This window comes from Stigmatopora argus, chromosome 15, assembly GCF_051989625.1.
Source record: "Stigmatopora argus isolate UIUO_Sarg chromosome 15, RoL_Sarg_1.0, whole genome shotgun sequence".
Classification (NCBI taxonomy): domain Eukaryota; kingdom Metazoa; phylum Chordata; class Actinopteri; order Syngnathiformes; family Syngnathidae; genus Stigmatopora; species Stigmatopora argus.
Genome location: NC_135401.1, coordinates 10,621,882 through 10,745,703, shown reverse-complemented (window position 1 = coordinate 10,745,703; position 123,822 = coordinate 10,621,882). Strand labels below are relative to the sequence as shown.

The 123,822-nt window shown below is 39.7% G+C and overlaps 5 protein-coding genes across 10 annotated transcripts; 3 read left to right on the top strand and 2 right to left on the bottom strand.

Annotated features, from left to right (window-relative positions):
- Positions 1-10,305: 10,305 nt before the first annotated feature.
- On the bottom strand, positions 10,306-22,627 carry msh4 (mutS homolog 4). Of its 2 annotated transcripts, none has more exons than XM_077620797.1 (20): positions 22,510-22,627; positions 16,177-16,329; positions 15,937-16,103; positions 15,742-15,852; positions 15,537-15,652; positions 15,279-15,452; positions 15,022-15,194; positions 14,870-14,937; positions 14,634-14,708; positions 14,487-14,551; positions 14,247-14,416; positions 13,742-13,878; positions 13,390-13,493; positions 12,351-12,475; positions 11,795-11,995; positions 11,590-11,708; positions 11,392-11,520; positions 11,098-11,272; positions 10,931-11,019; positions 10,306-10,786 (listed from the first exon to the last, which is right to left on the bottom strand). In XM_077620797.1, the coding sequence occupies exons 1-20, from the start codon at positions 22,613-22,615 to the stop codon at positions 10,598-10,600; spliced, it is 2,646 nt and encodes an 881-aa protein (XP_077476923.1). In that variant the 5' UTR covers positions 22,616-22,627; the 3' UTR covers positions 10,306-10,597. The 2 variants fall into 2 exon arrangements, with proteins under 2 accessions (XP_077476923.1, XP_077476922.1); XM_077620796.1 differs by lacking the exon at positions 22,510-22,627 and adding an exon at positions 17,126-17,519.
- vcpkmt (valosin containing protein lysine (K) methyltransferase) lies at positions 17,694-19,681 on the top strand. Its single transcript, XM_077621067.1, has 5 exons — positions 17,694-17,987; positions 18,645-18,755; positions 18,960-19,032; positions 19,105-19,224; positions 19,317-19,681. The coding sequence occupies exons 1-5, from the start codon at positions 17,731-17,733 to the stop codon at positions 19,419-19,421; spliced, it is 666 nt and encodes a 221-aa protein (XP_077477193.1). The 5' UTR covers positions 17,694-17,730; the 3' UTR covers positions 19,422-19,681.
- A 6,148-nt stretch (positions 22,628-28,775) lies between the features above and the next one.
- Positions 28,776-31,231, bottom strand: arf6b (ADP-ribosylation factor 6b). Of its 2 annotated transcripts, XM_077620701.1 has the most exons (3): positions 31,047-31,231; positions 30,750-30,838; positions 28,776-30,673 (listed from the first exon to the last, which is right to left on the bottom strand). In XM_077620701.1, the coding sequence occupies exon 3, from the start codon at positions 30,233-30,235 to the stop codon at positions 29,708-29,710; it is 528 nt and encodes a 175-aa protein (XP_077476827.1). In that variant the 5' UTR covers positions 30,236-30,673; positions 30,750-30,838; positions 31,047-31,231; the 3' UTR covers positions 28,776-29,707. The 2 variants fall into 2 exon arrangements, with proteins under 2 accessions (XP_077476827.1, XP_077476826.1); XM_077620700.1 differs by having other exon boundaries at positions 28,776-30,838; positions 31,047-31,230.
- Positions 31,232-33,422: 2,191 nt separating this feature from the next.
- On the top strand, positions 33,423-47,091 carry aspg (asparaginase homolog (S. cerevisiae)). Of its 2 annotated transcripts, XM_077620698.1 has the most exons (18): positions 33,423-33,584; positions 33,672-33,991; positions 35,563-35,689; positions 38,179-38,290; positions 38,597-38,722; positions 38,811-38,894; positions 39,361-39,487; positions 39,572-39,684; positions 41,182-41,367; positions 41,446-41,559; positions 41,651-41,770; positions 42,505-42,600; positions 42,745-42,908; positions 43,761-43,847; positions 44,176-44,275; positions 44,355-44,420; positions 44,507-44,551; positions 46,266-47,091. In XM_077620698.1, the coding sequence occupies exons 2-18, from the start codon at positions 33,742-33,744 to the stop codon at positions 46,308-46,310; spliced, it is 1,962 nt and encodes a 653-aa protein (XP_077476824.1). In that variant the 5' UTR covers positions 33,423-33,584; positions 33,672-33,741; the 3' UTR covers positions 46,311-47,091. The 2 variants fall into 2 exon arrangements, with proteins under 2 accessions (XP_077476824.1, XP_077476825.1); XM_077620699.1 differs by lacking the exon at positions 44,507-44,551 and having other exon boundaries at positions 33,425-33,584.
- A 5,436-nt stretch (positions 47,092-52,527) lies between these two features.
- On the top strand, positions 52,528-112,480 carry kif26ab (kinesin family member 26Ab). 3 transcript variants are annotated; one of them, XM_077621030.1, is made up of 16 exons: positions 52,528-52,860; positions 54,197-54,415; positions 77,479-77,955; positions 81,938-82,137; positions 97,689-97,872; positions 100,951-101,166; positions 102,161-102,254; positions 102,377-102,639; positions 103,353-103,536; positions 104,260-104,419; positions 104,675-104,837; positions 105,629-108,863; positions 109,392-109,576; positions 110,217-110,240; positions 110,342-110,492; positions 110,571-112,480. In XM_077621030.1, the coding sequence occupies exons 1-16, from the start codon at positions 52,726-52,728 to the stop codon at positions 110,750-110,752; spliced, it is 6,072 nt and encodes a 2,023-aa protein (XP_077477156.1). In that variant the 5' UTR covers positions 52,528-52,725; the 3' UTR covers positions 110,753-112,480. The 3 variants fall into 3 exon arrangements, with proteins under 3 accessions (XP_077477156.1, XP_077477154.1, XP_077477155.1); XM_077621028.1 differs by lacking the exons at positions 52,528-52,860; positions 54,197-54,415; positions 77,479-77,955 and having other exon boundaries at positions 81,447-82,137; positions 109,437-109,576; XM_077621029.1 differs by lacking the exons at positions 52,528-52,860; positions 54,197-54,415; positions 77,479-77,955; positions 81,938-82,137 and adding an exon at positions 94,857-95,593.
- Positions 112,481-123,822: the final 11,342 nt, after the last annotated feature.

The window sequence follows — 123,822 nt, the reverse complement described above, 5'->3', positions numbered from 1 at the left end:
TATATATATATATATATATATATATATATATATATATATATATATATATATATATATATATATATATATATATATATATATATATATATATATATAGTATTATTCCGGAATTTTGATGATGCTACCAAAGGGTACTTAGCAATTTGTCAACTAATATTGACCCATGTACCCGGATAGATTGACACTCAGTTGGAATAGCACCTTGTCTATTTATCAGGGAATGAATAGTGAATACATGTACAAAATATTCATTCCCTGATAAATACAGCAATAAGACAGTATTACAGTGTTACTCCATCTGTTACGAGCAGTGTCAATAGTGGAGAGCAATATATAATAAACACATATTTATTTGGGTACAATAATTCTTGAGGCATATTTCATGACTTTTTTTCATTAAGTGAAATTCAAACATAATGTCTAGCTTTTTTAGAGTGATTTATTTAGATGTTTGCATAAAATAATTAGTAGTGGGTTACTAACACTTTTAAACATGCAGGGCTTCAATATTTTCAGTTGTAAAAAAAAACATTCCTACAATAAATTTACATGAAGATCAAAATGAAGGAACCAAATAAATTGTATTATTCCGGAATTTTGATGATGCTACCAAAGGGTACTTAGCAATTTGTCAACTAATATTGACCCATGTACCCGGATGTATTGAATACATGTACAAAATATTCATTCCCTGATAAATAGACAAGAAAAACTAACCAGAAAATAAAAAGTGATCCAATAGAACTATATGTGATGATTGTCCTTTTTGTTGGATTTCATTGATGGACATTGTTGTTGTTTTTATATTCTACGCACCATAACATCAAGTCCACAATTAAACGTGTTGTCTTTCAATTATTGACATAGTTTTTTATGGGAAGTGCTGGAAGCAAGCTTTGGCGAAATACTGCCGTCCTGTGGCTATACAGAGTATTGACATACAACCGCGATGAGTGTCTTTGTGATTCCTTAGTACTTTCCCACCAGATTCTGCTAGCGAAGATGGATTTCTTTCTGACAGGTAATGACTGTCCATTGTTTGAGGCCAGTCCGGTTGTCCGCGTCATCTCCCGTTCCTAGCTTCTTCGTGCTCTCTGGGCTAGTCAGGAGGAGGTGGCCCCAGAGGAACGTTCTCCTCTTGTTTCTCACTCTCTAGATAACCATTCAAAGATGATTTATTTTTCAGTATCTCGCATTCGAGTCCCACTATCAACGGTTCTTTGAGAACACCCCTCACCTTGAGGTGCCCTCGGTTTATGGCGGCAGCGGCGACACCGATCCTTCTCGGCGTGATAGATGATGACCACCACAGCCACGGATACCAGCGCTCCCACCGCCCCTAAAACGATGTCCCGCTTTTTGGGAGACCCTGCAAACGAAGATAAAAAACCACAGCTCACCATTCGGAAACTGTGCCCGAGTCGTTCGGCTTCCCCACCACCTCACCGTGCTCCGTTACCCGCAAGAAAACCACATTCACGCTCATTTGCGTGGCGTTGCTCCGACTGCAAGTGTACTCTCCACTTTGGTCAGGCGTCAGGTCTCGCAGGTGGAGCCCCCTGTCCTCCGACAGGTCCTCCACGTACTTCTCCCAGGCGTCCGCCACGTATTTCTGCCCGGCGTGCCTACTGGCGATAACTTCGCTGGTGTTGAAGGTCCACGCGAGGCCGCTTTCGTTGATCACCGGCGCGCACTCGATGTCCTTGTCCGGGTGGGAGACCGTCACGACTGGAAGGAGATAACCGTTGGACTTACTATTAGATTGTTATGGCTATCTTCCAGAAACATCAACTAGCCCGCTTGAGATGGTCTGCAACCATGTGAAGGTCTCACCTGTCTTACTCCACGTGGTTCTTCGGCTGCTGTTGGAGGCGCTGACTTCGCAGATGTATTCGCCGTCGCCCACCAGGCGGAGCAAGCTTTTGACGCTGAAAAGTTTTGTCTCCGCCTGTTGGGAGACGTTGGGGGGGCTGTGCGGAGCTGGCGCCAGCGCGGGCCCGGAGAACCAGCGGATTTGGGGTCGAGGGTAGATTCCCTCCGAGCTGCAGAGCAGTTGGTTGTCTTCAACTTGTCGGATCTGGATCGCGGTGACTGGAGCTTCACGGCAAACATAATTCAAAGACAAAAACTATAGGAAAGGTCTTCCCGGGGAGGCACTCTTGACAACGATGATGCTACCCTACATGCTACTTGGGTATACACTATGTTGTAGGTTGTGTTGTTTTTGTTTTGCAGTTGCCTGGAGCTGTGGTGCCCAGGCCAACACAGCAGTGACAACTTCCCACTCATTCCTCCTCCAATCAAGGTCCACATCCTGCCCTTATTTAAACCCTCCTATTTTGCAGTTCTGGGCTCGACTGTGCTTATTTCTGTGTCTAGACCAGGGGTGTCAGACTCGGGGTTGGTTCGCGGGCCGTGTTAACGTCAACTCGATTTCATGTGGGCTGGACCATTTTAGATATATTTAGATTTTTTTATATAAATTGATTAAAAGAACCGGATTAAAAGCCCTGAATATTCAGTTTTTTAATAAACCTAAAACAATGTTTATTTTAGCTTTCTTTATATATTTTTAAGTTTTACAAAATGATTTTTGAACTAAAAACACAGAAAAAATGGATTAAAAATGACAATTGTTGATTTAAAAGGGGGGAAATCAGGAAATTTAATATACATCTATACTCTTCATTCTAATTTGATCCTAAAACAGAAAGTCGGCACTCATGATTTACTTTCCCGGGCCACACAAAATGATGCGGGGGGCCAGATTTGGCTCCCGGGCCGCCACTTTGACACATGTGGTCGAGACTTTTGTTCCATCAGTTCTGACAGAGGCACCCTGTATTTTGGGGGTGTTCATTTGAACACCTGTCTGGGAGTGAGTTTTTTTACCTTTTTCATTTAAGGGTGCCACTTTAGTATCTTTTGCTTCCCCTATGTTGTTCCGTAGTCCCGGTTTTCGTCACGGTTTTCTGTGGACTTTGTTGTTAATAAATTATCATTTAATGCTAATTGCCTTTTTGTGTCTGTCTCCTCATTGGCCAGGTTTTTCTGCTGTGGTAGTTGCCACTTCCTGGTACATCTTACCACCAAGGGGGAGTCGTAACACTACTGCTACGAGGCTCATCATAGCGAGTCATTTATAGCGCATTTTTGCATTTCATTGGAACCGAAACAACAGCTTCGCGGTACCTTTTGGTAGCTTTAAGGTAGTTTTCGTGCAAACGTGGACCGAGACCAGGCTCACCTACAACGTGGACTTCGAAGCTAGACCAGGTGGTATCGCTGAAGGTTCCCACGTAGCACTGGTACGTTCCGTTATCTCCGACGACGACGTTCCTCAGTATCAAAGACGCCTTCCCCTCTTTGAGTTTTTCCTTGAGCAGCGAGGTTCTTCCCCGGAAGCGTTGGTTCTGGTAGGCCAGTTGGTCAGCGTTTTCGTAGAACGAGTGAACGTAAACTTCGCCCGCTGACATGTGGCGCCAGTGGACCACCACGTCCTCTCCCATGGGGAAGCTTGCCTCTAAGACGCAGCTCGAGTTCCAACGGCACCAAACGGAGCCGTCTGCAAAACATGGACGTATTATTCCTTCCGAAAATTACTCGGACGTCCAATCCATTTGGAGCGGGAGGGCGGCGGCGAGGGAACGTTCATTCAAATGGACTGGGCGTGTAGCCATATCAAAGGCGGACAACGAGTTAAGTCGGGTTCGGATAGTCAATAAATGTGCTATTAATACTCCGGATAATATGGTACTTTCGTTTCGAGTATGCTGAAATTTAGTAGTGAAAAAAATCAAACGATACAAGTAGATTTTAAACCTTATTTCTAAAGTTATTGTGTTTCAAAATCATATTTTGAGTACTCAAAATATATTTGAAAAAAACTGAGTTTCAATAATGAAAACGTCTTGATGGAATTTCATCATATTTCCATAGTGACAATTAAAAACAGGTTTGTAGAATACACCCAATGAAAGAAGAGTCAAATGAAATTTATGGATTTATTTCCAAGCGATAAAAAAATGAATCCAACTTGAAATGGAATCATACAAAAATGTATTTGATTTTAGGCCCCGCTCTGTCTTTTCTCATATTGCGATACATCTCTTAATCATTGATTTGCTCCGCCTCTCACCTCAGTAAAAGTTGAAAGTCGTAAGTCATATTTTGATAATATAAAGAGTAACATTGAACAGGAAGAAATATAAATGACAAAGAATTTAATTTGGCTCAATGAAGAAGGGAAAGCCAAGTTCCTTCTTACCCGTGAAGATCGTTCGGAAGAAGACGACCAGCAGCGAAGCCACTGCAGACATCCACATGATCTTCTACACGGGTTAAATGACAACCCAAACTCGAGCGACAAACAGCTGTAGTTGTCATCAGACTTCGCCCACTTAAAAACACTCCTTAACATACTTGAGATAACATTGGTTTATGACAGCTGGGGCTTTGACAAGAACAAGTTCCAAAGTCACAAATGCATTTGACTAAGATGGAAAAATCATGCACACCTAAAAAAAAAAATTCAACTTTGTTACCACTTTCTGGTATTTAAGAGCAAGGAATGCGGACACCACTTTTTGCCTCGAATAAACGGGACGGACTGGCTTTACGTGTCAGATTGCGCTCTTTCGTTTTGTCTTTGAGCGTACGGGATGCGTTTCTGTAAAAAACATCTTTATAGTTTTTACAACAAGTCAAAATAATTTCATTTTGAAAAAGGCCCATCAGGAGGAGCAAGCTTTTGACATTATTATTCCTTCCGAAAACGACTCGGATGTCCAATCCATTTGGAGCGGGAGGGCGGCGACGGAGGAATGTTCATTCCAATGGACTGGGCGTGTATCCACATCCATGGCGGACAACGAGTTAAGTCGGGTTCAGTCGGGATAGTCAATAAATGTGCTATTTATAGTCCGGATAATACGGTACTTTCGTTTCGAGTATGCTGAAATTTAGTAGTGAAAAAAATCAAACGATACAAGTAGATTTTTAAACATTATTTCTTATGTTATTGTGTTTCAAAGTCATATTTTGAGTACTCTTATGGACTACATATGATATTTAAAAAAAACTGCATTTCAATAAGGAAAAAGTCTTGTTGCTATTTCATCATATTTCCATAGTGACAATTAAAAACAGGTTTGTAGAATACACCCAATGAAAGAAGAGTCAAATGAAATCCAAGGTTGATTCTCAAAGAAGAATTTACTCATTTCTTGTACTACTCTAGTACCATGTCTTTGTCCCACTCTGAATCCGACTTGAAAAGGAATGATACAAATAAATGTATTTGATTTTAGGCCCCGCTTTGTCTTTGCAATATATCTCTCAATCATTGATTTGTTCCGCCTCTCATCTCAGTATTAGTTTAAAATCCTAAGTGTCCTAGGTAATATAAAGAGTAAAGTTGAACAGGAAGAAATATAAATGACAAAGAATTTAATTTGGGCCAATGAAGAAAGGATAGCCAGGGTCCTTCTTAACCGCAAAGACGGTTAAGATTTTGCTGAATACATGTACAAAATATTCATTCCCTGATAAATAAACAAGAAAAACTAACCAGAAAATAAAAAGTGATCCAATAGAACTATATGTGATGATTGTCCTTCTTTTTGTTGGATTTCATTGATGGGACATCGTTGTGGTTTTTATGTGCCTGGTCATTTTATATCTTTCTTTCTTTTATATTCTACGCATCATATCATCTTCAAGTTCACAATTAAAGGTGTTGTCTTTCAATTATTGGAAAATTTAAATTTAAACTTTGTTGCTATTTTCGGGTATTTAAAAAATGCGGACGCCAATTTTTGCCTCGAATAAATGGGACGGACTAGTTTTACGTGTCAGATTTTCGTTCGTTTTCTCTTTTAAAGTCATTCGATTGACGCACCCTTGATTTGTTTTGTTCTAGGGAATTGAAAAAAAATTGAGTCGAGACCGCGTATGAGCGTTTCCATAGAAAACATTTTTATAGTTTTGACAACAAGTCAAAATAATGTCATTTTAAAAAAGCGATCCGGATCCTCGGCAGCCATTTTCAAGTGCTTTCAATTTGACAATGCTTGGACAGCTCGGCGGTTCGCATCTCACTTCGTCCTGTTAAACGTGCTGTCTCTCAATTATTGACATAGTTTTTGATGGGAAGAGTGCTGAAAGCAAGCTTTGGCGGAATACCAGCCTCTTGTGGCTAAACAGACTATTTATTTAGTTCAAGAACAAGTTTCAAAGTCACGAATGCATTTTGACTAAAATGGAAAAATCATGCCCACCTGGAAAATTTAAATTTCAACTTTGTTGCTATTTTCGGGTATTTAAGAACAAAGAATGCGGACGCCACTTTTTGCCTCGAATAAACGGGACGGACTGGTTTTACATGTCTTTTTTGCCTCGAATAAACGGGACGAAATGGTTTGACGTGTCAGATTTTCTTTTGTTTTCTCTTCTAAAGTAATTCAATTGACACAACCTTGATTTGTTTTAGGGGGAATTGAAAAAAAATTAGAGTGGAGACTGGGTATGAGCGTTTCCATAGAAAACATTTTTATAGTTTTGACAAGTCAAATTAATGTCATTTTAAATAAGCGTTCTTTGAGAATACCCCTCATCTTGATGTATCATCGGTTCACGGCGGCAGCGGCGACACCCATCCTTCCCGGTGTAATAGATGATCATTACCCCACCCATGGATACCAGTGGTCCCAGCACCCCTAAAATGATGTCCTTCCTCTCGGGAGACCCTGCAAATGAAGATCAAAAACCACAGCTAGGACTCACTATTAGATTCTTATGCTTTTCTTCCAGATACATCAACTAGCCCGCTTGAGATGGTCTGCAACCAGGTGTAGGTCTCACCTGTCTTCCTCCACGTGGTTCTTCGGCTGCTGTTGGAGGCGCTGACTTCGCAGATGTATTCGCCGTCGATGAATTCGCCGTCGCCCACCAGGCGGAGCGAGCTGTTGATGCTGAAAAGTTTGGTCTCCGTCTGCTGGAGGACGTTGGTGGTGATGTCCGGAGCTAGTGCCAACGCGGGCCCGAAGAACCAGCGGATTTGGGGTCGAGGGTAGATTCCCTCCGAGCTGCAGAGCAGTTGGTTGTCTTCAACTTGTCGGATCTGGATCGCAGTGACTGGAGCTTCACGGCAAACATAACACAAAGACAAAAACTATAGGAAAGGTCTTCCCGGTGAGGAATCTTGACAACGATGATGCTACATGCTACTGCTACGAGGCTCATCATAGCGAGTAATTTAGAGCGCATTTTGGCGTTTTGGTGGACCCGAAACAACAGCGTCGTGGTACCTTTTGGTAGTTTTAAGATAGTTTTCCTGCCAACGTAGGGTGAGACCAGGTTTACCTTCAACGTGGACTTTGAAGGTAGACGTGGTGATATCACTGACGGTTTCCACGTTGCACTGGTACGTCCCGTTATCTTCGACGACGACGTTCCTCAGTAGCAAAGACGCCTTCCCCTCTTTGAGTTTTTCCTTGCACAGCGAGGTTCTTCCCCGGAAGCGTTGGTCCTGGAGGTCCAGTCGGTCGGTGTTTTTGTAGCACGAGTGAACGTGGGCTTCCCCCGCTGACATTTGGCGCCATTGGACCTCCACGTCCTCTCCCACGGGGAAGCTTGCTTCTAAGATGCAGCTCGAGTTCCAACTGCACCAAACGTCTGCAAAACATGGACGTATTATTCCTTCTAAAAACGACTCGGCCGTCCAACCCATTTGGAGCGGGAGGGCGGCGTTCATTCCAATGGACTGGACGTGTAGCCACGTCAATGGCGGACGAGTTAAGTCGGTTTCAGCCGGGATAGTCGATAAATGTGCTATTTATAGTCCGGATAATATGGTACTTTCGTTTCGAGTATGCTGAAATTTAGTAGTGAAAAAAATCAAACGATACAAGTAGATTTTTTAAAATTGTCTAATACTATTGTGTTTCAAAGTAATAATTTCAAGTACAGTGGTACCTCGACATACGAGTGGCCCGACATACGAGAAATTTGACATATGAGTAAAATTTCGGGCAAATATATGTCTTGAGATACAAGACATTTTTTTAATTACGGGCAGACAGCGGACCCGAGAGGCTGCTCATAGAAATATCATGCCAGAACTGGGAGGAGTTCCATGAAGAGGAATGGGCGGAGCGTTGCACAAAACATTTTTTCCAATCCGATATCCGGTTTTGGGTGTTTTTTTCGTAGGGTTGGAGCGAACTAATATGTTTTTAGTTCATTTCAATGGGAAACGTTCGTTCGAGTGACGAAAATATCGACATACGAGCTCAGTCTGCCTCTCATCTCAGTAAAAGTTGAACGTCTTAAGTGTCCTAGATAATATAAAGAGTAACGTTGAACAGGAAGAATTATAAATGACAAAGAATTGAATTCGGGCCAATGAAGAAAGGAAAGCCAAGTTCCTTCTTACCCGCGACCACCGTTTGCCAGAAGAGGACCAGCAGCAAAGCCAGCGCAGACGTCCCCATGATCTTCTTTATGTGTCAAATGAGCACCCAAACTCGACAAACAGCTGTAATTCTCCTCAGACTCCGCCCACTAAAAACACTCCTTAACATCCTTGAGACAGCATTGGCTTATGACACAGTGGCGGTCCGTGCATTTTGGGGTAGCGCCTTCTGCTATCGGAATCAATCCAACCCTCAAAAACTGTTTTATGGCTGTAAAACCTCTACAGCAGCTACAGCTGCGACACATAAAAAATCATCAATAATAACCTCATACAATTGAAATATTATTTAGGAATGTAGGGAAATTTTACTCACCAAAAATCCTTTTTAACTGTACACAATATCCATCCTCCTTTCTTTCCTCCTTCTTTTTTATCGACATCGAAGCTAATGCTGAAAGTCGAGCCTGTCCTGTCGTGTTTCTGACATAGTCTGTCTTGAAAATGGCTTTAAATCAACGCACCAATATATTTGCTTGTGCAGCTTGCTCCAAATACAGTTTGGTAACTCTTTGTAGTTAGCGCACTGAAACTGACGCACACACCCTTTTCCTGGCTGTAACAGGCTTGCTAGCTTCGGAGTTGACCGCCCTTTCTTAATGATGTCCATTTTTTTCTGGAAAAGTTCATCTGGAAAATAACTTTGTGAGCAAATCTGCAACAAAATCCATTTGTCGGCCATTGTGGGTGGAGTTTGCGATCTCTGGCTGCGTCACTATGGCTTTGGCCCACCTACTCTCTATAGCAAGGGTCTCAAACCGGTCCTCAAAGGGCCGCAGTGGGTGCAGGTTTTCATTCCAACCCAACAAGCGGACACCTTTTGCAAGTGTAATCAGTTGATTGCAGCCAGGTGCTACTTATTTTAGAAGACCCTGATTGGTTAAAATGTCGACACTGGATCGGTTGAAACAAAAACCAGGACCCACTGTGGCCCTTTGTGGAATCGGTTTGAGACACCTGCTCTATAGCTAGCCAATCATAGTTGGTGAAAGCAATGACGTATCCCAGCCAGCAAAATGGCAATGCCTCTGAAAAAGCATTGTGGTGTTGCCAACTAGAAATCTGATTGGTTAAAAGCAACAGTCTTGTTTAATGCAGCAGAGCCCGCAGAACTGATTGTGAAGGTTTTGAGGCAGATTTCTGATCCTGGCAACAAATAATCTTCGAGCCAAAGAAAAGGACCATCCAAATTCCAGCTCAAAAGTTCCATAACAAACATTTGAAATGAGTTGCAGGGTCTTTATGGTGATGGCATGAGTAACTGGCACATCTGATAAGGCTCATGTAATATTGCCATATTCTGTATGTGATCCAATAGTTTGACTTCATAATTAAAGCGTGACACTGGCCTGCCAGGATTCCTCACCTGTCTCCCACTGAAATGTGCATACTGAATTGCAACATAGGACATTTCCACCTACAGTGTTATTGAAAGGAAAGGAAATGAAACAATGGAATTGGGGGTTGTATAAATGAATGCCAAATGTGAGCCTATGAGCACTAACAGTCATGACATCACCTTAAAGTACTTCTAATTGACCAATCAGATTGGTTTGATTTTGACCTTATTGAACACAGTTTTGTGCTAAGAGAGATTTGCATAGTGTCCTGGTGATGCTGTTCTCTTGTGGCTTTTGAGAAATATTTTTTGTAATACTTTTTAAGGGAATCACGGACACTGTCATAATCGAATGATGCAAAAAAATACAAGTGACGATTATTAAAACTTGGCCGGCTGACAATTCAGGATGTTCCCTACCTGGTGTCCATAGTTGGCTGGGATAGGCTACAGAATCCCCCCACTCCTTTGTGAGGATAAGTAGAAAGGAAAATGAAGGAATTAATTTATTTAAAGTCCAAGAACATACTGTATACATATAAATATATAGTATAAACAAGACAAATAATCACAAATGCAATACTTAAATACATTTGTGAAATTTCCCAAACTAGTATGTTTTTAATGTTTTGAAAGGGTAGTAACAGTAAAAATTTAACCTGGAGCAATGGATTTCACATACCTGTGGTCAACAAAAGCCAAAGAAATGGTTCCACCTCTCAAACTATAGAACCCAGCCAGTGTCATTTTAACTATAGTCATTCATCTCTAAGATTTGATCCCTCTTAGGTGTCTGTTGAAGTTGGCAGCCGAGTGGCCTCCAACTCTTCTTCATACTTATTCTTTAGTCCCCTCAGATAAATGCGTAGGCTGTCCGGGTCAAGTCTGGAGTTTCTTGCAGTTCGCAGGAGACAAGTTGCCAAGTGGCATGATGCACGCTGCCTCTCCGCTTCTGGATCACTTTTACGTTTGACCTAAAGATCAATTTTTTTAAAAATTGTATTTTGACAGCATCTAGAACAGAACATATTGCATGATTTCCTTTTTTTTTTTAAAAACATTGTTGGACATAATGGACTAAAATATTCCTCTCTAGAAGAAATTGAAATAAGACCTACCACAAGCTGCTTGCTGAGTTTGGAGGCAATTGTCTTTGCCTCTTGGAGAATGCTTGAAGGAAGTGAGGTAATTTCTGCCACTCTGAGGCCTCATAAAACAAAAGTACTATGTCTTACTAGCATTCTTCTGATCAATATATAATCAGACTCATTTGACAGACGCTTACCATAGTTTCTTTCTTCGGAAAATCCTTGACTCAGTAGGTGTGTATACACTATGCTCTCAAAGCCAGTATCACGGGTGAATGTGTGCTTAACCTGCATATGCTGGTTGTCCACATTAGGATATAAAGATTCTAGTTGGCACAGCTCTAGATAATGTGTAGCAAATAGGGTAAAGACCTAAAAACACAACAAACACCAAACAGTCTTATCTATGAAAATAAGTAAATGTATATAGTATACATCTAGGAAGCCTGACTTGGCTGCTTGTTAAACAAAAGGGGGTCAGTACGCTCTACCTTGAGGTTGAGGAGAAACTCACAAACTGAGTGACAAAGTCCAATCCCTTCCTCAGCACTGGTGCCACGTCCCAGTTCATCAATGATGATGAGAGAGCGCTCACTGGCATTCTGGATTATGTATGACACCTTAAGAAATGAAATTGACTGATCACGCAGTTGTTTCTTTTTGAGTAATGTCAATACAATCTACGCTACCTCTTTCATTTCCAACATGAATGTGGAAGAATTAGTTTCAAAATCATCGTCAATGCCAATTCTGGTGAAAATCTGATCTGCTATACGGAAAGAAGCATACTCGGCAGGAACAAAAGAACCTGTGTTTATAAAAATAGGGAAGGTTCTTAAACCTCACATCACAGCCACCTGTTGCCTGAAATATAGTTACCCAGGTTATACTGACCTATTTGAGCCATGATTTGACACAGTGCCACATGCTTCAGATATGTGGACTTCCCACTCATGTTAGGCCCTGTGATGATGACAAAGTTCCGACCCTCAGAGATGTTGCAGTTGTTGGACACGAGCTGCTGTCCAGCCATTCGGTCTAAGATGGGGTGGCGACCCTGTTTGATGACTAGTGTGTCTGAAAACTCTGGCCGTACTGGCAGAAAACACAACAACACATTACATTGAATATTAATATTATTGTTTAACAATTTTATTGGTAGGTAATATTTGGAATTCAAGTTCAATTTTGTGCCTGAAATTGCACACATTAGCAGGTCAGAAAATTGCTCTAACTTCATCTAATTTGGTTAGAATTAAATAAGTGATAAACTAATTAAAGTGTTTTGTGTGTGTCATCTTCCATGTATGATCAAATGTAATGGTGAGTTCAAAATGTAATTTTACACACAGGTGCCAGCTCATTTATATTAGGCACTAATTGCCGACTGTTATACAACTGAAAATCAAGAATCAAGTGTGACAGATTGCAAAAACAAGATCACACTCACCATAGTCCGAAAGGGTGCATGAAATTGCCAGCGACAACAGCATATCCAGCATCGATACAACATCAGACAGTTTGTAGAGGCAATGAATGTGCTCACGGAGAGTGCTGAGCAGTTGAGATACCACCCTTAAAAATAGTCAAATCCAGAGCAGTGATTTTTCATGGCGCTATCTTGGAGGCAATGAAAAACCTTCAGTTGGGCATGATTGTTTTCAGGGTCAACTACTATGGATCCACTCTAATTAAACCCAGTGTAATACTGAGCAACCTACTGAGAATAACTGACTAATGAATTCATTTTGTACAGCTTAACCTGTTTAGGGATACATTTGTTTCTCTGAAAGCACATTCGATAAGTGGTGAGAACATCTGCCTAAGTATTCTGAGAAGAATGGTTCAATCCTGAGCTCTGGCCTTCCTGTTTGGAATTTGCATGCTCTCCCCCATGCCTGTATGGGTTTTCTTTCCAAATATCAAAAGCATGCATGGTAGGCCAAACACGTCTAATTTTCTGTAGGTATGAGTGTGTAATTGGATCTATCTTTGTTTGTCCCATTGTGCCCTGCGATTGGCTCGCAACCAATTCAGGATGTGTCTCGCCTATTGCCCCTAGTTGCATGGGATAGGCACCAGCACCCCTGTGACCCTCATGAGGAAAAGTGGCATGGAAAATGAATCAATAAGTTGAAAGGACACTGGGAACTGAGCATGAATAACAATATATACATATACAGTCTTCCCTCGATTATCGCGACTTCGCTAATCGCAAATTCACTTCTTTGCGATTTTTTCTGCTATTAATTATTAAAAAAATATTTATTTTTTTAAGTTCATAAAAATGTGAAAATCCACGTTGAAACTCGTAAGCAGAAGCCACTCTTGCTACTAGGACTTAGCATTGCAAAAAAAGGTAGTTATAATAGGCGTGACCCTACTTTGCGATTATTCGATTATCGCGGCCATGTCTGGTCTACATTAACCGTGATATTAGGAAAAAAAATAACCCTGTGTTCTTAACTCAAGTGCGATGCTCTACTCACACATAAGACATGTGAACAATCTCTTTCTGGGCTTCATTACACCGGTCATTCATTCTCATCAGATCTGCAGTGGTGAACCCATAGTTGTCCTTGTATTTGGTGACCTGGGAGGACAGATGTGAAATGAAAATAATTATGCACATACAATAAATCACATAGACTTTGCCTCACAGCAATAAGATTGTTAAAGGCAACAAACCTTTGCTTTTAAACAAACAGCACAAAAAATGGGCACAGTATCGCGAGGATAAATTGGAGCTAAGCAAAGAAAATAACCATTTTGTTCCAGAAGAAAACAATTACTTATTAAAGACAAAACTTGACTTTGCATTATCAGTCCAATTTGTAATACCTTAATGAACTCTGAAGGAAGTTTCCCATCAGGCAAATATATTCCTCCAAGCTTCATTTGGATGAAGAAACCTCGAGTGGTGCTGTAGCTTGTGCGCATGGGGAAGCCATATTTCTGTGCCATCTGTTTTACTAGTGCTGAGAAACATAAATGTTAAACCACGAACTATATCGAGAATAAGGTTGATATTTGCTGCTGGTGAACTCTTTAATGTAGGATGTTGATAGTTAAAATGTATATCCAAAATTTTTTATGGGTCAATCAAATAAAACCATGTCAGATCTTACACCGCACAAAATGTAAAAACTGAAAAGATATGACAGATATGTAAATTACACCATAATAGTTTTTTCAATGATAAATTAATACTCGACAGTGATGTCGACTCAAGCTTAGCACATTTCTACACCGTAGACTGGTCGCCCGTCAGCCATATGGCACACACAGAGACAGACAACCATTTGCAGTCACAATCACACCCCCACTGAGCGGGAATCAAATCCACCTGAAATGTCATCCACTATCTCGGTATAAGCTCTTCTGGAAATATCAAGCAACTCGTTGATGTTTGGTCGTACGGCGTAGCACTTCTGCATTCGCATGTTCAGGCTCCCCTTCAGGTAGGAGGTGTTATCGTTGATCACAGTGAGGATCTGCTTCGAAATCATGTCAAATCTAAAGGTGTACAAAAACCAATTTAAAAGTAACAATACAAAAACAGATGACAGGTGGCAACATCATGTACCTGTTGTCCTCAAGTGAAGTGCAGTATGCTTTAAGAAGAGCTGTGTTGCAGTTCTTCAACACTTCCTGTTTACAAAATGTTTTTGTTTAATTTAAAAAAAAATCATACTTTGGAGCCATTAACAATTAAATATCAGCAGACACCAACCCTCAATTGTGGTACCAGATCCAGAGTGTGTTTCAGCTGAATGACATGTGTAATTTTGGATTCTGCAAACTGTATCTAAAAAAAATGCAAAGTTTTCTTTACATTGCTCCTGAAAGACTTAAAATTCTTATTGGACACATCTTAGAATTAAATTAATTAAATGAAAAGGTAAATCAAATGTATAGTATATACAGTATGAGTATACATATAAAAAATAATCAAATGTATTCACATACTGTGTCATGTTTTGGGACCTGCACAAGAACGGAGAGCAGCTGATCAATGTCAAGGAAATTACCAATAGCTGAAAAAAGACAGTGGCAAATGTTCAAATCATTTCTTCAGCGTGTACCAGAATCAAGTTTGATTTCAAAAGTTTCGTCAGTACCATTCTTCAAGTCAAAGAAGAACTCTTCGCTTTGCAACATCTCTTGAATTGTGTCCAACCGAATGTTAATGGTATCCACATCCATCAGAGGTTCCAGAATATTGGAGCGCAGTCTTCTGGCACCTCCAGGAGTTTTTGTGTGGTTAAGGACACCTAAAAGAGTATGGTCGGATCTGCGTGCATCCACAGTAAATACATAAACACATGGACCAAAAGAAGTAGAACATTTGAAATAACTTTACTTGCCCTTACTGTACCTGTGGTCTCTATTGTTGACCACAAGCTCCATGTTACGGGTAGATACCCAGTCAATTTTCGCTGTCTGTTCACTTCCTTTAAAACTGACTTTAAGCGACTTGGCAGCATACACAGAGTTTTGAATGAACTCTAAGTATTTGAGCAAAGCAGCTGCAGTCGCTAGACAATAATATCTGCACAGGTAGGGACAATGGATAATAGAATAGTTGTCACAGTTGATCGAATTTGCACATTATTTTTTTAATGCAATGTCATACTTAGCCTGTACTTCCATCAGAACAATACTAAACTCTGGAGCACAGAGCTGTTGAATGTATTCCAGTCCTTTCTTCTCATTAAAATACTTCCTTTGAATTGGAGTCAAAGTAACACCCTGCCACACAAAATAAAAACACTTACACCAAATAGTATATACAATATTGACAGTTTTAGGCTAAAAACAGTATATTTTTGCATTAGTACCTGGAAATTCTCTGTGATGAGGTTGAAGAGCTTTGTTCCTTTTCCTTTATCACAAACAGTGTCTGGCATCAGTATTTCCATTGGCAACAAGTTATGAACCTTGGTTATGACCTCAAGAAGTTTAAAGATTTGTATTTTCAGAATAGAACAACAAAACATTACATCTTTAACAGCTTTTATACACATCTCAGTCACCTTAGTATAACATCCAGTATCTGCAAACTGAGAGAGTACAAGTTCTGGAAATTTCAGGTTAAGACTGGCCATTCCAATTTCTCCCCTGGCCAACCCACGCCCTTCAACCAGGGCGACAATAACAGATGCCGCAGAAGCTGAGGTAGATGAAGGGCAACCAGTCGATGCTAAGAAAAGCAAATGAAAATGAGAAAATTTGAATAAAATTCCAACTCAAAGTACTGCTTTGGGGCACAGTACCAGCACAAACGGTCAATGGTGTCCGTGCAGGGTGCGGGGCCCTCGCAGAGGCAGGGGTCTTCCTGAAGTTTCTTCCTTGGTAGGAGGTGCTTGAGGTAGAGAGAAGTTGGGGCAAATTGTTCCTTCCTAACTGAAGGCTGTGGGGGAACTGACCTAGTTTGTGAGTAGTATATGAGTAAAAAGATAATAACAAATCTCAAACATCTGCTATAGATTATATAATACAATATAACACTCTTCAAAATATAGTGTCAATTTTTCATCAAATAAAATCCAAAGAGACAATCATTTTAATTCAAACACTTAATGTTCATTTCAAAAAGGTTGTCTGTATTTCATTTTTAATTCATTTTAAATGTAAAATATTGATTCTAATCATCACTTAGAGAAATGCACTTTTGAGCAGTTATGCTACACATAAATGCAATATTGGCAAAACCAGTACTCATTTTAATATTAAGTATAGATTTGTCTGCATCTGCTGAATGTATTAAAGTAACCTTTAATCTAATTGAGTTAGTTTTTCAATCTAGTAACTGAATTAAATGTTTCAGATTAACTATAGATACTTTGACCTTTGTGACAAAGTAAAACTGAGCTTTGGACAAAGATTATAGGAGGGTGGGACTACTAAATGCCATTAATTTAAGTAGATATTATTCTACCCATTTAATTTTGTCATAGTTTTTACTCAACACTCTTAACTCAGTTAAGGATAAGGAATTCAGTCCCTTCTTCACATCCATTTGGAGATTTGAAAGATTCTTTTATTAGCATATTTATGGCGTGATTTGGGATGAAAATAGGAGTACCTAGGAAACATGCAAAGCTCAGGTTTTGATTAAAAAACTGAACATTCATTATTGTTTTACCTTGAAATGCTCAAATGCGTGACTTTACACAGTGTCAAACATCATTAACTGGAAGGCTATTCTCACATATTAGTTACCTGTGGCTGTACGTGGAATTGAAGGGCCAGAGCTGGAGTATGTACTTTCTTCATCTGAATTTTGACAGGATAGACTATGGAAATCTAACACCGGATTATCATAAATAGATTTATTTTTAAGGCTTCTATCGGAAGAGGACACTTCAGAGGAATGTCCACTTTCTGTATTATCACAACTGGAAGTATCATCTGTACTGGTACAAAACATTGCAAAACTTCATAAAATCCTCTAAATATTAGTATTTCCCCAAATGATTGGTATAGCCTAAATATTTAATTGAATATAAAAACAAATAACCAACAATGACAATGAAAGAGCTGCTGTTAGCTAAGAAGCTAGCAGTCGCTTGTAGTAGATACCAATCTGGCCCCCTCATTGGCTCCTGCTGTACATGGTCACAAATTTGTTAGAAAATATGATAACTGACATGTTTTTACTTTTATTATTATTTTTTATTATTGTTAATATTATTATTATTAATACTAATATTATTACTCGCGCCTTCCGTAAACACACTTATAATATGATAAGCAAATAAAATATAATTTATCATGCTTGGGGCCGTCGACAACCGAATTTCCGTTTCCGATACTGCTCATCCAACATGGCGGCTCAGGGAGATTATAATACCTATTTTGTGAGAGAAATAGAGAAAAACGACGGTTCTCTCTTAAAAGTCAGCCAATGTTTCATAGGGGACGTGGGTTGTGTTGTGTGGGACGCGGCCATCGTTCTCGCAAAATATTTAGAAACAAAACAGTTTTACGATCCGTCCTCAGGAGTTAATATATGGGCTGGGCGAAGAGTGGTGGAGTTAGGAGCTGGGACAGGGGTCGTTGGTTTGATGGCAGCAACACTGGGGTAAGTTGAAATATTTACATGAGGGTCCTTGAAACTTGGTACGAATAGTCCTACGACATAACCCAGCGCGTGTGGCATTACAATAGGGTGATCACCCAGATCCCGAAGGCACATACAGTATTTTTTTACCTAATTTGGGGGTTGCATGTTCTCCCAGTGATCTCTTATTATTTTTTAATTAATAGTTTTTGCTGGTGAAGTCTGAGCTGTAGCCCTAGAACAACTAACTGTGTAGTTAAGTTAATTCAACTCCAAATTATTTGAGAATGCAAAGGGTATCATGTTGTCTTTTATTTTTAGATGGAAGATGTTAAATGGTATTTAAAACTGAGCGTCATCTTGAGCACGAGTCAAAATAAAAATAAACAATCTAACCAATAGACTATTTTCTATACACTTTCTTCAAAGACGTAACCATCATCCTACCTAAAGTCAGCTGGGTAAGGCTCCAGTAAGTACACCAATGACTTTGACAATGAAATATAATGAATGATTTTAACTTGCGACCTAGAAGTGTTTTGGGTTAATGTCTGTATAATTTGAATGCTGTCGGCCCACCCCCACTTCTATAAGATGGCACCAAGATGACAGCAAATGTTATGTTACAGTTTACCAGTTTATTTTCTTAACCTCTGTTTCACTCTCTTAATTCTCTAGTGCTCATGTTAGTGTAACAGACTTGGAGGATCTACAGAGCCTTCTGAGAGTGAACATTCATGACAATCAGATTCTCATCAGTGGATCCATTACTGCCAAGGTACTGAAATGGTTTGTACTATTTTCTATATTTAAAATGCAATATTGCGATTGTTTGATAACCAGCTTACTGCTTGTTGTTTGCCTGTATTAGTTCCAGCACTCCTCCGACACTCATGAGAATAAGCACCTTAGGAAATGAATAAATGCTGTTTTGTTGATGAGTGACGATAATTTAAAGTTATTATTTAAAGTCCATGATGCTCTTTTGCTCAGGGGTGAAGATGTATCTGGTTTCCTTCCACCTCCAAACTATATCCTGATGGCAGATTGCATTTATTATGAGCAGGTATTCTCACATTTAAGAATTGTAGCATCAAAATATATTTCTACTCAAATGCTATTATTTCTTTCTCTGTAGTCCATTACTCCATTGGTAAAGACCTTGAAGCTACTCAGTGGACCAGAGACCTGTATCATTTGTTGCTACGAGCAACGCACAGAGGGTTTTAACCCCAAAGTGGAGAAGCAGTTTTTTGAGGTAAGAGCCATGTATTCCAACTAATTATAATTTATTTTATATATGGGACATAAAATATCTTGGTACTTAATAGGTCATGTTTTGCCCTTTAGTTACTGCGGCAAAGCTTCAACTGGGAAGAAATCCCTTCCAGCAAACAAGACAGTGATTTTAGCAGTCCAGACATCCATATTCTGCATGTTAGGAAAAAAGTCTGAGTTTGTAAAATTGAATTTGTGTAAATAGTTTTTTTTAATCATTCTAACACTACTTTGCGGATTTCACTTATTGCTGGTTATATTTTTTTAGAATGTAACTTCTGCATTGAATGAGAGACTAATGTACTGTATGTAATGTTGATAAGTAATGTATGGCATTGATCATTAGACACAGATGTGTCGCTTGTTTGGAAATGTTATTTTGCCCTGTAAATGAATTGTTTCTATTGGAAAAATAAACCACAATATTTTTACTATAATGTGCAATGTAATTTATAAATCAATAAGTGACCGCCACACTTAGATTCAGTCCTTTACAGACAGTTGAACGTGGCTTCAAATAATGTAACAATCATATTTTTCGAATGGTTGAGGAAGCTGCAGTACTCCATGGATTTTTCTGTATGGAGAGAACATTTTAGGTGCACACAGGAAGGATTGGAGGAGCAAGAGCTGGAGATTCAACCCTATAACTAATATCACCATGGTGGACAAAGTAGCAAATTATTAATGCATAAAATAGTGGGGCAAAAATCAACTACTAATGTGAAAATGAATACTAAATGTGTGAATTATTTACAGTGCATTCAAAGCGTTGTACACTAGGGGGCAATAGTTGCCACAAAATATACCTAAATGTGGGATTGGATTTGATTCAAATACAACCACCCCTATTGATAATTCAAATCATTTGAATTATCAATAAAGTTGAAATTTTACTTTGAATCAGAAATGGGTTAACTTATAAATGTGTGAATTATTTACAGTACGTACATCCAAAGCGTTGTACATAGGGGGCAATAGTTGCTACGGAAACTACAAGCAACAATCACTGAATTTGCTGAAATTCTGCTAGGAATGCCAACTCTCGTGCCACTTACAAACCAGTTATTTTTTTCCCAATGCAAGGGGACTTCCAGCCCAAGTCCCAGATGAGGCAGTGATTATGGTTCTTTTACAAGCAAAAACCATGAGGCGCGGCGCACTCTCCCACATGCATGCAAGGGGCTTCTTTGAAAGCCTTTTCATTCTCATTCTTTGCTCTCATTCAATATTCAAGATGGAGTCCAATGGTCAAGCAAGGCCATTTAACTGCTACTTTTGTTTCATTTAAAAAAACAAAAACAAACATATATATATATATATATATATATATATATATATATATATATATATACATATCTGTATATATCTATCTATATATATATATATATATATATATATATATATATATATATATATACATATCTGTATATATCTATCTATCTATCTATATATATATCTATGTATATATATATATATATATATATATATATATATATATATATATATATATATATATATATATATCTTAAAAAGTCAAAATTAATAACAATACATTTTTGCCTTTCATCTATTTATGGGTTTATTATTCCTTCTTGGTTTGATTTAACAATCTTGATCATTTCATATGGCTGATGTAATAGTTTATAGTTATTGTTCTCAATGGCATTTTGCTGATGTTTATGTAATGTAAAGCTCTCTGAGCTACCTTGTGTTTAACTGTGCTATAAAAAACCAAAGCCTAACCAAAACACACATAAGCACTGACAGAGTACACAAACATTACACAGCAAAATCACGGCCAAGAATGGCATATTTAAACTCATAATGTTAACATTATGGCACTTGGTGTCATTATAAAACTCCAATAAAATTGAAATTTAATAAAGAAAGTAAATAAATACAAAGATACACATTTTTTAGTAATAGTCGATAGGACAATGTCTATTATTTTGGTCTTTGGTCTTATACAAAACAATTAAAACAAAAGACTCACTGGAAATGAGTGAGTGTTGTAAGAAAAGTCTCATTTTGGAGAGGTTAATTTAGGGACCTTCTACTCACAATCAATTACTTCAGACAGGTTGGTAGTTTAATTAATGGACATGTAGTGTAATCTACAAGACTTCGGATCATTGGATTTATGGTTTGATACCTGCAACACCCAAACTGTATGAAAAATGAAAGTCTGCTTCTTAAGCACTGTCATCGCAACAATACTGCAACGCTTCCAATACTCCAACATACAGCCCAAATATACAGTATAGCACATTTCTGGCAGTGTCAATAGAAATCAAACATTTTTTATTATCATTAAGTCAGGGTATTTTTGACACACCTATTGTGGTCAATTCAATGATCCACCCAAATAGTTTGGTAACGATTCATTTCTCCCGTGGCTGTGAGTGTGAATTGTCAAGTAATTAATCTAACTCAGATGTATAATAAGACATTCTAGAACACAAGGTGGATCCTGGGGCTTGAAAAATAGAGAGAAGTGCAGCATTCCCGTAGCATGCAAATTATTTATAATGCAGAATCTCAATGGTGTCATCTCCATAATTTTTTCTAAAATAATTCAAACTGTGTTTCAGCCAAGCACTGCTATGGAATGATGGCTCCTTACTATGAAGTTATGATAGGAGTTGTTTACTATATACTCCGTACAACTGTAAACATTGTTTTAATGTGCTGAGCGTAAAGCAGAATGGCACCAAAGTGTGTCCACAGATGGTGGCATTTGTGGACAATTTGCCAATTTAATAAAAGTGGTGCTTAACAGCGCATTGCAAATCCATTATTGATATAACTACACTAAATAAGCACAAGATGTGCACAGTCAATTATTATACAATTGAGGTTTCTTTGATGCATGATCTTTTTTTTTCATCACCGTCTGGTCTTGTTGTTAGGATTTCCATCTCCAGCCAAATGAAACAGGTTGACTTCCAAATGTAGTTTATGCAAAATACTCACACACACACCCCTTCCTCTATGCTAATTTTGCATAGAAAAAAAAGACAACATGAGTGAGGCAGTGTTCGACACAGGGTTCTCAGCAGCACTCTACCGCATCACAGTCAAGTCGCACAGAAAAGCCTTTGTGTCATAATTCCATAATCATCATCTTGCCGCTTCGAGTCACGAGATGAAGTGCCCCCCAAATGAAGATTCATTCTCTCACTATTAAGGCGTCGCTTCAAAATAGATATCTAACTGGGACGGTTAAAGATAGAAAAGGCTGTGTAAATGTGTAATACTGCACCCTCATGGATCTTCCATCTCTTTTTCACTTGCCAAAGATGACTCAACTCAAATGAATGCTCTTGTGAATGCCCCACTGATGCAGTCAGAGGTCCACTGTAACCCATTTGATTTGTTCTCTCTCGCCTTACATAAGTCATTTCTAATGGCTTGGTACTAGCATGGCTGATAGTATAAAGATAATACCCCAAACACAGAGACAAACGCACATGCTTAGTGGACACAAAGGAGGGCGGGTGTGCTGCAAAGACAGCTGTGCTGCAGTTGAAAAAGTACTCACAAACACAGCACAGTAAAACGAGCACACAGTGTGCACTCATTTTAATACATCTGCATTGTTGTTTCTCAACATAATTTGATCAACCAGAACGTGTGCTTGTTAGTTCCTCATAAAAAGAAATGTAAATGATTTTATCTCTCTTGCAAGACATTTTAGACAACTACTATATTGCACAAATATTCCCTTTTCTGTTACAAGATAAATCCAAGACAGATACTCCTTTTACATTTAAAAATGTATGGATTGGAATGCAAGTTTATTTTTTTTTATTATTATTTTGCAGCAAGCAAGTGTACTGTCACAAATAATAACATGAAATTCACATTTAATATAGTTTACCATTTTTATATCATAATCATTATTTTAAATCCAACTATATTTATCAATATAAAAATAAATTTGCATTAAAAAGTCCTATTACTATTATTACATTGAAATTGAGTGCAAAATGTAAGGGAAAAAAAAAGATTACTGGATTAATCTGGATACTACCACGTAAACCACAGGTGTCAAAGTGGCGGCCTGGGGGCCAAATCTGGCCCGCCGCATAATTTCGTGCGACCCGTGTAAGTAAATCATGAGTCCCAACTTTCTGTTTTAGGATCAAATTCAAATGAAGATTATAGATGTATATTATATTTCCTGATTTTCCCCTTTTTAAATCAATAATTGCAATTTTTATCAATTTTTTCATTTGGTGTTTTTAGGTCAAAAAGCATTTTGTAAAATCTAAAAATAAATATATAAAAATATTTGCAGTTTTCCACTTTAATATTGAATATGATTTAAAAAAAAATCTCTATTTGAAATGAAAAACAAATGATTATTAGATGTTTTCCCTTACTAAGAAAAAAAGTTCAAATAAACAATTTTATATCTATAAAAAAACTGAATATTTAGGGCTTTTGATCCAGTTCTTATAATCCAATTAAAAAAAAATATCTAAACATTATATCTAAATTGGTATGGCCCACATGAAATCGAGTTGATGTTATTGCGGCCCACGAACCAACCCGAGTTTGACACTCTTGATCTAAGCTATGTTTTAACATTAGTATTTTTCAAAATGTTGGAATGAGGCGGGACAGTGGAAAAGTAGTTAAGACGTCCACCACACCTTCCTGTGTGGACTTTGCGTGTTCTCCCCTGTGCCAGAGTAGTTTTTTCTCTGGGTACTCCCGTTTCCTTCCACATTCCAAAAAACATGCATGGGAGGCTGATTGAATGCTACAAAATTGGGCCTAGATATGGGTGTGGGTGCAAATAACTGTTTGTCTCACTGTGCCCTGTGATTGGCTGGCAACCAGTTAATGGTTAACTGGGATAGTTTCCAGAAAATTGCGACCTTCACGAAGTTGTAGAGAAAATGAATGAATGTTGGAATGATTGAATGATAGAATCTTTTCTGCAGTCTGAGATGCCAGCAATGCAAGGTGGAGTTCTTCCACTTCCAGTTTTTATGGAGGCATGATAATTCCTGGCAACAAACTCTGTAATTACAACCCAATTTGACAAACATTCAGAATGTAGTTCATGTTGGCCAACTTTGGGAAATCCTTTCTTCGTTTGACATTTCGTGTGATAGAGTGGATCCACCCAATGCTATTTTGAAATTTAAATACTTGTGATGAGATAGTTTAGGGGGGTATGTAAAACCAAAATGGGATCTTTCAACCAGACACTAGTTGTACTTTGTCCTGTGTATGTAACCTTACGTCCAAATACATTGAACAAACAAAGGTTTCATTTCGTTTTAAAGATATGCTTTTTGACCCTGCTGACTATAGTTCAGCGTATGTTTCAAAGCAAAACAGATAATGCTTGTCTGTGATGTCCTTGAGTGTGTATGTGTGTGTGTGTGTGTGTGTGTGTGTGTGTGTGTGTGTGTGTGTGTGTTCTACAGCTGCATAAACACAGTTCAGAGAGCAACCAGTTAAACCATGAGAAATATATGTCCGATTTTCACATTAATAGAACATGTGATGCCTAAGAATGGAATGTGACTGATTATGAACCATAGAAAATACTACTGTTACAACTCGGACTGCTGTCTTATATAATGTAATTAAAGTTTGTATAAAAATGTCCATATCTACATATATATCCGTTATAAGACAAATGTGTCATGTCAAATATACAAACATCAATGAACATTTTCTTCTCGGGTGAATTTGTAATACAGAATAGTAATTGACATTTACTTAGAAAAAAATAAAAGGAATGCATTGGACCCTGTTGCTCAAAGTGCACATTCTCACACTCATGTCAATGTTTTAACTCTGACATTGAATGACGAACTACGGTGATAAACCTGAAATAACTTTCAGCTGCTTTCGAAGCTTCCACATTTCATTACTTTCGGACATCCACTGGTTTGCTAGCCAAACTAAAGGTTCTGCTTTTACCGTCCTTGAGGATAAGCAATGCTTGTATAAAACCGTGGAAGGGTGGGCGTTCCCTCCAGACATTTGAGAGATAAATGGACCACTATAATAATATGCTTTGCCGCTTTGCTTGTGCATTACAAATTCTGCAGTTATACATCAAGCCAAAAATAACAGCATGCAAGCTCCAGGTTTCAAAAATAAATGTGCAGCTGGAGAAATATAGGAAGTGGCAATACTGCCTTAATCAGAGTGGGCAGTGCCTCTGTAAACCCATCAGCTTTCTTTAGTTTTAACATAATTTAAATATCCATATTTTAATACTGAGGCAAATACATGATGTGTTCTAATATATGTGTAGTTTTTTTCGATTTATTAACCAAACCCTAATACCACTTGTATTGCAATCAGAGACATTCATTCATCTTCCATACCACGTATGCTCGTAAGATTTGAGGGAGCCTATCCCAGCTGACTTTGGGCGAAAAGCAGACTACACCCTAGACTGGTCGCCAGTAAGGCGTAAGGCCCACTAAGAGACAAATGACCATTCACACTCACAATCATACCACCACCAGCAGGAACCACTACACCACCAGGCATCTTATCAGTGTATTGATTAAATGTAAAATTATGAAATGACTCACATCATTTTATTTATATATTTGATTGTTTTGCAAGGGAGAAAAAACTTCATGATGAAAATTAAAGTAGCCAAGATTAGTTTATGTCAAGGGTGTCAGACTCGGGTTGGTTCGTGGGCCGCATTAACGTCAACTCGATTTCATGTGGGCCGGACCATTTTAGATATAATATTTAGATTTTTTATATAAAAATGGATTAAAAGAACTGGATTAAAAGCAACATTAAAAACAATGTTTATTTGATTTTTTTTTCTTAGTAAGGGAACATTTCTTTTTATCATTTGTTTTTCATTTCAAAAGGAAACCAAATTTTTCTTTAATTATTATCCATATTAAAGTGGAAAACAGAAAATAATTTTTAGATACTACAAAATGATTTTTGAACTAAAAACACAGAAAAATAGATTTAAAAAATCAAATTATTGATTTAAAAGGGGGAAAATCAGGAAATATAATATACATCTATAATCTTAATTTTAATTTGATCCTAAAACAGAAAGTCGGCACTCATGATTGGCTTTCCGGGCCACACAAAATGATGCGGCGGGCCAGATTTGGCCCCCAGGCCGCCACTTTGACACCTGTGGTTTACGTGGTAGTATCCAGATTAATCCAGTAATCCTCTTTTTTCCCTTACATTTTTGCACTCAATTTCAATGTAATAATAGTAATAGGACTTTTTTTAATGCAAATTTATTCACCCCACGAGTGGAGACTTTTTCTGGAGAGCAAGGAAAAGAATAGGGTAGAACTGTCAGCAGCCATTTCTCTTTCCTTTCATCATTAATGAAGTCAATGGAAATTTGTGGTCTCCTTGCATTTTGAAAGCACCACCCGCAGATGTCCCAACAGGCCATCGCCATAGCAACTGAACCAATAAGCATGTCTTATGGTCAACCCAAAACAAAACTGGATTGGAACTTGGAAGGAAATGAAGTAAGTACGTATAGTGGATGAGTAAAGTATCAATTAGGAAAAATCTCAAGACAATTTTTGTTTTAACAACAAAAAGAACGAGACTCATTTTATGACGGTTTGAAACTCAAGCTTTTCTGTCCACAAGTGGAAGGCATTCCATGCCTCTGGGGAATTGAGAAATATACCAGCTGGACTCATCTCTATAGAGGAGGGGTTGTGGTGTTAATTAATAAAGCAGCAAGAATCATACAGTTGTAATGAAATGGTGTGAACCTAAGTGGCCATTCCAGCCCAATTAAAGTGCCATCAGCAGCTAACAGACTCACAGTGATATTCACTCTGAAGGTCAATTTGTGTTAAACAACAAACTCTTCAATCAAAAACAAGGGGGTAGAGCATGCAGAATTTGACAGTTTACAAAAATGTAACATTTCATGTTTTTGCTGTTTACATGAATGTCTGTCTGTTTTGTGGTTAGAAAGCAAACATTTATGGCCTCAAAGTGAAAATCTGCAAAAGTACGCTGTAATTCTATATCCTATATTTGTTGCTGCTATCTCTAACTCAATTTATATTGTATTCATCTTTTTTTTTATTATTTATATTTTACTACTTACTACTGTTAATGTTATTGGCACGGTAAAGAGCAACTCGATCTCGTACAATTGTGCAGAGACAATAAAGGCATTCATTCATATATGATGCATTCATGCAAGATTGTCATAATGAGAAGAAGGAACTGATTAATCAGCAACGGCTGCAACAGAATTGGGAAGAATTTAATGAGGTCAGCAGTGATGAGGGAAATGAAACCCCTAAAGAATGCTCACTTCTTTCACCTCATGTTATAGCTAGTGTTAACACAGTATGAGGCTACAGATCATTTTCAGGCCTCAATATACCATTCCTTGCTTATTCTTAAATTGTTTGACTTTTTAAAATATTATTTGTCGACTTTTTTTTTAAACAATCAAACACTATTGACTGGTATTGCCAGTTTTTCCAGTTTCAGCATTTTGAGAGTACCATCACATTAGGAGCATGTAAATCAGATTAATTTAAGAATGGATGTTAATAGGTATTTTGAAAACAATATTACAATGTTTTGACATTTAAATGAGGGGGGGCTGTGCGATTGTCACTATTGTGCCGTGTTTTTTCTCCACTTGGTGACTTTCTTTCCTTCCTGTGTGAAGTTTTCATGTTTTCTCGGGAAATCCGGTTTCCTCCCACATCCCAAAATGCATGATTCATCACAGCAACTGCAAAAATTACTATACAAATTTTTAGATGGAAAGTATCTTAAAGAGTGTTTCTGAAGTCTGTTTCATCTTGAAAAAAGCTAAATAATTCAATGTTTTTAGTCCAATTTGTACACCTTAGGACACAACAGTTATTCATGTTGATATTATTTGAACAGTCAAAAACTGTAAATATCCCACGTGAACATCAGCATCACGCCATTTTTTTTCAGCAAATGCTGCGCATGCAGCTATTGATTACGTCAACAGAAAAGGGGTCTCTAATTACTTGAAATCCCAGGTCCCTATAAATATTGATTTAAAAAAAAATCTAGGTCTTTTTTTTTAAATCACAAAAAAACCTTCCACTTTATTAGAGGTATACTTTTGTTTAAAAAGTTAACTTAATTCATTAACTGTTTTAAATCTTGTTTTGGCCCAACACACAAAACAAAACTTTACTTCATTGAACTGATTAATTCCTCAGACAACTTCCCATATACACAATACGCCATGCAGCATATACTGACGCCCACTCACACGCAAACAATTATGAAGTTATGCTCTGGCTCTATAGAGCCAAACAGTTTAACTTCCTGTAATGAACAATCTCCCATTGACAGGCAAGGGCAGGGTGGGCAGAAACTTTCAATTTCTAGTTTCTCGGAAGTCTCCCTGGCTAGGAAAGTTAGTAACTTCAGACAATTTAGACGATCCTATTTAGTTTTTCCCCAAAATAAACATTCAACAAAATAACAGGAGCAAAGCATAATTTTATAAATTAACATTACAGAAACAGATTTCAAATCACTTTTTTAATAAGACATTACAATGACAAGGTCTGTACATGGATCTCAACTCCACCCTGATCAAAACAGGAGTTGCTAGACAAGGTGTTTTCCATATTTTTGACCACATGACAGATGGACCCTGGTGAAGGTTTGCTGTACTTCATGCTACAGATACAGGCTATCATATCATGTCCCAAGACTGAGACTAATCAATATCAGATCGAGAGTACTTGGAGCAGAAAGACATTCCTTTAGAGGAATGACATGAGCCACTCTGTCTTTTTCCTCCATCAGAACTAAAAAATACATCCCAACAAGCATGTTCAGAGATATTGGAGGCCCCGTTGTTGAATCCTCCACACATTTAGGCATTAAGACATGACACATCAGTTTACTATATAGCCCCACATAGGGGTATTGAGGGAAATGGCTGATGAAATGTGAAATATTTCTTCTCTCGAGTCAAGACGGACAGCAATGGCAATACACTCTCGTTTGCAGCAATCAATACTTTTCTCAGAAGTACTATTGAGTATAGTACTGGGTCAAAGTTAAAATAGTTAAGATCCGCTTTAACAGAAAACAAGCAAAAATTTTTAAAGAACCCCAACCTAAGATGCAGAGAAATTCAGCGTCATTAGAAAAATGATATAAAACAGGAAAAACAACAGGCAAAGGTGGTGAACTGTTTGTGGCTTCCACAATAGAACTGATTAAAATATTCAAGAAGCAAGCCCTAAAATGTTGTGATACAAGTCTGCTACACATGTCGAGCATTTTTTTGAAAACCAACAATCCAATTTGCAGATAAATTAGTCATGGGGTAGATGCAAGTATTAAAAAATAAATGAGGCTAACAAATTTGTATTTAACCATACTCATTGGAGAGGTTCTTTGAAACTTTACTATAGTTTTGACCTAAAACAGTCAGCACTCAATCATTAAGATTTGTAATTGGAAGTTAGCCATGTCAGGCCCTCATAGAGTCCATCACCTGTGGTGGCACATGAGGGTTGAACGTACCAATTCCTATCTCGGATACGCGTCAATCCTAGCTTCTCTTGGATTTCGTGTGGTTTCATGGCGTCGGGAAGGTCTTGCTTATTGGCAAATATCAAGATGATGGCATCCCTCATCTCCCTGTCATTGATGATACGATGGAGTTCCTGCCGTGCCTCGTCGATACGATCTCTGTCAGCGCAATCCACCACGAAAATGAGCCCCTGGGTGCCTGTGTAGTAGTGTCGCCACAGGGGGCGAATCTTATCCTGGCCGCCGACATCCCACACGTTGAACTTGACATTTTTGTAGGTGACAGTTTCCACATTAAAGCCCACCGTGGGGATGGTGGTGACCGACTGTCCCAGTTTCAGTTTGTAGAGGATTGTTGTCTTTCCGGCGGCATCGAGTCCAAGCATTAATATTCTCATCTCCTTGTTCCCAAATATCTTGGAAAGCATCTTCCCCATTTTCAACTCTTTTGCATAAATACCTCGGTGGTAAAGAGAAAATCTGACAGCAGCACTCTGCTTATTCGAATAGGAGCTTGGGTTTAATTACAGGTCTATTGGTGCAAGCATGTCTCCTGACGATGGTAGAAACAAACTCTCATGATGAGTCGTACTGCAGGAACTTTTGATGCTGTAAGGTGCATGGACATGTACAATCAGAGTAGCGCTGTGGGTGACCGGGGCCTGTTCACACCATGCCTCGTTCCTCTACAAACTTGACAGCAGCTGTTGCGCGATGGACACTCCTAAGCGTGGATCAGTCAAAGGAAATACTTCCACAACGGGCAGGGACGGACAAAAATGGGAGATGGTATCACCGAAGCTGCGATCAAGTCCTTCAGGCAACGTGCTGCGCCGCTCCTCCTGTCCGGCGGCGACCCGGCTCTCTTGTCAGCACTACCGGGTAAGAAAAGCAGCTTTCGGCGGCTAACCTAGGCTATTCCAACCAAAGCTTTGCGCCAGTAAACTTCACCTTCCCGCTTACGGAGGTCATCGACATACACGTCCTAAGTGACTCGGCAAACACGAGCGCTCGACCGGGAAAACTCCACGTCTCACCCCCTGGAAAGAGATTAAAGAGGAGTGTCAGGCAGGCATCCCAAATTAGCCCATGTCCGCTAATGACGGCTAGAAAGCTAACTAGCCTAGCCGAGGAGTAAGCTAACGGTTAGCGGCAACAAACCAGGCGTATCCTGTTCCAAAATAAGCGCCGTAATACAACACTGCGAGCATTTCTGTTGTACTATAAACTGCAATGAATTTTTTTTACCTTTTTTCTCGCCGATACTTTAGATCAAGTGTCCCGGTAGTGGCCTTTCTCCTTTAAGCCGAACTGGTCGCGGCGCTGATACACCGGAAAGGTGTGGAACTCCCTTCGTTGCCACTTCCTGCCGTCCACTTCACTCACTCGCGTAACACTCAAAATAAGCTGACTGTCGGAGCCTCAACAACGACAAAAGAATAATACTAAAGATAGTAGGGCTTCTCCAATATATGACTTTTGCACTTAAAAGTAATGAAAGAAAAATTTCATCAAAGAAAACACTCAAAGGTTCTTAAAACGAACGGTGTTTCTAACTCTACCTACTTGAAAGAAAATAAAAGGGATATCAAAGACATCAAAGCTATTTGTCTTTGCTGGTATTGGTCATTTTCTTTTAAGTTCAGTGGTAGATATTTTGGAAAGCAAAGCGAGAGAGGAAACTTAAACGTTTATTACAATGTAATTACTCAAAATTAATTTAAAAGGAGCTTTATTACCACCTCGTGGTAAAAATATGTAACTACATCACATTGAAAATTACATTATTCCACGTTGTACTTACTATAAGTGTTTTAAAAAGAGCAATCGGCCCTATTATTCAACTCTATTCTCTTGTTTATGCCGTTTATCTTCATTTTGAAGACCACATTACGTATAAAATAACTAACATCATTGAACAATGATATTGTTTAATACACAAAATTTCATTGAAGTTGGGATGCTGTTTTGAACATTAAACAGAGCACAATGATTTGCAAATTATCTCCAACCTATATTTAGATGAATAGGCCACAAAGAACTGTATATTAACTTCTTTATTTTTATAAAATACTCACTAAGGTAGAATTTTACGGCTGACCGATGTTCCCAAAAATTGGGACCCGTGTCAAAAAAGACTGAGAGACTCACAAAGTTTAGGATTGCTCATTTAACATCTGCTTATTGTACATAAAATCATATGCCACCGTTTATGGGTAAAGAAGATACCACTTCCATTTTTTTTGTAAAATGAATTCCCTACCTGAACCACTACACAACCAGATAGCTGGGGATGACCAGTTTCTCTTAAACTGCAGAAGTGCATTGCTTAAATTCATCACTGCACAATTAATCTAATACTTCGACTATGTAAAATGAGCACCTGCTTTGCATATTGTTTTAACCTGAACTATTTTAAATACTTTTTAGGAGTTACCACTAACTCCCAAATAATAAGCTCTGACACTTTACTTTGCATGTGTTCCTGAAATTGCTTTCCACTGTCATTACGAGTTAATTGCCTCATTACGAAACTGATGAGGGAACTGATGCATCCAGCTATATGAAAGCTAGTAGTTTGGAAGAGGGATAAACAGTGATTACGTGCAGAATGATTTTTCGTAGCATATTATACTGCTAGCCACCTGTAGTGGTTTTCTCGCCTGACTTCGGTGTGGGCAAGCGTGAGATCAATTCCCGCTCGGTGGCAGTATGAGTCCGAATGGTTGTTGGTCTCTCTGTGTGCCCTATGGCTGACTGGTGACTAGTCTAGGGTGTAGTCTACCTTTTGCCCAAAGCCAGCTGGGATAGGCCCTGCAACAGGGATGATGAATGAATGATACTGCTACATGGTTTCATCAGCGATACCTGACAACATTTAAAGTGAAGGTAACGTCTGATGTGAGCATTACAGGAATTGATTATTGTGAGTATAGTTCATATGAAGCACAGTTAAGACTCAGTTGATGTACTAGGTTTGGACACAACACAATCTTTGTTTTGTAATATTATGGGTAAATCGGATGTTATCAAACTTAACATGTCCACTCTGTAATGGTAAAATATTAATTTGACTGACAAATGATTTAGTCAGCCCAGTAAATACGTTCTGTTGACAAGTGAGAACCTTAATGTGTTCATAAAATGCTAAAATCAGAAAAGCGGTTCACTTTGTTAGTATTCTCAGGTATTTTGCAGATTGCATGCACATTACCTGCTTGGAGTTTGAGAGTTTGTCCCATATCTATTTTTAGTTGATGTGAAGAAACCCATTAATACAGGGGCCTGTTCACATTTTATTATACCCACCGTTGCCTGAATGCCTAATTTATGAACAGCTTGACTTGATGAGTGTTGATAGAGGTAAAGTTTTGCAAGTGAAAAACACATTTGAGATATTTTTTTTTTACATTTTTTTCTCTTTCCACAACTAGTATTTTGGATATGTGCCACATCATTTCAGCTAGGACAAATGACGTCACGCCATGTCCATCCATTCATGTCTTTAAGGGTTGGGATTGTTATTACAGATATGTATCATTGATTTGCATATATCTGTGGATGTACACTTCGATTCTGACAAGTATATGTTAAAAATGTCTTTCATGTCCATAACTTGCCAAACATTTCCCACCGGCTACGTTCCTGTGACTCACCAAAGCCCGTAAGGAAACCACGCCCCCTAGCAGTGACGTCTTATGGGCAAATACACCACAAATTAACTCCTGCAGATAAACTAAGGCACTGGCGGAGATAAGGCAGATCTATAAACATAAACTACGAGCAGTGAGTATTCTAATCCACTTTACTGTCTGCCATAAATGAAATGCATGTTTGTTTACCTTCGCGTCCGCGACTGCGATTCTTCTTCAGGGTCCCCTTTGACGTTCGAAAAGCACCGTGGGTTTCAAATCCAGTATCAACAACATTGGTGTCATTTGTCATGGCGAATACCCCCCCGAACACTTTATCGCCCCTCGCCCGGGCTCTGTCCCACCATAAACTGGACGGGATCGAATCCAACGAGGTGGTCTCACCTCGAAATTCCCAGGTCCATCCATGCCGAAGGAGACAGCTAACGAGCTGTGGGTCACTCGATGCTGCCGAGTTGGCCACCTCACCGAGTGGGAACGAAGCGAGCGTCTTGGTCATCAACACTGGAGGCACCATTGGGATGACTCTTCTGGACAATGGTAGCTATGGGTCACAAACAACTAGATATTAACACCATGTTTGCGTGTCAAGGTCAAGCTGTTAGCACATCTAGTAGCCTTCTTTTAGCTGCCCGGTTTTGTCATGTGTCCTGTCCCACAGTCAAGTGAGTGATTCAAGGACTTTTGCTGAATACACTAAATAAATCACTTATTTCATATTTTATTCTTGGCATTTTGAAATAGAAACTAAAACTACAATCAAATATATACTAAATAAAGATAGAAATAAACATGCATAATAACAGAACACTGTCACAGTCATAATAAGACGATAATTACATAGGTCGGCCTCACAGTTCTGGGGTTCTGGGTTCAAATCCGGATCGGTCCACCTGTGTTGAGTTTGCATGTTCAACCCTGTGTGGGCTTTCTCAAGGGACTCTGGTTTCATTCAAGGTAGTCAGCTGGGATAGGCTCCGGCACCCCCGGCATCCCCAGACCCTAGTGTGGATAAAGTGGTTCAGAAAATGAATGAAGGAATGAACTTTACAGTTTCTTCTTTATTTTGTTGCTGTGTGGAAATCACAAGATACAAAGTTTTAAATAACACAAAATAGCCATTCATTATTTGGTATCACATATTTGCTGTTAAAACCGCTTAGGATTCAATTATATCACAGGTGTACTATATTCATTGACATATTCCACCCATCACTTTTTCCCTTCATTGCTCACACAGGATGTAATTAATGGTGGCTGACTATTTGTTAATTTGCATCTATTTACTTCAATGACGAACAACTTGGAGGAGTAGATGGTATAATACGAATAAATAGGAGTTGTTTATAAAGACAATAAACTATAAACTGATATAAGAGTTGACAAACACAGCCATGTTTCAATGAATAATTTAATGTTGACAATATAGATGATTAATATCTTCGCAAATATTACACTGGTCCTCTGGCAAAGAAAGTTTTATTTTTCTCAAGGGCAACTGTGTAAGACAACAGTTTACATTTGGTTGAGTCAGTTGTCAGCTTGACTAAAGTGAATTTTGTTAGGACTTTTTTGTTTGTTAGGACTTTATATTATCTCAGGAAATGTAAGAGAATTTCAGTATGAAAAATGCAATCCAATTCCAACTGAGTACTTCATATCAAACTACAAGTAAAACTGATCAAATTTGATTTATGTCTTTTAAAGTCATATGGTTTTAAGTTGAGAGAGCTATGAGACAGTGTTTCAATTATGAATGTTGTTTGTCAGTGTTTACTCTTTCACTGGAGGCTTTGTAGTTATCATTTATCTTATTTGATCCAGGTATTGTAGATTGAATGAAGATATACTATCGTCCATTGAAGTCCATATGAATTATCATGTGGTTTTGCTGTAATAGTTTTAAGCCCATGTGGTTTGTGACATCCAAAGGGCTAACTATTCTCATGTGCCTATCAGCTGTCACTCATTTCAACATCACGTTAAACGTGTTTTCAATTCACATGATCCACTAGAGTGCAGTATGACACCACCCGATGCCAGAAAATACCCAGACATCTACTCAGAAATGGCATACTGTAATTAGTTTTGTTTATATTTTTACCCCACAGTTCTTGCACCAAAAGAAAACGCTTTTGTGCAGATATTGCGCAAATTGCCCATCCTCCATGATGAAATGTATGCACAGCAGACCAACATGTATGAATACTATGGATCCGACTCCACCTTAGTCCTACCGTAAGTGTACCCACCGTCTGATCCAAGAACTGCAACTTTTATTGTAAATCAACTATGTAATGCATGATAGAAAAGTCAATAACTTCAAATTCTTACCTAAAACAAGACCACAATTTGTTTGTGTGTATTCAATGGCCTTTGCTTAATTAATTAGTACACTATGCACACATTTCATCGCAAGAAATTTAGATTTTTTTTGGGGCCAAATTTTTTACACAAACATTTCCAACATTAGAATAAAAAACATTTGCTTTAATAAAATCATATAATGTCAATAATGATCAATGTTTTGTGTTTCAATCCAAATAGATGTATTGTTACACCCCTAATAATAACCAACTTATGAAATAATGCTTTTATACTGTGGTGTTTTTATGTTCTCAGGTCTTGGGAAAAATATGTCTAAAAATAATTTTAGACATGGTCCACTCGGTGTCGCTCGCAGTGGTATTTAATTCACGAGTAACTTGAGTCACAAGCCCCACCTCTATAAAAATCAAAGCAGCACATTTGTGACAAAAATGGATACACGGTATTGAAAATAAATTCACGAACTAACCACTTCTTGTTCCTTTTACAGACGTCTACAGTAAACATCAAATGTTGTTAAATTGTAAGTGTCCATTATGATCAGTGTTTTGTAACAAGGTCTTTGCTAAAACTATTAGTATTCTCTTGACCTAGATTAAAGTTGTATTATAACAAATTATACCCTCGATATCACTTGCAGTTTGTATTGAAACAGTTTGACATTGAGGTTGTGATCATGTTTACTTTTTCGCTGATAAAATATAAGTGCCCCAGGAAGATGAGTATAGGAACTGTGTAGATTTTCATGGCCCATGAAACCACTTGCCAGCATTTTTACACAAGTTTTCTGTGTGGAGCTGCGATCAAACGTGGATATGCAATGTTTATTTTGCCTGGGCCAGATGAATATTGATTTTATGGGATTTATTCATGACTTTTGTTACTCTGACAGGATGCCCACCCCTCATTCTGACCCACAGTTCCACAGGTGCTGTATATCTTGTTGCCTTGTGTTTGCCTGCACTGCCCTTGCAAGTGGAAGGGTGGCTGCACCCTATGTAAATGTCCAAACAAAATGACATGCTTGTCTGATAGAATGTGCATGGCAAGTTGGCAACCGTCAGTTACACTACAGACTACGTTGAATCATGCTTACATGTTAAACTGTAGATTTTTAAACCTAATTTTGAATATATTTCCCTCGATTCCATGCAGTCCACTACAACCAAAGCACACACAGGTTGCTTCATGACGTCAATTTTAATCAACTGTATATTATGTACAAAAATATATTCTTTTATTCCGTTTTTGTGAAGTTGTTATTTAGTAAAATCCAGTGGGATTGCATGTTTTATTGAAGTACAGTAGAAATAAAATAAAAAAAATGTTCTGTATACATGCGCTCAGTTTTGGACTAACTAACATTATCTAATATAAAAACCATATTAACATGAATTCACAGGCACGCTTTATTTACATTTCCTGTAAATTTGCCACTAGCTGTTGAGCATGAACTTATGTGTGAATTGATAGCAGTGTTTGAACTAACCGTTTGCTCAAATGGAAATCTAATGGGAGTGTTGCTGGGAATCCTAGTGCAAGTGCCTGGAAACACCCTTGTGTTGCGACCCTTGTGAGGATAAGAAAATGAATGAATTATTATTCTACCATTAGTGGGCTGCACCTCAGGTTACACTGTAGGTAGTATAGAAGATGGATGAAGCATACCATGAGTGTAATTCTAGTCATGACAAATGGTTGTATGCATTTGAGGCTAATTAGAAGACTTCATTCGGTGGACTAAGACTTACCTCTTCGTCCACCTGGTGTTCCAGTCATCCAGTCTTCATGTAACATATAATCGGCCGGCCCATGCAGGCTGTGCTTTCCTAATAAGGGAGTCTAAGGAAAATGAGTATGCCATGTTTTTCTTGAATATGGTGTCGTAGGTAGGGACCACCCGCTGCTTGAATTTAATTCCACTTTTAAAGGTTACATTAATATGCATACTGTATATGCATTCCTCACCCCCAACACTGCAACCAAAATGACTCCCTGAATAATATAGCCAATCATCTACTTTATGCCATACTAGCCTCACAGCGTGAAGCTTTCCCTGTGGTTAAGAAAAAGGGCTAATTTCCTGATCTTCCCTCATCACAGGGTCTTACTTTTTACAACCTTTAATTCAAGTTTTGATTCCCTGCTGCGTGGTCTCCATTAAATAGTTTCTGCCGCTTCATAAAGCCACTATATTGAATACAATGTAACAAGTGCTTAATTCCTTTTGTGTGACAAAGTTCACAGTCAAAACAATCAACTTCTATACATCCCTGTGTTTTAAATGGTTGGAGTAAACTGCAACTGTTGTGACTAACATTAATATTTATCATTTGGTTCTCATTGAACAGCGGTTGATTAAAGATGAGTGTGCATTAATAAAATACTTTCTGTTTCAGGTTAAGCAAAAACAAGAAGAGGATAATCTACACTGTTATTGAGTACAGTCCTTTGCTGGACTCTGCTAATATGACCCCAAATGACTGGGGAATAATTGGAAAGGACATTGAGGTAATATCCTCTAAATTGTCCCTAGGTATGAGTGTGAGCATGACTGGTTGTTCGTCTCGTGGTGGCCTCCGATTGGCTGGCAACCAATTCAGGGTGTCCCATGGCTGCTGTGCATAGTTGGCTGGGATAGGCTCCAACGCTTCCGCGACACTTGTGCGGATAAGCGGTACGGAAATGAATAAATGAAAAAAAAAAAATCCCTATCACTTTAGTTTTTTTTTTAAACAAGACACTTGCATGTTTTACTTTTGCCTAATTATGAATTGTATTTAACTAATTTTATATATAATGTATTTTATTTTACAGAAAAACTATGAACGCTATGATGGTTTCGTGATCCTTCACGGCACAGACACAATGGCCTATACGGCCTCCGCATTGTCCTTTATGTGTGAACATTTGGGGAAGCCCATCGTCCTCACCGGGTCACAGGTAAAAGGAATTAAACCCCCACATAGAACACGTAAACATTTTAAATAAAACAAATATGGTCCCTTCCTTACCCATTTTTGCATCTCAGGTGCCAATCTATGAGATGAGGAATGATGGGAGAGACAACCTGCTGGGGGCACTGTTGATTGCTGGTCAGTTTGTCATCCCAGAGGTCAGCCTTTTGGGACAACTGACTTGTTTCTTTTTTTTGCTAATGTATAACTTTCATGATGTTCTGATATGAAACGATAAAATATACATAAGAAAATCAAATCATCCCATGAGCTCATTTGTCATGGAGGCATAAAATATTTTATTGTTATTAAGATTGTTCATTAGGTGTAGGCTGCGCTGGCATGCAGTGTACTGCTTGTCTGATGAGTATGTTTCTTAGTGACTTGTTTCGCAATACTGAAGAACAATTAACCAGACAGGATGATCGTTTACTTTGTTATCTTGAAGTGCATGGTTCAAGTGCAACAAATTCCATTCTTTATCCACCAATAATGTTGACAAAATATTATTGTTCCTTTGTTCATCGAATACTCTCTATTTTTAATATCCCATTAAGGGTATGTGCTTACATACAAATTCCAATGTAGTGTATTGAATAAAATGTATCACTTGCATCTCTTCAGGTGTGCTTGTATTTCTACAACAAGCTCTATAGAGGAAACCGTGTGACTAAAGTGGATGCTGGGAGTTTTAATGCATTTTCATCCCCTAATTTGGCTCCCCTTGCCACTGCAGAGGTTGATATTGCAAGTATGCAAGCCGCACAATGGACTCGTCTCATGTATGAAGAAAATATCAGATAACATTTATCTTTTCTGTCACTATTTCCTGCAGTTAACTGGGACACTGTGTGGAGGGCAAATACCACAGTAAAGTTTCAAGTCTCCACTGAGCTCAACAGGAATGTCGGCCTGCTGAGGCTCTTCCCAGGAATAACTGCTGCTACTGTAAGTGTACCTGTAAATCCTAAAATGGGTAACCAACTGCTACATTCATCTACAGTTTTAAAACCTGTATCTAAGATTGCTAATTTTCTCATATAAATTGGTCTGCCACCACCTGATGGTAGTGGTTCCCTTGCCTGACTTTGGTGCAGGCAGACGCTGGTGGCGTTATGATTGTAAATGTGAATAGTCATCTGTCTGTCTGTGTGCCATACGACTGACAGGCGACCTGTCTAGGGTTTATTTGAATAATTTCCACTGAAATACCATTTATTTTTCTTAATTAGTATTTTTTTCTCACAGTTACCCTTATTTAGGGACCCGCTGTGCATTATGAATTAGCTACAGAACCAGTATAAATCCAGGATATAGTCATCTGCAATTTGAATGTACTAGTGCTTATTTTTCTTCATTATTCTTATTATTCAAAACTCACACTGCAAAATCTCTAAATTCATCCATTTTTATGGGTGGACACAGAAGTACCACAAAAGTACTGTAGTCTTGCCTCTAGCCCCAAGACACAAAAGCAGATGTACTGACAGATATTGAAAAGGATACCTTGTTATGTTTTATCCTCAGGGAATAAAACTGTTGATCCTTTACTAGTTTTATCTAGAGAATATAGTTGAACAAGTCATGTGTTGAGAAGAAACTTGAACCAATGTCACATTCCACCCACCAAGGCCAAATCCCATTCTGCCTCATTGGTTCATGTATAAACTATTAATGATTCATACAGAACAAAGTTGACAAACTATCTAGACACTCTTATTTGCAATAGCTGCAATAAAATTACGTTAACTTTACTTTAATTGTGCAATTATCCCACTTGGTACTTTCCTTCCTGTTTGTGTAAACTTCTTTAGAGCTCAGCCCAGAGACATATAGGATGGCGTTATGAGCCATGACCAATCACCCAGTAAAGAGGAAGGCTTGGCATTGATAGTGAAGCGTTTAGCTGCAGCTTGCGTTTCGGAGGCCTCCAGGAGGGCGACTTTACTGTCTCAATCTGCTCCTCCAGCCCAGTGCAACCATCAAGGCTTTCACGCAGCCTTTCAGCTTTTTTTACGAGGCATCGTTTCGAGACTATTGTGTGCGTCGCCGTGTCGGCACTACTAGAGCTTCATTGCTAATCTGCGCCAAGAATTTCTTGTCAAAGTGCTTATGGCATCAAAAAGTAACCACTTTTACTGACCCCTTCATCTCATATTTTGTGCTAACCGCCTTGCACTTGGCAAGTGACTTTACGCTCGCGCTCGCCTTGAGATTAATCTCTCTCCTTGGAGACACCGCCATCATCTGCTCTTCTCATCGTATGCCATAGCCAATGATGTGGCACATGGCCTCCCACCGACTGGAATATTTGCAGGGTCTCCAGCAGATGGGCTTTTAGGGCCATGAATGTGTCTGGGCGTTAGAGATGAATAATCTGCATTCAAGAGATTTCCCTTGCATTTGTGTATGACATTTTTTTAATGCACTCATTTCTCTGTTTAGGTGAGGGCATTCCTGCAGCCACCCATGGAGGGAGTGGTTCTAGAAACGTATGGCAGTGGAAACGGCCCGGATAACCGCCCTGACCTGTTAGAGGAGTTTAAGAAAGCCACTGACTATGGTGTAATCATCATCAACTGCACGCAATGTCTTAGGGGGACAGTGTCTACATCATACGCTACTGGCAAGGTTGACCCCTAATAACCATCAAATAATTATTGATTATGTCATATTTTGGTCCTCAATTAAAACTATTTCACAATTTAGGTATTAACAGATGCTGGCTTGGTATCTGGAGGTGACATGACTCCAGAGGCAGCCCTTTCTAAGCTGTCCTATGTGTTGGCAAAGAGAGATCTAGGAATAGAAGCCAAGAAAAAGGTTGGTGGCTACATCAACAGGCAACAGCATTACTAACAGTAAAATAACAACCAAAGAGGAAATGTAAATGTGCTAATGTGCTTGCATGTAGATGATGAGCCAGAACCTGCGAGGTGAGATGACTGCTGACTTGGCCGGAGCCAAGTTTACTCTAAGTGACAGTCGATTCATCCAGGTTGTCGCCAAGTCTTTGAGCATTAGCTGCAAAGAGGTGAGAAATGCCCAAGTACAAAATCCCTACATTTCATGTTCTCTATACATTCATAATATAACTTGCTTTTACTTACTTTAATTAATTACTTTAGCACTGATACAGTAGTTTTCCAACAGCCAATCACGTCCATTGAGGAAAAAAAAGCTTTTGTATTGGCAGGACTCTGCTATAGGAAGGACTTTTTGGGGGGTTAACAATGTTTCAAAATGAAGGATTCTAAGGAAAGCAATTAACTTGTGACTGGCTGGCAAGCTGACAACAGCCTTGATTAGTTATAATTTCTTAAGAATTAACTCGAGTGACAATCAAAAATGGAGGAAAAAAACGTATTACTAACCCTCCTCGTTCTTCAGAAATGTTAAAAATGTTTAAAGTATGTTATGCTTCAACGTAAGTGCTTCTGTTAAAATACACAGAGGGATTTTTTTTTTCAGTCCAAGCAAATTGGACTGAAAACTTAAAGGGTTTGCAATACTGAATTTTAAAAAGACATAACAATATACAACATTAGAAATTTTGAAAAACACTAGGAAACCGTTAATTCAGTAACTAGAACTTGAATACTCATTTGCTTTTATTGTACTAACACAAAAATAAATTGGGGATGTCTTTTGGAATACATTGTCGTCATTTACCAACAGTCATTTTACGAAGGAAGCAGTGTTTTAAATAAATATTTAATAACAAAGCCCCATAAGGGAGTTTAATATCCAAATTTATGGTGTCCATAGGAACTGGAGGCCATACGTGATGCTCTGACACCCTCGCTGGCATGTGCAGCCACGAAGATTGGTGACATCGAGACTCTACAAACCCTAAAAGACATGGCAAGTCATAACATAATGTGCAACACACGTTCACATTGTTGAGCACCGCTGCCCGTTGTACATTCTACAGTTAATTGATTGCCGGGCAATAAACTTAAAGCACTGCGTGAACTTGCCCATGTCCTTTTTCTTGCCATGGTTCAGGGGAGTAATTTGTGTCTGAGCGACTATGATGGACGGACCCCTCTGCACATCGCTGCCTGCGAGGGAAACCTTAATATGGTGCAATACCTGCTGACGGTTGGCGCCACGGTTTATGCAAAAGATCGCTATGGAGACACACCTCTGTGCAATGCCGTGCGCTTCAGGTATCCAAAGGACATGCTTTCATCTGAATGGTTCCTATTGTTGTCAATCAAAGATTCTGAGTGGGAGCTGAGAAGCAAAGGGAGTAGCAAAGGTTAATACATGATTCAAGTAATTTAGGTTAATTGTCTTATATGGCCTGTCCAGACTGTTTATTAATATCCTTGTCATTTGCCGACATTGCCCCAAATATTTATCAAGTGTATTAGTTTTACTCCTTTTCTTTCATTTATACTGGCCTCAGGGAGAAAACCTATGTATCGGAGGTGTGTGTGCCAAATGACTGTTGTCCTATTTTAACGGTCGTCACGTCATGCAGCAACATGTTACCTCTGATTATCAAGAGAGGCTCTGCTGCATGGCTTCACTTCCTTTTCTACATTCCATGTCTTCTCTTTCTGCTACTATATCTGACAGCCCTTTTGTCTACACTCAGTCTAAATAGTATTTTACCCAAATTAAAATGTCAAGGCCATTTAAAGAGGCAGGTGTGAACTTGAAAGCACAGCCTCAGAACCAGTCCCGCAGCCTGATGTCGGTTTCAAAGTTCATTAAGAACATAATGGCTGCAGATCTGCATAGTTTGAACTGATGAACAGACAATTGGCCGGCACAGTCCAATGATGAAATCTCTTTGTAGGTGTTGTTGATTATCTGTACAGTGCAGTTGCCGTTCTGGTGATTCCTGTGTGGGCGGTTAGGGAAGATGCGGGCGACAAAGCTGTTCTTACATGTCACCATTAACCTGTTGTTCTGACTACAGTATATAGACCTTAAAAAGAACTCTTTATTAACTGCTTCACTTATTAGTGCCTTCCTGATGATAACACGGATTGTCACGTTCTTTCACATAGGCACAAAGATGTTGTCAAGCTCCTGAGGAAAACGGGAGCCCACTTCTCCCGAGATAAATTGGAGGAAGCAGGAACAGAACTGTGCAGGTTTCTGTGTAGCTTTCATACTCAAACACACACATACACACACACAACAACGCATATTACATATTTAACACAAACCCAACCTGTTTTACGGTACTGACGTAAACCTGAGGAATGCTCCCTGACAGGGTGGCATTGGGACTCTGGAGACATGTCATATTTTCTCCAACTCCTACTTTATGCTAAAATTATTGTTGATTTCTTCTATAAAATAAACCCAAAACATTGCAGAGCAAGGCAACACTCATTTAACACCTCAAATTTTTGCCACGTTTTGAAAACAATATTGGTTATGTCCGCAATGACACTTGTTCTGGTGTTGATCTTTTAGCCTGGTAGTCAGTGGTGACCTGGAAGGCCTGGAAATATGGAGCCTTGCTGGAGCTGATCTGAATAAACCAGGCTATGATGGGCAGACAGCAATTGACTTGGTGGGTGAAATGAGTATTATATATTTCGCTCAAATAAATCTCTTAAAATGTATGTTTGTTTGTTTGTTTTTTTGTACAGGCCACCACTGTCGGGAAACCAGAAGTGATGAACTTTATACTGCAGACTCTAAGCAAAAAAATGAAGGTTAGCCCTGTTTTAAAAATTGTAAAATCTCCTGGTTACTCTCCAATAATTGTCTCATCAAATTACACCTGTCTGCTTGATTTCAGACAGAATTTTCCGAATGTAGTGAATATGAGGAATGTGATGAGGAGGTAAATTAAATGTACTCTAGTGTACTTGTGTGATTAGCAGAGTGAATGTTGCTCATCCATTTGGCATGAGAACCATCAAGTATGGGTTTGGATTAGAGTTTTCCGATTTACCATCGTTACCTATTTACCTCTGGTGTTCAGAAGCACTTGATCAGAGGAGGAAAAACAGGTTAACACTTAACACAACACTTAATGTGGCATGGCACTCGCATTCAAAGCCACCATGTGAGATTTGAAAAATCAAGAATGAAAAAGATTGACTTGTTTGTTTAAAAAAATCTAGAAAGAAGATTTGTTCCATGTAAAAACTATATTCAAAATGTCTGTACAGTTGACACAAACAAATAAAATCGCATGAAAAAGCATGTATAAAAAAAGGAAAAAAAACTAATTCAATGAAAATCCCATATATGTATTGAAAATTGAAAATGACCTTGTCAAATTCTATAACCAATCCTAACTTGAATGGTTTTGGCATGGTTGTTTTATGTTTGTCACAATTCAAACTGCAGTTTATTTTTTTGGTTGTGACTCAAATTTTGTTGTCTTAGCACTTTGTACCAAATTTTAAACCAAGAGTTTGCTTTTTGTTGTGCATTCTTGGATGGCTAGATTTCTAACATTTGAAAAGGCACTACAAAAGACTGTAAACTGTAATAAATCTACTTCTATGTTTTCAAATAGGTGTATAAAAAGAAGTAAAACATATTTACTTCTTTTTGGAAAAGCTTGTTACAACAGTGAATTAAAAAAACTTAAAAACTGAAGCAGCAAATCAAGCTTGCTGTAATAAATAGACATCATTCTATCCTTTGAATGCTATCGGCCATAAAATTCCTGAGGTAGTGCAGTATAGAGGTCAGATTTATAAAGTAGATTTTTAAATCACATATCTAGTGATAATATTCATAGAAATTCCATGTTTTACATATGGCCTTGCAGCGCAGTTCAAAATGTTTTGATTTTTTATCTCAGCTGGTTGTTCAATGGTAATTCCTTGGTTTCCTGGTTCCTGGGTAATTCAGTTTTGTTTTACATTCCGAAAATATGCCAATGATAAGTTCATAGATTACTCTAAATTTGCATGAGTGTGATTGTGACATGAAAAATCCAGGTTGTAGAAAATTAATCTATGCATGCCTGAAGAACAACTTTTATGTTATGTACATGTGATGATCTTGGGTGCTTTTAAAATTTATTGGTTGAATTTTATGGTGTACTAATGTCATTTTAGTACACATTTTGACCCACATTTTGTTAATAAGCAATGGACATTTTCTACCATCATGGTCTGCTTACTGCATGGGATTTTTTAGGGTCTTCAATTCACCTGACATGGTATTGGATTGTGGGAAGAATAAGTAGTACACAGGCACAGCAAAATCATGTAAACTACATAGAGAAAAGCCGCAGTTGATGTTTGAATCATGGATTTCAAAAAGTGAGACATGTTTTCCCCAGATCCACATTTTCCACACCACCACACTCTAATTGAATGTGCAAAGTACTACTCTAGATAGTGACTTAAATTGCAGTTTCCATGTCTTGTATACCAGATCATCTGAATGTTTGCTGAGTTGTGTTTTAATGGCGTTTCCGGTATTATTTGTGTGCTTCATGTAAAGGACTCACAAATACTTCACACAGTACAAAATCTCCTTCCCATTTCCTGCTTGGTTGATTTCATCTTTATTTTTCTTTCTTCTTGCAACAGAACGGTGGCGTGATCGACTTCACTGCCGCACCTGCAGAAGCGTGAGGTCCAGCCGTCCACTAACACCTTCAACACTAAAGCACAAGCTTTTTTGAAGCCACCATTGATTACAGTGACTACCGTCCAAGTGTGTTTGATCCGTAACACAGTTTTGACTGTGCATCACAGTGGAATGTTAGCACAAATTGCATACAAATATTTGATGTTGCTTTAAATCGAAATATGAGGGTAGACACTGTACATGATAAGATTGTGGTGGATGAACCAAATGCTGTTATAGTCAAAACTGCCAGTGTGATATAGTATGATTACTGTGACTTCAGCATTGTAATCAAGTACAGGGGTTTTTATGTTTTGATACTGAATTTTATGTTTGATAAAGAACATTTTTGCGATGGGAGCATTTTCCTTAGTTGAATACTTCCAAGTGTTCTGCTTGAAGAACACGTGTTAGAAAACTGTGACTATAGACTGATCCAGCCTGTTTCTCAGCCCACCGTCGAGCTGGAAGAGCGGCATAGCTCTTTCTCGCACTCTTGCTGAAACGGAAATAACAATTTCAGTTGCATTCTGGTTTCTGTGATCTTTGCAATGTATTTTATTCTTGTTTAGCGTGTTTTTGTCTTCCTTTGTCTTGTTCACCTTACCCCTTTATTTGTTATACTTAAGCAATGAATTCATTGAACATATGCCATTCAATTAATTGTTTGAGAAAGGGAAAATGTTTTAGCCATTTTAAAATTTTCATGTTTTGCTGCTGATTTTTTTGTGATGCCGTCTGTGATCCTTGTTGAAAAAGGAAGAGAAATAAATTCAATTGTATAAAGCCAATCTTGTAATTGCTACAAACACCCTCAAATATCCCATATTAAATGATGCGAAATACATTGCTTTATGTAATGTTTTAAAGTTGTATTTAGGAATAACTCAAATACAAATGATTTACTTTTAAATTATTGTATTATTTTCAGTCGAGACAGTCAACTAAGAGAAATTCACTGTTTTGGATATAATGGTATGGTCTTTGTTCAAATAAATTTTGATTTTGACAGAGATTATATTTTAATGTATATGATTAGTTGTATGATTGTTGGTTTATTTAAAAATTAAAATCATTTAGAAAAAAAAAATGCAATTGTTTTTAATAATTAAAGTAATTAAACTACTGCATTATAATAATTCATTTGAAATTTATCAGTTACAGGTTTCATACCTTAAACATTAAATTTTGTAAATGGTGACTCCTTGATTCCTAATGGATTAATCGACCAATAAAAAAACCCTAAACATTTATTTTAAAAAAAATCTTGAAAAAATAAAAAATAGCACTACAAAATCATTGCCAGCTCTTCTTTTGCTTTAGTATTGGCATTTCTATAGAAAGTGTCCATAAACTTTGTACATATCAAAAAACAGTTTTCTTTAATTGTTTCTATCGTTTCTCTGATACCTTTAAAAAGAAATAGTGAAAAAAATCCCATGATTGTACTTTTTTGTGGGTGAGTCAGAAAGTGTCCATTTGACTAAAGGTTAAGTAACCTAATACGCTTCCTAAAAAGAAAGATTCAACTAAATAAATAGATTAAATTGTCTTATCTTGATTGTGACTTATTTTGTATGGGCGGCTGCCCGGTCGTCGTGCCTACTTCTTAAAACCCAGCTCATCCGGTCGGACCAGCATGGGCCTCATTCCTACCTGAATGAAACTTGTTTGAAACAAGCCCCAAATCATCATATATAAAGACGGTGGCACTTCAGTTGACACAGTGTAAGCTGTGGTGACAGAAAGGTAAGAAAGAGCAATGCATGGAGGCACCTCATCCTCTACAAGGTAATGCCACTTGTCATAGTCAGGGAATTGCTGCTTTTTTAAAACCTATTTTTGTAGAAAGACCTTTTTCAGGAAGAGAATCCGGGATTTTGAACATGATTGTGGTCTCCCTGATTGAGTGGTTCTCGACAGTTCAACAGTTCTTTGAAGAAATTGTGAAATGTTTAGGACCACTTGACCAGTCAGACATTTGCTGCTGAGATGCAACAATGGACTTCGCAAGGCTCATTTTTGATGATTTTTTAAACTATGTCTGTTATTTTCTGTCCTCTATTTATGCCTCTTTATGCTTTGAAAACAAATAGACATTTAATAACTACAGGAGACTCTTTAAATACAAAAGGAAAAGCCAGATTCATTCTGTTCACTCTGCTGGCACACGGCCAGCGGTTATTGGCTTTATAGCTCCGCTCGTATTTTCTGTGTTTATTGTTGCTGTGATTAAAGCTCCTGATTAAAGCAACTCATAAACACAATTTGTCTCTGTTGAGTCACTGCTGTGGAGGTGAACAGACAACTTATATGGACAGTTGCCGTCAAGGGACATTCGTTGCTGTGGAAACACATAAAACGTGACTGACGCCCAAGATGATGGTAAACCACTGTGGATGGTGGCTAGATTACAAATAGCAAGAAAAAGTTATGCTCATTCTTTTAGGTGGCATCAATCACATCAAATAGTTTCTTCTATAAGAGTGGTGAGACTAGTAAGTGTAAGTTTAAGCAAAATATTAGGTTTTTAGGATAATTCTTGCTCCAAAATGATTTAATGTGCATGATAGATCAGCAGAAAAAAACGACTTTATTTTTGTTTTTTGCAATTGGTCCTTGTGAAAAAAGATTTATTTTGTATACATTTTGATGAATGTCAAAAAGTATGTAAAATAAATTTGGTCTTTTAATGGCATCACATGAGATTCATAAATCTTTGCCGCTTATCTTTACGAGAGTCACGAAGATGCAAAAGCCTATCCCTATGGAGGATGAGGCATAAATGTTAAATGTATTCATTTTTATTATTATTAAATAATAACTTAAATTTACATTTACTCTAGAATATTTATTTGAGCTAGAGTTCACCTTGAATAACGTTGAGTTGACTTTAATTTTTACATAAAATTCTTACATGCACCTTAAAATGAGAATTTGGGAGTAGTTTTTAGTCGTAACAAAAGGAATTTCCTGGATTCCCTGGGTATTTTGTCTTCAGCTCACATTAAAAACTCATGTTTCCATATCACCTACTACGACTACTCATATAAAGAAGCTTTATATAACGTGGATTCGTGGATGTAGTTCTACAGGTGAATAAGTGCTTCTTTAAATTTGGGAAATAGCACCCTCTTTTGGGAACATCATTATCCACCAGTGCTAGTTGGCTTATCACCCCATTCTTCATGACAAAAACCTGCATGAATATTTCAGAATCCCTTTCCGAGCAATAAAAAAAATAAATTAATTTAAGTTATTGTAATGTTTTATGCCCTGATATCTTGTCATCTTGAGTAAAACTTAGTTGAATTGGTGACATATATTTTAGGGTGAAAGTTTCATTTTGTCTGAAAGCCGTATAATAGTCTCTTTATGAAAATATACTTGGAGCAGTGTTACGTTCTTTAAATTCAGATCCGTCTATTGAGGAACCTAAATCAGACAATCTTGCAACTGAATCCAAATGCCCTTTTCCCAAAGAAGACTACATGCATCATTCATGAATGCACAGAGCGCCCATAATCCTCCATGTCTGCTTTTTCTTTGATGCCCTCCATGTGGCAGAACTATCAATATTTGCTAAACGTTCTCTCAAAGCCTTGTCCGTGCACGCACCGTCGCAGGTCTCACAAGCACGCCAAAGACATAAGAGAGGCCTTAATGAGATGCCCCGAGCCATTTCCCTGTACGTGCACAAGGCAGCAGATGTAGCAGCTCAAGTCCCGAGGGATATCCTCCATGGAATTTCATCAGCGAAGACCCCACCCAGACCTCCTCATTGAGAGTGGAGTGACGGACGTGGTAAATCATCTTTACTATGGATTGCAATTATCGGCCTAGTGACATGCCTTGCCTCCACTCCCTCGCAAACAAGTGTGTACTCCTGCCTGTCACACAGAACCATGCTGGTTGTTGCGGCAATAATTGATTCCACCCCAAGACATCAATTACTCACCGCCCTTGTTGATGTTGAGTGAAAATGCAAATCGTCACATGATCATCTTTTAGCTACAGCGGCAATGGTCCAAATGTGATGACATAGTTACCTAGTAATTGCATGAGATCACGGACACCTATGATTTGATTTTGTTGGGCTACTATATACGGCACGTGTCAAAGTGGCGGCCCGGGGGCCAAATCTGGCCCACCGCATCATTTTGTGTGGCCCGGGAAAGTAAATCATGAGTGCCGATTTTCTGTTTTAGGATCAAATTAAAATGAAGAGTATATTAAATTTCCTGATTTTCCTCCTTTTAAATCAATAATTGTAATTTTTTAATCATTTTTTTCTGTATTTAGTTCAAAATCATTTTGTAAAATCTAAAAATATATTAAAAAAAGTTGAAATAAACATTGTTTTAGATCTATAAAAAATGAATATTCAGGGCTTTTAATTTTAAGCAGATGGAAAATGAATGAATAAAAGCTTTGAAGCATCCAAATGTCTGCAAATGATTAGTTGCAGGCAAATTTGATGGCTGGAAAATGGGATGTTCAATAAATACAATTGTATACTGTGGAGATACTACCTAATATTATGTATAATACAACAACTAATCCGGTGCATTATGAGAGTTTTCTGCCTGCAATTCCCAGTTGCTCTGGAAATGGAGCAGGAGGGGCTGTAGACTAAATCAAGAATCCTTCGTATTATCTCAAATTTATTTTGTTCAGACAGACGCTTATTACTAAGAATCATGCTGTGCCCAAAGCCAGACCAGAACTGGGAAGAAATGCGAATGGTTAATGGAGATATTTTGATGTGCTTTCCATTCACTGTCAGCATTGCAAACCCACAATTCCTTGGAGTGTGATTTTGTTCTTTGCACATGTTATCTAGGCTAATGGAACGTTGTAACTTGAACAAATTATGGGGGGAATTAAAATTCCCTTGAGGGAGACAATTAAAGTATCTTCTACTGTAATATATATGAACATATCATAAATACAGACACTTCGAAGTAATGAAGTGTAATCCTTTTGGTAAGCCGTTCTCTTGGAATGGTTTTATGTATCATTTCAAACATGTCAGCAATTTAATATCATCAACTCTTGTTTTTTTTACAGACAATATTTCTGTCTGAAACCACAAAATGCCTCTTATTCTTGCTTTAAAAAAAATCTGTGCTGGTATTCATGTGGGCCGGACCATTTTAGATATAATATCTAGATTTGTTTTAATAAATGGATTAAAAGAACTGGATTAAAAGCCCTGAATATTCCATTTTTTATAGATCTAAAACAATGTTTATGTTAGCTTTTTATATATATTTTTAGATTTTACAAAATGATTTTTTAACTAAAAACACAGAAAAAAATGATTAAAAAGTTACAATTATTGATTTAAAAGGGGGGAAACCAGGAAATTTAATATATATCTATACTCTTCATTTTAATTTGAACCTAAAACAGAAAGTCGGCAATCATGATTTACTTTCCCGGGCCACAAAAATGATGCAGCGGGCCAGATTTGGCCCCCGGGCCGCCACTTTGACACATGTGGTCTAATGGTTTCACTGGATGAGAGCAATTTACACCCAACAGCCTCAACCATTTAATCTGTGTGATAACAAGACACAAGCCTGAAATGTTGAAGTGAAGGATATTCATTGAATATTGATTCACAATCACGAGGTCTTATTGACTTTCAGTTGCAGTATTCAAATGAACAGAGGTCATACTAAAGTTTTATTGTTGAAAGCGAACATTCCGAGGCAGTAATGCTGATTAGGTTGATTGCAAGCTGCAGGACTGGATATTAAAATCAACATGAATCCAATCAGCTCTAGTTTATCACTGCATTTCAAACACATCATGAAGTAAAATCATTGATGCCACCTTGCAATACATCAGTATAATATATGCAGCAGGTTATACAGTGAATCCTGTAGGAGTATTAATGGAAATATAGCACCGTTTAAAAAAGTCCAGATGAGGTCATTTGTGAGCATACAGACAGACTGTGGGTCTCGCTGTGCATGTTATGAGGAATATCACAGGGACATGTCGTTAGTGATAATCGCCCAGAATGTCATGGTTATACATCTTGGCGTTGGGAGCACTCAATGTAGTGAGTAGCGAGGGAGTGAGTGGAGAGCAAGGAGGGAGAGAAAGAGAGAGACGGGTAGAGTTAAAGGGGAGGGTGATGAGAAGGCAAGGGAGCAAAGAGGAGCAGAGGGTACTCATGTCCTAGAAGTATTCCAGTGGATGGAGAGAAGCTCACAAGGATTGTATGTCTTGACTTCATGGAATTCTGAGAGAGTATTATGTGCGAGCTCTCTGGATTCCCGGATTAAAAATAGCATGTGGAGTATTTTTCTTCTTTTTGGTAGGACCCATGCACCTTTTAGTTTAGATGGCTATAGGAATACTATAAGACGAGTGGGATATAACTGTAGGTGACATTTGAAGCCCCGCATGGCTTCACCAAATTTACCGGGCTCTGCCGGAGGGGGCAAGCCCGAGCCAGGCATCATCGACCTAGGTACCATCTTCGTTGACTCCGACATTATCTTTGGATTCACCAGTCACCTACTAAAAAGGAAAAAGAAGGTAAGAAGACTTTGAGTTGGTGACTGTAATTTAGGTAATAATGTACTAAGCAAGTGGTACTTTAAGACTTTACAATCTCAAACTTATAGCATTTAAATAAATATTTTAAATAAATATCTAAATAATTTTTGAAACATTTTCTTTGCAGTGTGTGTCATTCTAGAAAAAAACCTTGATGTTAAAGTATATTAGAAAAAGAAAATAGTGTTCTGAGTAGAAACGAGTAGAAAAGACTCATTGCAATTGTATTTGCATCTTTACACCAACTTAAACACAAATGGATAAGCTAATGATAACTTTAAACTATTGAGTAAATGTACTTAAATGTGTTTTAAAAATTCCCATCATTTATTTAAAATCAATAGAGATTGAAATTTTATAAAAAATAAAGTATCACCACCTTACGAAAGCCAATTAAGAGAACTAGGGTCTTTTTCGATGTTTCATGAGGCCACCGTCAATTACGTCATTCACATTATGAAAAATTTAAAGTTTACTAATGAAATATTTAACCTCTTCCCTTCACATCACTGCTTCTGTGAGAGACATTATCACTGTTCGCCAAATGGTGGCGCCAGAGTGACGTCTAATTGGTGCGTTCAGCTGCCTGACACTTTTCAAGCATTCAAGTAGGGAAAGTTTGCTTTGGATAGCTTTAACAAACAAATATATAAAATATACATTAAAAATAACTACAAAATAATAACAGTTGAACGTACTGTACTCTAATAAACTGAAATACAAAAAATCAAAATCAACAGATGTCCTTTTCCCATGTTTTTATTGTTTTACATCCACAAGTTGTCTCAATACATGAATGAGGAGACGTCTGTGAGCACATTGGAAAAAAAAAACAATCAGCACTGCTAATTTTAATCTGTGGTTAAAACAAATGAGGCGACAACATTTTAATGTTTATTTTAGGGCCCTGTGCTTTCACGGATAGTTGTTCAACAGTAGACCTCCCATTCCAGCATGATGCTCCCTCCTCTCTCGCCCCACTAAACACGCTCGTGGCCTCCCCACGCACAAGTGCCCATCACCAGATGACAGGGCACCATCAACTCATCTCCGCATCAGATATGACTGACAGACATAAACATTAACTCTACTTATTTGAAGTCTTAAAGGTGTATTACCTTAAAAATCCTTATAATGTATGCAATCGGGGACGCGCAGCTCGCTACTGACAAAGAATGGCATGCAAGTGTAAGTGTTAAAAACGTAAAATTTGGTCGTAAATTTGCTCGAAACGTTGTCAACACGGGGTTAAATTGTTTCATTTGCTGTGACAGGTGAAAGTAATAAAAACGTATCTTTTTTTTTCGTGTTAAAGTTGGAGGGATGTCCGACCGGGGAGTCTCCGGTCACCCCCAGGAAGAGGCTCCTCTCGGCGGAGGACGAGCGGTGCAGCAGCCGGCCGGCCCCCGAGGGCGCTGGCTCTGTTTGCATGGCAGAAACGGAGGAAAAAGGCAGCTTTTGTCACTCTTGCCAGAAGAAAGTGTCTGAGTTGAGGAAGCTTGCATTGGCTCTGGCTGATCCACACTCATCAAAGGTAGGTTTTGTTACTCTTTGGTTAAATGTTTTGATTTTGGAGTGTGCTATAGTATGTTAATGTTTCATTCATTTTTTTGTACTTGCTCGTCTCTACTAAGTCATTAAATTAATTCTTAATAATTGCTTGATTGTCAGAAAGATTTCTATTCATTATGCTGGTCATATTTTGGAATTAGACCAATGCAAAGTAGAATAACTGAGGTTTCATTGTCAGCTGATTGCAGAATTGATGCAGAGTGACTAGGCATGGGCATATTGGTTGATAATCAAACCAAAGACTCATTTTTACATGTTGTTCCAAAAACAATAGTTAAAAAAAATCATCCGAAATTCAAATATGATCAACGTTTTTGTGTGTAGCATGTTACTAAAAAGTACAAAAGCCATACACTTTGCCTCATTATCCCACAGTAAAAAGCCCAAAAGTTAGGGTTCGCAACTAGAGTTGGCATAAGATACAATTTTAGAGTGTGCAAAGCTTACATATAGCAGCATATTCAAACAAAGCATTGTTGAATATGTTTGAAGAAGCGAGTGTGCTGCAGTAATACTGTTTTACAATGATGGATTTCTTGAAAACACAATAAAATGGATTTTAATGTGTAGCATCAAAAATGTGATTTATAGTTATAGTACATTGTATACATTTTGAACTCCCCCATTAAAGTAAAGTCGTATATCAATATCAGCACTGTCGAGTTGAAACCTGAGTCCAAATTTGTTCATTTCAATTTTTTTCAAATCCATTGAATGATTTTTTTAAACCATGCTTACTTAACCTCAAAAAATGAACTTGGGTGCCAAATTGGAAAGATTTGTAGACTTAAAAAATTCTGCCATTGTTCAGCCCAACAATGCATATCTCTTTATTTTGCTGTTGAGTGTAAGCAAGGGACGAAGTGGGGCTTGAACTAAACCCCAGCCACTTACTTTGTAGACTGGGGAGGAAGTTGTGTCCTAGTCGACCTCCACCGTGCATTGAAAGGGTTCCTGTATGGCACATTTCCCACCACAGTTAAATATAGGCTGTTGTTGTGACGGGCTGTTCTTGCCCCGTGGCATGGTCTGCCTTTTGTTGTCCCATTTTAGTGAAGTAGTCTCAAAAGTCAGATTGGGTTACAGCTCTTCAAGGTTCTCCCTCCAAATCCCATAGCAGCTAATGCTCATAGTGGAGCAGGTATACAAAAGGGGGCACCTGATGTCTCAGTTTCAAACATCTGCCTGTGTGGTCTGTGTCCTGTGAGTTAGAGCTATATTTGGGTATCAGGTAAGAAAACACACCGAGCCCCCCTTTGACTGCTCTTCTCCCACACCAACTGACCGCACTTTTAATGCAGGACCTTTCAACGGTCCTTTGTGGCCTTCACCGGGTGCTCATTCTGCCGTACGATCACAATTTTGCATTTGTTGATAGGTAAATTGGACCTTAACTCCAGGGTGGCAAAAATAATGGCAGGGTGATTTAAATTGAGTACGGTTAAAAGATCCCTCCTGCATAATGAAGCCATTGTCTTTGTGAGTATGGGCTGCTCACCTGTTGGCTCTCACAGGGTGGACAGAGTTCTGGATGATTGCTTCAAAATTGCTTCCTTCATGGTGGGGAATAAGGTCACCCAAGACCAAATCTTGCTGTATGTGCAATTGCGCTACCTCTTGGTATTTGGAACCGAGTTTGGCCAAGGTTTTGTCTGTGGTAGTCATGGCTAAACGAGAACTGAGACTGTTTACCCGAAGTTGTGCTCCCCCCTCCGTCTTCATCCGCTAGCTGACCTGTTATTGTGAAGAGGAAGTCTGCTTGCTCCCCAGACATCCCAATTTCCCCCACCCTAATTGTAGCTTATTGTTTGAATATAGTAGTTGTGCAGTTTACATTCGGGGAAGAATGTTTATCAAAAATTAATGTGTTGTATCAAATGAGTCATTGCAGGATTTTTACTTTTTTTTCACCATGTGGTAATTATGGATAGAATGCAACTTCTTTTAGTTTTTTTCTTCATTTTCTTTTTTCGTTTGAACACAGCTCTGTTCTGATGTGGGTTCACTAAATGCAATAACAATTCTGTTTAACCCAGAGGGAAACCCACACTATATAATGTCTTCTTTGTTGTGAGCCCGTGTCCCCAATTATTTATTTGCAAGCACTTCATGGGTACCTGCTTGGGAGTGACCCACTTAATACAAACATTGGTGCCTCGGAGTCCTGTAATATTATTTAAATTTGAAGGCTGTTGTTTTTCTTTTTCCTTTTTATTTCAATATCTTTGTTTTAAGACTCAAGCAAACAGGAATGATTGAAAACAAGTAGAAATGGTTGAGAAACCCCCCCAGACTTAATCAAACAGAAATTCATCCGCTTTTATTTACATAATTTAAACCTACAGGCTTGATTTCAAAAGAGTGGAGCCAATTCAATAATTGTGGACTAAGCTTATTGTGGCAAGACATGGTGGCCGGGAAATACGGAAAGAAAGAGGGCCGTGTACTGTAAAACCTAAACTTCAAAGTAGAAAATTTGCGCCTTGCATTAATCACAGACTTGACAGACAGGACCATGTGGTTGGCTGACTAAAACCCTCACATCCCAACGCTTGCTTTGGTACTTGTTTTTGTGTGCATGCGTCCTTAGCCAGCTCACACAATAAAGTATCAGCCATTACAGAAGGCGATTTGGTTCGTGTGCAGCTGTTGCCTGTAGCAATGGCGATCAGCATGAACTAATTCTCTACCTGTGGCCAACCTGCATTGTCACAGGGTTGATAGAGGCAGTCACTTCCTCTTTTAAAACGGAACAAAGGGTCATCATCACATTGAACAGGTACTCGGTCGTTTGGTCGCCGGTCTTTTGGTCGCCCGGAAGGTTATTGATAATTACCATTTAAATCGTTGCTCAAATTCCCTAAATACAAACTGCGAATTATTATTTAGTCATACTTAATGCCCTATTAATTATTAGGCTAAAGAAAAGCTCAAAATTTCCCGTACTTTTATTGTGTTTCATTGGAGAACTGGTTAAGACCCTGACTGACGTCCCTTCCTAAGGGGACAACTCATCTACATACAAACTCTTATACACTCACATGTCCGCTCAGTGAAACTGCTCAGGGCCATTGTTGGCTTTTATTGATGTGTAGACCGTGTTGTTTTACCTTGTTTTGTCGCTGGTCTTTTGGTCGCCCGTTGTTTGGGTCCGGGGGACCAAAAGACCGCGACCAAAAGTCCGGTGACCAAAAGACGGCGACCAAAAGACCGGCGACCAAACGACCGCACACGCATTGAACATACTTACTTCAGGTTAGAGGTACCAATACAGTAATGGCAACTGAGTGGTCGATCTTAAAATCTTACATCTTATTCTAATGGGGGTTGCTGTTGTGCTGAGTCTATTTATTATATTTAATTATGGGCAGAAGGTGAGTTTCACCCTGAACAGGGTGTTTGCTAAACACAGGGCAAATAAAGACAATGAGCCTTTTACACTCACAGCCACATTTATGGTGAATTTAGAGCAGGAGCTTCCAAACTATTAAACAAAGAGCCGCTGTGGGAGCAGGATTTCATTACAACTAAACAAGGTGACACCTTTTCAACAATCTAGTGTCTAACAGGTGTAATCAGTTGATTGCAGTCACGTTCTGTTTTAGCAGAAACCTGATTGGTTAATCTGTCTGTGCTGGATTGTTTGGAACAAAAAGCAGAGGACCCGCAGCAGCCTTTGAGGATAAGTTTCAAGACCACTGATTAAGTGTGTTCAATCATGCATGTTTTGGGGATGTGAGAGGAAGCTGGAGTGCCCAGAGAAAACCTATGCAGGCATGGGGAGAACATCCAAACTCCACACAGTAAGCCTGAAGCCCAGGATTGAACTGTGAGTTAAATCTGAGAGGGCAATTGGTAAACTATAGGTGGTGTTTGTGGCAATAAAAGCCTAACAATCTGCAAGCCATTTATTTTTGGGGGTATTGTTTGAAATGGTAATAATGTGTTTCTGGGCCAATTTTTTTTCTTTCTATGTAGTATTGATTTTTTTTCTTTTACAGTGTAATCATTGTAAATTTTTAGGCAGTTGTAAAGTTTCTTACAAGAGTTTATCAATTACCTGCGATACTTGTGATAACTTTTTATTGGCCGATTTTCTTCAATATAGCCTCAAATTTAAGAGCTTACTCTTAATTGTTTCAATCAGCGCCACAGTATTTATTTTCCAGAATGACGAGGGATTTCTTTCACGTAAAAATGTGCCAACGTAAGGGATTTAACTACAGAAGACGTTGGTTGCAGGCACTGCAGGTCAATGATGGAGTCAGCACTGTTTAACACCCTCTCATAAACTCAGCTTCATGAATATAAATGCAGTGCTGAATCTTGCTAAGTTCACCAGCATAGATTCATTAACAGGGACCAGTCTAGAAGACTCTTATTGTTCTTGGATTATTGTATTTGGATCTGACAGAGAAACCTCAATTTACCGTGAAATTTACTTGCAGAAAAGCAAAAACAATTAATAATTGGAAAGGGCAGCATTAGGTTTGCATGATGTGCCTAAAGTCGTTGTTGGCAGACCGTATGAATTGTGGATCTAGAGTGATTCAACCACAAGACTGTTTGTCTGTTTCCATGTTGAATGAATAAACTACTCAAACACAAATGAATCACATGTTTTAGCTTTTATGTTTTTGTGTTTGTTTTTTATGTCATGTGGCCTCTAAAGATGCTACTAATGATCCTGGGATAAAATGTGAGATCTTTTTTTGACCCTGAAAGTGGAGTCTAAATTGCCCCTACAATGCTCTCCATTCCAATACACATATTTCTATACCTGTCACTCAACTATGGTTTGTTGCCATGGCTGAGAATCAAGCAAGGACATCGCATTGTTGTTTTGTATTGAGTGTTTACAAAGAAGTAATGATGAAGGCAAGCACTACCTCTCAGGTGGGTGTACGGGATTAGTAAGTCTCTTTTCGCAAAATCAGGTATTTGTTTCATATTTTTCTCTCTTAGACTTTCATGGTCTGGAACAAGTGTATGGTGCCAGGTTGGCAAATAACAGGGCCAAGTCACTGGCAGTCTGAAGGAGAAAGGGGACAGGACAAAGAAAGTTCTAGAAATGCCACTAGTGGCAAAATCTGAGCAAGGTTGAAACAAATGATGAAGGCAATATCCCATTAAACTCCAGCAACTTCTGCCCTTGTGGGTCTCCATGTGTGAGGAGATGAGAGATGAATTGAGTCCGTTTGCGTCATACATGGTCGCTGTGAGAATTGTGTTTTATGGCATGCCTGTGCGTAGTAGCACAGAGTGATAATGTGGTGTCAAGTGGTACACAGACCTCACACATCAGTCATGGCTTTCCACTACTCCGTGGTGTTGTATTTGTGAACTCTCGCAGCTGCTCACCGCCAATTTACCTCTCCACTCAACTTCTTTTGTTTACTCTTTGTGCAGCTGCCCAACACATTGTAATGTGGTCCACTTTTTGTGGTGCTTCAGCGCATCATAATTATTTCTGCTTAGGCATGGCCATTCTGTGTTCGGAATATCGGTCAGTGATGATAGAATATTGTTTTGTTGTGTATGTTGCATATTTATTCAAGTCGAATTCCAATTTTTTTTTGTGTGCCATAAATGTTTTTGTTTAAAGGTTTTTCTGGTAATGAAAGCATACCTTAGGAAATGTGGCGTGAAAAATGTCAAATTGTAGGCTTCACTAACTGTGCATTACGGTGGTAAGAGTAGCATGAAATTAAAGGTTCGGTGGAGTGACCACTCTTTATTGAGAAAAGCAGTTGGTTGTGGTTCTAATGGGAAAAAAATCAAATAATAATAATTTCTCAGCATTGATTTGGATTTGCACAAAACAACTGAAATTTAAATGGCGGTACGGTGTACAGTTAATGTACATACAGTATGTCCCTCCAGGTAAATGCTACATTAATTTACTTATAGGACCAATAGATTGACCATCAAATATTTGCTCCTTTTTAATCTCTTGCTTGTGGCAAAAGGTATAAATCATGGGCTGTGGACAACCCAAATGATGACATTTTTCCTTAGTTACTGTTTACGTGTTTCTCTCCAATTTACGACTGTTTCTGTTATAAACACAAAATCACTTTGTTTAGAATAAAATGCACATACAACAATGAATCAATGGCTTCTCTTTCTTATTACTGCAATGTAGCTGTTTATTCAAGACTGAGGAAAGCAAAAAAAAAACAGACTGCAGAAACAAAGTGGGAACTAGAAAGTATAATTGTAAAGTGTCAAGTGACAAGGAAACCCACAGGGTTTTATAGTAACTTCAGCTATTTTTTTCCCCTCTAAGCGGCTTAGCAAAAATTAAGTTGACTCCTGAAAATTCTATTTCTAACTATTTTTGCAGAGTCAAAGATACGTTGCATGTGCACAAATTCAGGGGGTTGAGGGTAATATGGATTTTTTTTAGTTGCTTGAAGCTGGATGAAGGTGGCTTTTTCTTGTGTTGAGGGCACTCCTGACTGCTCACAAGCTACTGCAGAAAAAAAAATTCAACGAGGCTTCATAGCACACGCCCACTCACTAACACATACAAAATGTAACACAAAATACAGTTCACTCAAATGCATCCCTTCCCACTATCATTCCTTTAACTGATGTTGCTGTATGCCATCTTCAGAAGCTCCAGATGTTACCTCAGTGCAGGTTAGCGGAGCTATTTTATACAATGTGCTCTGCAACTGTCATCTCATTTTGAAATATGTCTCGTCTTTTATTTGTTGGGACAAACATGTCAAGCCTTAATAACAGCTATCCACTAAACCATTCAATCAACATGCATGACTTGGGAACAAGAAACTGTATCATTACCTGTATAATGAGATGGGAAGGCGCCAAGTAACCATCAGGCCATGTGACATGGGAGTATGAGATTTTAAATCACTGCCAAAGCAAAAATTGTCTTTTTAAAATGAAAAATCTTAATAAATGTGGGCACCGAACATCACCAATGTTGAAAAATCATGACATGCCAAGCAACAGTGTTGTACTTTAGTCTCTTAGCTAGTAGTAATAGTATGCATTATGAAGTACCATGCATAATGTTTTTTTGGGTGGTGCCATCTGCTGGATCAGGTGTTTTTCCCCCACTTGCCTCAATGCAACCAAACTTTAATTTAGTTTCTTTAGTAACATCATAACATTATCCCTATGAACATTCCAGTAAAGGCATTTCTTGTACATACTGAAACATTTAATAGTTTTTTAAATTCTACTGATAACATTGAAACTCGGGCCATGACATGAACTTAAATGTTAAAGTTAAAGCTTGGAGGAAGAAAGTTATATTTTCTCATTAATAGTAATAGTATATAGCAATAATAATACTTAGTTTGAAATGAAAATAAATAGACATAACGTGATGTATTTTGTTTAACCATAGTGTTTTTACATTACACAGTCTAACACGGACACTGTGACAGCACGTGTATGCTTTAACCCTTTTTCATTGCAAAGGTGCTTGAGAAAGGCCTGCCCTGCATATTAACGCATGTGTTTGCTGGTGTTAGGTGTAGGATCATGCGTAACAAAGAGCCAGACTGCCACCAAACAATGGTGCTGCGGACTGGGCTGACAAGGTGATACGTTACAGTGCCGGTGTGTGAACATAACAAAAGCTGAAATGTCAGCGAGCAAAGTACAAAAATACAACAAGAAGTCCAACAAGAAGTGAATTAATCACAGTGACTTGTTGATACGGGGCTGAACCCTGTGTGTGTTAGTGCAATGATGCGTATACGCTGATTTGTTTGCTTTTTTTTCGTCATTGAGCTCCTTGTGCTTAGCTCCATAAGTCAAGGTGAAGTGAGACGTGCACAATGAAGGAGGACAGTCTGTCATTGAGTCTGATTTGGAGAATTGAAGAAACATAGTCGATGTGATAAATTTTCTGGGGACTGCGATGGGTTCATGTACAATGTGCTGGAGGTAATCTTTTCCTGGCTCCATAAAACGCAGTACATTGACAGAAGGCCTCGTGGTAGCAAACAAATCCTCGGCTTATAGTGAAGCGTTGAAAGAGAGCACCGGTGTTCGGTATGCCTGCCAAGATGGATATGCAGTCTGTAAACTGGGCTTTCAGGGTGTGGCCCCCTTGCTCAGGGCAAACACGCCATCAGGGGGTACGATGCTGGATGTAGCCTTAAAATTGCTTTGTTTATTTTGTTTTTTGGCAGATTTATATGGCATCCTCTTCCATCACTCCAGAGAGCTGCCATGCATTGTTTGGACTCTTCTGGTATTTTCTCACACAGGACATGATGGAGACAGTTGCAGAAAATAAGCTATTTTATCTTTATTTTTTTAAATCAATACATTTAGACTAGATGGAAACGATAGGGCAGACATACTTTGTAAGAAGTTTGACACCTATGAGCCGGGAAAAATGAGTGATTACTAATTACTAATTGTATCAATTTCTTTTAAATGAGGATTTATTTTGAGTTGAAGCAATCAAGGGGAAAATTGAGTGCACGCCTCTTTACTCCTTTAGACAGAAATATTCAGGTCGATAAAAAACACAAGTCAAAGTTATGAACATACAGAAACATTGTTCTGCATAATATAAATTGAGGGCAGCCCAGTGGTATTGATCCCAGATTGGTCTTCACTGTGTGGAGTTTGCATGTTCTTCCGAGGCTTTTGTGGCTTTTCTCCTAATACTCTTGTTTCCTCACACATCCCCCAAAATATGCATGCTAGTCTGGTTGAACACTATAAATTGCCCATAGGTATGAGTGTGAGCGTGAGTGGTTGTCCGTCTACTTGTGCCCTGTGATTGGCTGGCCACCGATTCAGGGTGTCCCCAGCCTGGTGTCTAGTTAGCTGGGATAGCAGCCCCCCGCGGCCCTTATGAGGATAAGCGGTTCAGAAGATGAATCATTATATAATTGAGTACTCGTGCAATATTTAGATAATAATTGCTTGTATTTGCAATGTTAAAAATAAGTTAAAAAAAATCTGGTTCTGGTCCACACCACAATCGGCCCTTTTTGTGCCTTTTCAACAATGCTGCATAAAAGGTTTGTGGAAATTGGTTTTGAATTATCCTGCCAACAAAAAAACTGTATTGAAATAAAAAATAAGCTTTTGAGGAGAAAGAAACAGAAATATGATTCCCCGAACGACCCCCGTAACAGATAACATACATTTATTTATCAGTTCCTCACCCACGGACAGTTTAACAAAACATTTTCAATAGTAGCCTTTTCACAATATTGACAGCAGGATGTATCTGGCCACCAACACACCCCTAGGATCACTCAGTATTCTAAGGGTGCATGAGTTGGCATGTCTGCATCTGTACCAGGGGCCTCCTTCTTCTAGTTGACTGAGCTCCAAAACTCAACCTAATCTCCAACCTAATGATGTCAGTTTTTAATCATCCCCAATAGCATGTGCGGTTAATTGAGGTAAGGCTAGTCCGCCTTTGTGTGTTAGAGTCATGATGTACAGTAGGTGTTTGACTTAAGTAGGTTTATTGTATTTTCTAGCTAAATTAGTATATTCCTCATTTAGGAGTTCATTCAGCTAACTAAATAGGCCTCCGTAAATCTTGCTGCTGTGCAAAAATGCCAGTCAAAGTTCATGCCGCTCCATGTTCATTTCATGCTTGAGCGTCCATCTCCTGAGCGAAGATGAGTGTATGTATTGATGGCGTGCGAACGTGCGTGTAAATACCAGAGGAAAGGGAAAGAGACGAAGCGCCTTCTCTCATCATCTTTTGTATTCAGGTTCAAATGCCATCTATCTTTCTCAACTTAACTGCCTACCAATTTATGATTGCATTATTGCAGTCAATGTTATATCCTCATCCCACCACACAGAGCTCACGGGGGTCTACTTAATGGAGAATGTGAATCACTTGTGCTGTGATACCCTAGTGGTCTGAACTTCAAGGCGAAATTGACATTAGAAATTGTGTGCACTGTTTAAAGTGACTCATTTATATAAATATCTTCGAGAAGACTTGGCTTTCATACATGCCATAAAAACCTAATGAATTATAGAGATTTAGGTCTGGTCTGGTTCCAGGGAGGTATTTTAAATCATATAGGGAGAAGATTGTCAAAATGGTAATTCAAATTGTTTACTACCATTGATAAGACTTCTTAAGGGATATCATTTTAAATCACAACAAATTAGAGGTATCCCAAACGAAGACTATTGAACCTCTTTGGGAGAGGGAAATATATTCATAAATCCCTTGTTTGCAAGCTTGTGTGTCCTCTAGATGGAACGCAAAGAGAAAATTTGCTCCACTGTTCTTGTTTCACTACTTGAGCGATTCGATTTCAATTGCTTTGCAATTTGCATGCTGACATTTGAGAGGAAATAGCATAGCGGTACTTTCAACACAATAACAGTAAAAAAACAAAAAAACTAAAACAAAACAGAATTTCTCCAAACATACATTTCAGAAAAGGTCACCCGCATTGGTATAGATTTTCATAACCATTTTCCACCAAAGAGTTAGAAAAAATAGCTGGAACATGGGCTTTTAGCATTGTACCTTGAGACACCATTTAAGTATGGGTTTATTATTATTTTTTTGTGTGTGGGGCTGTTCTGAATCTATACAAATTCGGTGGGAGTGTCTAAAACAGAAAACTTTACACAGTTTGGCTGTTTGAGTGAATGTGGACAAACAGATGATATTTGTATTTACATTAAACGGTTGACGATTCTTGAGAATTGATACCACCTTAGGATGGGCGTCACTCCCGGCGGAAGCTCGCACAATAAACCTTCCATGAACTGACTCCCATTTATATATCTATCCTTTATGTTTCCCATCTTGTTGCTGCAGCTCTATTTTATGATGTCACTCTCCGCTACCGGAGAGCTTCGGGCCACTTTATCTCCTTCGTGTGTGTCAGGCACTTAAACTTAAACCTCTCTGTTTATGAGCCTCAATCTGCTGCTGCATCCTCGGCGTTTGTGGCACACTATTACCACAACCTTGCCTATAAAAGCATCTGTTGTGGGAACTTGTATTTTACAGCACAGACCCCAAAATGAGAGATGTCCAATGAGCGTGAGAACCAGCAAAACGTTCTGGATTTGTGCATGTGTACACCATAACTATTTAAATGATCAGAATATGGTCAAAGATCCATTGACATTGACAAATGAAGAAAATGTAGACTTCCATGAAGCCACCATGCTTGAATTTGCAATGTGGGAGAGCTGAGAAAACCCCAACAAGCGAGAGGAGAATATGCAAACTACACTTAGGAAGTCTGTAGCCCACATTTGAGTCCAACAAATCAGAACCACAAGACAGTTTGGGAAAGGCTCCAAGTCATTTTCCACATGAAAACACAAACCTTTACCTTGGTGAAGTTTGCTCTCAGATATTTGGCACTGGTTTATTACAGATGCTCAAGTGGGAAACATCAAAATAAGTGAGTTGTTTTCTGCTCCAAATCACACAATATAGTGCCTATCCATGCCTAGGATCTTGTCTTAGCAACAGGAAAATGCTCCCCTCAAGCAAAGCATACAGAAGCAGAGGAAAGTGCAAGTAAGCACCTGTGGATGTGTCCTTGGTAAATACCCAAATTTTGGTTGCACAGTGATATTGGCTCGTCTTTCTAAAAGACAAAGATTAAAAGGTCAATGTTGCAAAAGGATATTCTCACTCCAAGTTCAGACAGCAGCAGGGTGGAAAAGTATATTACGTGGACAACGTTGAATGTTCGGTTTTATTTCCACGCAGTATTTTACGAGTTGCACTTTAGTGTGACTTTGAATCCATGGGTCAGTCTCCAAGGAAAGTCCCACAACAAACCTCCAAGCTTTGGCCTGAACCTCATGAGTTTGGGGGAAAAAATGCATGATTGAACAAAGAGTCATTTTTGTCTGAAATTGTCCTTCCTTTGTGAGCATTCCACAGTGTCCACTGCTTTCACACGGTCATTGCCATATGTCTAGTGAAACCTCGCCCCCTCCTTTTGACCATCCGCTGCCCTCAGCTCATCTGCTCCCACGCTGGGCATTTATGTCTTGGTCTCTTTGTGAGTCCATTGGTGAGGTGAATGCAGGGCACACTTGAACTCCCCCAGAAATGGACACCAGAAACTGTGTTTGACCTGGATTTGACCTTCTGGACCACAGTATTTCCCCGCACACAATCAGGCTTTCAACCAGATAGAGTCAATTTGGACAGTGATTCCGTGCTAGATCTTGGTAGCCGTTAAAAGGTGCTGTAAAAGTCCTACCGTAACCATTGAAAGTCATGGTGCTACAATAGTGGATAGAGGCCTCGAGTCTCCCGCAGTCCCTACACAATGCTTAATTAGCTCATAAACAAAGGCAATTGGGGGGAGGGTAGAGGGGCCAATCAAAGTGGTTTGTTCGTTTGAGGTGCTCTGGCCATCAACAAAGCATCTCTAATAGCCCTGTTACTCCATCCTTGTTGTGTCTCACTACAGTGTGCTTCCTGCCTAGATAAAAGGGCCAAATTCCAAAAAGTGCTTCGGACAGAAGACTGTCAACATCCCCACCTCCCTTGGCCTTCAAAGGCCGGGCCCCTTCCTTTTGCTGCAGGACAGTGACATTGCTCTGCGGCTCATGTCAGCACCGCTCACTGCATGTTTGGCTTTTTGGGGCGACGCCACCAGCTTTCATGTGTCCGTTACTTTGGTGGCCTGTTTTTATTGCCATTCTTTGTGCGTCACTGTGTTTGACTGGCACAAGATTAAGCCATTAAGCTTGGCATCGTTTGACAGTCCATTTCTGGTCCCTTGTGTGTCATAGTGGCTTTGCGTCCATATTAGTTAATTACCTCTACCAAGGAGATTTTGTTTGTCTCTTGATCTGTTGGTTTTTTATTTTAACGCTACAATGAAAAAAGTATAAATGAGGTAGGTATTGTTTCAAGAGTGTTTTCATTATGGTTTAAAAATGAGGGAAAGCAATATAAGATTCTTGAATTGTAGATTTTTTTTGCTTAAACATATCTCACTGATATATACTCATTCAGTTTTAGGTTTAACCTCATTACAAAATGAGGTCTGTTTAGATATAAATTGAAACAAATAAACAAAATAAAACATTTCTTTCTCATAACAGTCCAACTATACTTTCAAAAGTTAAAATGACATGTCTATTTTAGATTAATTTAAATTTTGGGAGATTTACATCTCAGTAGGCAGCTATGCTATTCAACCTCTGTGATGTTTCAAACAGTTGTGTGTGGTTACATGAAAAAGGACGGATTTTCAGAAATGTCAGAAATGTCATTTTTGTAACTTTGTTTGTTCATTTATGTTCCGTACCGCACATTCGTACGGGTTAGGGGGGCCAATCCTGTCTGACCTCGGGCAAAAATCAGACTACACCCTAGACTGGTCATGAGTCAGCCATAGTGCACAGAGAGAGACAAACAACCATTCACACTCACAATCATACTGCCACTAGCGTGAATTGAGCCTGCGCCTGCGTGCACTGAAGTCAGGCGAGTGAACTCCTACACCATCAGGCGGCAACTTTGTTGTTGCTGATCTAAATTAAGATTGTTCGGTCATCTAAGTCATTTTCAATGTGTCTGGACGTCAGGCCTTTTAAAGAAAATACATTTCACATGCAGCAGGTTGTCGGCAATTGCTGCTTGTTTGTGTGCTGGTGTTATCATTGTCTGTTTCCTGTCAAAACAGGAAAAGTCAGGGGCAAAAATGGAGGCTAGAAAGGTGCTGCCCTTGATGAGTTGTTGGCTTGACTTTAGGTTCTGCCTGACAATGACCCTCCAGGTCAGGAAAAAATGAGCAGGTTCAGGGTGTAACCTGGAACCACTGTGTTATTTTTATCACTTTCTAAAAGCACCATGAAGGATGGTCTTTTCACAACTGTTGGAAAAGGTCTGGGTCATTTTTATCTCCCAAAACATTAAAGCAGCTGCTGGCAGCAGAATGAGGGAGATGTTCCACCTGGTCTCTGTTTATTTCGTAAAGCAAATTCTTTTAGAAATTTGATTTTCATTAAAATGAGACTTCTTTTCTCTATAAGATCTTTAGACCCCAAAACACGTATCCTCATCTTTCAGAATTATTTTTCATGTGCTTTTTATAATTATACAATTGTCTTCACATTCCAGACTTAAAGCCTGCTATTTTTTAGCACAGGGAGGCTGGAACTGTTGATTGCAGAGCAGGTAAGAGACCAAATGTCAGCTGTGATGTGGCTAGATGAAAAAGCACAGGCTGCACAAATAGCTCATTAGGGAGATGGCTAATTATTGACTGGTTAAAAATGATTACCATCCCCTATTCTGCCTTGAGCCATGATTTACTCTGTTAATTTTAGAGCTGTGGAACTCCAAGAACTACTTTAGCTTTTTTATGAAGACTCTAAAAAGATGCTCTCACAAGAATGCTATTGTTCCATTGGACAGATTTTTTGTGCTTTCGCAAGTATCTGCATGCACAGGACTACTAGAGGCAATACGAGGTCTATGTGAAGAAGAAAAAAATCTCAAACATGTAAATGTCAACTTCAGGACAAACACTTAAGATATGCTGTGTGCCATATAGAGTAGTCATCAACAGCAAGGAGCTGGTTCATTTGTCATTTCCTGGCAAACCTTCACGTGGTGCTCCAGTGTTCTGGCAGAAGGCCAATCTGCTGCTGACCTCCATGAGTTGCACAATTAGTTACCCTTTGACCTCTCGGTTCAACAATCAGGCAAAAAGCACGGACTGAAGCATGCCTCTGCATTTCTAAACTTGCTTTACATAAAAATGTGTTTGTGTCTGCACACACCCAAAATGTAGTGTGTGAGTGTATCTCGCATCATGTCAAAGCTCTGTAACATATCTTCTTAAATACACAACCCTACAGAGGTGTACAAAAAATATAATCCCTTTTTGATAAATTACTGATCATCCATTCATAAAAATGTCAGTTAATCAGGACCTCACAATCACAATTACTGTATTTGAAAAATCTTGACCCTTTGGTGTGAGTTGATTTTAAGCCCTTTTCTCCTTTTCCAAGTGCAATTTACTTTACATTACATTAATTTCCATTACTGTTGCCTTAATGTTACTAAAGTAAGAAAGACACATCTGGCAGTAACTCCATCAGTCTTTTTATTTTTTTTATTTTTATTAATTTATCTGCATCTGCTGCATTTTAAAAATCAAAAATGATTCGGAAACATTGGTGAAACATTTATAATAGAAATGTGTTGGCATAATTCTATTTTTTTGTTATTGAACTAAATGGGAAAATGTGCATCTGGAAAATGATTGATAAGCCATGCATTTTCCCAGATACTGAATTAAATTTTTTATTTGCTAAGTGGATTAGTGCACACTATTCTGAACCATCATAGTTCTGCCCGCCCACTTTCTTATCTCCCGAGTTTCAACTGAATGTGTCTAGACATCTCAATTAGCAAGAAATAAGAGCTGGTTAGCGCTTATCTTTTTGTGTTCTTTTCTATCTCTTCTATTCTCACCGGTATGTCATTTTTATAAACGGACAACAGTTTCCGATTAGCCTCTTGGCTGAAAGTCTTGGACTAAAGGCTAGATTGTATTATTAGTAAAAACTGCGCCCACTGAGAAATCAATGACATAGTAATCTCAGATTTACACATCTTTCAATTTAAATTTATAGTCGCTCTACCCCCAGTGGTTGGCTGTTGCACCAGATTGAATTTTCCATTCGCAACTGCGCTTTTCTATTGTCCTTGCATACAGGCAGAAGCTTTGACACAAAACATGTTACATTATGAGATAATGCTCGCTGGATACCTACTACACACCTCACGTTGGCATAAAATGTAGCAAGTAAACCTTTTTTTTCAGTTCTATCCTAGCTATTTAGTGTCTGCATTGCAAAATCCAGTCATTCATTTTACCAAATTGCTTTCCTCTTTCTTTTATTCTGAACTCTCATTATCTGAACCGCTTTATCCTAACTAGGGTCACGCGGGGGGGGGGGGGGGGGTGCTGGAGCCTATCCCAAAGGCGGGGGATGCACTGAATTGGTGGCCAGCCGATCGCAGGGCACAAGGAGATGGACAACCATACACACTCACAACTATACCTAGGGGCAACTTGGAGTGTCCAATTAGCCTACCATGCATGTTTTTGGAATGTGGGAGGAAACCAGAGTACCCAGAGAAAACCCACGCAGCCACAGAGAGAACATGCATGCAAACTCCACACAGGTGAACCGACCTGGATTTGAACCCAGGACCTCAGAGCTGTGAGGCCGATGTTTATTCTTAACTTCTTGACTTAATTACATTTTTTCTTACAGAATTTTATTCAACCTTTGTGATCTGGCATATACGATGTTGGTGATAATTCAAGACAGATTGTGAGAATCAAAGCCAGGTCTCCAAGTCAAAATGTCAGCCAATGTGTTAAATACTGTAAATCACGGGTCACCAATTCTGGTTTTCGAGGGCACCTATCCAGTCTGTTTTGCATATTTCCCTTCTCCAATACACTTGAATAAAATATTCTTCCATTTTTAGGAAGAAACGTGGACTCATATTTGACAACACCAACAAAACAAACAAACAAGATCACTCTCCTACATGGCTAAATATGGTGCGTTTCCACTGGAGGGTAGGGACTTTGTTGGAATTCTGTACTTCCTTTAGGTCTGCATTGTGTACATGTACGTTTGTGAGCAGCTTCAAATCTAAAATTATATAAAACAGTTAGATTGTTTATATTTTCTTGCTGTCTAAAAACACTTCAATAAATCTTTGAGAGCCACCAGATGGTGTAGTGGTTCATTTGGCTGACTTTGCTGCAGGGAGTATGGGATTGATTCTCACTCAGTGGTGGTGTGTTTGTGGATGCAAATGGGTGTCTGTCTCTGTGTGTGCCCTATGACTGACTGGCAACCAGTTTAGGGTGTAATTTGCTTTCCGCCTGAGATCTGCTGGGATACCCTCCAGCACCTCGCGACCCTGTCAAGGTTAAGCTGTGTCAAAAATGAATGAATGAATAAATACTCTAGCAAGAGTAAGTTCCTTAAACCTGACAGGGATAAGCTATTTTGAAAATGAATGGATGAGCATGAGTCAGTCTTCTTGCATCATTCTGAAATGATTAATCACATGCACACGTTCTTTATGTGTGGGTTGGCTTTGCATGTCACTCCTCTGTTTGGCCTAAGTAAGCTTCACCGGGGATTCATTGCGTTAGTAGCAGTTTGTTTTCTCTCTAAATACGATGTAGAAAAGTGGGAGTGTTCGCTCTCCGAGTCAGAACAGCCCCCCCTTTCAAAACAAATTTTCTCTCCCTCTCTAGCTCTCTTATTTGACAGTTAAGATAGAGAAGAGGCAGGTGGCTGTCGTCACTGGAGGGTTGCTTCAAGCACTGGCTTGGAATAATGTCTTGAGTCTGGTTTCTGTACTTTGCGGTAAGTGTTTAAAAGAGGGCTCTTGAATTCAAATAGGCCTTTCAACAACCTCCAGCCATTGGTTTAAAATACAGAATGTTTTCTTTCGAAGCTGCCTCAAAAGACTTTCCAAATGCTTGGAAAATGAGGTGTATTTCATTATTAACGCGAGAAAGATAATTAACCCTAGTTGTAAGATAATGCAGGCTTTTGAGCAGTGCCCCCCACCTCTGCAGACCTTTCTTCCCGCCTGTGCCCACTTTCACCTGCATTTTACAGCAGCATCCAGTGTCTCTCTGCAGCTTGCCTGTTGAATCTTTCATTACTTTCCCATTTTGATTTGTTTCCACCGCTCCAAATAACCTAGAGTGAGATGCTTCAGAGGCAAAAAGCAGTCATTCCAATTAGAGGCGCTTGTTTTTTTGCCGAAAAAGACATGAACACAATCAACTGTGTGAGAACGGCATAGTCAATTGAAATGTTTTCCTTCTTTTTACCATTGCAAAACCGTCTGGTTTTGTTGGGGTATTTCGTTCTTTATCACTAAGTTGCACGCTTAAGCAGATGTCATTGAAGTGGCGAGTCCTCCCAGTACCATTACCCTTTATAAAGTCGATGAAAGAGACAGTAAATCCTGCTTTAGCCCTGCCGAGGGCAGCGTAAGAGGTCGACAAGGGGTAGTGAGGGAGAATGGAAGTCTGTCCAAACAGTGTGGAAGGGGCTTGTTTTCTTTATGTGCGTGAGTGAACAGGAAAGCGTAATTAACTGGCCAAGTGGCGAAAGCCTCGAGTGATGGATGGCGTCGAAAGACAGTCACACGGGGAGACAACAAACTCACATGCACTAAAGCTTTGTCCTGTCAAATTTTTATGTAACAACAGTTTTACTGTAAGGGCAGCTCCAAGTACCGCTGTGCTGATGGATGTGCTAGCCACATGGACATATTATTCTTGATAGTCGCAGTCTAACTCGATCATTGTTTACCAACACAAGTGAGAGGTTTATTTTTTATGCATACTCCTAAAAGGCCTCATTACTCCAGATACTTCAGAACCAGGCCATTATTTTGTCCATAAAAAAATGTGCCTCTGTGATATTTTAGACAGGTGGTTGTGTCATATGTTGAAAATGTCACCAAAGGGTATGGCCAATTTAGATTTTAAATCAGCAGTTCCTTGATGGTCAAAGGTTGGAGAGGTCTAAATCACGCAGAGTAGACAGTCTGACATCTGTCTCCGTAAGCTCCTCATCAGGCAACAGATGCCTGAAGCGCTCAGATGCGGGTGCTCATTTAAGGGAATACTCACGCAGGCATCTTGTGCTCTTCTTCAAACAACCTGATTCCTGTCATGTCTCATAAAGGTTTGGTTGCTGTAATGTTCCTGTTTATGCTGTAAGTGGTAAGCTGTCTGTTTTATGCTATGCTTGTTTTGGTGAGTTGCTTCTGTTTGGGTGACTCTTTAGTTTGTTTTTACAAGTTATACAGAACTTGTTCTGCAGTCATATCCATAAAAAATAAATATAGCCGATAAATAAATATATACCTCCACAGCTAGTCTTGTCAATTTAAACGATTTGGACTTCCATTGCTATTCGTGACATGCAATGGGTTAAATGCCATGATTAAAAAAAATATTTAGTGTGGCTGTAAACAATGTGTATTTCTGTTTTCATTCATTTTAATTTCATTTTCTTGAATAGCTATCGTCTGTAGTGACCAATGTCCCAGAAAGGATTAATTACATGTTTGTGTAATCTTCTAAAGTTATAACTTAGACGTCAACATGTGTTTGAAGTGATTTGCAGAGCCGTCCAGCTTTGTGTTCCATTGAAGGCGTTGCTGCATTTGGCAGAGTAGCACACTGGTGTGACATCCTGAGTCATTGTGTTGCATGCCTCCGAGCAGGCAGTGGTTAAACTTAATGGTGTGTATCCTGCAGAATTGCTGTGCCACTAAAAGCTTTACCTGATATCTAATCAGAGTCAGTGCTTGCAGGGCTTCCAGACCAGTGCTTTCCTTGAGGGGATCCGAACGGAGTCATGTGTTTTGGAGAGAGAAGGTCTGAGAGGGGGTTAGAGTTGACGAAGGGCAAAGGGGTGGGAGTAGAGAGGGATTAGACTGCTGGATATGTTTCTTTTATCCTGGGGTTGTAATCTGCCCTAATGCTCTGCACCCACCTGGGGCAAGGCCAGCAGGTGGGACTTGGCTGCCAGTGGGAGCCCAGCTACCTGTGGGAATCCCCATCAACCAAGGAGCTAGACTGAGCTCGTGAGCTCGTGCAAGGTTATTTGGGCTCACTTCCTTTTGAGTATTATGGACTGTGTGTGGTGAGGGTCAACAAAGTCTTTGGCCGTGTAAACAAAGATGGCTAAGTCTTGACCTTTTAGGCAGCCATAGAAGACCAAAACAGAGATCGGAGCACTGTGTGGTCTTGATTTTTCATTTGTTCATTCAGGCATTGGAGGTACAAATATAGCCATTTAGTATTGCATATTAGTGGTGTGAATATCAATTTTGACGAGGACAGTCTTGGTCGTAATATATATATTTTTTAAATCAAATGTAATGGAATAAACAATAAAATGTAAAATATTTTTTTTAAATAATTAAAACTGGACTCTGTTTCAATGTACTTTGCTGGAGTTTTAATGAATCAGACTAATGTTAAAAAGGAGCCAAATAAGTTGGGGACTTATTCGTTCCTAAGTGTTTAATGTACTCACAAAATGAATCACCCACAGGGCAAGGCTGCACAAATATCCGCAGGGTGTGATGTTTTAGTTACTTTTTTGTTATTATGGATTCACAATGGTTTTCATCTCATTTCCTCCCACTGAGGGCACTGATGGCTGTAACATTTTCTCACACAGTGGTTTTATCCTCAATGAAGCGTGCCTTTTATTGAGCGAGGGAACTCGTGCATTCAAAATCGCCTTGACCTTTTGGCGATTTAAATCGACTCCACACCAGTCCAACATTTAACTCTACATTTTAAAGGAATCTTGTTTTTCTGGTTTTATAAAAGCTGTATACATTGGTGGTCATAAATGATTTTAGAAAAAGGTGTATGCCCGAATTATCAAATCATTTGCAAAAGGCTACGTTTGTTCCCATCAGCCACAGGGAATGATGTGTGTATAATGACACTGCATCAACCCTGTATTGACACATCCAGTTAGATGCCTTGTCCTGGTTTTCATCATATAGAGTGACAAACTTCGGTCTCCAAGGGATGTGCAGGCCTTATTTCACATAGGAAGGTCTGCCTCAGGCCCATAGCGCTCAACCAACCTCTTTTCCATAATAAGGCCACGGCATCAGACTACATTTGTCCCTAGAGTTTAATAAAGATCAGCGCTGACAGGCGGTAAACCGACAGAACCACCCACAAGCCTCCAGGCAAAGAGCCACAACCCTGACCTACCTACTTCCTCTGCATTTCCTTGATCTGTCCTCGTATCCACACCCGTGCTACTGAGCCTGACTGGAGACCTGCCTCCTCACCAACAGGAATGCAGTGAACGCTTGGATTATGTTGGTGTGTTGTGCGCCGTTCCTCTCCAACGGTGCTTTATACCCACTTGCACCGGCCAGTACATGCTGTACACATACATCTCATAGATGATAGTTAGAAAACAGCTTTGCGGTGGAGCATTTTTTTTATAGTGTCATGTGCAAAAACGGTGTACCTCATCGACTGTAATAGTTATGCACATAGACAGTGTGTCCTTCACTTTTATCATTCTCACATCATTGTGGCCATGACCCTCTGTGCACTCGGCTAAGCATAAAGCTTGCAGACATTTAAAGAGGAGAAGCCCGCTCACTAACCTTCCCAAAAAAACCTTCACTGAATGGCAGATGGGCTTAGCTTTGTGTGTTTTTTATTAGCGCTCCTAAATCAACACTTAACAATGCATGCGGGGCGGCTGGGGATTGATTTGCTCCATCTACTGGTGCCCTGAGGTGGGTAAGGGGTTTGCTGAAGGGTAAAGGGTGAGTGTGAATGGATGGACAGAGGTAACCTGTTTTGACATACCTTCAATTTCCTGCCTGGGAAGCAATGTTCAGTAGTGAAAGGAAAGATCGTCCTGAGGTTTTTTCTTTTTTCACAAATTCACTTTTTGTTGATGGTGGATATATAGCAGAAAATGCATGTACATATAAGCGAGCATTTTCGCTTGATCCAACCCTTTTGAGACATATTTGTGGACTCATGCAATCCGGTGTAACACAACCGAAATTTATTTTTGCGCCAGTGGAGATTTGCACGGGTATTGTACGCCAACATAGGTTTACTCATTCAGCGAGGGTGTGTCCAGTGGTGTTTCTTTGTATTCTTTAGTCCCAAATTTCCCAGTACCGAATTTTCCAAGACCCATTCAAGCAGATGAATTAATGTATTTATCTGTTGAAAATCATAACAGAAACTACCATTAGTATTTTAGTATTGCTAGAGCTTTTAGCATCAGCAGTAATGCCCCTTGTTTCTCCTGTGCAAATCTACTACTACTATACTACACTTTCAGCTTGTCCTTTGGGGGGGTCAACACTCAACTTGTTAGATATAATTTATTGTACCTTTTGCCTTCCAATTGAAGAGCATAGTTTGTTAAGCCTCTACAAGCCAGAGGCATATTTTGAACAACAAAACTGTAAATTAAATAGTGAAAGTAATAACACTGCTGTGAACATAACCTGTATGTTGAGTTGATTACCGTAAATTGAATTTCTGAGAGTGACCGAAAACAGGTGGATTTTGTGAATCACATCATTGTGCCTTTTGGTTCCTATGTATTAGGTGTCTACTGGTTTAGATGTATTAACTGTCATTGCATTAGGGCACCGGATTATTGTTTCCCCCTCACTCCTCATCACCTCTGAGGGTCCACAGAGCAAAGGCCTCATAAACATTTATGTTTGTGCTGTGGGGCTTCTGTCTTAGGCCATGACTCCACTGGGCCAGAGTCCGGTGGCCCTTTATGCCTCTTAAGAGACTGAATGTGAGTGTCTATGTGCGTGCCTGCTGTAGTATTTGTGCCTCTTTGTATTAAAACGTATGTTCTTGTTCCTCATAGAATTTGAATAGTTGCTTGAGGAGGTGCTTATTTTGACATTTGCTGGCTTCTCATTTGTTTTCATGCAGAGACACTTATCATATGTAAATTATATAGCTTTGGGTGCCAGATTTAGTTCAGCTGTTGTTTTCCATCAGCATTCCTCCCATGCAGAGTGTAACACCCTAGGGAACCCTTTTGCTGCTGAAATAAAAGGACACAACTTGACTGGACTCCGCAGAAAGATGGGCCACTCAAACTTTCAAACATAATACAAAATACATAAAAATATCTCACTTTTAATGAGATCTCTCTCCAGGAGTTTCTACTAATTCACTCGCTTCTTATTTTGTCATTTTTTTATGGTTTGGAATGTTTTTGCCTTCAGTGGCACCCCAGAATGCACAATGAAATGAGCCCATGCCTGATCAACATTCTGGTTGTGTACAGACTAAACAATCCACTCCGAACAAACATGGTAAACATTGTAACGGAATGCAAGCAAACCACTAACATTCTCAGACAACATGAACAACATGTTCATGCATGAAAATGTTGTTCAAGGAATTACAGCTATTTTGTGTTTTCTTCATTTGACAGGACACAGGCTATGCAGCCTTTCTGTTTGAGCAGCTCCACACATTTGGGAGTAAGGAAAATGCTGTCACTTGCTGCCAGGTGTGCTTCACGCCTCTCCACCAGCTGAAGCAAGAGGCTCTGCAGACAATCCATGCTCCTGCACTCACCCTCGCCCCCGACATGCCTGCCTTGCCTGCCTCTTCCTTTTTACCGCGCCCCTCCAAATTTTCTGGTTCACCCTCTAACATCCATTCAAAGCATCTGTCGAAGGGCCAAGCTGCCTCTCAATCAATCCTGCCCATGGGGGAACAGCCTAGGCGACTATGCTGGCCCCAGAGCCCCCCAATTCCATCGGGTTCCAAGACCAGTGTCCAGGTGACAGTGGCAGGTGGGCAGCACACTGGATCTTTAAGCGCCGTCACCATCCAGACACAGCAATACCTCGAAGGCGTTTGGAGCATTTCCAGGGTAAACAACCTTCTCCCCCATCTTAAACCGGTATGTAATTTTTTTTTAATTACACAACACTCACCTTTTGATTCTACCATGATCTTTCATCTGAAAGTAGCGTGATAATAAGGCAAGCTTTAATTCACGAGTGGGCGAAAACGTTAACATCATTACCTCTTAATGAAGTCTTACTACTTAAGAGTTCCTGTGTGCTTTTGGGCCATAAGCTCATCATAAATAGAGTGTGAAGCATCATTATGGGAATACTTCAGCAATTTTTTCACGTTAAAAAAAGATCAAATAGTGAGTTAACAGGGGGCTTTCCCTCATGGGACCACAAATAAGTCTGCGGGTTGGGGATGTGTACACAATACTCAATAAAGTATCTCCGTAATTTCAAGTCAAAAGTTATTACAATGCTAGTCTCATGACTTCCCCCTAGGCCATTTTAAATGTTTCCCTCACAGTGTTATCATAATTTTCCCATTATGCTGATTAAGTTCCCGATGTGTATTCAATGTCGGGAGGTTTGCTCTCTTGTGTCAAGGGGGCCCTCGTGCTTCACTATTTTTCTGTAGAAAGGTATAGCTTAACTATGGTGGTAGTTGCTCTGTTTGTTTTTAATGTTCAACTATTGTGGCTATTTTGAGACGCAGCGGATCTGATGGGCTATAACCGTAATGGGTCTTGATCATTATGTGTCTTTCCAATATGTTTCAGTCCTTCTCGGTTTGCTAGTTAATCAGATAATAACATTAACTTTTAATAATATCTATAACATGAATTGAAAGGTATTGTCAAATAATTAGTGGGAAACGTATGCTGCATTTTACACCATCATGTGCTTCTCATAGCTAGTGATTTGATACAGGGTTTTCAAAAATCGACTAGAAAACAGTGAAAAAATAGCTCTTCTTTGTTATAGTATCTGGCGTTCATTAAAACCAGATCTTTCAGAATGACAAAAAGCCACAGCAGTTCTCATGGTCCACTCCGCCTGAAGGCAAAAGCTTCAATTCACGGTTCCCATTTGGCTCCTTTGGTGAGGAGAGCATGCAGTGTTGTCCAGACGACGAAGTCTATCTGTGTGTGCACAGAAATCCTTGCGTGTGAGCCAGGGGAGGCCAGAGCAGTCCCACACTGAGCCCATTTTCATGCCCCTCTGATCTGTTGCCGTTCCCTTTTGGGAAAGAACCCTCTTATATTTGGAATAATTCTTATGGTCCTGGGAATTGAAACTATCTGGGTGCCCATTAAATTGTCAGATTCCTAAGAAGTGGGCGGGCTCCTTTCAATTAATATCCAGCATTGTTATTTTCAAGCTAAGAAGATCATAGTCTCTTAAAACCTAATACAAAGTCTCAAAAAATGGCGTCAAATTATAAAAAGTAGATGAGATGATTCATAAATATAAGTCCTTTAATGATTCCAGCCTTCCCACTCAAGCAAGAAAGGATTATTTGCTCATTCTGTCGTTGGCCTACTGGTTGCTCGGTGTCCCTGCAATCTATCTGTAATTCTAAGAGTATTTCTGACTGCTTCTACTACTATTAAAGTAAAGATTGCATTGCCTGCCAGTGAACCACAAACTACGGATAATTGATTCAAAAGGATTATATTACCAGGTATAATGACTGAAGAAATATTTGTACAATCACCTTTTTTGTTTTTCGCTGAATGATTTTCTGTCACTCGAGAAAAGGAGGCCTGTTCTACTTTCCCCCTTTCCCCCACTTTTCTCATCGGTATTTCGGAGTCTCACCTGCACTCCATTCGTTTCCATTAGCCACAGAAATCAACGGAGCGTGACGGTCCAGATTAAGTGGACCTCTTTCACTTGGCCACTGATCGTCTGCTAACCAGCGAGATCTAAGGTCATAGAAGACTACTGGCGCATTGCTGAAAGGACACGAGCAAGCCCTGCTTACTTTACACTTTTCTCCCCAGAAGTCTTCGGCTTTTCGCTTACTTCTGGCCACTCTTTGGCACGCCTTTCCTTTTCCATTATGTCAAATCCCCCCAAATTTGTCTCCCTCTTAGGGCAATGTCCTTGCTATTCATTGGCAAAACTCAAAAGAAGCGACATTGGACACGGGTTAAAGGGTGAAAACCCAGCTCATTACCGACTGTTCGAAAAGCTTCACTGACACAGCCTAATTACCTGACGGGGGGATAGATTGGAATTTTCACTAGGAATCAGGAGCCATTCTGGGTCCAAGGCTGCAGTGAGCAGCTTGGCTGAGGGGCTTAAGTCCTCATTCTCAAGACCACAGGGAATATTCTGATGCACTCCACTTGTAACCAGCTGTCCCTGAGTGCTTATGGAATTTTGGCCTGATGATTTTTAAAACTGATATCTAAAAGGGGCAATCTGTGAACGATTTGATGAGCCATACAGGTCCGCTTCCTGCACAGATGAATGTGAAGTGCTTCAACTTTTCATGCCAAAGTGTAATGGGCCTATTCCCTGGCACAGGCCCAAATTCTAACCAGTATGGCTTTGATAAGCTGTAGACGGCTGACAAACCTTCTTTATGTAGTCTCAAGTTTACATTTGTCAGCTTGATAATCAACTTCAAGTCCATGACAAAGCCACAAGATATCAAAACTCAACCTCCAAAAGCACACCGCTAACAAGTTCCAAAGGAAGGAATGTGAAATGGAAAACCCACAGTGAGCAGTCACTTCTGGTCCTCACTTTAAATCCAAATTGGTCATTCAGCTAAGCTTTCACATCATACCATATGCTTGTAAAACCAGCAGCGGCAGCACTTTGCAGGGGCGCAGCCAAGTCACTTGTGAATATACACTCCTAGCAGAGTAAAATTGTCTTCACATTCTGATATATGGCCTTCACTTGTCAGGGTCTCAGCAAAAATATCGCAGCTGGAAGCTAACAGGTTCAGACAGTTTACGGCCACACAATTTATGAAAACAGACAAACATTGGGTTGTGAATATTGAGTTCTGAACTATGTTTTTAAATCATAGTGTTTAAGAATGTCCAACACACCAGTGGTATGTCAGGATTGCTGCAAAGACTGTTTATATATCATTGTAAATGCCAAAATGTAATATTGACTCATGATATAAACAGGGACTGTCTGCTTCTTTTGATCTTGGTCCTACAAATTGAACAAGTGAAAGGATTAATTGGTAGTTTCCACACACATACAAACATTAACTCAAGACAAATATTAAATTTTAGATAATTTTATGTATTTTTTTCAAACATAATCTTACACTGCATTCTAGACTGCTGGGAATGCTGACATACACCACTCAGAGCTTTGGTGATCCAACTTCAAGGTTTTCCAATTGAAATTAAACCAAACAGATTGGAAATGACCTCCAAAGGTCCTAAAACAAGGGTGGCCAAGTCCGGTCCTCGAGAGCCCTTATCCGGTCTGTTTTCCATATCTCCCTCCACCAACACACCTGAATCAAATAATTTGGATTGGTATAAAGCTTCTGGACAGTTTGCTGATGAGTTGATCATTTGATTCAGGTGTGCTAGAGGAGGGAGGTATGGAAAACAGACTGGATAGGGGCTCTTGAGGACCAGACTTGGCCACCCCTGTCCTAAAATAACATTGGAGATAAACAATAGGTGGACAGCATGCATACAGCAAATCACATTTAAACCAGTCAAATAATTCAACATCATCACTGGGACACGGCCTACTTGGCAATTTTCTAAAATTTTCAATCATTCCTGCTGAGTGCAATACCAGGTAGAGCTTAGTCAAGTTAATTAAATGTGCTGTCACCATAACTGGAAATATAACATGGGTCATTACTAATTACAGTAGACTTACTGGTCAGAACCACTTAAATATGGAGGCTGGAATCAATGAGTGCCACCACTTCTGCTGTTCACTCTTCAGCAGTCAAGGCTGCTGACTCCAGCTAAGCAACACTGGCTGCAGCATCTGTCCGTCCATCTGTAGCAGAGCTGAGCAGAGGGGGCAATAAATGGAGTGGAAGGAGGTGCAGATTGTGGTCTTTGCTCAATGTCAGTGTGCCAACAGGCCCAGAGCTTGATGGGGGATGCCGACAAAGATGTCACAACTTCCACAGCTACGCTCACGACCAGCAGCAACAGCAGCAGCAGTACCAAGAGCAGCACCTTGACACCCAGTCGCCTGAGAGGCTCCATGCAAACGAGCCTCCCTACCCCTATCACCAGCTCCACCACACCCTCCTCCGCTGCAGCTTCTTTCTTCATCAGGTGAGCACCTCCTCTAGGCTGCCAAATGCTTGCTAATATTCTTATGTTGACAGACTAGATTAGTCTGTTGTATAATGAAAATGTGCATGGAGGACACGCAAAGATGCAAAGCTTAGGTGCCGTGGGAGGAAGTGAAAATTCACAGACTCCACGTCCTTGAAGAGGTGTGGGGGCACTGCTTCCATGGAAATGTCTTGGCCATGGTTGAATGACAGCATGCAGTGAGACCTGCTCTACCACACAATTAAAAATGAATTTTCAGTCTCCAGGCACCAGTGCCCACGAATAGTAGCAAAATTACATAATTTGAAGCGAGAGTCTCATGAAGGGGTTTAGGCTAAGCTGTGCATTGTCTGGAGGTATTTCATCTTTCATTTCCGCTGCTTTATTTTTATTTTTTTCTTGCACAGCAAAAACTTCCAAAGATTTGCTAGCTTCCTATTGTTTTTGGATCTTTGGCTGCTCAGACAGGCTGTGTAGTGATACTAATAAGCTAATCTTTTGTTAGAACTATTCTGGTGAATACCTCCTGCTTCCAGTGAAGCAATGTTGTTACTGATACAATCCCTAGCAGATTGGTCTAAAACATTCATTCCTTGCTTTTCTTCTGTGAGTTTTGCTTTACTCAAAATGACTGTTGATTGTAGCAAATTCTACTGAGAAACATGCATGGGGAGTATTGAAGTTTTACACCACAAGAAGCAAAGGGATACACTGAAGGCACTGTGACAAAAAGCCTGCGGGACATCAGATAGGGGGATTAGTTTTTTCTCCAGCAGAATTCAGAAGAGATTATCCAAGGCCTTTAATTTGCAGGGGAATTCCAGATCCACCAACTTGCAGTGAATCTCCCTTTTTTTGTTAGAGCAAAGGCCTTGGCAAAAGTGAGATATCACACAGGCATGATTGCTGACACTGATTTATAATTTGTCATGTTTTCTTTGGATCATACAACAGAAAGATTATAATCAAGAGCAAGTTCTGGCCAGACAGTTTGGACTAAGCAAAGGGAAAAAAGGGGGTGAGGTGAATCTGTTTTTTCCGCTGCAGCAGGTCCTGGTGGGTTAGAGGAGGTGCAGATGGAAGTACATTGGAAGGTTCCACCTTTCATTTGATCTCAAAGATAGTCTGCTTGGCAGGAATCTGGTGTTTAACTTGGCCCAGAGAGGTGTTATGATGCTGTGAACAACATTCCATGCATAAAGAGAAGGGTGTTGGAGATGCATTGTGGTTGATTTGAAGCTTCCTGAACCTCTGCAGCTGTCTCCAGCTGCCAAAATATTGTTGTATAATCGTTATCTCCCCCTCCTCCTAAAAACTGATTAAAAATAGTCTTGTTCACGATGATGAAGTAAAAAAAAAGAACACAAAGAAATTACTGTCTTTAAGGTTTGAGACTTGATTGAAAACCCACATCTAATTAGTATTCCTTTTTGTTCTGGAAGGATACAATTAGTGGAATTTGTGTGCAAATCCTCTGCTCTGGGATGGTGGAGCTGAATAACCAAATCGTTGCCAGCTCCTTGGACATTTGTTTGACATTCACCTACAACATTTCATTAGCAATGAATTTTTAATCAGAATACAATTAGCTTCTGTTGGGCTGTTCTTGCTTCTGTACTCTAGAGAAATGCAAACTATGAACATTGTTGGTGTTTTCTTTGTAAATACAAGTTCACCTCCTCATAAGAAAAAGATAATTGTTTGTGTCGAATGTGATAAACATCAACCTCAACTGTCACAATTCTGCTCTCCTTTTCTCACTGCGCTTTTGTTGGCTGAATTATATTTGTTAGAAATCAAGTCTTTCTTTCAAGGTCTATCCATTCCCTAATAATTTTGGCGAGAAGCTTAAAAGCCAAGAAAACACAGGGTCAGTAATGACCAATTAGACTGACTCTACAGTTGCATGGAGACAGGGGGGGGTCAAGGGTCAAACACTGACTGGCTGTTATGCATATCATTGTAGGTGTGTGTGTGTGTGTGCATGCATGTTTAGGTGGATTGTGTGGCTAATGAATTTAGAGCCTTGTATTGCTATGACTAGCACGGGAAGCTCTGATTGCCTTGTGACAGAGCATATGATTAGTATATTGACACAACGTGGTGTAATGAAACCAGGTGGAATTCACAGCAGGAGTGAGACTGTGAAGAAAGCTCTTGCCTCTATTCCCATATTCCCGTTCCATTAACACCTGCTGATTGTGAAGGTGTGTTTATTAACCATAAGCTCCACGATATTTCTCTGCGGGAGGGACACAGGGAGGAGCAGACTGCTCAGTTTTCAATATATTTTGTTAAGTCTCCGTGTTTTTACTCAAGACAACTCCTGTGGGCATAGTCTGCTTTAGTTAGCGTGCAGGACTCTTGGTGATTTTATACTAATAATCTTTTAATGTGAGATGCTATACAGCGAACCAATGAATCAGTCAATTTTATCATGTGGAAACCATTACAGACCCATCCATCCATCGGAAATATGTGATGGAGGGGCCCTATTTTAAACGGCACGTTTCATACACCAACACACAGCAATTTCAGCTCCTTTTCTTCATCGCCTAATTTCTCTCTCTGGTCTGACAGAATATTTTATTGGTTGCTCCGAATGGCTTTGTAATCACATTCAGTTACTTCCAGTATACGTCAACTTTGACGCAGGTTTTTCTAGTGCTTTCTGGCCTGACTGGTCATCGTCTTCCTTCTACCAAATTACTATCTTTCGCCTAATGTTGAACTGCGGGTTCATCATAACCAATGTGAATTTAGAGGATCAATATGGAAATGTTGCAGGCTGTGCAGACTGCAGCGGTGGCATCAGTGTTGCAGGGGCATGGCTGGGACATCTGTTTGCTGGAATGTGACCTTGTGGGAGTGTCAGGAGGAAGTGGTTTTATTGTCCCCGCCCTGCAGCTGTTGACCAGGTGAGTGTTGTTTGCTAATGACTGTGATTGTACCGATGGAATCTTCCCGTGATTGTGGCAGCGGGGCATTCAGCCGTCATTCTTGTGCACATTCACATTTGTGCTTTTGTGTTTGCGCCGCGTCCCTCTGAGCTGGTCTGAGTAACCATAGAAACACATAGTTGGCTTTTAGTAATGAAATATTACTGATTTTCCTGTGGAAATCAGGACATTTGAGAAGGCCTCTAAATCAGTAGACTGTAATTTAGTCAGATGAAGGAATGAGCATCTTTTCATCGACTAGAACTCTGAATAAAAATATAGAGATAATAGAACTTTTCTTCCTCTTTATAAAAATGTGTTTCAAATCATCATCATGTATTACAAATTATATTCTGCAGGTGTACTAGTTTTCTCATCCAACATTTTTTTTCTGGTCAAATAATCTACTTAGTCATAGATATCTATAGACCGTAAAGAAGAGCCGGGAAGCGAGAATGAGGTCACTCATAGTGTTTGCTACATCTCATTTGAAGATCACTTTTTTCTGGTCCGTACTCCCATGTTGTCCTTTGGGAGTTCAGGAGCCCTTGATTGGGGTATTTGGCCCGTGTGTGTGTGTCAGTCTATAGGTGGGAACCCCAATGTGCTCACTGGGTAAAGATCCCAAAAATGCAAGGCGCCCCAACCCCTTCATAAATGTTTGTAGCCCTAGATTACGACGATTGTGTTTTTTTTAAACGCTGCTGGGACTTTGTTTTGCAAGATGGGCGGTTCGGCCTTGGAGACAATAGGGATAATTAAAGTGAGTTGAAATTACATTCATGCCAGCATCTTAACAACTGCAAATCCTCCTTGATTTATCTCATGGTGGTAGCCTTCTGGATGTATTGCATGTAAAGAAAATTTATAAATGAGGACAGTGTTGTTCGGTTGGGTTTCCCTGTGATTGGCAGTAGGGATCATGACTCTTGAAAGCTAGGCGGGGCTGATCATGTGGAGCACAAATGACCAGCGAGTGAGTATGGACGCACATGGGAAGAATAACATGACAGATCAGAGTGCTTGTAAATGATGCCTTTTGGAAAAAAAGCGAGGCTGGGCTTGATTGTAAGCACCTGGAAATGGAAATATGCAACTGTAATAAAGAATATTTCATTTAGCACTCTGGGATTCACGTAGTAGGTTGTGGTCACAGAACATTTAATTTTCTTAGCTGTGTTATGTTTGTTATTTTTGTGGTCCAATTAACCCTAGATTCTTGTTTCTGCACACTACACTTTTGTCCTTTTAAAAGTAGTATGTTTTTATCTGCTCTGTTCCTCTCGCTCTACTTTGCAGTTTTGCGTAGTTAGGGCTGGACTGCCTGCTCCCTAGAGGGTAGAGGGTAATGGTTGTCTTGTCAAGCCACCACAAGATGGATTCCTCCGGTGGGGCACGAGTGTGAGCAGAATGTATAGCATAGCAGAAAACACACTGCTGAAATGCCTGCTCTCTTGAATTGGTACTGTGATGTTAACCCAGTTACTTCCAGACCACCTGACGAATGAGAAATGATTCACATCAATTTGTTGAAGGCAAACACACATTCCTGGGGCAGCAAATGGTGCAATCAGAAGTATGGCGTGGGTGGAATTTGACATGGTTGTTTGCTCTGTTGTATTTATCTTTATTTACCATCGGATAAAACACTGATTGCTACATTCAGATGTGGTGGCACCGATGAAGGCTATGAAGCGGCTGCTCCCCTAAATACGAAGGAATCCATTCACCCTCGCCTTGTCTCAATGACGACTCCTCCAACTAACTACCCTTATATTGCTTAAAATCTAAATGCAGCTCTTCTCGTTTCATGGCCAAAAGTCATGGGAGAACAGACTAGTTTCGGCATAGGAAATTCAGATTTAGATTGTAAGTTGGTGCATGTGGTTTCTGTTAGACTGTCATTCCTTTGGAAACTTTGTTTGGTAGTGTTATGCTCTGCAGCAATTGTGACAGCTAGACGGGCATCACTGCTGGCTGTCATCATGAACCTGAACGTGAGAACAAAAGTGGAGAGTTTGGTGCGACTTGCACGAGGACCCTCTCCCTTGTTGCACTAGATAAACCTCTGAGTCAGTAAGTCTGTCTGGCCTGCTCACATAGCCTGCAGAGGGTGGATGTCTGACAAACAAAAGAGCTGAAGTGCTGACGTGAGGCTATGTGTTCAACCCTGGTCCATGTAGACCAAACCCTGAGGGGAGAGTGAAAGAAGCATGGCACTGCTGATAGTTTTTTTTCCCACACATAGTGATGAGAGAACTTTTGTACTCGTCGTGTAACACAGCTGAGTTTGTCTCAGAATATTTGTTGGGTTAATAAAAAATGCAATATGTGTGGCCCCATATGTAGGGAGAAAAGGTCAAACCACTCGGACCACTCCATTTCCAATCCATGAAGGCATTAAAAAACTCAGTTGGAAAAATATCCAAGGGCCTCCATGAGATTCTTGCAGTTATTTTTTTTTTAATCTTATGATAATGAATGTGCCCTAATATAGTTTTAGCTTTGTGTTTTACCATCGTTATGGTGGCTTTATTCATAAGCATTAGTTGAGCAAAGCTGTAATAACATTTTGAATGTTTACATATAATGGACGATGTTGTGAGAGATTATGTATGATTTCAAGAGCTTTCACAAAAACCCGGCGGTTGAAGCATTGAAGCTACTGAACCCTATTGCATTTATATTTGTTTATTTATACAGTAGATATCATCAGTTGTTACTTTGAATGGATATCAGATCTCGCACCTCTAAGGGTTTCGGTTTACCATCCCCTGTAAAGTCATTTTATTGTTAGTAACAGGTGCTATGCAAATTCACAGTTATCATACCGTTAGTGTTTCTAGATAAGGTTGTGCAAATTGCTTTAGCTGATGAAAGTAGATAGACATACATCTGTGGAATTGTCTGACCCATTATGTACACGGGCAAAATACATCCCATTGGCCTCTGATCTCTGGAGTACTCCCAGGCTTTAATATGGTACACTCACAGAAACATCCATGGCTCATGACAGACTTCACACCTCATTGCTCAGTATGCAGGTCATCACGGCCTCCTGTTCGCTATGAATTACTAATAGCTGCCTAATCAGAGTTTGTAGATTGATTTGCATAAATGCTTCTCTCAGGAAGACGCATGCTTATCAATGGCAAAGTCCCAGTTCAGATTACCATTGAGGATAAAACCTTTGTCAGGGTAGGCCTCTCAGCACTTAACTCATCAGCTAAAGCTTCAAAAGAGAATCTCTTCAGTATTATCATCATCAACACAGATTTTTAAATTTATGTTTGAGGACCATACCTCTATCTTTTTGAAGTTCAATAATGAAAGAAATATTTGCCTTTCAAGCATATATTTTATTTGTAAATATTTTACCTTTAAAGTAAACATTTGATTGTAACAGTACTTTCGAAAATGCATAAAGTTAGATTAGATTTTTGTAATCACATCTCATCTTCTTCCGCTTTATCCAAAGTCGGGTCGCGGGTCAGCAGCTTCAGGAGGGAAGCCCAGGGTTCCCTCTACCCAGTCACTTCATCCAGCTTTCTTTTGTAATATCAAACTAAAATTTTGCAGTAAAGCTTGTATCCTTGCAGTATTAGCTGGTAACTTGATGGGGATGAGTAAGCAACATGAATTGGTAATTACAAGGACATGACACACAGAATATGATCAAAACAAAGTGACAAAACAAAATTTGGGAACAACCAAGAATGATAAGAAATCAAAACACACTAAACAAAACCCAGACCGTGGCAGAAACACCCCTCCTTTTCTGAATGTATTGCTTTGGATGGCAAGGATTTTTTTGTAATCTGTTCACGACCCACTATGTGAGTGAGACCTGACTGCAGATGCAAAAAATCCCATTATCCCCTTCCATATTATGGGGCACGGCCCGTGTTACTGTGTGAGTGTGATACAAGATCAACTTCCTGACTTGAATAATGCGCTTGTAGTGTAGCTCTTTTTCAATAGTTGAATATTCCATCTTTTATTTTCACATGCTCTGATCCTCTTGCTTTTTTTCACCTGTCCAAACCTGCAACTTTGGCACACTATCTGACAGCATGTTTCCTAATAGCAGAACACCTGCTAAATCTCTTATAAAAGTTGCATATCATGTCATGTAAACATGAAAGATGAATGAGCACATGTAAAAGCTCCCCTTTCCTCACTACCTTGTTGCCCTTGGGTCACAGTTATTAATCACTGAAATGATTTTAGAAGCCTAGAGGCCACTTTGTTGTAATAGCATTTAAGTGGACATTGAAATAAATAACCACTGGGTGTCTCTCCTTGGCTACAAGTGATTAATGAAAAAACAAAGTGGTGCAGAAGCTGCCTTGTCCACAATTATCATGTCTCATTCGGACACTTCACATGAGTAGCAGTTTTACAAGTTATACATTGTATACAGGCAAGCATATCATATCCAAAATATTGCCTTTTTGTGTTTTCTTTTATAGCCCTCAGTGTGGCGCCCACATTTCCTAGACCGTAAATATTAATCGCTCATTGTTGATGTTCGCAACACATCCTGACATTTTTCAAGGAAAGGTGTGGGTGGGAATGGCAGTTGAACCCAAGTTCAACATATGTACTGAGTGTGTGAAGTCCTTCCAGATGATTCCCTACAGTGGCAAAGATCGGCACAGCCGAAATACTTGGTGCAGAATGCGGAGGCGCAGGGTGTAAATGCAGAGGAAAGGATGAAAGGAGCTGTTAATCTTTGTCAGCAGTGCCTCGGTGGCTGGGGGTGAAGGTGAGGTGGTGGGTGGGATAAACTGCAGTCTGAGCAAACCATGGAGTATATGTCTTCATTATCATCTGTCAACCAACAGATGAAAAGTGAATTTTTGTGCCGAGGTCCCCCGGCCCTTGCATGTTGAATCGGGTTTGACATAATAGCCGAGCACTGAGCATATAGCACACAGAGCTAAACCGTAGTGGCTAGCACACAAAAGAGAGGTCAGAAAGTTAAGAATTTATCGTTGACCCTCATTGCAGGTATTCCCAATTCTTTCGTCTAGACTTTAGAGCTTTGTATTGGCGCCTTTATCTCATTGACTGACAATTGGGTCCTACAGAATTAGTTGCCTTTTCTTTGTCTACTCTCCAAGACCTAATGTTCACCCTCTTTAAGGTTATATTAGTGAAAACAATAACATTACATGTAAATGGAACTATAGCCCTGACGTTTGCCACTAAATGCCCCTCATTTAATAGTGTTAAGCCCTCATTAAGATTGTTTAGAGGTCAAGAAAGCATTGTGGCTTGATGTGGATGCAAGGGACTTTACGAGTAGAACAGGAAACACCCAAAAAGCCACAAAGTTACAGGAAGGGGGGGTTGTGCATCCATGTAGACCCCAATTAATTCTCCTTGGAAACAATCGACTCCTTTGGACAGTTTAAGCAATTAAGTGTCATTTTGTTTTCATCTAGTTATTGAAATCTCAATGCAACAGCGATGTCCTATGTCTATGTGAATGTAAGTTGGTGTTAAACTGTCTGAGAACATTTTGCTTATTTTAATATGATTTTACACCAAACCAGGTTTACCTGAATATTGATGAGTTTTTGCACCAACTGTTCCATTTATTCTTAGCCAACTGGTGAATATGATTTTTGAAGGGAAAAAGATTCTAAGGTGGCCGTGTCAAAGGCACATTGGCCATTATTTCCTTCTCCGGCATCAAATTATCTCATTTTTTTAATGGAGTCTCACTGATGACTGAGCTGCTCATTCTCGTGTCTTTTATTCTTCATTCTATTTTTAATGGAGCCCTGTGTTTGAACTGTTTCTCATGTTCAATCACCATAATCTCTGATATATTCATCAGTTTGATGTCATGCACATTTCTATCTAGCATTTTCTCCCGTCTTATATCATCAACAAATATAATCTTTTCTTGCATGATCAACACGTGTCGACAGTAAAAACAAAAAAGAGCTAGTCTGTGACCTGTCAATAGCAACAACTGTCAACGGAAACATTATTATTTATAGGTAGTTTGAACAGCAGCATAAGCCTGCTCCTTGCTGGGCTGTTGCATGAAACTAGGCTCTTAGATGAAGCCTACTTCCTACTAATGTTCAAAAAGAATATAAGATAATATTAATGGGTACTACTTAAGCTACAAATAAGACCCCATCTGGTATTTGGTGTCCAAGGCCAGACAAAAACAAATGACGTGTTGAAAGTCTTGTGGAAACAAAGAGGACATTTCAAAGGCCTTGGTTCAACATGTTTGGTACGATACTGCAAGATATTGACTAGGTAACTGGAAATGCCATCCCTCACTGTCTACTTTCACAGGGATTCATTTATCTGTTTCTACTAAACCTTTGTCTTTCTCTGTTTAAAACTTAAAGTGGACGGATGACAGACTTTGCACAAAGTGTAATAATATAGGCAGTCAGTTCAACGCTTCCAAGTTTAGGGAGTGATGAGATTCACTGAGCAATAGATAGGAATGTTAATTCTCCTCCATTTGAGCATGTCTCAGTCTGCCATTATTTCAAAGTAAATGGACACTTGTGGTTCCTTTTTATGCGGCTTGTGAAAGTGAAATTATGGATGTTTGCTACATTTTTTTTAAACATTCCAAGTATCAATCACTGTTTATTTTATGTTATTAAGGTCTTAGATGTTGTTTTATTGAATTAAGGGAGGAAATGAAAATAAAATACATGTGTGTACTGGTGGTCTCATTAAGAGCATCATAAATTCATGCATATCATACAAAAGCTGTATTTTCTCTATAGTCTCTTTAGTTCCCAATGTGCCTCATGCTATTTTTTATTGACCGACGCGAAGCCATTCCTTTCCTTGCTTTACTTCCAAATTCTCGGTCTGTGTAACTCTTCTATTTTTCATGTGACTGCATATATAACTGCTCATAGCCATAACCACCCTGTGTGATTAACCCCAATTATTCCAAGTAGGTTTTCACTGGCCGATGTGGTATAATGGCCGTTTGTAGGCCAGCAAAGACATGCAGATTTTCACATATTTGGAAAAGTGCCCATTTAATCTGCATTGTTTGAATGCAGTGCTTTGTTTGAGTGCTCTATCATTTTTCTCTACATTTATATTTTTCCCCTGCATGTCTTTTGGCCAAAAGGTTGTTTGATCATGTCAAGGGTAGGCCATCAATAAGACAGTGTGTAGTGATTTTAGCTCAGGGGAGGTTTCCTCTTATTGATTTTCCAAAACACAGCACCTCACCTAAAAGACAAGCATACACCCTCCACAATCAATCTAGAGCATCTGCTGGGATGGCATTTTGGCATCTTCGCGAGCTGACATGTTTTTGTGATGCAGTAGAACCTCCCTTTAATAAATCCAGGACAAATTGGCTGTCTCTCCAGATGTGAGCAAGTCTGAATCACTGTGTTGCAACTCATTATTACTGCAGAGTTGTGAGGCTGGCTGAAGCTCAACATTACTGTTCCTATTCATAAAGAACCATGCCGTACAGCTAATCAGCTGCACTGTGAGCATGTGTTGTGCACAGTCTGATATGGTTTTTACTGACCTGATCCCTGCATAGGGGGAAAAAGAGAATCACTGAAAGGACACATAGCCAACACAGTAACTAGTTGCAGAAAATGCTGAACCAATGTGTGAGGCAGATTCAAGGGCAACGCAGACAACATTGCACAAACGAGGTAATAGGTGCAAGCAGCTAATGATTCTCAGGGGCTGAGGAATTTCTCTTGTTGATTTGACAATGGCTGAAATGAAAGCCTGGTGCCATTAATGAGAGCAGGCAAAAGGGAGGGATTGAAAGGGGCAGGCCAAACACTACCGTTCTGCTTTTTTTTTTAGGCATTTCTTTCTGGCTACTCTCCTGATGTCTTTCCTTAAACAGGGAGTTTTATTTTATTTTCATCCATCTTTCTTTTCGATATGCAGCAATCATTATCTGTCCCTGAGCTCTGTTCAGTGGGAGACAGTGATGTATATGAAACGCTATCAGTGCAATTTCAACTGTGACCACTTCCAATTATGACGTCATCTTGACATATAACATGTCAAACCTCATGAGGGAGAAGCATTAGTCTAATAATGAATGGTTAGCCTGTCAGCGTGACCAGTGTTCATATTAGTATTGTCTTTCATTTGGATGCTTGGTAATCAGGACTGCTGTAGTTCCTATCCAATAAGGGGATTTTTAGAGTATCTGATTTGTTCACAGGGTTGAAATCATTTAGTGTTTCTCTTGTTTCTTTTGTAAAACTTAGTTGTATTATAACTTTTGAGGTTTAACTATTTGGAATGTATTCATTTGTTATTGAATTGATTTTTATTACCGGGTTGGGAGAGAAAGTTTACAGCAATACAGGTCATTTTGTAAACAAAAATAAAAGGATATACTTACTGGCTGCATTATTTTCATTTACCATATATTTTTGTCAGTATTTTCAATTCTACAACAATAAATCAATATTACACTAAAAAAATAAGATCTGAAGTCAAAAATGTGTTCCGGGACATGCCTAATTAGGACCTGATAAGATACAGTGAAACTGGAAGCATGTGGCAAAGCTTGAGGGAAACGACAACTCCTGAACTCTACAATAAGCCCCGGAGGCAAATTAAGTTGGACGCGCTAAAGCAGACTGTGGCGGCTTGCAGGAAAGTAAAGGTTATGTGATATATCAAATTGCTTCATTACAATTCTGTATTGGCAAATGGGTAGGCAAGGGTCAGGATTTTATTTGCCTTCTATGCTCCCATAGTCATTCCATCCAAGTTCATAAAAGGGGCACTGTGTCAGAAAGGGTGAGACACCAGAGAGACAGAAAAAGAGAGAGAGAGAAGAGAGAGAGAGAGAGAGAGAGAGAGAGAGAGAGAGAGAGAGAGAGAGATAGTTAGAGAGAAAGAGAGAAAGAGAGAAAGAGAGAGAGAAAGAGAGAGAGAGAGAAAGAGAGAAAGAGAGAGAGAGAGAGAAAGTGTATATTTGTGTTCAATGTTCTTTCATCTGGCAGCACTCATAGCCACTCTGTCGGGCGCTCTCCAACAACACTGTTTGGTTGGCATCCCAGAGAGTTCCAGGCTAAATTGGCAGCCCAGGGAATACAGGGCGCTCTCACCCTGATGCTCGCCCACGCGCAGGCTTTCATTCTTCTTTTTCTACCCTTGACCGTTGACTGACTGCACTCATTCTCACAGTCCTACATCAATCTGGCCCTCAATGATGTCATTTGTTCAATGTCTTGCCACCTCGCTCTCGTTTTGTCACAACATTACTCATCCTGGTTATCTATCATGCTGCGGTTATTTAAGCATTTGACTGTATTTATTCACAGTATAACTAATGATGAATAACACCTGGCTGATTACATCTTTCAAGGTGTGGGAAAAATATGCATCTAATGTAATGACCAACCACACCAACATACTTAGTACATGCATGTACTGTAGGCATACTAACTAAATCTGTTTGAAGTGTGGGACCCTAAAAGAAGAGAGGGCTCCTGTGTGCATTAAGTATTCATCTGATGTGCAGTGGGGTGCAGTCCATGTGGGTGCGCATGTTGGGGTTAGAGAGGAGCCTCTGTGAGTGTGTATGTGGGTGTGTGTGCGTGCGAATGTGCATGTCGGGAAAAACAGTACTCCCAAATTGCGCCGCAAGCAGCCAGCAATCGAGCAAGCTGACACTCTGTCTGGCTGTTGAAGGGAAAAGGGGATGGGCTGGGGGAAGTGAGAGAGAGAGAGAACGAGAGAGTGAGAGCGACACACACACATAGCAGGGCAGCTGCCAGAATTTCTCTGGTATTACAAGGAGCGAGAGGAAGACTAGGAATTCTCCTCTTTCTCAGCCAACCAGAGGAAATCTTTCAGCCCAGTCAGGCATGCCGATTCCTGCGAACAGCACAGTCTGGGAAGGACGTGGTCTTCAGAATCAGCAGCCACACTACCACAGGGGATTAAGCATCCAGCCACTGGTGTGACTGCAGAGTGGATTGATTGAAGGGGCGAAGAGTAAAACTATGGAAACAGTTGCTGGATTTTGGAATCTTTGGATGGAGGCTGAACTTTTTGGGGGGCACAGGGATGGAAAACTCTAGAAGTGCTTCCGTGGTGCGTGAAATGAGGTGCTGCTCAGTCTCGTCCTGACCCCCTCAAATCCTACTCCCAAAAATCTCTCCGGACTACCTGAAGCGCACCCCCTCCCACCCCCACACACATTGTGCGCTCTTCCTGTTTGCCCTTTCTGTCCTGCAATACCCCAAATTCAGTTACGAGGTTCTCCACTCCTCCTCCGTCTGTGCATCGTCCTTCTTCTGTGAAATCAGTTGGACCCTCTATGATTGCGATCGGGGAAAATTTGACCCCGGTGCCTCACCTTGCTCCATTCTTGCAAGACTGTGGCGACATATCAAATGCTCAAGTAATGGAGAACGCTGACAAGACAGACATGGACTGCAAAGTCGAACTCTCTCAGTTGTTGGTTTGCTGACTATGAGCACACGGTAGATAATGGATTGGAAAGAGCTGTAAGTATACATCACAGCATTCTCGCTAACTTTATTCTATTTGCAGTTGTTGTGAGCGCATGTCAATCTGATACCTGCTCCTTACTTGCTTTGATCATTTTTTTTCTAAATTGCATGAGTCAGTGTCAATGCCACAGTGTTGGAAGTGAAAAGGTGGGCATGCTGCCTGAGGGTGTCCTCGCAGTTTATTTTCCATTGACTGATCATGGCCAAAAACGATGGATGAGAGGAGCGGTAAAAACAGAGGATGTAGCTAACTATTTATTTCCTCTTTCTGTGCTTTAGTTGTTTGGGTGAAAAAGACAGTTAAATAACATTCTTTTTTAAATCTATCTTTGCTCATAATAACGTGTGCAGTTTTGTGTGTAGTATGAATCAAAAATTAAGGTTTGCTTGCCTTTGACTGAAAAAACTAACCCCAGGGCCATAGTTATGAATCAATAACAAAATAATTTCCTATTGTTTTTTTAAGATTGATATCATGCTTTTGCTGATGCATGACTGCCAAACGGGCTACATTTGTCTTGATTGAATGTGCTAGACATACAGTCCCTCTCAGTCCACATACACGTGGATTGCAGCAATGTGCTCTGTTGTAGTTTCAACCTGTCTTCTATTTCACCTTACAATCATTTCCTCCATTTTTTTTCATCACATCACACATCAGAAACTCCCTGGGGAAAACCTTCTCTTGTAGTCCTTTTGGAAGCAGTAATTATTCCATCAACCGACAGCGTGTTCCCTGATTGTGTTCAAGGGTTGTCGCTGCAGTACAGTGGAGTGGCAAAGGATGAAGGAGTGTTGAAAGGGAGGGGTGGTGCTGTTAGTTTTCACTCTAGGACACAGGGTGGGGCGGGGTCTTTTGGCAGCGGACCACTCCTGCCCAGTGGAACCCTGAGAAAGCCTAATGGGTGTTCATTGCTTGTGTTAATAGGCAATTGTGTTGAGGAACTCACGTGGCATCCCAACAACTCCAGCACAGTTTCAATGAAATCGGGGAAGAACTGCACTCTCTGTGACCTTGCATTTCCCGATGGGGTATTAGTTAATATTAAGATAGCATGCCTAAATTTGGCTATATTCCCTGCAGACCATGCACGGTATAAAGTAACTGGACTGGAAAACTCTGTTGGCTTTGTCTGACTCTCTCTGTATGCTAGACAATTTGAAGACTTTCCCAAATCAGTCTTATATAACAACAATTTTTAAAATAGCAGTTATGACAGATATAGTTTTCAGTAGAGTTGTCGCTGATAAGAAATCGGATCGAAGTTTATCGGAAATGGGGCCAAATCAGGTCAATTTCAGAGTTTCAGAATCAAGTAAAAAGCTCAGAATTTTAAAATGTTTTGCTATGTAAGTGATATTTTGATTGACAGATCTGTTTGTAATCATTTCTGAGTGTGGTCAGTGATAATGATAGTTTTATAGTTATTTCCATGATTTAACAAGCAGCATTGCCTTTTCCACACAGTGTCAGCTAATTTAGTCCCCCCACCACCCTCTAATGAATGGAATCTTTTTAAAACAACATTTCAGCATGTTCACACACTTTGTGGAGTAGCACCACAAATTTCGTTATACGCAGCTGTGTATGATGACAATAAAGGCTTTTGATTTGATTTGATTCATTTTTGGAGACAAGCAAGCCAATATTTTTTTCACCAAACTGTACCTTCTTTGGAATGTAGGAAAATAGCAACCCCTCTTGTTGGCTTTGAATTATGAGAAGGGATGATACTCTGTGTTGGAATTGTCCCAGAGGCAATTGATATTGTTCCACGACTGTGACAGTCATCTTTGTTTGTTTGATCCAGATCAATTCAATGCTCTTCACAGCTATGTCAATAGTCCCTTTGGATAGGCAAAGTATAAGAATAGGCTCTAAAAAAGATGCATGACTGCAGCATATTTCTCAGTAATGGTGAATTTGTTCCCGGGGGTAAACCAGAAGGACTTGTTGGCTTTCTGATTGTTACACAATATGTCTTGTGTCATGTAGCAGAAAATATTTCATCAATAATCTAATTTGAGTAATGTTGCCTACTTGAGTTTTTTTTTAAGAATTACTTTCATTGTTCTTGCTTCCTTACAGGGCTGCTCAGAAACTTAACCTGTCCTCCAAACGAAAGAAGCAGCAACCTTCGCTGTTCCATCCACAGGAGCCCTCCATCTACCCCACCAACTTTAGTGGCATCCTGCAGGCGTCACCCCCTCCTGCCCCACCATGCCTGCTCCGTGCCGTGTCCAAAGTGAAAGAGAACCCAGGGATAGGAAAGGTGAGATGCCAGCAACACAGATGAGTGTAAAAACAACACTTCTAGTTTAGCAGTTAGGATTTTGGTGAATAAAATAAAATGAGACGGCCCGGCGACCAAGTGGTTAGCCCACCGGCATCACAGTTATGGGGTTGAGGGTTCGAGCCCACGTCAGTCCTCACTGTGTGGACTTTACATGTTATCCCTTCTCAAAAACATGCACAGTAGGCTGTTTGAACCTAAATTGCCCCTACTCCGACTGGCAACAGATCCGTATTGGCAAAACATATCTTGAAAAGAATTGGATTGGACATGAAAAAAATCAGCATTGTTAAAGCCCTACTCTGTGTCTGTCGGCAGAATAAATACACATTTAAAAGTTGCGGTCATAAAAGTTGTGTGGTGTATGAAGCTTTTTATGCCATCATTTGTCGTTTTAAAAATGATAAAATACCCTGAATGATACAAGGATTATCAAAACCATTTAGACTAAACATTTTCTTTAGTGGATGCCCCTTCACAATAGTTAATAAAATACTAAGATATTATATTCCTGCTCACAAAAACACTATTATGCAGCAAGCCAACAAGTAAAATATATCTATAGATGCAAAGAAGTGACCTCATCACTACTCTTGTATATTCAGTGTACAAGGGAAGTTAGGTGGAGACACCGGACAAGAGCCAGAAGGCAGTTTGCTGCTGCAAAAACCGATGGAATCAAATACATTCACTCAGATATAAGACTAGCATTGCTGAATACAGTGGGAGCATGGCAAAAGACATCGCAGTTTGCAACACTCTGTGTCAACAACAGGTTTTTTATTTCCGTGTTAGGTGCCTATGAAAGCCAAACTGGTAGAGATGGAGCAGTCATTAAAAAAAAGCTGTGTGAACACATCATTTTTCCTTTGTGTTTTATTGGCTATTGTTTGTCCGAGCTGGCATCCTGTATTTATAAAACAGAAGTCCCTGAACAAGATTTGGTCGCACCTCGATAGGAAGAACTATTTCTTTTTGTGCAAGGTATCCCAACAGTCGGGCCATTTATTATAAGTTTCCCAATGAGACACACTAAGTCTGCATTGTAAACAGTCTTAAAACTGAGGTAAACTATGCATCTGTTCACCCAAATGGTTTTTTTATTAGATTTTTTCTCCAAAGAGGTCATTAACATTTATGGCTCTATTAGAAGTATGTAAAGCCCGGTTATAATTCGAAAGCAATTGTATTTCGTTTTTTTCTCTTTTTGTGCCTTTTGTGCCACATATTGTGGTGAATTCAGTAAATATGTCTTGTCAAATGTAGCAGAAAATATGTAATAATTATCTCACTTCAGTATTGTTTTATCGCCACCACCATTTTGCTAGGCTCCCTTTGAAATTGTTCCAGTGTGTCATGGCAAAAATGGATCACATATACTTTTGACCAATAGTCACAGGGTTGATTTGGGGATCGCCAAACCACACTAATGGACTTGTTGGAGGGGCTTTACAAGCAGTGAACCAGGGCCATTAGCATAGTTCGCCAATGCTCTGTGGCCCCAAGCATGTGGGCTTTGCCAACATAAATATAACTGAGGCATTTGCTTGGCCGGAATAATCCGTGTGATATGCTGCAGTTATGTGGAAACCCTTTTTAAATGGCACAACCAATGTAATATTCTCAACATATGCACACGTCAGTCAACGTAACTGCCTCAGTGCTCAGTGGAAACGTTGCAAGAAAGGGTATTCCAGTAATATTGTTTAACAGCCTTGGTGCCTTAATATGTAGTAATTTCCACTTAACCACAAGTACAATCCAAACAGGTCAGAAAGTCAGTCGGAATGGAGCCAAAAATTAAACAACAACAACAACTAAGTAGTTTTAAGCCTGTGAACCGTTTCTCATTTTTCCCATTGGAATTGAAGCCACCTTTCAAATGAGTGACAGCAATTATATATTAGAGCAAGACTTGGATGCAAGGAACAAATTAGATAACCATCGTTATGCCATGTCCATTTTAATTAATAGGTCCAAGGAGGAAGGTAAGTCATATTAGACTGTGTAATTTTTACTTTTTTCGTAATTACAATCAATTATTAATGAACTATTATTTTCTTATTCTGAATCATAAAAAACAAGAATGACTTTGCTTTACATTTAAACTACTGAACAATTCTCATACAACTTTAAACCTTTGTACCAATAAATTTGAGTGGTGAGCTGAATTAGTATTTAGATGGAATTGATTAGCAAGGTTTTGCATAGATGGGAAGAAAGTCATTATTGTATCTGTAGAGACCGCCTTGCACAAACAGAAACACATCCACAAACACAAAATTGTACACTTCAATTTTGCATCATAAATGTAGGAATTCCTGCATGGTATACTAAACTAGCATACGCTTCCCATCAGTAACCATGGTGATTAGGTGTACAATGTACCTCATGATACTGTAGCATATTGTCAGGCATGATAGTGACCTATGGCATGTGCTAATGTGAACCCTGAAATTCTTGTCTGGAACCTGCTTTCCACTTTCCAGTCACAGATGGAAGCAGAGGGAGGGAGGTGAGAAAGTAGGAACAGTGAGTAGGTGGTAGAAGGGGGATTACTATTCTTGGTGGTGAGCTTCTCCCCGTCCAGAAAAACACACCACTGGGGCGTTAATCCTCCCGCATGGCACTTGCTTCGCACACCTCCATCTGCACCACTCCATGCCTTGACTTTCAATGCACACCTTGCCGCCTTGCACTGACACCATTAGGCATTTACTTGACCTGCTGGGTTTGCCAGCCATTGTTGGATTGAGTGTTTCCATGGAAACCTTCCTTGTCCATCAACTGTGATACAGATGTCGTGATGTTAATGTGCAATGTGGTACAAAGCTTTCCTTTTGGAGGCTGAGCTATTTTCAGAACGCCTGCAATTAAATGTATGGTAATCTATTTTTTTGTCTCAGCTACAAACAGGATGTCCAAATGCTGCCTGTAATTTTAATATAAATGCTTTCCTGCATCTGTTTGTGTAGACATTTTTTTCATGCTTTATTGATTTTATAATTTAAGATGCCCTTTTGTCACCTTTGCTTTTCCTTTCTGTCTTGGCTCCAGGTCAAAGTGATGATGCGCATTTGCCCATCCTTGGAGGCGACAGACTCCTCAGAGTCTCAGTCTTTCCTGAAAGTGGATGGCAGAAAAAAGCAGGTAACCCTCTACGATCCTGCATCCAGCCCGCCGCACTCAAGTTCAGCACACAGACGCTCCGCCACTGTTGCTGTGCCAAAGATATTTGCCTTTGATGCTGTTTTTACCCAGGATGCCTCACAAGTAAGTACACACTGTGTATATCATTGTGAGCGTGTCCAAAGTGTTTGCGAAGGTGTCGTGTGGGGCGTTACTCTCTCAAGGATAAAGGAATGTCTTAATGCTGACAGGGAGTGGCCAGAGGCTCATGGAAAAATGCTGCTCTTGGGTCAGAGGGCACTCTTACCAGTGTGGAACTAACAGCTGGGCGTTTTAAGCCCTCTTGGGAATGGTTTGAAGCCACTCCAGTTATACCTAACCTCGCTGCTATGTATATTGAATCTCATCCCCCGGAAAGCATGCACGCTGACATGAAAGACGAAAGGTCAGATACATGTTTACTATGTGGTCGAGCTCTTTTACGCAGGCTGCGGTTAAAACGAGTCCTGTTGTCAAGCAATTACCACTCCAAAAGTTCCCCATGTTGAAGGGAACTTTTAATAAACGCAAGTGCAAATAAGAGATTATTTTTAGCCATCGGTCAAGATACGCATCATCTCTGTAATGGAAAGAGGTGCTCCATCATTTCCTCTACTTGCAGAAAGTGTTTGCATAAGTAAGCTGCTGATAGTTTAAGCCTAAAACGTTTTCACTGCAGAGCTGGAGCCAACATTCTAGATGGTGCCGCTGGGACCGCACTGCTGGTGGCTAACTGGATCAGCAAGCTGCTGTGCTGTTAGAGGCCTCGTTTGCTGTATGATGAATGGGAAGGGGGGTCTGCTGAACACGTACTTCCCCAAAGGGGCTATAGTGAAACGGATTGCAAAAATGAATTACATGTTGAAGCATGCATTCATAAGCCAGGGAATGAAACATTCTGAATGCGTTCCCATGAGTTGGCTTATCTGAGGCAAAATAAATGATCATTTAAAAGGCTATATGTTGATGTGCACCCTTGGTTGAAAGTTTTAAGACACTTCCTTATTCGGCTGAATGGAGAAAAGTCTCAAAACCGTGGGTGTATTGTTGGCTTATTTGTGACTGTAATTTGATTTGAACGGTGGATGTTTTCCAACAGGCAGAAGTGTGCTCAGGTACAGTTGCAGAGGTCGTTCAGTCAGTAGCGAATGGTGCAGATGGGTGCATCTTCTGCTTTGGACAAGCAAAGCTTGGTAAGACTTACCATCTACAAGAAATTACATACACTAAACTGATTTTAACCTCAACTCAGTTGAATTCCTCTAAGGAATTTCAAGTCCTTACGAGGCATTGATTTTCTTTTCTCTTTTTACAGGCAAGACATACACTATGATTGGCAAAGACATCTCGACTCAGACCATAGGTGTTGTACCCTGTGCCATCTCCTGGCTCTTCAAGCTCATCAATGAACGCAAGGAGAAGACCGGCGCACGCTTCTCCGTGCGGGTATCTGCGGTAGAAATCTTCGGGAAAGAAGAGGAGCTGAAGGACCTGCTGTCTGAGGTTTCGACAGGGAGCCAGCAGGATGGCCAATCCCCAGGCATCCATCTCAGAGAGGATCCTATTTGTGGCACACAAGTAAGAAGTATTCCAACATGTGTTTCTCTCTAGTGTGTTGCTTCTTTTTGGGCAAATATTGACAATACTGTTTTATAGTCTTCCTCCAATAATATTTGGCTTATCTGATTTTTTCTCTCCTAGCTGGCATGTACTATTCCTTTTGCTCTAGATTTCCACCAATGCCATCAGTGCCTTAATGATGGCTTTCAAACTAACATGCATTGACTCTTGTCAGCATCAACCAGCCTCCATCACATGTGTGTGTGTGTGAGCACTACCCTTCCAAGCACAATGGAAGTATTATTGGGGGATGGTGTGGGTTTGAAGAGCCACTCACAGGTGTTGCTGTCAGATGTGAGGGTGGATGTGTGTGTGCCCTTACTTCAAAGACGACTCTCCTTCCGCTTAGCAGCCACATGGCGTTTCCTTTCATATTTCCTTTCTTTCTCCTTCTCATCCAACTTCATTATCATCATCCCATCCACAGTGAAGGGCTTACCTCTGCTTCCTGCTGCATCATTACCTCTGCTAATCTTCCTGTCCCGGTGCACATATCTGCCATTTTAATTTCCCCTGAAACCCAATCTAATGGGCAAAATGTGTGTCTGGGTCCAATTAACCAACTCCCTTCTTTGCTCCTGTCCTGTTCCTATTGTCAACTACCATGTGGCTTCCTTTGGTCACTGTAGTTTCTTTTGTGAAACACCCATACCCACCCAATCCCTTTACAGCTTCAGAATCAGAGCGAGCTTCATGCCCCAACAGCTGAGAAGGCGGCTTTCTTCCTGGATGCTGCCATATCGGCCCGCAGCACAAGCCAGCCCAATGCAGAGAAGGAGGACCGCCGCAACTCCCACATGCTTTTCACGCTGCACGTCTACCAGTACCGCATGGAGAAGAGTGCAAAGGGAGGAAGTTAGTGTCATTTATTGTAGCTATTCTGTGTTTCCTTTTTTTTAGTTTATTAAATTTAAACACGGCGGTCCATTGGCTGAATGGTTAGCGCGTCGGCCTAACAGTTCTGGGGTCCTCACTATGTTGAGTGTAAATGTTCTCCCTGGACTACTCCGGTTTCCTCCCACATTCCAAAGAGCATGTATGCTGGTTGAACACTATGTACGAGTGTGAGCGTGAATGGTTGTCTGTCTCCTCGTGCCCCAATTCAGGGTGTCCCCCCACCTGGTGCCCTTAGTCAGCTGGGATAGGCTCCAGCACCCCTGTCCCCCGTGACCTTTGTGAGGATAAGCGGTTTAGAAAATGAATGAATGAAAATTTAACACAAATTAGAAATGTGGAGCAAAAGTTAACAGACATAAGAATCTGTTTTTTACACGTTTCACTTGTTTTAGCAACAAACTCTGACAAGTCACAAGCACAACTGTACGTGGTTAAATGATTTTATTTTTGTTAGTTTTTTGTATATGTGCAAAGATTTGGTGCCTGAGAAGATATTGTTTTGTTGCTTAATGGATGTAAAGACTTTTTAAATGCATGTCATAACTAAGATAAGATAAAATTCCTTCACAATGATAGTCGGCCAGTCCAATCTGGAATATGGTGTGTAAGTAAGTTTGCGTACATGTATAAAGTATGTGCTTTACTTACTCTTTCATCTCTCTGCTGTTTACCTCCTTTCAGTGTCAGGTGGACGTAGCAGGCTGCACCTCATTGACCTGGGGAGCTGTGAAAAGATGCTTGGTAAAAGTCGAGAAGTTGGAGGTGGTGCGTGTCTTTCTCTGAATGCATTGGGAAACGTCATCATGGCTTTGGCAAATGGAGCAAAACATGTACCTTACAGGTAAGAATCCTCAATTACACGGACATGCAATAGTCATTCCGTATATAAATCAGGCAGTGCTTGCTTCTTCCACTACGCTTTAATTTAATATTGAGCTTTTATGCCAACCACCACTTTACAATCATGTAGTATGTCACTTTACTATGTAAAAAACAAACAATGTCCTGGTAATAATTCTAATTTTATGTCAGATAACTTTGTAATCATTAGAATTCATTGCAGTATTGTTTGCTAATAACAATGTGCACCCTGCAGAGACAGCAAACTGACTATGTTGCTGCAAGAGTCCCTTGGCAACATCAACTGTCGAACCACCATGATTGCCCACATCTCTGATTCGCCGGTTAACTACGCCGACTCGCTCAACACGATCCAACTAGCATCGCGCGTTCACCGTATGAGGAAAAAGAAATCGAAGGTACTAAGATCACTTCATTTCCATGTTAAATATTGATAGTGGCAGCAATGAACTGATGCTTGTAATGAGATTCCAGGTAGTAATGTTGCACTTTTGAAATAAGATTTTGCAAGCCATTCACATTATTCAACAATTCACTATTCCTGTTGTCAGATGACTAATTATCCTAGAGAAATATTATTAAACATTGAGTGTTGCTGTCGTACTGCATAATGCAAGTGAAATTTTATTGTCCATGTTCCCTATGTGCCCTAACTCCATTTTTTAAAATGGGCCTTCCACCTGTAATTCTGAACCTATTACACAAATGAATGTGTAAATGTCTCCCCAATGAAAGATTATCAGTGCACCAACTCCGGAAGTATTTTTTCTCTACTCTGCAACACATAATCATATAATCAATACCACTGCCTACGGCATTGTGTGATGCATTCCTTTGTATTATGGAAATATATGCTCCAGATAATTAGGCGCAATGACAGCATATATTTATTCCGTTACGGTTCCCGGCATGATTACAATGTAATTCACACGAGGCAATTCATTTTAGTGACGTTAATTTATGTGTGACTATCGATGTGCACTTTTAACCTTGCGATAAACATTGACTGATATTTTCACAGGAGTTAATTTTACCTTAATCGTGGTTAAAGATTGATTAAAATTTAGGAATTCATATACAGTAGTTGTCAAGTCGTTCCAGAGAATCAGTGGATTGCTACATTATTATTTTAAGAAGCTGGCCTCACTATTACACCCATCCTTTAATTAAAATTTTCTTCCCCTTCCAGTATGCATCCAGTTCATCTGGAGGGGAAAGTTCCTGTGAGGAAGGGAGGATTCGTCGACCACCTCACCTCAGACCTTTCCATCCTCGTACTGTAGCCTTGGACCCAGATCTACCCTCTCTCCTCAGTGACCCAGACTACTCCTCCAGTAGTGAACAGTCATGCGATACAGTCATTTATGTGGGCCCTGGCGGAACTGCAATCTCAGACAGAGAGCTCAGTGACAATGAAGGCCCACCTGCCTTTGTTCCCATCATCCCTTCCTTAAACAGGAAGAGGACAACAAAGGAGGGTCCTTTTGACAGAGATCAATTCTTTAAATGCAACACATTTGCTGAGCTGCAAGAGCGGCTGGAATGTATTGATGGTAGTGAAGAACCTACAGCATTTGTTGGCGAGGGCAAGCGAAACCAAGCAAACCCCAAGCTGGACAAACCTAAGGAGAGCGAAAGCTCTGTTTCACCAAAGACTGTTGCAAGTATGACTTGTAACCAGGATGGCATTTCACCCAAACAATCCCCTAAATCAGTTGCTGTACAACCTTTTTCCAGTCCCGGCTATAAATCTAAAGCAGACATTTCAGAAAAGCAAGACATACCAGAAATTGAACAACTAGAATGTGTTCCAAATGTATGCAGAACCAGTGCTGATGGTGAAAGGATCTTGGTTCCAGAAAACACTGTTGATGTTGATAAATTACCAATTGCGGCAGCACCTCATCCTGAGCCTGTTGTAAGGGAGAAGATATACTTCAACAAGAAAGCCTCTCGCAAGGAGAATTCAGAAAAGGCACAACGATCTAACACTAGAATGCCCCCGGTAGGCATGAGCCACCAGGCTGTGAAAAGGAAGGATCCTTGTACTTCCCCAAACCTCCGGGCTCCAATGGAGGTTTGCCAGGTGAGCTCCATCTTACAGGAAAGGTGTTTTGATCGGGACATTTTGAGAGCTACTGTCACCTTGCAGCAACCTGTGGAGCTGAACGGAGAAGACGAACTGGTGTTCACTGTAGTAGAGGAGCTGTCTATAGGCAGTATAATTGATAAGGGCCGGCCATCCAGCATTGTCAGCTTTAACAGTGACTGTTCTTTGCAAGCCATTGCCTCTGGCTCCAGACCTGTCAGCATTATCAGCAGCATCAATGATGAATTTGATGCCTACACCTCATCTGTTGAGAGAGGTCTAAACATCGAATTGGTCACACAGCTACAAGAAGGAACAGTGGAGTGTGTACATAGTAGAGGTTCTTCTGTCAGCTCTTGGCTTAGTGAAGTTAGTGTCTGCACCCTGGAGAGCGAAGGAACTCAATCTTCTGATGTATTTCTTCCACCGGAAAAGGACATTGGACCAGAATCCACCTTTCATTTTGATTCCCTTGAAATGGTACATAGCGTGACATCGACAAGAGATACCAAGAATTCGCTGAACGACAGTGGATTTAGCTTTTCTGAACAGGACAGTGACAGTACTGCTTCAAGCAAACTGTCCTTGACAAAGTGCCCGCCATCTCCAGATTCAACCAAAGCATCCCTGAGATTACCTTCTAAAATAACTAAGGCTCATTCACTTAGCTCCACGCTTTCACAGTGTCCTTCCATGGTTCATTCTAGTCTTCCACGGAAGGTGAAACCTACCTCATCCATCCCCAGTAGTAGAGATGGCAGCAACAACAGAGATATACCGAGGCAAGAGACGAAACAGGAGAATACATGGCAGCGCACAGACCTTTCACAAGCGCAAGCGATTGTCTCGACCAATAGGTTTGTCAGAACACCTCAAAGTGGAATCTCTTCAAGCAAAGCATCCAACAACTGTAACAGTGTACCTCGGCCTTCCAAGCTACATGGGGCTACCTCTTCCCAAAGGGTGGTTGATGGGTGTGAAAAGACTGCCTGTAAAAAATCGGATCCTCCCAGCCGAATGCCTCAGTTAAGAAGAGGTGCCACCACCTTAGGAACAGTGCCCGTCATCCATTCTTCTGCAGACTACAAGGGGACACAAGATGTTGCACCAGCAACAGGCCTTAAGTTCTCCTCTCTAGGGAAAAGCAACAAAGCTAACTCACAGAAAGCAAGCAATCTGCCTAGACCTGGTTGTATATCACCTCCTCTTCCACCAATAAGAAAGTCCAGTCTTGACCAAAAGACCAAGATCCTTCTACCCCAAAGTGCCTTAAAGTTAGCATACGGGGAAGCCGGAAGGAACTCTGGAGCAAGAGTAGTGGTATCTGAAGATGAACTTGAGGTTCGCCACAGATTAGACTCCATTAGTACAAAAACCTCCAGCCGGAGAGTTGACCATAGCAATGTCAAAGTTACATCAAGTTTGAAGGCCAGGGGGACAAGAGTTGAAGTTGGACATCACTATGGCAGCCAGATGTCATTGGAAAGGTCAGATAGCTTGCCGCTGTCCAGCCCCCAACCCATGCTGAGTCGGGAAAATAGTGGAGCAAGTCTAGGGAGCAGCAGTAGCAAGGGTGGAAAATCTATTCCTAGATTTGGTATTCCTAATTCATCAAGTTCCCCTATTGCTACCTGCCCGTCATCGCCATGTGGTGGAACTATAAGCAAATTAGGCCAAGTCAAATCGGCAGGAAACCCTCGTGCATTAGGAGCACTCAATAGCAGTAAGGCCCGCTCACTGTCCGCCAACAATTCCAAAGGCCTAAGTTCATCCACTAAATCGTTGGCTAGTGCTGTGACTAGAAGCACCAATGCCAACCTTCCTCCATCAGGCAGAATGCCAGGTCCCCGGACTACTGCTGCTGCTGTCAGTAGCAAGACCGGGAGAGGCACTATCATGGGTACAAAGCAGGCAGTACGAGCCGCCAACAGCCGTGTGAGCGAACTGGCAACAAGTGGCATATCAGGCAAGCATGTGTCAGTTTCCGCGGACTCGGACAGTGGCAACGACAGTGGCGTGAATGTTGGTGATGACAAATCATCAATAGCTATGCTAGCCTCCCCATACAGCAAAATTACTGCACCCAGACGGCCCCAGCGCTACAGCAGTGGTCATGGCAGTGACAATAGTAGTGTCTTGAGTGGGGAAATGCCTCCAGCCATGGGTCGCACAGCTCTCTTCTATCACAGTGGTGGCAGTAGCGGATATGAGAGTATGATCCGTGACAGTGAAGCCACGGGGAGTGCTTCCTCTGCACATGACTCAATGAGTGAGAGCGGAATATCATCTTCAGGCCGACTAAGGACCTCCAAATATCCTAAAAAGAGAGCAACTGGTGAGAAACCCATTCAACGAATTACACGTTTTACTCTTGCTGAAAAAAACTAACAGTAAACTTCCTACATGAAGTATGACAGTACTATAACTATGTATGTAGCCGAGCGTTCATGCTCTCATGCTCCATTATCCAAAAAGGCCTTTTATTCCATCCTGTCCATTATCCTTTCTTACTCAGTTGCAAATTGGTATTTCATTGTATTTTCTTTCCTTCTGATTCAGACACATAAATTATTCATCTATATATGGGAACCCGGTGATGAATCTTTCAGAAAAAGACGATTCAAACTGTTTGATGAATTGAACATGAGCCTTTCTTTTTTCCTTTTTTAGAGGGCTGCATACGATCATAAGTATCTGGAGCCTCAAAAGCTCTTAAACATAGTCCTATAATAATTTTCTCTCCGTGAACCTGCAACGTAGTAATTTATTAAACACCTATAAACATGCAACAACCATTACCAGACCAACTTCGGCATTATTTTGATTTGTTCACAGACTTAAGTATTGACGCATGCGTTTGTAGGTTTCCAGAGAAGACGCCTAATTCCAGCTCCCTTGCCCGATACAGCTTCTTTGGGGAAGAAAGTTGGCACAGCAGGCCAATGGGTTGACTTGCCCCCAACACTGAAAGAGCCTTTTGAAATCAAGGTCTACGAGATCGACGATGTGGAACGCCTTCACAGAGGACGACCGGAACAAACTGATGAGGTGTGTGCCGAGTTATTCCCAACATGTTCAACATGGCATTGTGTCGATGTGGTAAAATGCTATTGCTCATATAGCGTATAAATCAAATGAAGCTCACTCGTTAAAGTTAGTAGTATTATGCATCTACAAAAAGTGTTGGGAATGTCGTGGCCCTCTTCCTCCCACTTTCTTTTAAAAGGCAGAGACAAGAATACCATGTATCAGATGTTTGACCTTCAGTCAGCTGAGTTGAAAATCCCCCTTGGAGCAATGTCAGTGCAGATCGCTACAACCTCAGAATTTTGACACCTCAGGAATCTCAAGAGTTCTGCAGGCAATTAATAACAGGCTTTGAATGATATATGGACTCTTCATGGGGATAATGAAGTTGTGGGGAATGGCGGATGAATGTACAATGAAGATGAGGCTCGATCAGCTCACCACTCAATGCTGATTGCCTTTTATAGCTCCTCTTCTGTGGCTCATTGACTGCTCCCATAGGTTTAGCACAGCCATTCAGAGATGTGTTATCTTCTCACGTTTGATGGTCTTTTAATTAGTGGACAGATTTCAATTGTAAAAAATTATTACCTCACTTCAGTAAAATGTATTAGGAGCAATCATGTTCAACAATGTAACTCCTTTTTGTCATCATTTTCAGCAATCGTTTCATGATGTTGACAAGGTGAGAAAAAAATTTGGCTGTATAAAAACCATAAAATATACACATCCATTTAATTGCGCTTTATGTGAATATTGGTTGTAAAACAATTCATGCTCTCTCAGGGACTGTTGTATTTTAACAATAAGTTGAAGATTTTGGAGAGAAGGCAACAACAAGTAAGAGAATTGAAAGTAAAGCATGATGTCTTGATGGAGGAGCTAGAGGAAACTAAGGCCCGACTGATGATGGATCCTAGAAAATGGACAGGAGAATGTAAGTGTTTTTCTTTCCCCATGGTCACTGTTTTTTTCTGAATCTCTATAATTACCTTTTTGTTGTTGTTGTGAAAAGTTGACTTGGACCCAAGTTTGGATAAGGAGTCGCCAGAGTACCTAGATGTCTTGGAGAGGGTCACAGAGGAGCTGGAGTTTTGTGTGAACTTGTGCAAGTCGCGTGTCATGATGGTGACCTGTTTCGACATTAGCACGCAAGCGGGCGCTGCTCATGACGAACCGCGGGAAGTTGAAGTCTGAGGAAAGATGGAAGTCGATGTGGTGAAATGAGTAAGTGGATAAGTTAAAGGATTGGGGAAATGTAGCAGCAACTACAAGGATACTACTGCAAGGAAGAATGCCTAGATTACAAGAGGGCATGTTTTTGTACGAAAACAAAACAACAACAAAAAAATCGTAACCACTTTGCTACAGTGCCTCGTTGTCCAGGACGTGTTTGAAGGTGAATAAACGAAACGTGAGCACAAATGCATAGCAGTGGCCATCACATACTCTTACCCAAGAGTGAGTGAACACCAGGAAGTGCCTTTATTAAAAATTGTTTCATGTCATTGATTTTCATTTGGTGCCCGCTTTGCTAAAAACAAGCAAAAACCTGAACAAATATTTTATATTACATTGTAAAGTGTATTTATGATTAAGTGGTGTGTGAAAAAAAAATCTCATTCAAAAGGTAGAAACAAAGCGGGGGGAAAAGAAAAAGCAATAAGCTAATGTTATTGCGCTCCCGGACTTTGCCTTTTGTATTGTTTTAAACCTCAGTCAGCATTTTCATCATTCAGCCTCTTGAGCCTTATGTTCCCTTTTGTAGTTTTCTAGCTCTTCAAACTGGACTGCATTTTTTCATGAACGATACATTTGCTCACATCAGCCATCACCTGCCATTTTGTCCGTAGAATACTGCAAGGTGGAGTGAATGTTTTTTCCTTCTTTTGTCCCTCCAGTTGCCTTGATCACAATAAGTCTCAGTGGATGCACTAAGGTAGAGCAGTATTCATGGGTGCCCAAAACAAGATGTTAAGCCAAAACATATCAATCAGAGGGCCATTGAGATGGACGGATAATGTTAGTGTTCTCTTTGGTGCCTCCACATGTGCTCATGTTATGGTTTTCTATACAAGCCTAAAATAAGAAAAGCATGATGAATAGTTACGCTGACAGCAAATGGGGATCTATCTATACAATGTAAAAACAAAACAAAATGAGAGAGGCACAGAGGAGAAAGCACAAATGTACCTTGTTTATATTTTGCCATTCACTTGTCATAGATGAGCCTTAGCTCGATGCATTCCACTTTTTACTGAAACTATTTTCTGACGAAAGTGACCAAGTGTACGCGTAGTCGCACATGCTGACTTTCGGTCTTGGACTATTTCATTTCATGTTTCTTTTTATTGAGGAAAGTTTAAAATATTGTATGAAACCTTTCAGCTTTGACATTTTGGTTTAGCATTAAATTATGCAGCAGATACAAAGAAATGGTGCTGATATAATTTAGCGATTTGTATGCCATTTTAGGGATAGCAGATAATTATTGTGATGAACAAGCAACTTTTTTTGTATTTTTGTGCGTTTTTATTTTATAGCTATGACAATAGGAATTTGTTTGCTTTATTTAAAACAGAATTTCTCTCTCAGGCCCTCTCTGAAGATGCTGCATGAGATTTTTTAATCATTTTTTTAAACAATGATTTTTACTCCATTTTTACCATTCAACTTTTTTACAATAACTTCACATTTCACCAACGTGGGTTTAGGCTTATGAACGAAATACCTGTAGTACCAAACCAAGACCTTTTTTCAAGAAATTATTTTATGTAAGGTCATATTTCATATCAAAACCCATATTTTCGAATATCTTTGTTTTTGTATAGGATTTTCAAACCCTGTGTATAAATGTATGATATGGCAGCTTGTGTTTTACTTTTACAGTATCTGTGAATAAAATACTTCTTACTGATTGTTTGAGTTTCAGTTGTTTTTTTGTTTTGTTTGTTAGGTATTCTTTTTTGGGTGGCAGGGGGTTAACATTCTGCATTCCTGTTCCAACATTCACAGATAATTCCTTTAATGTAAATATCAGAAGTGATTGTTCACATTAATGTGTGTCATATACTATAGAGTCAACACGGACAAAGGATGTGGCTTGGCAGGCTTCCCTGCTTAAATTGAAGAAGCACCAAAACTTAAACTATGGGTAGCTTTCACTCCTATCATCGGATGAATTTTAACAACCTGCATATAGAATAGACATGGCCTTGCCTTCGAGTTTAGCTTAAATCAGTCTGGGTAACACTATCAAATGCACACATTTCCTTTGGATGAACTTTTAAGAATTGAATGACTGGATGTTTACAATTCAACGTGGGAATGCTAGAAAACTTCACCGCCAAGAGTAATATTTCTCCAGTCAGCTACCTATATTGTGTACGGCGGCCACTCCCTTTTTTCACATTACACATTACAAAGTACCCTGCTGTTCCACCGCATGCATGAACAAGGAGCAACATAACATTTTCAAACCACAGAGTGACAAAAAGAAGAATTGTCGGTTATGTTTCACTTGACATGTGACTGGAACATATCATGCCTCAACATAACAAATACTCTGATCACAACAACGTGGCAGGCATCCAATCTGCTCCCACCTAAATCTTACAAATCTGTCTCATAACTGAGTTTCATTCTTTTTAAATGCCATTTTCAGATCAAAGAGGCATAACAGCCACTCTGATAAACATGTTAACTATGACGGCATAGTTCTGCTCTTGGGGAAGTTGTTGTATCAGTGAAAACAGTTACAAGGGGCTGTGGCAGACTTTGTAGTCTTGCCTGCTTCGCCTCAGGGCTCGAATCATTTGCAGAGGGCTTGCTGTTGTTTAGGAACAGAAATGAGTTCACCCAAAAGTCAGGCGTTCCTTCCCAATTTAAAAGCTCTTTTGGCTCAACCTAGTTTTGACCCTGTGCGCGCCTAATTTGGTTTCATTCTTCGGCAATCTCGTCCAATTTTCTGACCATTTCATAGCTCCTCCGCTGCTAGCACCTTATGTCTTTGCTTTCACTATTACTTCAAAGGTCCAAACATCCTTCTTCCAAACTGGGTTCAATATATTATAATTGAGTTTCCTATGTCCCTTCACAGATAGAATGTTTAAATTTTACTTGCAATATGAATTCTCAATGAAAATTATACTTTCCTTAGTTTTTGGCCTTCTTATTATTGTGCATAATCTGATATATATGAAAGGGTTGAGTGTCAAACTGACAAGAAAACAAAAGGCTAAGCTAATACAGTCTTTTTAAAACATACACATATGCTGCAGTAATTTTAAAAGTATGGACTTATTTTCAGAAGACAATTCAATTTTTTTGTTTGAAATTTACAATATAATCAGAATGACACAAAAATACAAATACATATCTTACAGAAAAAATATCATATCATGAGACATTTGGTAACAGCTCAGCTATTGTGACAGTAACAGTAAATATTTTATACTTAATAAACCATTAAAACAATAAAAGGGAAAATTATATTCCACAAATTAACTTGGTAATATTAGGAAAACATACCTGCATTTAAATAAGGTTTGTTGGGTTAATTCTAAACAATAGAAACATTTTAAAATTATGTGCAGATCATGTTTTAAACAGCAGTGCGAAGTTTAATGTTACTGTAATAGTGAGGAACGCTCATCTTTTCTCCTTTTTGTTTGATCGTTTGTAACAAAATAGATACTAGTTTGTAATTCGGCTTCATACATAAACTTCAAACAGGCACTATATTCATTGCTGTTCCAGGTACATGAAAGGAAAAATAACCTTTATGAACCATCTCAGTCCTGTTTTCCTCCCCGCATCAGCCTCAGGCATTGTTAGTGGTGCTGGATGCTCAGCTTGGGATTTACAGCTTTGCAGTCCCACAGATTGGTCTCTGTGAAGCAAGCTTGCTCTTTGAAGAAGACCCATAAACCTGACCAAATGCTGCCACTTATGCTCAGTAATTAAAGCAAGCTGGCGTGGAGTAAAGTCCCTAAATTATCAACGGCCAGGCAAAAGATGTGCGATGTGGTTATGCTTCAGGGAGGTCGTAACTATTGACGCCCTTAACCCCTAAAGCAGATTGCATGTGAGTCGGATTTTGCGCCCACACGGAAAACCTCCAAAACTCCTCAAGCCACAGAGCATAATATGTTATGTACATTCAGGCTGGGTGGCAATGCAAGTGCAGACAACATGTCACTAGGCCTGCGTAATGTCGCAGGCCATCAATCAGTCCAAAGCAATCCATAAAGTAAATGAAACAGCCTTTTAAGAAGGCGGTGATCGGTGAGGATTTAATGTATCGTGTATTTAGTATGCATGAGATCTGAATCTGTGATCAGCAATGAACACTTTTTAACCTTTCTGATGTGCGCTTAATAATAAGAGGGATGGCGTTTTGACTGTGGACCTTCAATTGATTCATTATTGTTCATGTACTGTAAATTTGAGACTTCACTTCAATGTGCAAATCAAGCACGCAGGTTGTTTATGATTGCAGTCAGTACACGATTCACTGACCTTGTCTAAGAGTGATGAGCACGACCTTGTTTGTGTGCGTGACATTGTGGAAGGCAGATGCACATCGCTGTCAAGCTCATAAAGGGCAGTTGGAATGGATTCAAAGTAATTATGTACACAATTTATGAATATTTTGATTTTTAAAGGTTTAGCATAATTGCACAAAGTCCTTGATTAGATTAGGTTAGACTAGGTTAGAATAAGCTGCAGTCGGGTTAATGAGACTTCTCTTCTGTTCTTTTTTTTTTCAAGATTAGCAAATTGCACTCAGGAGATGTCTTTCTGTGAAAATCTTATAACTCCCAAATATGTAGCCGGTTGGGGGGAGTAGTTGATGAGATTTAACTATTAATTGAGTAGTGAAAGTGAACAGGAAAGCAATTCCAACAGATGGTCATGCATCAGGGAGAAGACCTTTTTAATGAGTTTTGTCTGAAGAGGTTTCTTTATCAGCCCCCGCTGAATATTTACGTTTCACTGGCCACTAGGCAAATTCTTTACTGACCCCCAGTAGTTGTAGTAGAAGCCATCTGTTGTTGGGGTGGTACTTGAATGGTCCCAGATATACTTTACTCAAGGACACCAGGAAGTTTAGGTCATGGGTCAGTCAAACTAACAACATCAGATTTAATGTATGCCTTTAAGGTTATACACTTGAGTTATGTTCGTGTTAGGGTTCACTGACTAGTAGCTCATTTGCCTTACTTTCTCTGAGTTTGGTTCCCAGCGTCAGTATAAATGTGAATCTAAATGATCACCATGGTGCTGTCTGCCTTTTGCCTTAAGTCAGCTGGAGTAGGAGCAAATTCTCTGTGACCATGAACAGGATAAGTGGTATAGGAAATGGATGCTATTGTTCATTTTCTAAATAGCTTTGATCTCTTCAAGGCTGTCCTACTACACTTCTAATTTTGCAGCCCTACAGACAATAAAAGGAATATACACTGGTTGATGTAAAATGTGTAAATCTGTCATGTTCTAAATATTCCCACAGAAGGATTGGAACACACCTGGCATCAGTGCATTGAATTTCAGGGTCTATACATAGCAGCGGTTTATCACCAATGTGCATAGACCTCAGGTTGTTGTAGAATGGTATATACTGTATGGTACTGTGTGTGGCTGACCAATGGTATAATCATGTTAATCATTCCATTGTGTCTTCCGTTTGGTTGCTTCATCTAGACCACATGTGTCAAAGTGGCGGCCCGGGGGCCAAATCTGGCCCGCCGCATCATTTTGTGTGGCCCGGGAAAGTAAATCATGAGTGCAGACTTTCTGTTTTAGGATCAAATTAAAATGAAGAGTATAGATGTATATTAAATTTCCTGATTTTCCCCCTTTTAAATCAATAATTGTAATATTTTAATCGTTGTTTTCTGTGTTTTTAGTTCAAAAATCATTTTGTAAAATCTAAAAATATATATAAAAAAGCTAAAATAAACATTGTTTTAGATCTATAAAAAACTGAATATTCAGGGCTTTTAATCCAGTTCTTTTAATCCATCTATAAAAAAAAATCTAAATATTATATCTAAAATGGTCCGGCCCACATGAAATCGAGTTGACGTTAACGCGGCCCACGGACCAACCCGAGTCTGACACCCCTGATCTAGACCTTCCCTCATGGAACAGGAGCCACTCCTCTTGAAAATCCACAATCAGACACTTTAAGCGCACAAAGTCCCATGTTTTTTTTCTTAACTCTGAGTTTGAGTTTGATATATTTAACAAAGGACAATACATATTAATGAACATATACATGTTAATGCTAATTAACATATATATGTAAATATGCAAGCTTATAGCCAAAGGCTAATTTCTATCTTTAGTCCCCTGTGCAGGTTGATAAAATCAATCAGGGAATAGTAAGCACAAGTAGGGAGAGCATCTTGTAGGTATTTTCTGAAGGTACTCTCTGCCCAACCAAAGGAAATCCAAGTGGTCGCTAGGTTTGCAAAATAAATAATCACCACCCACAATAATAAATCATGTATTTGTTGTTGGAATACTGGGGTACGATGGAGTAACATGAAATATAACCCATGCAAAGATTAGAAGAAAGGCGAGAGAGAAACACAATGCTGACACCTTCTCACTATGAATGTATATTTAGCAGTTCGGTGCGCTTCATTGTGCTTCTATAGCACATATAACGGAACACAATCAGAATTGTGCTTACTACAGGGAATTTCTGTATCTGCACACATCAAACATCAGTCATGTTTTTTTATTTTCAGTTTTCAAACCACTTGTTTTGGGTAAACCCTCATAGATTGGTTTGCTCTGCCAAAGTCATTTCTCTATCTCACATTTTGGCATGAATTGTCTTGCTTTTGTATTCATGATTTCAGTCATCCACTGCAGCATTGAAAGCGCCTCTTCATTGTTAGAGCACAGTGAGATATGCAGCGCATTGTCTCATCAGACCATTTCATGCACACTGCAGTGCTGACAGAGCAAATCTAACGCTTGTATTCTCCCTATCTCCTAGCTTGGTACTTGATTGGTGCAAGCTGCTGGCAGGAAGCTGTCAGTGTTAGGCATGACTTAAGTGGAATACATACAAGCACAGAGGTTAATTACACAATGTTTCGTTCCCTCCTTTGCCTTGCCCGTCATGCTGGTGCCAGTCAAATTCTGATAACCGTCTAATCAAATGTAGGCTTGCAGCTTTGTGCTGTGGCAACAGTTACTTGATGGTGGCTCGTCTGGCAGCAAGCTTGTATCTCGCTGTTTGACAGGTTGAATTGGTTGGTATAGTTAGGTACCATCAGCCTCTCAATTTCTAAGCCAAAAAAGGTCGAGGATTTTTTTTCCTGTGAATTTGCAATGACCTTTATCATTTTTACTCATGTCATTTTTATGCCTCATTACTGCTGACAAAAGTACTAAAGCATTTGTATTTTATGATGACATTCGATGCAGCTTTCCAAAAGCAAACCCACATTTTTAAGGCATGCAGTTAAAAAGCTAATATTGAATACGAAATGACATATTTGATTATGTCTTTGAACGTAATTTGTTGTTTTTCTGCATATGCAGAATGCAATTTAGAAAGCAATAAAGAAAAAGCATAAATATCCGTGGATGGTACTGATACAACAGGAAGTCGCTAGTAATTATTTCCTTCCATGACAATATTGCTCTATGGAGCCCCGTACAGAAAAGATGGAAAACACACTTTTCATCACTGGTGTAGTTCTGTTTTGCTTAGTTGTAACTTCAAATAAGAGGAAACAAAAATAATCTCAATATTTGTGGCCTGCCTCCACCAACATACTGGAAAATACATTCATTTGCCTTTGGCTTTCTAATTTTAGAAATCAAATTGAATGGCAACACCTCTGAGGCTATAGAGAAACACACGTCCTTGATGACACCCCCTTGCCCCCGAAAGCAGCAACAAATTAGCATTCAAAATAGAAGAGGCAAGATTATTCTTCTCGGCAATTTCCCCAAGGTAAGGTTCATTGTGTTTAAGTGTATCTTATGCCATGGCAACACAGACGAAGATCATTTATTTATTGGTTTGGGAACAAATTAGGCCCTGCCTGACAGTGTCCGTGCAATTCATGCCTGTTCAGCCTTCATTGTGGTAAGGACAAGCATTAGGAGGGAGATATTTCTTTGTCCTCCTTTGATTCCGGTCCACCACCTGAATGGCACACGGTGAGCTGCCCTCGTAATTAGCTGTCAGCTCTTTTAAGCCACAACTCATTGATTAGATCACGATTGCTAATAGGACGTGAAAGGTGGCTCCCTTCTCCATAGACTGCAATGAATGATGGATTTAAATGGTGTGCTGTTCAGTACTTGAATACCCCAACTTGTAATGACGCTGTTGATTTTTAGAGTCATTTTAACTGCTCGTTTTATTCAAACATGTAAATTTGTATCAGTGAGTCAGAAATTTGTGACGGAAAATTTGAGTTTGATTTATGTAATGAAGACACAATACATATTAATGACTATATACATGTAAATATCTAAGATTATGGCCAAAGGCTCATTTCCATCTTTAGTCCCCTGGGCAGGTTGATGTAAAAAAAACACAATAAAAAATCAATAAAGCAACAGTAGGGAGTGGAAAAAAATCAGGACAAAGGACTAGAAGCAGAATAGAGAGAAGTCTTTTTGGGAACTAATATGGATAATTATCACAGAGTTCCCTTTACACCAGTGACACCAGTTTTAAGCAGGAATGCTAGAGATGCAGCTTTGAGAAACTTGTTCATAGGCAAAGCTTTTACTAACAACAAGACCATAAAAAATAAGTTATAAGTAACTTCGAATTCCAATGGGGGAAACAATGTGTTTATCAATAGCAGGTAGTGCATGCCAATTGTCTCCCATGTAATATGTGCTGCTTAGTTTAATAAATGGTTAACTTTACCTCGAGTTTCTTTAGTATTACACACTGACACTACCCTTGGACAGATGGTGACACCATGGACCACCACTGTCAGTCTCGTGTAGATTGTAAGCTCATGAGCTAGATGGTGGCAACTCTTCTTCTAATCTTCTGTGGCATCGGTTTCGAAATTCTGTCCTCAAAAAAAAGAATTTTGTTTGAAAAAGTCGATGTAGTAATATGATTCTAGCTGCGGGAAAGTTGAAAAAAAAAACATTCAGAAACCCTTTTTGAAGTACAGGCTATAGGTAGAAGGCTCCTGAAAGAAAAGCTCTGGCAAGCTTAAAAGGACAGTACTCATTAGTGGAATGTAGCCGCCTTCCTTGTTCATGGCATTGAAATAAGCTTCAGGTTGGTGAAGTGTGCGTAGCTGGAATCCATCCAACACCTTTGTCTCTTCTTCTTCAAGCCCTCTGGCAACAGGGGATAAGGGACAGGGGCAGACACAAGATTATTTTGGAATCCCCCAATATGGAGGTAGACAATGCATAGGTGAGGGTCGCTGGCATGGGAATTTGAAACTACACACCCTTACGATCCTGCTTGCATTAGTGCGTCTTCAATAACAATGATTTTTAAGGACAATTCGGACAAATCTCTGATGCTGGAAAGCGCTTGCAGACTTGGAGCTTAAAAATGGCAAATTCAACATCGTCTCTAAGTGAGACACGTCTAGCTAGAGAAGACCGAGACACTGACATAAGAGAAGACTAGCCATTCTACCGGAAACAGTATCCCCCTGAGGCCAACACATTTCATCGTTGACTCTGCCCCTTAAACATTGCTTGTGCAAAATCTCAGATTTTGACTTGGGATCAGAGAATGACTACTTGAAGTTACAACTTGCCAAGAATAACTCCTCTATTATCATCAGCTGCTATGCCTCAACTATGAGGATAGAAAAAATACCATGCATGAACTTTTATACCGCACTCCACACTCAACCTTGACTCTCAAAAAGTAATCCTCCTTTGAGAGCTCAATGCCATGTCTCCTTGTTCTGGAGTAATGTTCCGATCCATCACTGTGTTGAAAAGCAGAATGCCAATGGCCTTGCCTCTTCAACCTCCCCTCGGAACAGCTTATCATCGCCATCTCACTCTTCCAACAAGAAGACAAATACAAAATGTACTGTTCTGGCAACATCCACTTTCTTATCTGTTGGATTTTTGTGCTTGATTACATTATCCAGCAATACGTTAGTGACATACAGAAATTTAACATTTACTGTACTCACGTCAATGTTCTTTAGGCTATGCATACTTGCAACTACTGGTGATGATGACGTTAACATTTTTATTTCACATTTACATACTAAAAAAAATAAAGATAAATCTAGTTTGTATCATGTTGATTTTCTCTCAGGGAATGTGACAAGCATAGATGAACAGGTGGGCCCATGCCTGCAGGCATGTGAACCCAAGGCCTCAGCAGCTCCACTATCCAGACTTTGCACTCGGGAGACTTTTGGCGGACACGCAGCCTACCCACCCCCACTTCCCTCCATCACCACGGCTCCACAAACACAGTTGTTCATGAATATGGATTGCAGGCAATGCTCCCTGGCATCATTAACGTGCCACAAGCCAGTATAAATCACATCACCATAAAACCTCCAAATGTTCTGATAAAGAAAGTAACACGATAACAACTGGCACAAGTCAAGAAGACAAATACTACTTGACAGACACATCCTACATTGTTGATTTGTTGCATAGTCTGTCTTTAATGGAGTCGGTCATAACTCAGAATGAGGCACATGACAATTATTATGTACGTATGTACGTACTTACTGGCAAATATGGTTTTGATATAGAGGCACTGGCTCACAGTTGCGCTTGTTGTGAAACAATAAAAAAACTTTTTTTCCACGATCTTTTTTGTTTTTTAATTGCAGAGCTGTTAAATACTATTGAAATACACATGTGCATTGTTTCCTCCAAAAGACCATCTGTAATGTTGTTGAATGGGAATCTTTACGACTTCGCTTTTATGATACACGTGAACATCCTGTGTATTCTCAAGCCACATATTGAACATGATAGCACTGAGTCGTAAACGCTTCTATTTAAGCGAGATCTCTGCTAAAGGGAAATGAGCTGGGCCACGGTCAACTTGCAATGCAGCATCAGCTGGCTGCACATTAAAATTGCCAGTTCAATTAAGCACTGACACACAAGGCTAGGGCATTTGTAACATTATGGTAATTATTCACTTCACTCACATCACTTATAAAATGTTAAAAATTATTAAAACCTTTTCAACTCCATTGCCATTTTAGATGTTTAACCTTTGCATTCATCATTTTCGTAACCTTGTGGGTTTAACAACATTCCATTGCTTTAGTTTACATTTGTCAAAAGCTTACTACACCCTAGACTGGTCGCCAGTTAGCCGTAGGGCACACAGAGAGACAGACAAGCAATCATACCACCACCAAACGGGAATGGATCCCACGCTAGCCCGCACATCAAGTCAGGCAAGTAAACTGCTACACTATCAGGTCGCATAGAAACTCATTAAAAATAAAAAGATTCAATAATCGATCAAATTATCAGACTGTCATATAACACAATTTGAAATTAGAAACACTGAAAAGAAAAAAAGTATGTAATCTGATGTTACTGTGCAAAATTGGGGAAAAAAATCTGCCGTGTCCCTCAAAAAGAGGTGCTGAGTGTTAACTTTTTCCCTTTTATATTTCTTTAGTGTTTGAGCACAGCTTCCCTGAAATCGACACATGAATATGGAGGAGCCAGGCCTCGATGCGGTGGGCAGGCATCTCCTCTCTTCTTCAGAACTGCTTCAGATGAGCTTCTTTGCAGGGGGTCCGCAGTGCATTCTGGGGGCAGCACAATGTCTTCACTTCCAACACATATGTGCCACTTTTGTCTGGAGAGCTGCGCTGCAAAATTTATAGTTGCATAGCCCCACCCCCCCAAAAAAATACAAAAAAACAAATGGATACATATAAACTTATCTGAAGAGAGAGATGTTTTTCAGGGTAGCTGCCAGAAGACTTGCTTTCTCTTATTCTAATAAACCCTTTGAAAATATATTTCATCATTGATGATTGATGAATAATCTATTGATAACCATATCCTAAAAAAGTGAAAACGATATGTTTTTAGTGAAACTTGTGCAAGACTTAATTGTGAAGCTTTGTACTATAGTTTTTATTTTATTTCCTATATATATGGACCAGCTTTGCATGTGGACTATTTCTTCTTTTATCTATACTCTGCATATCATCAAAGCACTTTTCTGCAACAAAGCTGCAATTTTAGTGGTGTACTCAAAACAAATGAGAGTAACAAAAGGAAGAAACAAAACTTTACGTGGCTCTGTTGTAAATATAAACAAAAACATGCTTGGCCAAATATTGACTTCGGCTTTCTTTTTTTGTTTTATAACTGATCAGCTTCTGATTTCCTTTGGGAAAATCATCCCTTTGAAAGCTACAGAATTTCTGTGAATTTGCTATAAATGAAAGCCTATAACTGAATTTAGAGTACATGGAGCAATGTGCCACCACATCTAACCAAATTAACAGTTGCCGAATGCGGATATTAAAGTGATGCAATTACAAGTGCAGTTTGGGTGCTAAAGCAATTACCAAGAGGAATGGATATTCCCAAATCACATCACAACAGTGAACTTTAACCTCTCAACATTGAGAAGGACTTTAATATTGAGAGTAGTTTCCATTTACAATTATTCAAGGGAATATCTACCTATACAATTTAAAATCTCTTATACTTTACTTTGCTGCAGTCTAAAGTTTAGAGATTCTCATGTTAGTTTACCACTGATTGATAGATTGGAACACATTTATTGTTTCTTAAAAAAATGGTGAGTAAAGCTGTGTGCTTTAGGTAGTGCTGATTGATTGCTCCATGGAAAAAAGCAGGAACTGCATGTGCAAAATGAAAAGATAAATCCTGAAAAAAAGTTAGTTGATCAGCTGTACCATCTGTTTATGTGAGAAATGCCTTAACCGTTGGTAAATCAGACACTTAACAGGTTTCCTTAAACATTTTCCTATGTAACTGTTTAGCTTTCATTTAATTTGACAATTTTAACAGATGGAATATGGAATGTTGAGTATTGAATTTAATGTTAAGAAAAAAAACACAACTGATGGAAGCATTCAAGCCCATTTCTGCTGTTTAATGCCTGTTCTCTTGGCTAGAGTTTTTTTTTTCTTGCCTTGAGGACAGGATTATGGATTTGCTGATACCAAAACATACACTGGGTTGGAGGTCTGCTACTAGAGGAGCTTGGATTGACTCCTTAATGTAATTATACTCACTCAGGGGAGAGAAGGAGACAG

Bases quoted from the DNA above. Each gene is read 5' to 3' on its own strand.
- vcpkmt (XM_077621067.1), top strand. From the start codon at position 17,731: ATGGCGGCTCAGGGAGATTATAATACCTATTTTGTGAGAGAAATAGAG. The intron at 17,988-18,644 runs GTAAGTTGAAAT...TTAATTCTCTAG, and splicing joins TTGATGGCAGCAACACTGGG to TGCTCATGTTAGTGTAACAG. The intron at 19,225-19,316 runs GTAAGAGCCATG...TTTGCCCTTTAG, and splicing joins TGGAGAAGCAGTTTTTTGAG to TTACTGCGGCAAAGCTTCAA.
- arf6b (XM_077620701.1), bottom strand. From the start codon at position 30,235: ATGGGGAAGATGCTTTCCAAGATATTTGGGAACAAGGAGATGAGAATA.
- msh4 (XM_077620796.1), bottom strand. From the start codon at position 17,333: ATGTTTTGTACCAGTACAGATGATACTTCCAGTTGTGATAATACAGAA. The intron at 16,104-16,176 runs GTACTGTGCCCC...TGCTTTTCTTAG, and splicing joins ACCATTGACCGTTTGTGCTG to CATCGACTGGTTGCCCTTCA. The intron at 15,453-15,536 runs GTATGACATTGC...CTACCTGTGCAG, and splicing joins CTGATGGAAGTACAGGCTAA to ATATTATTGTCTAGCGACTG.
- kif26ab (XM_077621030.1), top strand. From the start codon at position 52,726: ATGGCTTCACCAAATTTACCGGGCTCTGCCGGAGGGGGCAAGCCCGAG. The intron at 52,861-54,196 runs GTAAGAAGACTT...TTCGTGTTAAAG, and splicing joins TACTAAAAAGGAAAAAGAAG to TTGGAGGGATGTCCGACCGG. The intron at 77,956-81,937 runs GTATGTAATTTT...GTGTGCCAACAG, and splicing joins TTCTCCCCCATCTTAAACCG to GCCCAGAGCTTGATGGGGGA.
- aspg (XM_077620698.1), top strand. From the start codon at position 33,742: ATGGCGAATACCCCCCCGAACACTTTATCGCCCCTCGCCCGGGCTCTG. The intron at 39,488-39,571 runs GTATGCAAGCCG...TATTTCCTGCAG, and splicing joins TGCAGAGGTTGATATTGCAA to TTAACTGGGACACTGTGTGG. The intron at 44,552-46,265 runs GTAAATTAAATG...TTCTTGCAACAG, and splicing joins ATGAGGAATGTGATGAGGAG to AACGGTGGCGTGATCGACTT.